This window comes from Vigna unguiculata, chromosome 8 (assembly GCF_004118075.2).
Source record: "Vigna unguiculata cultivar IT97K-499-35 chromosome 8, ASM411807v1, whole genome shotgun sequence".
In the NCBI taxonomy this organism is placed as follows: domain Eukaryota; kingdom Viridiplantae; phylum Streptophyta; class Magnoliopsida; order Fabales; family Fabaceae; genus Vigna; species Vigna unguiculata.
The window spans coordinates 961,203-1,102,766 of record NC_040286.1 but is presented as its reverse complement, the minus strand read 5'-3'; the positions used below and the strand labels follow the sequence as shown (position 1 = coordinate 1,102,766).

Here is a 141,564-nt window from a genome sequence, read left to right as displayed (position 1 = left end):
TTCTACATGTGCAATCAAATTTAACCATCTATAAATGCTTTTTATCAACTTGCTTACAAATGGAACTCAACTTTTTTCTTAGTGGTAAAAAGTTAACGTTAGATACATTCAGAAAACTTTCAAGTCAAGACACCAAAATTCTTTTTCAAAAAAAAAAAAAAAAAAAAAATCAAATCATGTAATGTGAAATTTGTTCCTTTTATATCAAATGTCCTTTGGTAAAGGCGTCATTTGGTAAAGGCTAAGTGGACGAGGAGTCCAAATCCTCTACTGGTTTTTTTATGTTGTTCAACATTAAAAATACATTGTATTGATATTTTAAATATCTTTTTAATATATTTTAAAACGTCAAAATTAATGGTAATCGGTATTATGAAGACACAGTAAAGAAACAATACAAACAATCCCAACAGAAAATCCAAATTCGTGGACGAGTCACAATTGAATTGTGGTGCTTGAACTGTTACACTCTTAAGTAAAAAGAGTTGCATCGTAGCCAACAGTTAGAGTTTTTGACCTAATGATAAATTTGATCCAATAAAATTAGTATCAACATTCACTTACTGATTTTGAAAACCAAACATATACCGATTCTACATTAAAAAATGAATTTTAACAAATTTTACATCATTTTATACAGAACCAAACACGCATTTATAACTGCATCGATGCTAATCGTGAAACTAGAGATTTTGTGTGTGAAGTGCATGTCTTGGGAGGGACCATTTTGGCACTCACACAACACCAACTACCACCAAAATACCATAAACACTAACTCATGAAGTTTCTACTTTATGAACAATAATTGAGGTGAAGCTTCATGTGTATGGAAAACTTCACACTCCCAAATTAATACACAAGCCACTTTCTACACTACTTTTATTGTGATTTTGTGTTTTCATTTCCTTCTTTGTTATAATGGTTTCTCATGATGCAAAAGAAGACAGTGATCGAGAGTTCAGCATCAACTTCTATTTTTGTAAAAGGAAAAGTACTCCATTGTTGAAAATCATCACCAAATTGATGTTGTTGTTCATAACCATATAAAGTTATAGCCACTTTTCAATTACAAACACTAGTGTAATAGAGGTTATAAATCGTTAAAAATAAGTTTTAAATCTAACTTAACTCCGTAAAACCGACTTATAAGATAATGTTTGCACCTTTATATATATATATATATATATATATATATATATATATATATATATATATATATATATATATATATATATATATATATATATATATATATATATATACACTTGACCTCATTTTTAATCAACGTGTGACTTCCAACATAGATTAATTTTTTATCATACAAGAAGTATTATTGTAAACATTAAAATTTAATTTCCAATGGCGGGTGTTAATTTGTTTTCGATGTTAATTTTAAGTATTACAAACGAGTGTTTTAAATAATTGAAAAACTACATTACAAAATAATTTATCTGGTGCATTACACGAATACAAGCATTAATATGACAAATGATTTGTGGTTTAAACTTACCTTTAGAATTGAAAACTTCAACCACCGATAAAAGTAAACGCAATATTTAGTTAACATACCTAATCACATTACAAAAAATGTTATTTTTCCAACTGCATATATATTAATTATTTAATATTATTATAGTTTCTGTTTCAACTTTAAAGAAGCTTTCGTCACTAAAATTAATAAAATAAAAATATTATTTGAAATTAACATATGCATACCGAAAAACTTATCTATATTAGCTACATAAAAGAGAAAGAAAAGGATATGATCACTGATTTAATCCTCTGATATATTAATTTGATTTATTTTAATTTTTTATTATTTTTAGGTTCAATTTAATTTAAATTGAACAATTTTAAAATATTAAAAGACTAAATTAAATCTAAAAATAATAAAAAATCAAAATGAACTAAACTAATAAATTAAATGACTAAAGCAATAGTTATACCAATAAAATATATTAACTATAAATCTGTAAATTTACATTTCAAATAATAAAGCAGAAATAATCATATATATATATATATATATATATATATATATATATGTATATTTATTTTTTTATTAGAAGGGTTTATATTAAAGTTTTAGGTTTAGAAAAATTAGTTTATGCTAAAAAATTAATATTTATATGGATAATAATTTTTAACATCTAAATTTTACAATTTTTTTCGCATCATACTCAGAAATATTTTATAAAAGAATAATTTATATAAATAAATGTTACAAATTAGTTTATAAAAGAATAATATTTTACAAATTTAAATTATATTATTTTCTCACCATACTCAGAAATATTATAATTTATATAAATGTTGCTAGATCTGTAAACGTGACTTCACACTTTTGAAACGTTTTTTAATCGCTCTGGATTTTTTATTTATTTACCTCTTCTCTTAGAAGAATGGAATTTTTAATATTCCAAAATGAAAAAATATAATCCTAACATACTTTTACAATTCTTAACGTATTTAAACTCTTGTTAATAACTTATTCTGAAAAATCAATATGAACTTTATGAGATTTGACTTTAAAAACATTAAATGACCAACAAATATATAGAGATTTGACTATGATTATTTTATGCTGCTAAAGAGTTTTGTTTAGGAGGTTTCAAACAGTCATTCAACCAATGATTTTCTTTTTCGCCTTTAGTTCAATGTGTCTTGCAATATATTAATATAATTTTTATGCGTACTATTAATTATTTTGCGAGAGTTGTTAAATAGATTAAATTACTGTCACATATATGAACTATTATTATTAGAAAGAGCTACACACAAATTAAAAGTTATAGAATTTATTATTATTAGAAAGAGCTACACACAAATCAAAAGTTATAGAATTTATATAATGGTAGGTGGTAAATCTAACAACAATTTGTTTATCATTAAGTTCGTATTAACTAGTTCATTTTAAGTTATACATTATCTTTAATTCATCCTGATATTTCAGATTAAGTTATAAAGTTTGATACATGTATTATATTTTACTGATATTTATTAATAAAATTAATAAAATATTCAATATCTAATATATAAAACAACAATTTTAATTTTTTTAATAACAATAATTTATAATTTTTTATTTTAACAACTTTAAATATATATTATTTTAATTTTGATTCATATAACAATAATAATGATAATAATATATTTATCATGTTTTTAAGAATTATTATACATTTTTATCACATATCGTATTTTAATATTTTCAAAATAAATTTATTAGTATATTAAATATGTGTCCAAACTGATACACGTATTGTAACCGTGCATCATATATAATAAATGATATTGTTAAATATATATATATATATATATATATATATATATATATATATATATATAAAATTGAATATGAAAATATCATTAAAGAAACTATAAGGTCTTGAAGGTATTTTGGGGACATACCATTATAGAGATGTCAAAATGAGTTTTAACCCGTGAGCTAACTCGGCTCACCACGGGTTCGAGTTGGGTTGGGTTGAGAAAAACTTATTTTTTCAAAAGTGGGTTGACTCAACCCAGCTTACTTAATCTACAGGTTAAACGAGTTTGAGCTGGGTTGAAGGTGAACTGACCCACTTAATCCACCAACATTTTTTTACAACTTTTTTAATATTTATATAGGTTCACAATTTCATATTTTTAAATACTAAAATGTTGTTCAATTATATTTGAATAGTTTGAATGTTTAATTAATTTGATTATCGAGTTATATACGTTGATACTTTGATCTTTAACTATAATTTTTATATTAAAGTACTCAAACAACTGTCTTATAAACAAAATTTTCTAATTAGCATGATAAAAATGTGTAATTTTTTATTTATATTTTGTTGAATAGCATGATAGGAGATGTGTAATATTAACCATGTTTTATTTGACTATATGGACACTTTCTTATAAACAATTCATCATACATTGGTGGTGAGCATGATGAAGACATTTGTTCTTGATTTTACTATGATTGTCATCTAATAGATTGCTTAAAAAATTATTTAAATATTTAAATACTTAAAAATAAATACATAAATAATTTTTTTATGTGGGTTGGTAATCAACTCACTTGACCCACCAACCTGTGGTGGTTGAGCTGATTTACCAAATTTCTGATTCACCATAAAATGAGCCGAGTTAGATTCATTTTCAATCCAACTCATGATAAGTCAATTTGTAAGACAATGATATTTTGACTACTAAATTTTGACAACTTTCGCTTACAACTTTATGTGTCATTTTCTAAGTAGTTTTGAAATATTGAGAATGAGAAAATAAAAAATTGGAAAATCACTCAGAAAATAACACCTAAAATTATAAGAGAAAATTATCGAAATATAATACTCAAAAAATCATTTTCCCAAATCGTATGAGTCAGTTTAGCTAACTTTAACATGTCTACACCACTAGGGTTGTGAAAGAGGGTTGTCTCAACAAAGCATGCCCCTCACCTTGTCCCACCCACCCACCTTAGGAGTATATTCCCATCCCACTTGCTTTTATCCACCCCATTTTTCACTCTCTCCACCCTCCCATTCTCCTATAAATTCAACCCTCTTCTTCAATTTTTACTTCCTCTTCCCCTCTCTTCCTCTCCCACCCCCACCTTCCTTTCAAACACTCTTTTTTTTTTCCCTTTCCCCTCTTCTCTTCCCAAACCCTTGCTGCTTCTGCACTCATACCACTTTTCCTTTCAATCACATGAATCTTCATGTGTTACATTAATGTCTCCAGTCCTCAGTGAGATCCTTCGTTCCGGGTTTATGATCAATTCTTCCCTCAGACGCAGGACCCACTTAGTTCAATCTTTCTCAGTTCTCTTCCTCTATTGGTTCTATGTTTTCTCATAATTAACCCCAACACCACTGTTCCCTTTTATATATCTTCATAACAACAACCTTCTCTATTATTATCCAAATTATCTTTAATTGTTCCGGATTCAGAATTGAATTAGACTTAAGTTCATTTCTTAATATAATCGGTTCCAAATTAATGGCCTCATCCAGTGGAACTTCTACCATGTCCACGATGTTGATTCAGACTTCAGGGTCTGAGGAGGATCTGCAGCTTCTGATGGAACAAAGAAGAAAGAAGAGGAAGCAATCGAACCGTGACTCGGCCAGAAGATCAAGGATGCGAAAGCAGAAGCACATGGACGATCTCACTGCACAGATGCAGAGTCTCCAGAAGGAAAATGACCTACTCCTGACCCAACTCAACATCACCACCCAACACCATCTCAAGCTCCACGCTCACAACTCCATTCTCATAGCCCAGAAGACTGAACTCACTCAAACCCTTCACTCCTTCAATCACATCATCAAACTCATCAACGCAACAAACCCTAATTATCATCACCATAACAATAACAAAACCAACAATAATTTCGTCAACCCCACCATGCACATGCCCTTCCTTAACCACCCAATTGTCGCCACCGCAGACAACATGTTTCTGTGGTGAACATTCTCAGAAATTAAGGTTCTTGTCTTGTTGTTGTGTCAGGGTTGAATTCAAATGGATTGTTCATTACTGGTGTGTTCTAGGGTGATGATGAGGCAATGTTTATTATATTATCAGAGTGTCGGAACTTGCTTGCTACGTATAATGGAATATTGAAAATATCATATGGTGGCATTGGCATTGGCATGGTTCTGTTGTTGTTGTGGGTGTGCTTTTTATAAATGTAGAAATGGTACCAAAAAAGGTGTTTCTCTTAGTTGTTTTCAGATCGTTAACGTTCTCAATTGCCTTTTGATAAAACTAAAGTGATGAATAAAGTGATGGATGCAGCATGTGTGTGAATAGCACCCATGAAAGTGCAAAATTAATTAATGCATAAAAACTCTTCTGGAACAAAGAAAAGTAAAAAAAGCTTGCTATGTGACGCAAGGTGAACAGTGTCCATTATTGACACTTTTTATTTAATTATAATTTCTTTTGCTAAATTATTACTTACTTTGATTAACAAAGCAGGTGTATGGGATTTAAATTTAAAAATATCTGGGTTTTAAATACGACTATTATGTAAAAGGTCAAATTTTTATTTTTATTTGTAAAAACTCTCTCATGTAACTTGACCAAATTTTTATTTGTATTTATTCATAAGTTAAGTTTTTTTATTTATATTTATATCTTTTAAAAGTTTTTACGGAAAAATGAGTCTAAATATACCCTTAATAAGTTTTGTGGACGTCATCCTTATATCTAACTTAACCACCAGTTATCAACCCGTCCTAACTAAAAATAAATGATCCAAACTGGAATGGGCCTTTCAGTTTTAGGATAAAACAAACTTTTTATTTTTTGGATTTACAGAACTTTGGGCCTGTAAGGTTTACTATGGGCCTGAATTCTCATTTCCCACGTTTTTGCACTCAGTTAATAAGCATAGCTAACTCCACAAGAAAACAAAAAGAAATTAATTAGTATTTTAGTTTCTTTCATTTATCTTGGTTTTTATATTGTTTTTGACTTAACTGAGTTTCTGTTTTTATTTTTGTAAGAGACTTCACACTAATACCATTGTGTCAAATTTTAAGTACGTCACGTGTCAATATTTGAATTATCTTTTATTTTTAAACATTTTTTATTTTAACATATAACACTTTTTTAACATGAATAATCCAAATTTTGATATGTGAAAAACTTATATTTTAATATGTAATAAACTTAAATTTTGACATGTGATAATTCTAAATGGTTGTATTTTTTTTATAAAAATTGTGATTCAAATGATTTTTTTTAAAAGAATTAGAATTCATAATACAAAATATAGAAACTAAAACAAATTAAAGAATTAAATGTAAAGATTAAATTACTAATTAAAAAAATAAAAATAATAATGACATTAATAAATCATTCAAAGCTTTTAATGTTTAAATAAATGCATTTTCTAATATGTTTGAGAGAAAAAAAAGAAAGACTTTGTTGCATTTTAAGCAGACATGCAACGAAAGTCAACATTGACTTTAGTAACAACATACATAAATGCTCAATTAATAAAGTATCGCCATAAATAAAACAGTTTCCCGATAATAAATAAGAAATTAATAAATAGATAAATTTGATCAAAATCATGATAAATAGGATAAGGTTAAATAATCACGATAGATAAAAGATTGCGGAAAATGAAGCAAATGGTGACTTTTTTAGAAGAGACTGAATAAACAATACAATTATTTTGAAATTAGACTTTATAGTTAATTAATGGGAGAGTTTTAATAGCATTGACTTTCATGAAATGTTTTTCATATGTTTGTTTTTACTTTTCAGGGTGCAAAATGGAAATTAAATGAAAGCGAAAGGTTTGTGTTGTAGTGTGGTCATAAACGAAAAATACGAAAACCTGATTCTAAAAGGATCAAACGGTCGTAGTCTTAGTCAGAGCATGGCAAAAATTGACCACCGTTGGAACCATGGAAAGATCTTGGTCAATGGTTTCTCCCCGGTCGCAATTTGGTATAATATTCCCTTAATTGGGTGCATGTGAGCTTATAGTGCGCTCCACGTGGTGGAAACTAAAGCGTCCAATTCTCATCCACGGTTTATTATTACAAGTAATTATAATATTCAACGCGCAATTTTTATTTATTTATTTATTTTGGTGTAAGAAATAAATAATTATTAAAGAGGGAGAAGCGCAGAGAAGAGAGGTGGAAAGAGGAAAAGGAAAAGATAGAAACAGACGTTTGCAGAAGGAAAATAAAAAGAGAAGATGCAGTGAGTCACAGTCACACAATACGGAGAAACTAACAGAGGCGCCACCGTTTCCGTTTTCAACAACCTCTACCCTAACGCCGTCGTACCGGCTTCTGCTTCGGCGGCGCTGCGCCGTGTGCCGCGTTTTAACTGAAAAACGGACGCGACGGACTCCATTTCCGTATATGACCAGAGCTCGATTATTTTCCCTCTTTTATCTCAGTTTATAGTTTGCGAGTAAGATTCGCGCATGCTTCTTCTTCTTGTTAGATTTCTCTTTTTCGTTTGTCGTGTTAATAATTAATCGTATGCATCAACGATCCTAGTACTCAGTATTTAGAATGTCTCGAAACCCTAGAAATTCTTTTGAGGTTCTAGGAAATAAATGAACGGGGGGACGATTGAGTTTTTTGTTTGGCTCTTAATTGTTTTGACGAGTTCATGGATTTTGGAAGGAAATGAACTGGATTTGGTTATTATTTCTCTTTATTGGCTCTGGATTTGTGTTTTCAACTGTGAATAATGACGGTGTTTTTGTGTGCGTATTGTAATTAGTGCTTTCTGTTGTTTGTATGGAAATCTTTTTTTTCTCGAACTGGTTTTATTTTAACTTAGAGGATGGTTGAGTGGTTTATCATGTTAATAGGATGGATTTAATTGTTCTTCCTCTTTTACAAGTTTATGTTTGAAGCCTTGTGTTTACGGTTGAAGCTGGTGGTCGTTTTTTTTTTATATATGTATTTAGTTTCTAATTGCTGGATGCAGTTAATAGAAACAGTTTTCTATAATTGAATTTTATGTTGGATTTTCGCTGAACTAGATTTCGTTAGATTAGAGCGTTGGAAATCCGAAGTTTAGAGCGCGGTCCTTGTCTGGAGCTTTTTGGCCGGCTTGAAGGTTCTTAAGTTATCTTGAAATCTTAGTTTAATCGTCTTTCCTTTTTGTTTATTTTTCAGGAGGAAGTAGGGTTACGGTTTCTTGCTGGAAATTGAGGCGGCTTTTGAGATTTCAATTGTGATTTTCGGGTACACTATAGGATTTATTTTTGTTCAAAAAATATCAGCAAGTCTTGAATTTGTCTTTACACTACGGTTTGTGGCTATAGTTTAGATTGTCTTCTATTTTTTTCTGCAGTTATCATGGGATCAGCTTGTTGTGTTGCTGCAAAGGATCCTAATCTTCCTAACAGAACTAGAGGTGAAAGCTTGCGTAGGGATGTTGTGTATTCACCATCGTGGAGCTTTCAATGGGATAGTAGGGAACGTGTTACTGGTGAAATTGAGAATCCTTCTTATCACACATCTCATTTAGACAGTAGAAATGTCAGCATGGAGTTAAAAGGTTCATTAAGCTCTGAAAGAGGTAATCTGTCTGATGGGGGAAGCATCATGGAGAACTCTGTGACTCCTATTTCACTGAAGTCCCCTGTTGATGAGGCGCTGGTTGCAAATCTGATGACCCCCTCGTCTGGTAAATGCTAAACCCTGAACTCTATTATTCTTTTATCCTTCACCATGAGCACAATGTTTGATGGGTCGGTCTTAGTTATAACATTTAGGCCTCTTCCACCCCCATGTTTTTGGGGTATTCTTACTTTTAGTACATAATATAGGATGCAAGAGTTGAAATACAATTTCCTTTTTAAAAATTTGGTATGGTGGTGGACCAATTATCCCATGAAAAATGTTTCTGTTACCTGTAGGCAACCTTGACATTGAAGCCCTTTGAGTATGCTTACGAAAAATGAAAATCCTGCACAGTTTAGTCATAGGTTTTGAGAATGATTGCAATCAGCACAAATAATAGTAAATACATGATCAATAGTTTCTGAGAAAATGGGTGGGATTATATATATCTTTTGAAAGGAAAAACCCTTGCTGTTTCCTTATATTCAAGGGATCTTTATCTCACACACGTGTCTTTTTTACATCGTGTCTGACCTTGTTCACCACCTTATCTTTTTTGCTGTTTTCCTAACCAGTGTATAGTTTTCAAACTCGGTTTGTTGTGTTGAGTGGTCCCATATATTGGTATTGACATTCTGTTCATGATGCTCTCTTTTATGCACTTTGGTTCATTGGGTTGATGTTTCTTTGTTTGGCATTGATTTCTCTTTGTTCTCCCTCCATGTCCTTGTTGCAGATCTGTCCATGTCAAGCAATTTTTCTACAGTGGTTAGTTTTGAGCTACTGAATTGGAACCATGAGCTTTGTGGTGCATAATCTGATTTATTTTAGGCTTTCTGCTGTAGTACTGCTGGGCTCACTCTGAATCTGTGTTTCTCTTTAGGTGAAGAATCCAGCGGAGTCTTCAATACCAAATCTTTCTTTTTCAATACCTTCAGTCTTCTCAACGCCCACAGTAGATCCTATGCCTAATCACAATTATAACCATCTTCCCAACTCTACCCCAACAAGATGGGCACATCGATCACCAGCACACCCTCTGTTGAGACAGATTTCTGATAGTCGAATTATGGGTCTGAAATCACCGGACAACTCAATTTCTGAAGGAAGGCCATCCTTTGTACTCTCTACTTGCAGCAACGAAATGGCTGCTGGATCCCTATGTGGATCATCTGATGGATGGTCAATGCGAACCTTCTCTGAGATGGTGGCATCATCCCAAAGGGAAAGGTGGTCTTTTGATAGTGAGTGTTTTGGCTCTGGTCGTCACAAGATAAGTGGATCCAGTAGCAGGTTCTCATATTCTCCCTCCATGGAACTGCAATCTTGTGGGGCTTGCTCAAAGCTTTTGACTGAGAGATCAACATGGAGCAACCAAAAGTTTATTGCCAGCAATGACCTCTCGGTTGTTGCTGTGCTGGTCTGTGGTCATGCATATCATGCAGAATGTTTAGAGGCCATGACACCAGAGGCAGATAGGTATGATCCAGCTTGTCCAATTTGTATGGTTGGAGAGAAGCACTTTTCAAAGTTGTCTAGAAAAGTTCTTCGGGCTGAATCAGAGATGAAGGCCAAGAACCACAAGATATCAAGAAACCGTGTGGTTGATAGCTACCTTGATGGTGGTTTTGATGTTTTTGATCGCCAAAAAGATATTGATTTAGGAGGAAAAGTTTCAAAAATGGAGCCAAGCTCCAGTGCGAGGAGCTCATTTGGAAAGCCATTCTTGAGGCGGCACTTTTCACTTGGATCCAAGTGGAGCCGATCCCTGTCCGATAACGATTCTGCCAGGAAGAAAGGCTTTTGGGCTAGATATCGGAAAGATTGAGTTCCATTTGCTGTAAGAGTCAACCATTCTCTAATTTTAGTAGTGATAACACCCACCATCAATTTAGAATTTTTAATATTTTCTATGTAGTCTAACTTTACTCATAATTTTAATCGCTTTAAATTAATTAATTTTGACTTTTGACCAGAAATTCCAGTGAGGTTGATGTGGTTCATATGAACTGTATGAATATAACGTCCCTTGGCAATTGTGGCTGAGCCAAAGCAAAGACGACCACAGGGAAGCAGAGGAAAGAATAGATATATATTTTTGTTTACGAAGATTTCTGCTTCATTCCATTCTATGGTAACAGTAAGAGGCAGACTGCTGCAGATTTCTGCACTCGACAAAATAAGGTTTAAAAGTGCAGCGCAGGAAACATAAACTCCTGTATTTATATTTCTAATGAATGAATATAACATAACTTTGCTAATTTAGTCATATGGATAGAAGGAGAATCCAAAGAATGATTTATGAGACAGAATCACTGAATGTTGTAATTGACTCAAATCTTATGCTTCCAAGACTGCTTTTTCTGTCGGTAAGCACTGCCATACTGGGAAAATGAAGAGCAGTGCACTCACAAGCAATGCTGCGTACAAAATCATGGATATATTGTATTTATACCCAGTTATTGGTATAGTTATATAAAATAGGTTTTGGATGTGCTAAGGATAAACCTTTAGAAATAACTAACAATAATATGAAGAATAATTAAAAATATCCGTGTATTTTGTAATAATAAATGCATTTGTAGACCACCGATATTTCTGGTATTGATGATGGTAAAGCAATTCAATGAAGTATCATGTTCTAATGGCAGCAAAAGTAGAAGGCCTAATGTGATATTTGATGAAGTATTATACAGCATCTCTCTATTGCTGTATCTTTTTTTTTAGTTATTTATGTACACTTTTAAAATGATCTTTTATATAAATAAGTATCTAAGCATTATTTTTAATTGCTTATATGTTAGTAAATGACATAGACATCATACTATTAAGAGTTAAAATTATATTAATTTAAGTTTTTTGTTTTAAGTTTCTTTAGCTCTTTATTTCTCTAAAGTGAACATTTTTGTTGAAAAATTTATCATTTAAAATTTTTAAAATCTAATATATACACAATAAGATGATATTGAAGTGATAGGTTGGTAGGAAATGATGGCAACAAATTTATACATATATATAAAAAATGTTATAAAGTTGTGAATAAAATTAAAATTAATTTTAAAAAAGTGAATCACGAGTAAATTTATGATTTCACAAAAATAATTTATTTCTAAAGTCAAACAAACAGGGTTTCTTTTATCTCGGTTAGATATTTTTCAATCATTATGGTTCAAAGATTGATTACTTAATTTAAAATTTTAATAAATTTAAAAACTAAAATCAATTCAAAAATACAATGACAAAATACAAATTACAAAAAATGTATAATGATCAAAATCATACTTTTTTTCTTAGTTTTATTTTAAATTAAAAAAAGGTATGAACACCACATACTGATTATTAGCTATTTATGATTTTATTCCATTTTTTAATGTAATATTAAATTAACATGAAAAAAAAAAGTAAGAATGCGAAAATATAAAAGAACATATAAAGACTTTGTGGATTATTTTTATAATAAAATATGTATTTGAGACGTAGTGGCATCACTGGTCTATGTGGTTTTGACTCAAAAATCATCTCCCATAGTCAGTGTTCGAATGCCGCTATATGGATAGATAGATGAAGGGAAACAGAAGAACACTTATACTAAATGAGGTATTTCAAAATACCTCTCTTTTATTATTATTAATTATCATAAACTCATTTTAGTAAAATGATTTTACCCAGTTAAACCATTTCATAACTGTACTTTACTAATTTTTAAATTAGTAAATCAATATTATTTTTAAAACTACTTATTTTAAATACTTTACATTTGTTTAATCAGGTAAAGATATTAGTTTAATTTATTTAATATTAAAAATAAGCAATTACTATTTAGATATTTTTAAAAAAACAGTACTCCATGTTTATTTACAATTAGAAAAATAACCTTCAGAAAAAGAAATCGATTATGAAAAATTGTTTCAAATATTTACTGGCTTTATTCAACAAAGTTACTTTTTTAACCATTTACCCTGTTCTTTCAGAGGGCAAGTGCACATTGCATTAGACACAATCCTATTTGAACCAGATAAGACTACTGTAGCTAAATATATTAAATTCTCTCCCCAAACACTTCTATCATCATAACTTGAATTTGGGAGTACTAGTTCAGTAACATAATCACACCAATTGATTTGATGACATATTTATCCTAGTTTTGGAAGTGTTAATTTTGAGATTCTCATTTTGAAGCAGTGCAATAGCATTTGCTGAGGCACAAACATGAAGTGATGTGAGTAATTGATGGGTTTTCTCTAAGAAGGTTCATTTTATAGAGAAAGTTTATATCAGTATGACCTGAGTCCAACTTATATAAGGCATTGAAAAGTGAGACTCTGGATTTGGTCAATGACAGTGGAATGGACTCTGAATTTGGTGAATTATACTCTTCAATCCTGATTTGTAATCAGGGAAAAGTAGTTGCAGTCCTAGTTCCCTCTTCATTCTGGCATTACACACTCGTTTGTCGCCCTTTGGATTTACATTGGACCACTCTTTCTGCCTCTGCTCCACACTTTGTAACTTCAGCTCTGGCCATTTTTCCTCCACCAATTTCATTGCATACTCAAATACTTCTTCCCTCGGAGCAGGGTCATCATCAACGATATTGTAAACTTCCCTGAAAGTGTGACCAAATTGACCCAAAGAACACAACCAATGAAACCAATTGACACAATAAACAATCACTATAGTTGCTGCAAGTGGTAGGTGTTGTCACAAATAGAAAATGTTAAACATGTGAGATGTCAAATAAGTCCTTAAATTTAACTATTTGTCATAATTTCAGTCTCTCTCTCTCTCTCTCTCTCTCTCTCTCTCTCTCTCTATATATATATATATATTATATGCTGATATTATCATTTAAAAGCATGCTTTCTTGAATTTTGGATTGATATGCTTGTAACACTTTCAATGTTTTTTTCTGTCTTATATTTAGGAACTAATGACAGTATCCTACAAATTCAGGAATCAAAGAGACTGTAAAAAAAATTCAGCATTAAGATAATTTCAGGACATTCTTTATTAATGCATCCCAAGTTTTTGGCTCCTTGTGCTCATAGGCTGTAAATGCTGCCCTTTTAAGTATTGATCTTGCCCACTTTATTCTTGTTGTTAATGTCGATAGTAAGAGTCAGCAAACAAAGGTAGGAAAAACTAGTAATGGTTTTCAATTGTAGTTAGGCTATGTTTCACTTTCATCACAAACTTTTATATTGCAGAAAATTGCAAATAGACGTGCCTGTTAAGGTCACAATTGTACTTTTATGAACCACCAAAACCTTGACATTGTAACCACAATTATGGATGCAAACCAATTATTAAAATCATTACTAACATACACAACCAATATTTAGGACTGTGTATTTCCAATAGCGTAAGTAAGTACTTTAAACGGTAGTTGGTATGGTGTGAAGGTTCACCACTAAGAAATTCTAACAAATCTTAAACTTAAGATATGATTATTAGGAAAACAGCCACAGCCAATGCCTTCATCAGTATATGTATTTATAATAGTTTCTTTATTTGGGAGAATCTTCTACGTGTATTTTGAGAAGGTAAACATTTCATCAGTTTTGTAGTTAAAGTTGCAACAGTAAACACACATGATGAAGGCTTTGAAATAAAACTACAATTCAAGAATTGTGTTTCTCCAGCCACGTAGGCACTTCAAGGTAAATGCCAGAACTTTCCACTACTGCAGAACTAGAAATGCAGAATATATTGTTTGACAATCCTACAACTTTGGTTTTTCTCTTGGAAATTTTTGCCTAATTAGTTTATAAACATTTCAGAAGGGTGTTAAATGTAGCAGAAAGTTAATTATGGTGGAAATTCACCTGGGGGGAGGTACATAAACAGTAGCCATCAGTGCCTGGCAGATGTCATCAACATGTACTCTGGATGTGTATTTTCGGTGTTTTCTCCTCTTCTGACCTTCTGACATTGGTTTCTGCTTCATTATTGTATCAATGGCACTAAAACAAAAGAAATGTTCAAAGCCAAAAGAAAATATATGCTTAATTGACAGTTAAGTGACAGCAGGTAGCTATGTAAACATAAACCCACGGATGAGACTCTTATCTCATGAGATACGACACTTATTGACTGGTATATCCTTAGAATGACAGATTTGAATTGATTTTTGTGGGAAATCCCACATTGACTAATGATAAGATCAGTTTATAACGTATAAGCTGGTATAAACTTCACCTTACAGATCGGTTTTGTGAACCGTTAGATTTAAAGTTCACTTCTTAACAATTTTCATAACATCCAACTTAGACAAGAATTTTCTAGGCTTTTACCGATCCTACAAAGAAACTGATGATAGAAAAATTGAAGTGAGAACAGGCAAGTACCTTCTGCCAGGGCCATAGATACCTCCTAATCGAAATAAAAGTGGTGAGATCCCAAGATCATAAGACAAATTTGACCAGCCTTCTTCAGAACTTAACCTTAATTTAGCCAACTCACTTTCTGGATTTGTTGGATAACTGTCACAAACAACAAGATGCACACACTAAGAACCAACTAACGGAGAAGATCCAGAAATTTTGGAAGGCAAGTGATTTATTTAGTTATACTCTCTTACTTACTCCTCATCCACCAATTCACCGCCACAGTCTCCATAGACACCTGCAAGATAGAAAGCATGTTGGGTATATCAGCTAAGAACCACTAAACCCTAATTTTAATTTCAATGTAGACTCACTAGTCGAAGACAAGTAACTCAGCCACTGAACATCTGAATTTGCTAAAGACCTTCTGAAAAGTTCTTCATGCTGGAGCATCTATAAATCAATAAAAATAATAAAAAAAGTGGAAAGTTTACATATATTACCCTCAGAATGGTGACACACATATACAACAGTTGTTACAGTGAAATCATACCGGATCACCAATGCCAACAAGAGGGGGCACAGAAACAAGAATGTGAGTGTAATTTCTCAGTAGCCTTAGAATATCCAGACTGCAAAACGAAAAACAACAGCAAAAGTCTTATCCATTAAGTGAGAAGAAATCCAACAGCAAAAACAACATCCATGTTTGACTCCCCAAAGAAATTATTCTGACCAACTAAATATGAAATTCCTAAAACACAAATGTGCCCTTTATAGTTTTCAATTCAGACATCAAATCCAATAACATCCACATAACTATTAGCAATTTTTTCAAGAAAAAATGAAAAATTGAACGCAAAAATTACCAGCTGACTCACTCGGGGTGGTTTGCATCGAAAAGATGAACATGAAACCCCATGTTCTGGAGCTGCTGCTTCTTCACGTGGGTTGTGCAAGTCCCAGACACGACCCTACCAATAATCATTGATTCTATGAGACAAATTTTGAAGCGAAAAAGATAAATATTGAAGAGAAGAGAATGTAATGCAACTAACCATCCTTGGTTTTGCAGTTTTCGTGCAAGTGATTGCCCCACGAATCCCATACCCATAATGAACATGCTGCGCTTTTCAGACAACTTTGGGGATATCGAACCAAAACTTATCCCAACATGATTATGAGCATGGCAACGTTGGATAGGAATAGATAAAGTTATTTCCATCACAAAATCAAAGGTTCAACAAAATCATCTAAAAACACACAGATGGTAGAGCGAAAGCTCCAGACGCAATAGAACACACTTCTGATAGATAATAAACGTAAAAGTAAAACCTTAAAATCGCACAATAATATTAGAAATAAGATAAATATCATGAACATTATATATAAGCAGGAATATAATATATGAATGAAAATAAATTAATGATAATATATCGGTGTAAATATATTAATAAAATAATATTATATATGAAATTATCAACATTTTCATAACGTATGAATTTTTATAGTCATGTTAAATCATGCTTTACTAACAATTTTTGCCTGTAAGCAAAAAGAGTACAGTGCCATAACTTCTCACCAAACCCCAATTATGTGTATGTATGCATGGTCCCCTTTCCTTCTGCCGGAACTATACTTAGGTTTTTCAAATTTAAGTGTAAGTAAAATTACTTGGTTTCTAAGTTAATTAAAAAGTTACTCAATAATTCTTGGAACAATAAGATGAAGATTAAATATATTTTTTGTTTTCAGTGAAATTTAGAATTAGTTCCTCGTTAAAATTTTTGACCAATTTAGTCTTTTATCTTTAGAAATGCGTGGATTTAATATTTATAATCAAATTTTGTTAAGTTTATTTAAAGTTTTAAACGCGTTTTATGATAATATTTGAGTCAGCATTGAAACGAAGATTAGTGGAATGAAGTAAACAATTCAAATACCATCATGAGATGCGCCTGAAACATGAGCTAAACTTAACAAATTATGGTTAAAAGACTAAATTCACACATTTCTAAAGATGAAGGACTAAATTGGTCAAAATTTTTAAAGAGGAACCAATTTCAAATTTCGCCGAAACTTGAAAGACTAAAAACATATTTAACCCTAGAGTTGAAAATTACGTGGAAACGCATTAAAATTCAGAAAAGATCAATTTGAATGCGTTGTAGTTCATAGCAGCATGTTTCATTTCATCTATCTGTCCATGCAAACACATAATAAATGTGGTAGTTGAACAATAATTTCCGTAATTCCGAACTCCTAACTTCACTTGGTCGTACTCCATTGCCTCATCCATATTTCTGGTGGCAGTTATGTTAGGAATGCAACAGCAAATTTCTTTGGGTCCTCTCAAATTAATGTCTTTCACGCAATCGTAGTTACAGGTTTGCAATCTGAACCATATAACTCTTTATGCATATGTGTGTGTATTGAATTCAACATAAAGTACACTTTTTTTTTGTCAATTTAAGTAACAACGATGCAGTTGCAGAAACTTGAACTGTGAACACATATTTTGCAGTTTACAGAAATGGAAAAGTATGTTACAGAAACAGTGGTTGTTGGAGTTGTTTCATGGACATCAGCATTTGTAATAGTGAGAAGACTATTCCCAAAACGCTCTTTTGATTTCTGCAACCGCCTTGTGTCCACTCTCCATGCAACTTTAGCAGTGACATTGGCTTGGCTCTCTATTGAAGATTGGAGGTGTCCAATTTGTGGTGTGGGATCAAAATCTTCACCCCAACAGGTACATGCCCTTTTGAGGGAAACCTCACTATTATTTTTACATGGATTTGGGTGTTCTTAATTGTTTAGAATTGGCACTAAAGTGGAAAGTTTGAACTGTGTTCTGAGCAGATGCAAGTTCTGGCAGTGAGTCTTTCTTATCTGATTTATGATCTAGCTTGTTGTCACTTTGGTGAGAGAGTTAGTCTAGACAACACTGTCCATCATTTGGTAAGCATTGTTGGAATTGGAGCAGGCCTTTTCTATCAGAAGGTAATCAAAAGCTGAAATCATTTCTCAAAGTTTTGGAATGTATTGTTGTTTTCACTGTTAAGTATATTCTCAGTTTCTGAACACTAAGCAATGCTTGTTTTGAGTTTCACAGAAATAAATCTTCTTCTTGTAATCATTCATATATAAAAGGGTGTTTTGCACAAATTTATCTCCTTTTAATATAATCTTTTAGAAAAAAATGAGGTATTGATATTTGGTTTCATCTTGATTGGTAGTAAAATTTTCAAGTAGTTGTTTCTCAATTTGTCAGTATTGTCCATTTACCTCAATTTCAGAAACTGTTTGTTGTTGTAATTATGACTGTTTCATGATTAGCTAGTGGTTATTTGCCATATCTGTATACAGTGTGCCGCAGAAATGGTGGCGACAATGTGGATAACAGAGATATCAAGTCCATTTTTACATTTGAGGGAGCTTCTGAAAGAGCTTGGTTACAGAGATACCCCTCTTAATTTGGCTGCTGATGTAAGTAAAATTGTAGTGATGATAAATATTTCATGTCTGGCTTTGATTTTGGGCATGCCTTGTTAATGAACAAAGTATAAACTGTTTTGAAGCTGAGTTTCACGTAATTGCACAGATTCTGTTTGCTGCCATATTTTCTTTTGCCAGGATGTTGCTGGGACCGTGTCTCACTTACGTGACTTTATCTGCTGACTATCCACTTCTCATAAAGGTGAAGGATTTTTTGTTTTGAGAAACCTTTTTTTTTTTCTTTTTCTGTTTTGTTACACTCACCTTTGCTTAATTCCTTCCATCGTTACAGGCTATGGCACTGGGTTTGCAGCTGGTAAGTGCATTCTGGTTCTTCAAAATTGTTAGAATGATAAAACGCAAATTAAGCAAGAGAGCTTAAACAACAGCAACATAAAAAGGACTACCAACTGGGAAATGCAATTTAAATTCTGTATTGATGGGTGTGAAAAAGTGCAAAAGTATGGTTGAGTCTATTAAATGCATGTTTGGTACCACATCGATTCTTTTTTAGTTCACTCTGAGGTGGTTTTTTCAATGTATGTAATTTTCAAGCTTCTTGACTGCTGTATAAATTCAATTCAATACTCTCACATTTTATGGTGGAGAAATTTGGTTTCCTTGTTGTATGAACCTTTTACATTAGTTAGAATCCACGTTTGTATTATACAAGACTAATGTAAAATGTAAACGATTTACTTCTTACACTTGTCATAATATAACCTCATAAAGATGTTTTTTTATGTCATCCAATGTAACCGAAACCAAAAGTCCAGGGTTCTATTCAATTCCAACGAGCACTAGAACATTCTGTCAATATGGATCAGTATATAAGTCCATTGGTAAATCGGGATTTAGCAATGTAGGTTTGAAGATTATAAGTATCACCGCATTAACTTAGTTTTTGAAGTTATTTACATCAATTGATATTTTAACGTAAGTAACCTATAACCTATAATGCATGGATACAATACGTATATCCGATATGTTGATACGTTTATTTTAATTTTCAAAATAATAGGATACGATACGTGATAGATACACGATATATGAATATTGAAAAGTGTGTACGATAATTCTTAAAAACATAATAAATATATGATTGTTATTGTGTTAATTCAAATTAAAACTATATGTACTAAAATTATTAACATAAAAAATATAAATTATTGTCATAATAAAAGTACAAAAAACTCTTAAATTTAATGACCAATTTTAGTAACCAAAAATATGTTAGAGACTAATTTCCTAATTAGAGATCAATTTATAAACTAATTATTTTGGTAGCTGAAACTTTAGTAGCTAATGTTAGTAACTAATTTAGAAACCAATTATTTTCGTAGTCAAAATCTTGATAACTAATGTTAGTGATCAATTTAGAAATTAATTTATAATAAAAATTATTTTAATTATCAATTTAGAGATTAATTATAATTTTTTAGAACTATTTTACTTGTCAATAATTTTTAGTTTTTAAATTGATAGTCAAATTGGTAAGATTGATCATTATTCAAAGATTTACTTATACCATACTACGACTTTGTAAATTAGATACTTAACTCATAAGTATCGATACAATATCCTAAAATATCAGATACGGATAAGTGTCGAACACAGATATATCATCCAAGTTAAAATATCGGTACATCATATTACATCATATTGCGTAACAAACCACTTTCTACATGCATTAAAATTTCAACTAAGGTCCAAAAAAATATTTATATATATAAAAATGTCACCATAATATAAAGAAAATATGTAAAATATTTTTTTTCCACGTGTTTACACGGAAGGTAGAGTTCACAACGCAACACTCAGATGACCAAGGCCCCAAATTAGTATAATGGCTATACAAAAGAGCTTAGCTATCTGGATTTTTGCTGGCCGTAATTAGTAGTAGTATATAACAGCATAAAATCAGATTTATTGATCAAGATTGGAAAGGAATTTCACTGAATAAGGATCTTCAACAATAAATGGGGAGACGAACCAATTCAAAGATCAGTGGTATAAATAATCTAGAGCATGATCTTAAAAGAAAACAAAAAATAATTCAATCCAAAACCTAATTGAACGAAGAATTTGACTCATGTACTGCCTAGATATCCATGACTAAGAATTTTATAATAGCTCTACTCTTTGCCAAAGTCAGCACTGTAGGGAGCACTGGATTCAAGTTTCTTTGCATCATTCAGTTTTCTAACAGCCTGCGCGCCAAAGAAAGAAGTCAAGTTATTGTCCAGTGAGTGATGAGGGCTAATCCCTTGAGCCTGATAAATAGAAAGAAAAAAAGCTTTCGTCAAAGTAAGAACTCACCTTCATAAAATCTTCATGGATCACATAATCACGTTCTGCACGAATTGCTGCCATTCCAGCTTCCGTGCACACATTTCGAAGATCAGCTCCATTGAAGCCCTGAGCAATTTGCAATAAAAAATACATCAAACATGCTTCTGTAATTATCAACAAAATTAATCCAAACTGAACTCACCTCGGCAAGCTTCACAACGGCTTCATAATCTATTTCACCATGCTTAGCTATCCCAGCAGCATGAATCTTCAGAATTTCCATCCTAGATTGTTCATTTGGCAGTGGAATCTCAATTTTTCTATCCAATCTTCCAGGACGCAGAAGAGCAGGATCCAGTACATCGGGACGGTTTGTTGCCATTATCATTTTAACCTACAACATCCATTGAGACAGCAATGTTGTAATTGTAGTCAACCCACCATAAGAATTCACCAGAACAATCATTTTTAGTGAGAAAAAATCACACAATATAATGAAGACACATTAATTGCAAGGTTGCTATACTTCACATTTTATGTGAATTATATCTGACATAAATGAAATAAGAATGTCCAAAATGACTAAATAGGGATAAGAAGAAAGATATACCTTCCCAAGTTGATCAAACCCATCAAGTTGATTAAGCAACTCCATTAGTGTTCTCTGAATCTCACGATCAGCACTTGTTCCTTCACTGAAACGACGACCACCAATGGCATCGATCTCATCCATAAAAATAATGCAAGGCTTAACAAACAAAATGGAGATTAAGAACTACATTCCAATTATTATATGAACAAATAGGAAGAAACTTCATTCAAGAATCTACCTGATGATCACGTGCATAACCAAACATTTCTCTAATTAACCTGGCACTTTCTCCAATGTACTTATCAATTATTGCACTAGAAACAACCTACAACAGTATGGAGGGTAAGGTACATTATATTTAAGATTAAAGGAAACCTGAAACACAACGGAATTCAGAAAAGAAACAATTCTGACCTTCAAGAAGTTAGCATCTATGTTACTAGCAATTGCCCTAGCTAACAATGTTTTACCAGTACCAGGAGGCCCATAAAGGAGAACACCCTGGGAGACAATAATTAAGAAGATACTATCAGATTCAAAATTAAATATCATGGCTCATCAAAAAGTAAACTTTCACTAAAGAACTTTTAGATAGAAACTTGGGTGACAGTACTGCCAAAACACATAACAGAGGTAACAGACATAGTAGTACAGTGAAAACTAATCACCTTAGGAGGTTTAATTCCGACTCTAAGGAAGAGCTCAGGGTTCATCAGAGGTAGTTCAATTGATTCCCTCAATTCTCTTATTTGATCAGATAAACCACCAACAGCGGAGTAACTGATATTACCGGGATCCTCATGCAGCATATTGTAAACTACCGGATCAACCTATCAACTCACATCCATATGGATCATTAGGCACAAAAGACAAGCAGATGATTTTCAGAAGGAAACCAAACCAAATAGCCCAAAGAGCACAAGCTTCACATTCACCATATCAAATAATACCCAAAAAAGAATAAACCACAAAACCTTACCTCACGTGGAAGAGCTCGCATTATGGTTAGTGTTGTCATATCAAGAACCACTCTGGTACCAGCAGTCAGTTTTTCCTTATCTACTTTACTGCGGCAACCGACCACATACCTAGGTCCACTGCTTGCCTTAACGATCACTGAGATAACATAGAGTACAAGGAAAATAAAAATCAACCTAGGCTTAAGTTCACATCAACCAAACAAAAAACATAGAAGATAGTGTATCAGTTTAGCTCGATCAACTAATTAGATTATTAGACAACAGGCCAAATTACAGAATTTAGCACTCAATTATCATCATTTCAAGAATTTTATCGTCCATGTTTTTTAAATGTTTAATGGTGTGTCAATGTGTCATGAAGAAAAAGTTTTTTGCTGGAAAAGAAAAAGGTGTCACAACGACACTGATTCGAAAAAACTTGTAACAAAACAAAGTTGCTTCAGGTTTTCAAAACTTTAGGGTGGTGCTTTTAGCTCTTTCCATGTGAAGCATAAAGTCATCACATAGTATAATGCATTATTTAAAAAAATACGGTAAAACGCACAAAAGAATTGAGGGCTAAAATTAAAAAAAATTATGATAGTGCAGAATAAAATGTGCAATTAAGTATAGATTATATATTATCATCCAGAATGAATAGGCTAAGGTTTTCACATTTAAAGTGAAACATAAGTTTGTGTTCATAATCTCAATATATATTAGAATACACTAAGAAGTTGAATGGCGAAATATCATTCAAAATACGAAATGAAAAAAAGGATAGACTCAATACAGCGTTCATTGTCGAGAGGCCTGAGAACCTCGCCAATGATCTGTCCAACGCTTTGAAGAGACTTCAAATCATCTTCTGTTTTGTTAAACTCTTTTCTCGAAGCACGTAAATTCTCTCGGACTGCAATTAGCATTTCAAAGCCAAACACGTCAAAATTCATAATGAATAAACCCTAATCAATCGGAGCATGACAACATCATGAATAAAAAATAGTGTAAATTCATAGCAAATTCTAAACGCAATTCAGAATCGCAAGGGAGTGAAGGTTGGATTGAGAAAGAACGAACCTGATCGCACCCTGGATTCCAATTCCTTATGTTGAAGAAGCTTCTTACGGTACTCCGTGACCGCATTACGGCGTCGCGTCGAGTCTTCAGTATCGGTCATTGTTAGTGTTACTCGCTATAACCAAAATCTGAAATCGGAAAAAGGATTCAAATAGCTTTTTTTTTTCTTCTTTTATCGAACTATCAAATTATAACTATATTGTTTATGCGACTTCTCTTCCTTTAGCCCTAATATCTTGGCCCCCAAGTTTATTTTATAGGTTGCTATGGATTGCAATTCAAGTTATCTTAAAAAAATATTTTATCCATTTGTTATAGATTTTTTTTTCTTTTACATAAAAGTTTGGTTTTATTTATTTAAAAATTATTTTCTTATAAAATCTTTAAAAGATTGGAAAAGTATATTGTTGACTTTATTTGTAATTTTGTTTAGGGTTAAATATATTTTTGTTCCCTTAACTTTTGGTAAATTTTGGAATTAGTCTATTTCGAAACTTTGGACCAATTTAGTCCTTCATCTTTCGAAATATGTGAATTTAGTCCTTTTAATCAAATTTTGTGAAGTTTATTTGATATTTCAAGCACGTTTCATACTAGTATTTGACTTAATATTAAATAAAAAATGTGTCAAACAATATAAACAACTCAAATACAATCCTAAAATGTGTATGAAACATTAAATAAACCTAACAAAATTGGATTAAAAGGACTAAATTCACGTATTTCGAAAGATGAAGGACTAAATTGGTCCAAAGTTTCAAAATGGACTAATTCCAAAATATACTGAAAGTTAAGGGACTAAAAACATATTTAACCCTTTTTTTATATGTATGGCTTGTATATATTACGTATAATTATGTATTATAATATAATATAAAATGTTAATTATTGTAGTAACGTTCTTTGAAAAACATTTGCTATCAATTATCAGCTAAAATTAATTTGGAATCTTTACAAATAAATAAGTTATCATTACTTGTTAGTTATCTTACATTAATAACTTCATTTATTTATTTATTGTTAATATAATATGAATCATAGTAAATTCTAAAAGAATTTTTATCTTATGGAGTTATATTGGCGTTAATGTAATAATTATCTACTAAAAGAATTATTATCTTATTATGTTATTGCTCTTTTTTATATTATTCCATTCTTCATATTAAACGAACTTGTTTACAAAATTTACTTTATAAGAATATCTTTAAATAAAATATAAAATTGTTTTGAATATAATAATGGATTTGAAGGATAAGAGGTATATCTTTAGAATTTTTTTTATGAATATTCCTTTTTTTAATAATGAACATGAGAGTGTCATCAAATATAAATTGTTGGTTCTAATTCACGTGGAATAAGGTTTTAAATTATGTTTTAAGATATAAATGGTTTATATTTGATTCCAATAGTAATATTTGACTATTTTATCTTTATTCACAAGTATTAGTTTATCTCATTCTCTCATCTTTATTTTTAATAGATATGGAATCTTTACTTTATTTTAATTTCTATATAAAGATATTCAATGAATATGAAACTTTTTATTCCCATCAGAAACGATGTTTATATTCACTTATTTGTTATTTTAAATATTTATTATATATATATATATATATATATATATATTTAAAAAGTCATAAAAAATAAAATATGATATTATCAAATATTAAACCAACGTAAAATCATACATATTACTTTTCTCTAATATTTTGGTTCATATAATTCTTTTAATTACTTAAAAAATTAAATATATTTTAAGATTTAAGTATGTTTTTATCTCTTAATTTTAAGTGAAAATTAGAATTAATTTATTTTTAAAATTTTAAATTAATTTAATTCTCAATTTTTAAAATTAACATTTGAGTTATTTATATTATTTGATAATTTTTTTATATAAATTATATATTAACTTAAAAATGTATTTAAAATATTAAATAAATTTAATAAAATTTGATTAAAAAATTAAACGATAAAAGACTAATATAATCTAAAATTTTAAAGAAAAATTAATTCAATTTTTTTTGCTTTGAAATTAAGAGAAACTAATCTTTATATTTTAATAATTTAAATAAGTACGTATATGAATAACGGTTAATCCAATATGATTATTACGTACGATAGACAAATTTCCTACTTGTTTAGGAAGAACATTCCCCTCTCCTTCGTAATATATATATATATATATATATATATATATATATATATATATTATAATTAAGATATATTCTAATTAAGAATGTTGCAGTGAGATCGTTTATGAGATTTTATCTACTGGAACAAAGATACATTCTTGAAAGATTGCTTTTTATGTAAAAGAGAAAAATAAATTGAACTTTTATATTATAAAAATTTACTACAACAGTACTATAATATATTTTTGATGTGTTAATTATTTGGATAAAAAAAAATAGTCACACTATGTGAGCTTGACAATATATTATAAAAATAATATTTAACTTTTTCTAAATTACAATTATTATTTAAAGAAAATACTGCCAGTCAAGACAAGATGTATTACAAAGCTAGGAAAATAATGGGATCCAGTTCTTTTCTTCTTCTGACTGCTAAGGATGAAACTAATAAATAATCTCAACAATTGATATAGAAAATTAAAGAATATAATGTGTAGACGTGTATCAAAAGCCTATAAATAGAGCAGTTTCTTACAGCATATGCTACATATGGCATAAGGAACAGTGGTATACAATTCGCTCTTGCCATGACATTCTCTTTACCCTGTAAAATTTACAATTTTAGAACAGCAAAAATGCCTAAGCTGGTTGACTTAATTGTGGCTACCCTTCCGTAGCACATCCTTCAGAACCAATGCAATTCTCTATGCCATATGAGGCTCTAGAAACCTTTCCTTCACTCTCTCATATCCTTTCTTTCCCATAGTCAGCCTCCTCTCAACATGAGTTGCCAAATTCATCATGTTTTTTGCAAGAGGTGTCACACCTGCTTTTCCAATGGGGTGCAGCAAACCAGTAGTCTCATTCACCACAATCTCCATGGTGCCCCCAGCTGCAGTTCCCTGGGATTATTGTTAAAGATAAAAAATTGTCAAAGGAAAATATGACATAATAATATACATGCCTAAGAAATTCAGAGTGCCAAAATAGAATGACTTCTAATCTCATTGTTGAACTTACCAGGCCCTAATTAAATTGTCAAAGCCAAACATGTGTAAAATATAATGCATAATTTGAAAGAAAAACAATAGAAGTACGCATGAGATCTGTATAGAATTTTTGTCTCTTGACACAATTTGCAAAATCCGCAAAATACTTCTTAGCTATTCTTTAAATAATCTTGGAAACATCTCCCCATGGAAAAAACATCACAAGAGAAAGTTGAAAAGAGAGGGTCGGTGAAATTTGAAGAAATAATAATAAGTAACTTGATGTATGAACAAGACCGTATAACGACCAATGAAACTTGAAATAACTTCATTTTTCTTTTGGTGAGGAGTTTGCCAACTTGCAGCATTGAATAGTGAAATCAATAAAACAGCAACATCAAAGATATTTAAGAGAGAAGTGAGCAAAGAAAGCACAGTAGGTATACGAATAAAATGGCATATACGACACGAATTAAAACCAAAAAATATATATAAAAGGAAATACGTATTGACAAGGCAAATTATACTTACAAGTACAGGCAAGCGAAATGCCATAGCTTCAATGGTTATCCTCCCAAAACATTCTCCCCTACCCTAATATAAAGAGAGGCATATTTAGAAGTAACATAATACTTCATGACATTGGGTGACAAAATCAAAAAGCTACTATAGTTGCAATGCAAAACTTATTCTTGGTTTCTAGAAGTGTGAAGCATTAAACTTAAACAAGACTAGGACCTATAGAATCTCTCTTCAGGTCCCTCATCACTGATCTTAGCATTAAGACTTACATGGAAGCTGGAAATAAATCTTTTTAAAAAAGAATCTTGCTAAGTATAGAACAATTATCGGTTCAGGAAGCAACTCCCACTTAGCAAAAACAATAGAGTGAAAACAAATTCTGTTTCATACAAAACAACATAACAGGGTATATTAAAAGATACCTGAGAATTCTGAACAAGAACATCAATAGAAGCCAGGTAAGGAGCCACTGCCAGTGTTTTGTTAACAAAGTGAACACGGTCCTGGATATTTTTCTCCATGACAAACTGACGCAATTCTGTTTCAAGCTTTGTGTGGGCATTCATATCACTCCCTACAACTACAGCATGCAAAGATGGCACTTGCAGTTTCTTCTCCTTGATGAGCAGCAAACTTTCATAAAAGGCCCGAAGAAATAAGTCCTGCCCTTTACCACGTGAAACACCTGCAATTATATCATCCTGAAGCTCAAATTATATAATGGTAAAATAAACGCCAAAATGAATGGAAGGGTATAAAACAAAGGGGAGGATTAATTTGTAATATATTTTGTAATAAAAAAAAGAACAAGTGGAATCACCTCAATCTCCTTTGTTACCCCCTACTACATTCTTATATTTCTAATGCCACTCTCTCTTACTTCACATACATGTACCCGTAGGAAACACTTATGACTGTGGTTAGCTATCTTAATCCATGCAGCAATGAGAAAAACTGAGTTCGACGTGAAAATATAATGGATCAATCCGATACAAATACAGCTAAAGGCAAATGACAAATGAAAAATATCAGAAACACAATTCTGGAGATGAAGAAAATTACTAATTTTAGAGCTCTTACTTATAAATGCCAAGAAACTATCACGATGTTCAGCTAAGCATGAGCAAAGTTTAAATGTGCAGAAGTTCGAAGCTCCATAAAGTAGCTTAGCTTCCACATCTTTTTTAAATAATTGAAGCAAAATTACAGTAAAAAAAGCATGTAAATGAATTTGAACCAGAGTAGGATCATACTATTTATGATGGCAAAAAGTAGGTCATCATTCCTCACTCCCAGAGATTCTCGAACATGTTCTCGAAGAACCCTCTTGGCCACACTATCTTCCGCAACCTCCATAAGGTCCTTGCTATTTCCAAGATGCACAACATAGGTCTCTGGCATTTTAATCCTACAACATTGGACCAAGTTAACAACATATAAAATAGAAAGTAACATAGTCGACACATGAACCACTAACAAAGTTGTAAACATACCCTAATTTCTCCCTAGTCCTATTCTTCCAGTATTCAGCAGTTGTATAAGAATCGATCATGGCACCTGCAACAAAAGGGAGGTGCTTAACATACTCCCGTTTGAAATAATGCCCTCGCATTTCATGAATCCACCACAAAACCTTTGGAAGAACCTCCGAAACTTTCTCTTTTAGAACAGAATCAAGCCACTTCCCAGCCACAGCAGTATTCAAAATCACCATGTCAGCCTTACATGCTACGTCGACGCCCTTCTCATCTTTTCCATCCAGCACCTGTCACCAGTCACCAGTCACTATGCACACAAAAACACTTCTCGCAACAAAAAAAAAAAAAAAACTTAGGTGTAAATTCTTATATATTTTGTAAATGTTGTTGCTGCGAAAAAATAGTACTTAGTGTCATACTACTTAGGCTCATGCTCTCAACTATTCTTCATGTACGACACATGGTGAAATTTTTAAAATTACAATACAGAATTACCAAAATTGGATTAGTTATGACGTGAAGATTGAGACAACCGTGATTCCAAAACATATAATTTCTCCACTCTCTTTTTTTTTCCTTTTTTATTTTGGTTGTACAAATAAAATTTCACTGTATTTCTAGTGTTGTCTAATTAGAACTAGAACTTGACTTAATTAACTGAACAATAAATATTTGCATTAAATACTATCAGCACAATAACTAACGATATCTGAAGCTATAGCCAACAAGCAAAACTCGTTAACGTCTTCTAATTATCGTTTTAATTCGATCAAATTGGCGTAATAGAGGTATAAATTGAATATTACATCAAATTACAATACTATTTGTAAAAAAAAAAAAAACTAACTAATAAGTTTTGTTGCTTGAAAAGTACAGTACCTGCACTCCTCTATCGAGCATTTTGTTCTCTAGAGCATAGACGACATCGTCGGTTTGCGGCGGTTTCTGAAAGGTGATCCAAACGACGTCGGATCTGGCGGCGCGCAGCAGAAACGCTAGTTCCATGAGCAAGAGAGGTCCGCCGGAGAGAGAGAGTTCGTGCGAAACCATGAGAACGAGCTTCGACTTCATGAATTGGAGAGGATCAGAGTTCTGTTCCGGTGAGGATTCGGTCAGAGTCTGAGAAGTTTCCAGCTGAAGAAGCGCGGTGTTGCAGGAATCAGGAGAGGTTCGGATGAAGAGGATAGTGAGAGTGGAGAGAGCGAAGAGTGCGAGGAGTGTTAGCGCGCATTTCTTGCTGCGCATTTCCATCAACGCTTGCGAATGCTTCACCATTGTTTCTTCTTCCCTAACTCTTCTACACTTACCATTACACTATAAGCTTCGCTTTTCTCTGCTACCTATTTCTCATCTTTGATTCAGATTTGGAATTTGATCCAGTGAGATTCAGAGCTTAATGAAAATGTCACCGAATTTTAAATCTTAACCATAAAGGAAAAAAAAAAAAACTCGTTTTAGTTTTTCACCTTCTAAAGTAATAGTAATAGTCTTTCTGGTTTTAATGTTAAGAAAGAATGAAACAACAACACCTCAAATACTAATTTTAAAATATATATATATATATATATATATATATATATATATATATATATATATATTACAATGTGACAGAAAAATAAATAAAGTATATATACACATGTATCATCACTATTAGTAAATTAATTTGATTAATATTAAATTATTTTATCATTTTAACAACTTTTTTGTGGTTTTAATGCGTGCTATTTTTAATGAACTATATTGAAAAATTAAAAGGAATATTATTTAAAAATAAAAATGACTATTTTAGAATAGAAGATGTTTTATGTACTAAGATTTTTTTATTTTTTTTATTTCATCTTGTCTGAACATAATAAGTTAGTGTTTTAAAATGTTAATTAGAGAGAACTTTTTCATTAAAAAATTATCACTATTTGTTAAGAAGTGGTTAAAAATGATTAAATAGATTTTTAAAAAGTAAACTAGTGATAAAAAACATATAATGGAATCTATTATGTTAGTATTGAAAAAACATATTAGTCTATTTTTAAAATTTATTGTTCATTTTGATAAATTTTACAGTGTTTTAATTATCTTTCATCAATAATATTTATGAAACATATTTTGATATGTAAAAGCATATATATGATACAATTTATTTAGTCATCTCATTATTAAATATGTTTACTATCGAACTACTTTTTATTTGAATATTTAAATTCTTGTTAATATTTTCACTTTCATGAGAAAATAGCTCGTCAGGCACATGCTTAATATTTTAGATAAATATAAGCACTTTATTTCAAGACCCTAATTTAAGTCAAATTTAATAATTTTTTCCATTTGAATATTTAAGATTTTTTTTCATTATTCCACCCCAAAAGTACATAATTATGTGGTTATTTAATATCTATAGACAATATATCAAATATAATTCTTAAAACTGGATTTTATTCTTTTAAAACAAGGCAATTACAGTTTTATTCTTTTTTTTTTTGTTTTCTCCATTATTATATTGTTTCAGAGGGTTCAAATTCCTTAAATTAATATTTGCACACAATCCTTTCATAGGACAATAACTTTCATCACTATTATTAACTTAGGAGCAACACACTAAAACCCTCTTAAGTAACTAATAACTACCAAACATCAAGCATTTTCAAATTCTTTCTCTTTTTTTTTTCAGAAGGTAACACTATAACACTTATTAACGATTCACATAAACATAACTATAAATATGGAACTTAGTTAATTAACTCTGCGACAGTTTTTCCTAACTTGACCATTGAATCCAGTGAGAGGACGAAGGTTGGCCATCTTGATCATGGACGTGGAAAATTGCTCGAAGAAGAGACTCTCATCTTCTGCATATTTCTTGACCAATTTACGAGTTTCCTTAACATTTCCCACAAGAAGCACTTGATCTGAGTTAAGAAGTCCTTTCCCCCTAAGAATGAGTTTGAAATATGTATTATCAAACAATCTTGGAGAGCCAAAGTCCAAAGGAGAAATGAAGTTGTCTCCTCCAGATTTTGGGCACATTGTCTTCAAATCAAAGTAAAAGGACTTTTCTAGATTCTCATCTGGTTCGTTGTTTCCCTTTTGGTTGTATAGTCTCTGCTTGAATGTGGCACATCTTGCCACCCCAATGGTATGTGCACCTACGTTAGAATCAAGTGTTAAAATATGAAACATCTACTATCAGACGCAGACGCAGACACACACGTATATGATATGTCGATATGAAAAGTATTGGATATAAATATTTGTCAGACCGATACATGATCCAAATTAAAATATCGATGTATCATAAAATGCATAGCATGAATGAGAAGTTGAAGTTCCACCTGAGAGGGCAACAAGGTCTACTTCATCAAGGCCTTGACGTTTAAAGAATGTTATCAGAGTTTCAATGGTGGCGTTTGGTGGAGGAATATTTTTGTTTGACCCGCTCAGGCTTGCAGTTTTTGAGTCTCGTCTCCCTAATGGGAGTTCCCAGTTAGGTCCTCCACTCTGTGTTAAAGAATCAAACAAGTTTCAGAATCTCACATATTTCTCATGTATAAGAATGTTCATAATATATTCTGAGTTGGCTCAGTATGAGTGAAGTGTGTTCACTTACAAGAACAGTGGAGCCCCTAGCAGCAAGGGCAAGAATGTCTGCACAGGACACAGTCTGAGGACATGCTTCTTCCAACCTAGACTTCATTTCATCAATCACTTCAAAACCTCGGACAGAGTTCTTGTTAGGTCCAGCATTTTTTTCGCTGACAATTGTTCTGCTATCATCCAACAAAATTGATGCATCGCATCCCTGCCATCGAAAACAAAAGATTAACCGTAAGAATTTTCTCATTTTGTTTATGGACAATATTTTGACAACTTTGTCGAGACGACATCTTTTAAATAATTTTATGGTCTCATGTCGTAAGAAAAAGTTATCGATTTGTGTGTCCGAGATCTCATTACGACAAATGCAATATAAGCTTACCTGCACAAAGCAATCATGAAAGTGAAGTCTAAGTAGAGAAGCAGGCATTCTCATGTCTTTTGCAATGGCCTTCTCCAACACTGACATGACAATGTCGTTAGCTTGGGGGCAAGAAAACTGATAGAATTGAGGTGAAAGGCCAAAAGATATCCCTCCATGGTGACCACCCCAGCCGAAACGAAAACCAGGGTGAGCACAGGAGAGTTTAACAGAGAAAAAAGCTATTAGTATTGCAAGAAGAGTGAGTTTGATGAAAGTCATGGTGACAGGTATAGGAACTAAATTTGAGAGCTTGCTAATTTTGGTGATTGTGTGTGTTCTATTGGGTTGGCTAGTGTGACATATATAGTACTCAAAATTCGAACCACCCAATCTTTTTACCAAATCATGTGATGTGGGAAACCAAGCCTTTGACTGTTTCAACAATGCATATATTGCTGTGAGATTGCAGTGCTTCTGATGATGCATTGTTCAGTTTTGACAGTGGTTCTGGTATTATCTGCTCCTGGACCAAATCAAAACAGTGCAGAATTCGGCATTTTGTATTTTGGGATTGATTTTAAGTAAAATTTATAGAAATAAGTTCGTTAAATTTATTTTTTTTCAAAATAAAGTCAAATGAGGAAAGCTGCTTTTTATTTATATGAAAAGTGAAGTTGTCCTCTCTTACATGACATTATTTCACTTCTCAGTTTTTCTTTTTTTAATTTTAAAGTTGAAGTTTTAAATTTTTATTTTACTTTAACGGTGCATATTTAATGACATTCAACTTTTTATTTATGATATTTATAGAAAACATAATAAACATTAAATGAAAATCTTTGACAACGAAACTGGTTTTAATGTATATTAAATACAAATCAAAGAAAGCCAAGATAACTTTAATTTGCATTTAAAGAAAATTGCTGTCTAGACAACTTAAATTTTGCATTTAAGAGAAACGTAAAATAAAAATTTAAAACTTCAATGTGAAAAAATAAAGAAGAGTGAAGTCGTCATGTACGAGGACGATTTTTCTTTTATATAAATAAAAACTGACCTTTCAAAGTACGATTTTACTTTTTGAAGAAAAAAAAAGAAAAATTGAGTGGAGGACGACTTCATTTTAATGTTGTCCTCTACCTTAACGATTTGACTCCATTTTATAAAAAAAAATTAAACGAACTCATTTTTACAAATTTTACTTAAAATCGACCGTAAAATACGAAAAAACTGAATTAGGACTTTCGGTCAAGATATAGTTAGGAAAAGTTTATCAAACATACATTATCAGCTAAAAAATAATTTATTACAACTTTATTACAGAAAAACCTTAAATGAAAAATATTTTCTAACTATCAGTGTTATTTTTTTACATTAGTTAAATTTGTAAGAAATTAATTTTAACTAAATAACAATCGAATCACCTAATAAAGCTCTTTAAGATAAACTCTAATTCCCTATTAAAAAATGAATTTAAATATAACTCATTGTTTTAAAATCAACATCTATATCATCATTGTATAAGGAAGTTTTTTCTTTTGGTTTACACGACTTTTTTCTTCAATTTTATCCTTTAATAATTATTTTAGTTTATAAAATAATTAACTTATCACCGTTAATTTAAATTTAACAATTTTTTTTAATGTTATAACTTTTTAAATTAAAACAATTACTTTACTAATTTTATCCGTTAAACTAAATTTAACTATTTCAAAATTAAAATAATTATTTTATTACTTTACCTTGTTTATTTAAATTTAATTATTTTTAAATTAAATTAATTATCTACCATACAAAAAAAATGTCTTCAATACTGTAAAATAAAATATAAAAAAAGAATCTCAAAGAACAAAGTAGTAAAACATATAATAATATTGGATCAAATTGAAATAAGGGAATTAGATTATGCTTGTTTATTAAAAGGTGAAGAAGAATCAGAGTGTCTCATCTTGGTGTTGCATTGAGATGATATGAAAAGGTCCTTGTGTGTGTTGAAAAACTGAAACATGAAAACATCTGTCTTCACGGCACCGCGTTAAGTTCAGATAATTGCTGTGTTCGGTTTTTTCTCTTTTTCTTCTACTTGTCGTTCGTATACAAGAAAAGAAGAGGAATATGATTCTTTAACCCAATCTGTTATGACTTCATACGCGCATTGCTTAACTGAATATCTCATACGTTCTCGTTTTCTTCTTTGAATTCTAAGAAACTGCATAGTTTGTTTTCACACGACACTTACATTACATCACTGCCAAAATTTGAAAATCTTTAGAAAAATTTCTCTTTCCAATAACCTGTTCACTCGTCCCAAACTACTTAACAGTGCGACCGCGACCATGGTTGTAGAGGTCAACATAAAAAGACCCTTAGGATAAGTTATTGGTCATTCATGTTGGTGCAATAATGCCTTGAGAATTTACGGAGTACAACGACTTAATAATTAAATAATATTTAAAATTAAAACAAAGAATCAAGTGGATTTGAATTCTCTGATGCTTGTAGGGTAACATGATATGATCACGTAAACGAGTGAAAGATGCATTTTTATCAAGTAAAGACTCGCTGTGAGTAGTTAGTTATAAATTTGTAGGGTAACGTGTATTTCAATTTTACTTAGCCCTGTTAAATAACCAAATAGCATGAACGAATACAAATCTGGATTGGATATGCATGACTATTAAATCTAGTTGTAAATAAATTTTGCATTGCCATCGCATTCTTTTGAATAAGATTTCAATAATTACATACATATGTACATGTTATGCTGCAAAACTAGATATATTAAAGAAAGTTAAGGTCGCGATACGCACAGTTGCCTCATGGGTGTGAGCATTCTCGCAAAACGGAGGGGCACGTGTGCCTTGATATATGTTCCTTGCTCAGTATATTCCTATACAAAATTAAAGATAAAACATAAGGAAGTACAACTATAACAAACAAGCAGGAAAACCATCATATGATGAACAATGTAAAATCTGCCAGCTTAAAACGGAAAGGCAAATCCAATTCCATAATTGGTTAATGGGCAAAGGTATAAATTACTTACAATTTTCTCAACCATTCCAACCTGGTGTATGGTACTGAGAAGGTCCCCATTTTCAAATGGGACCAAAGCTTCCACCCAAACCATGGAATCCTGTCAATGAATAGATTTTTTATTAGCAAATGTAAGTAGTTCAAAGTTCAAACAAATTGATTTCATGGTATCAAATACTAAAATGGTAATTATATTCAGATTGTTTTCAACTTTTTACCTTTAGCCTGTCTTGAACTGCATTACAAAATTCTTGTAAACCATCACCACTTATAGCAGATATGCATACAACATCATCTCTTTTTTCAGCGTCTAGCCTGAGTTTATGGGGATCGCTAACTTTATCAACCTGCAACAAGAAGTCAGATGCACCAGAATGATTAACCTAGAGTTCATGTTGTACTATATTCAATTTTGGGTGCACAGTTAAGCTTGTTGATGAAGGATAAATATGACCGCATCCTCTTAAATAACACATTACAAGAAGAATTTCATTGAAGTGAATTGAGCAAAATTTAAAGAAAGACAGCCAATTTTGAACTGAAAGCAAATCATTAAATCATGGATATTCAACCCATTCTAGTTATGTATGACTTACATTCCAATGCTAATAAAAAAGAAGATAAGATATCAATTAAAAAAAAAAAAAAAACTCCAAATGAAAGGAAAAACGAAAGTCTAAGATTAGAAAAAGACACGACATCAATTAAAAGGTTAAAAAAAATCTAATTTAAGACACATTCCCTCTGGTTTTAATAATGAGTCAACTATCCTAAAAATCTTAAGTTGTTCAATGCAGAAGTATGGACATTGCATTGATCCATCTACCTTTTGTTCAAATTCAACTCTTTTTACTTTTAGATTAGAAAAAGACACGACATCAATTAAAAGGTTAAAAAAATCTAATTTTAAGACACATTCCCTCTGGTTTTAATAATGAGTCAACTATCCTAAAAATCTTAAGTTGTTCAATGCAGAAGTATGGACATTGCATTGATCCATCTACCTTTTGTTCAAATTCAACTCTTTTTACTTTTAGAATCAGGGTAGCAATGACAAACTCCACGTCCACACGAGTCATACAGGATTTGATACCATATTAGAAGTCAACTATCCCAAAAAGCTTAAAACATTGACTAAAAGAACACAAATGATTTCATAATGATAACAATTTCAATAAATGTTAGTTCATCCCTCCACTTTCGATTGTTTAAATTTTCAGGCTAGTCTTCGACGTAACTTAAGTCACTTACAACCCGATTTGTATGGATGTTTTGGAACAATTTCAAATTTTAATATTCTGTTGGAAACGGAAATAATTTACAGTTACAAGGACAACCATTTCTTTATATTAAAAGAAAAAATACATTGACAAAGAAACACAAAAAAGAAATCATTCATGTAACTTAAAAGGTTAAATTGCAATGAAGTAAATTTAGAATAGGCTAACGTCCTTAAAAAATGTAACTAAATTCCTAACCAAGCAATAAATTGGATGGACGGCGGAGGTCGAGGTCCAAGGAATACCACAATATCTTCACAAAACAAGAAAAGATAGAAGGAGATAGACAAACTCAATAAACGATTTTCAGACGGGAAAGCAACAAAAATGATCGACAATACCTTGTTCCAGACCATCAATTTTGGAATTGATGATACATCTAGTTCTGACAAGACTTTGTCGACTGCATTTATCTGTTGCTCAGCCAGAGGATGACTGCAATAAAAAAAATACTTAACGAAATACTGCGCAGGTTGCCACCACTGGTTTTACTGAGTTCCTTTTCTCTAAAAATTAAGTCTCTCACAGTAGTTTAATTTCTGCATACCTTATATCAACCACATGCACCATCAGTGATGACTCCGATATCTCCTCCAGGGTAGCTCTGAAGGCAGCAACCTACAGAAAGCAGAAAAAGAGTTTTTGGTAACTTAATAATTTAGGCCTAACTTATAGACCAACGTGTTAAGTTGATAGTAAATCGTGCTCTGAAAAATTATAAAAATATCAAAAGCATATTTGTTGTATAAAAAACATCAAGAAAAAAATTATTTGTAGGAGAGTTATCTTTCTTACTAGAGTAGTAGGTAACTTCTGAATAAAACCGACAGTGTCTGTCAGGAGAAACTCCTTTCCATTCTTCATCTGATGAAAGCAAATGAACAACCCAGAGTATGTTAAAATAACCATTTCTAACCGCACAAGACTTATTTTCCTACAATAAATAGTTCGACTAAAAGTAGGCAGAGTTGTAATATAACCAGAGAATGTGGGTAATTAATAAAATACTTTAATTTAAATTAATTGTGAATGGGCCTTCACTTTCCTACTTTACAAGTATCCTCACTTTAGAGGAGAAAAATACTTTCATTAACTTTTAGATAAAAAGAAATAAAAGAAAAAATGAATCTTAGTCATCCCACAGCCATTATACACTGTAAACAGAGGAAATGGCTATGCTGTCCAGGTGAATGACAATTATAAGCGCTTGGCTAGTTCTTTATGTAGTAATAAAAGGGTTGAAGGTGGCACCTAAATCTCATCACAAATAAAAAGTATACACAATAGTAAATAGTTTGTAGAAAAAAAGATGGGAAATTCTCCTGGCATGTTTTGTCTTACCTGAACCCTCCTCGTAGTTGGATCTAAAGTTGCAAATAATTTATCCTCAGCAAGAACATCTGCTCCAGTTAGTTGATTCAAAAGTGTACTCTTACCAGCATTTGTGTAACCAACCTACAACGTTGTCAAAAGCATTATCAAATTATTTATTTGGCATTCATGGCCATGATGTGCGAGCTGCAAAGGTCGCCCAAAAAGTAAATGACCTCAAGATAATTGAAAATAACTAACCAGAGATACCACTGGCACAGGAACTGAGAAACGCCTGTTACGGTACTGCTTTCGATGTTTCCTAACAGATTCTAGTTCTTTTTTTAGAATACCAATCTGCCAAAACCCAGGCATCAGAAATTTCTTAGAAAAACTAAGATTCCATGGGTATAACAGAAAAAATAGAGAACTTTAAGAGAAATACATAGTCGATGTGACCGGTATGTTACTACTCAGAAATATACAATGTGTCTATTTGCCAGTATTACACCAGTACACAGCACGTCAATTCAGTCATATAGCAGACTTTTATACAAAACTTGATAAATTTGACGATTATAAAAAACTGTCTGCTTACTTGATTACGCAGAATACGTTTATCCACTTCTATTTGCTTTTCACCCATTCCCTTCACCTTTCCTCCTGCTTGACGTTCAAGATGAGTCCACATTTTTGTTAGACGAGGTAGTTGGTATTCCATTTGAGCTAACGAAACCTAGAATTCGAAAGACCGTAGAATAATAAGACAAAGGATTGAAAATTCTCCTCCTTGCCCAAGCAAGTTCTGGTCATAACATGAATAGAAAAAAGCACATTTAATTCGGTGCTTTCAATGATTTTTTTTTTTTTTTGCTTTATGAGAGTACAGTACTCTCTACAATAATTAGCTGCAAAGACCTGGAAATTTTCTCACTTTATTGAAATATAAATACAATACATTATTTTTCATTAAGACTTTTACACATCATCGTCTTAATAATGAATTGATGATATTAAATATTTTTCATATATAATACTTAAAAAGACATTTATCACGTAATTATTGGAGTAAACTATCAATAAACAATTTTTTTATCTAGTGATCATGTAATGGTTAAAATTAAAGGTTGGGATAAATGGTAATGAAAACATAAAACTCACGTAAAAGTCCTTGTTGCATTTATATTTCAACTGAGTTGATCGGGTACTAAAACCCTAATAAAAACAAAGGATACTGGTGAAACTTCTTTCTAATTTAAAATTGCCTGTAAAGATGCTTCATGTGTTGCTGCTCGTTGATTAAATATATCAAGGATGAGAGCAGTTCGATCGCAAACTCTCACATCTCCACCAAAAATCTTTTCCAAGTTGCGCAATTGCCTAGAATTGGCAGAGGCCAGAAATTTTATGTGAGATCCAGGGTATCATTTCTTATGCAGCAACTTGACTATAAAAAAAATAATAAATCTTGGAACAGTAGTCTGACAATCAGGAAAACAAAAAGTGAAAGAACACAATTATAACAATTATCTATGTGCATATAAGCAAGCAGTATACATTACTAACAAGAAATCATAAGCTTCAAGATTAAAATATCACAGATTTATGGACCTGGTTTTGATTTCTGGGCTGCTCTTAACATTTGAAACATCCTACTACTCATGTTCACAAATCAGTATTTTGATTTTCAAGCTATGGGTTGTAAACTTCTAGTTGGGATTCAGTTGTAAGTGATAGATAGAGCCCTTTTACTTAATCTCCAAATTTCCCTCATGATTTTAGTTGTAGAAGTCTCAAGCCCTATAATATCAAGATTCTACATAATCTTGTAGAAAATAGGTCTATTTAAACATATGCAATTATCTCTCTTCTTGGAAATTACCACATTCATGAACAATTGCATTAAATTTCTCTGTTATAGGTTCTCTTATGTAATCAAGGCCTCAATGCCTAGGGAACTCCGCGTATTGTCCAAGTTTCTAATGCAGAGTAAGATTTATTATTTTTTCATTGCATAGATTAAGAGTCATGCTCTAGACGTTAGCAAAGTTAAATGATTTGTATGCGTATTGGAAATTAAGGGCCAATGTAATTGACAGTAGTTAAAAATCAGTACAAAGTCATTAAAAAGATTAGCTAGACAACACTCAAGGTAAGTTTGGGAGTCAAGCGAAGTAGTACAGAGGGAAAATAATCGAACAAGAATGCAGGGGAATAGAAAGGATGAAAGTGGGAGGTTCGCCTTGTTCGGATTTTCAAAATCCACCAAAGATAACAAAGATAAATGTTAAACAAAAGGAAAAGGGGACCTTACCCAGCTGACAGTTCATCATCAAAGATCACAGTTTCAACACCCAGTGCATGAATTGCGCTCTTAATTTCAGAAACCTTGCCAGAGCCAATGTATGTCCTAGGGTTTGGAGATGCAAGCCTGCACTAATTCAGAAATTGAGTGAACAAATAATATTTTTTTCCCAAAAGAAAAGAAAGCAACATAAATATACTTTAGCAATTAAAATTTCTCAAGACGAATATAGAACTGCTGGTTTATAGGACACAAACAATATTGTCCTGCCATAGTCCTTAATAGGTCCAACTCTTCCCTGTTGGACCCCTGCCATGGCGGGAACTTTACAGCACCAAGTTGCCCTCTGCTCTTAATGAACTATTGTCGTTTGGATTAGAAGAGAGTGGAAAAGAAAAGAAATGAAGAGAAAAAGAAGAAAGTGAGAGTATATTTAATTGAGGAGAAAAGAGTGGAAAAATGAAAAGGGAACTTTACAGCACCAAGTTGCCCTCTGCTCTTAATGAACTATTGTCGTTTGGATTAGAAGAGAGTGGAAAAGAAAAGAAATGAAGAGAAAAAGAAGAAAGTGAGAGTATATTTAATTGAGGAGAAAAGAGTGGAAAAATGAAAAGAAATGAGTGGAAAGTTTTTAAGTGATTTAATTAATGTGATAAAATTAAAAAAAAAAATGCAATATGATCAATTTGGAAAATGACCAAAGAGCCCTAATACTAAAAATGCAATATGATTAAATGTCAATAAATGTTTAAACATTTATCCCTCACCTCAAGTTAAAATTCTATCCCATTACAAATCAGGTATCCTCTTATAAAATAATCTTCTATTATTTGATACAAGTTAGTATCCGTAATTATATGAAACAATTATTGGTGAAAAATATATTTAATGAAAATTAAAATGTTTTCACAAATAATCAATTATAAATTATATTCAATATCAAAATTATGTCATATACTATCTCGATTATTATATAAAGATTGGCACCTCACCTCACTGTGTTTAGATTCAGCACAAGAAAAGCTTTAATATTTACACATAATCGATTATGTTTAAAACATAATTGATTATAAGTTTCTTCGCAATTCTCTTAATCAATGCGAAGAAAGTTTAACGCGTAAAACATATCTCATTTTTTGTGCTTTTCAATATTTTATTTCTTCCTTTTTCAAATATTCTTTGATTTTCGCTGCATCCTTACCGCCTGCGATTTCCTCACCTTGATCCGAAAAGGACATAAGGGAGAAATCTGAGAAAAATGCTTTACATTAATCAGTAGCAGCCATGGTCTTTTAGTCCCCATCAATGATGTGAGAAGTGGGTTGATTCTCGGGATTATTTGAAATGAAAAGAACTTCACAAAGGGGGGATTACACTTACACATAAAGCATCGTATGCAAACATGGATATACATTGTTGATTCTAATAACATCCAGAGAAGAATGAAAAAGTATTCATCTAATAACATCCAGAGAAGAATGAAAAAGTATTCAATGAAATATAGCAACATCATAAAGCCTAAACAAGATGTGCTGTTCAACTGCATAACAGAAGAACAAGAGAATAGTGAAACTCAAAATCAGGCATTATACTTCTTCAGTACATCTATATGATCCCAAATTTCCACCACAAAAAAAAAAAAGTGATAGAGACAATAAATAGATTTAACAGCAACATAATAACTCTATTTTTTGAGTAAATTGAAGCTGGAGTAATTGCAAAATCATGTTTAAGAAAACTAAAAGTGGTTTCTCACTTTTGGTAAGTAGAGCCAACAACCAATAATCCAGCAGTGTCAGCTAACTGCGCCAATTCGCTCAGAGACTCTTCGATTCCAAAATCCTGAACAACATTCTTGCGTTCAACGCCTACGAGATACGCTTTTTCCTCAAAAACCTGAAAACTCCAAGTAATCATACAATAGAATTAAGAAAGCGAAACAACCAGACAAACATAAGAAAATTATAAAAAAAAAAAAAAAAAAAAAAAAAAGCGAATAGCGAGTAGAGACTTCTCTTCCGTTGCGGAGCTTAAAGCGGTTATCCGAAACGACGTCGTCTTCTTTCTTCTTTCGAAGTCTCGTTTCTTTATACTCGGACGAGAGTGGGGGCGGAACTGTTTCGTCGGTGTGGCGCTCCGTCTCCAGCTCAACCGTTTCATTCTGCGGCGAAACGGCGTCGTTTGAGTCGATCGACGGCGACGAGGACGCGAGTTCAACTGCAGAATCGCGTTGGAGAACGGAGGTGGTGGAAACAACTGCGGTGGTGAGAGGGGATATGCATAGGGGTCGAATTGGGATTGGTGGTGATAAATAATGATAGCGTTGTTGTTGAATCAAAGGTGATGGTGGATGAATAAGCGAACCGTAGAGGAATGCAGCACCACTCATATCTTTCTTCAATTTTCAACTCTGAACTTGCATGAATGAATATGCTTCCTTCAACCTTCTTCGCTTTTTCTGCGTTTCTCAAGAGTAATGGATTGCATTCGGTTTTCGAGTTTAAATGGATTGATATTATTGTTGCCTTTATTTAATTTGGCAGCATTTCTATTTTTTTTTACTTTTAAAATTGGTTCATAAATTAACTTTAATTAATAAAAAAAATTAAGTTAATCAAATTTTTTTATTTATTGAATACTAAAAAAATTTATATTTTTTATTTTATATGTTGTTTATTTTTTTTATTAACTATGTAACATTTTTTTTAACTTCGCATATGGGAATATAAAATTTAATAAAGAAATAATTTGATGATAACTTAATTAAAAGCAATCAAAGTTATGACAAATTTAAAATTTAATTAAATCTTTTATTTATTTGTTTTTCTCTTGAGAGCATTTAGGAAAACGTCTATTGGAACTAATTTAGTGTTTCTCATGTATCAATACGATGTTCATTAATTATCTTTCATAGGCAACTTCAAGTAAAACTTGATTGGTTAAGAATTTGATACATAGTTGCAAGCTTCTTCAATGAGAGTTAAACTCAATTATTTTTATAATGAGTTGTTTAATAAAAAATAAAATAAATAAAACCTTTGTTTTTTAAAAATACCGTATATTTTTTTCTCTATTATCTGTATTTTTATGGAAGAGAAAAAAGTAATAGAATCTCTACTATTAAAATATTATAGGTGAAAAATAATTTGATTTTAACAAAAAAAACTCTCACATTGATGGAGTATAGATAATACTCAATTTTGAAGTGTATATGGAATATATATATATATATATATATATATATATATATATATATTTGCCTCATCTTCATATTTATGTCCATCTTCATATATATCTTGTTTTAAATTAGTAAATCACTTATGATTTATTATAATCTAAAACACTTATATTCATATTTCTTTGATTTATGGATTCTACCTTATTTCTTAAACATTGATTATTATTTATTTGACCTTTATCACATTGTTATTAGATGTTATTTGATATTTATACGATTGTATTTTTTTTTTTTGATATTTGACATTAAAGAAAAGAAAATGTACACCATTTTAACGTATAATATTGTATAATATTACGTTTCCTTTTATTTGATTTTTATATTTTTAAAAAATATTTAATTAATATTTAGAATAATAAAAAAACATATATGGGTATACCCATCCCAATAGGATAAAGATGCCACAAAAATTACAAAATCATTCAAAATATAAACGAATTTTTACTTGGTATATGGGATGAAATAGTGATACTCCCATCGGACCATCGGCAACGCACAGTCCTTCGGTCCATCGAACAAGGCTGGGAGGACTTGCCTATGAAACATGACCATCGGTCGAACGGCCCCACAGATGAACCATAGGGGACCATCGGTCGAACGGCCCCACAGATGAACCACAGGGGACCATCGGTCGATCGGTCCCCCAGATGAAGCACGCGTACCCTCGTAAGGGACCATCGGTCGATCAGTCCTACAGACGAACCACGCATTACCTCGTAAAAGACCATCGGTTGATCGGTCCCCAGGTTGATCACGCATCAACCCATGGAGATCCATCGGTCGATCAGCCTCATAGGTGATTCGCGTAGTGTCTTACATATGCGATCGGCCACATGGATTAAATATTCACTTAAGATTATTAAAGTCAGAGAAGATAACCCACCTAGTCAAGCGGTCATCGGTCGATCGGCCAAACTGAGCAAGTCAGCTTGGTTAATTAACATTAAACAAGTCAGTAATCTTGATTAAAGGATCATTGGGCCGTGATTAAGGAACCCTAATTATAGGCCCACACCGGAAACTATAAATAGGGTCCAAAGGTAGGTTGGTGAGGATCTTTAATTCGCATTTATTACAACAGCTATACTTATACACCGATCAGTCCATCAACTGACTTAAGCATCGGAACCTTTTAGACAGGTACCCCGATCGTCTGTTCAACCGATCAAGAGAGAAGAAAGCTTTCTTGGTGAGGAAGTTATCGCATATCAAGAAGAGAGGAGACTTAGCGAAGAAACGAGTAAAAGTGAAGTGGTTTTTAGTAGGCGCTGGGTCCCTACACCCGAAAATTACCCATTTTTTGTACTGACTTGATTAAAAAATCCAATTTTAGTTATCACCAAACAATCAATCTTTAAACATGTAATTGTATATGCACACAAAGAATATAACAGAGAAAAAAAAAACTACAGATAGAAAACTAACTTGTATAATCTACTATATATCTAAGATAATCATATCCTAATGAAGTTATTCAAGTGGACATTGCAATTTGTTGACATGTATCCAAAATGAAGGGCTTTTGTTCTTTTTGATATTGTTGTGTTTTGACGCGTGTTAACATTTTTTATTAATAGGTGATTGACGTTGGCTGACAGAAAATTAGTATTCTTTTTCTTCAAGCCAAGTTATTTTGAACATTGATTGCCTCAACAAGGCTATTTGTGGTTATTGTTCTTTGGACATCCTTTTTCTTTTTCACAAAAGTTTGAATTTTTTATACTTCGTTATTCTTCTTCTTCATGCATCCTTCTTCTTTGTGTATCTTCTTCTTCTTCGTGAAAGATTCTATTTTTTAGTTTTTTTGCTGTTCAATATGGTTTGTCTGTGTGTTAGTATTTTTTAAATGTCATGTTCGAATTTCTCTGTTATTTTTTATGGTGTTATTTTATTTTATTTTTTACTCCTTATTTGCTTCTTCTTCTCCATCATGCATTTTTCTTTTACTTTTTTAGTGTTGAAGATGTTTTTCCTGTATTTTAATACCCGTGTGTTAATATTTTTTAGAACAGGAGGATATTTTTTTTACGTTAGTTGTTTATTGGACTCACGTTAAAGGTTTATTATTCACTAGTGTTATAAGATGCATATTTTTGTCATACTAAACATGTACAATGCAACTATTCACTATTTTTATACTCAAACTTCATCCTAACGCATTGTTCAATACTAAATTTTCCATTAATGTTTTAAAAATCCAGTGACAACATTTTCAAAAGAAATTGTTAGAGTAGTAGACATGACTTCTTTAAGAAAAATATTTATCATTTCACAACTTGTAGGTTTATAGCAACAAAAGCTACAAAATCAGGAATAACTTTTATGCTAACAAGAAAACTAAAATACACCATAGAAGATGAAAATTTGCAATATATTAATAAGAAGTGTGAGAAGTATTTACTTATATTTTTTGTTTCCATTTATATATTAAACTAGGAGTGACAAAACAAATCAGTTTGACATGTTTTAGTCCGGTCCGTCATTAATCCATAAAAAATAGATAGGGTTAGCTTAGCTGACTATTAGAAATGAGACAAAATTTATAACCTAGCCTAGATGGACTAGCGAGTTAGTATGCCATTTTTTTAGTGTTTTTAGTTTTTTTTAATTTATTTATATATATCTATATATAAAAGAAATTTCTTATTTTTGTGTCCCATTTCTATTTTAATTTTACCCTTTAATAAATATATGTCTTTTAAATTAAAATAATTGACTTATCATTTTTACTTTTTAAGTAACCTTTTTGTTATATTTAAGTGTTTTATTCATTTAATTTTTGTTTTAAATTAATCATCTTAAAACTAAAATAAATATCTTTAATAAAAAGTTACTTTCAAAATAAATAAATAAATAATTAGAAAAAGTAAATATAAGTAGCATGTATTTTCACTAATATATATAATAAAAATATTTAAAAATATTCAGTCATATTTTTTTTTAAAATTTTTAATTTATTAATTAATGTTCCTAATTAGATAAATTAAAATTACAATTATATTTATATGTTAAACCGATCCATCCGTTTGAACGGACTGATGTGTTAGAACTCGAGAACCGTAATCCACTTTATCATCCTAATTATGACGAAAAGGTACGAGAAAATATTAAATTACATTATATTATTAATTACTCACACGTTTCTATCAATTATTTATTGCATGATCTGAATTTTTAATTTAAAACTAAATAAAATTTAACAGTGAATAAAAGACTTAGATGAAGAGTAAGTAAATAACTCTCTTCCATACGAAATCCACATTAAATAAATACTTTTAGTCATAATCAGCTACTATAAAGAGTTTTCTTATAAGAAAATTTCATACCAAAAAAATCTTACTAAAGTAAATGGATGCGAAAGAGTAAAGTCACACAATGAACTCTTATAGAACATACTTTAATTTTAACACAAAAAATATAATGTTTTAATATTTATATTAATTTTTTAAGCAGTAAAAAGTTAAATGTAAATAAAAACGTTTTCTTATAAAATTTTATTATTAAAATATAAAGTAATTTGTTTAAAAATAAAGTGAAATAACTATTTAAAGTATAATAAAATATTATGTTATTTTTACTTTAGGGTTTTGCAAAACCATGTGGGTATAAAATGTCACCCTCTTGTCCTTGTTGATTGGTGAATTACTTTTGTACACATATGAGGTTAATAGGGAAGTCTTAGGTTAGGATACTGAGTAGCCATAAATAATTCTAAGATAGCAATAGCATAGGAGGCTACATTTCTCAGCTACATCTCAGACCTATGATTCTGAGGCAGTGCTCTCTGTTCTGCCCTATCATGGAAGCCAAGAAAATCGGCTACGTAGAACATGACATAAAAACAACTTGGTCCCCAACCTCCCTGACAATAACACAACAACCAAAAGCTTCAACCTTTCAGCTTTTCAAGTCTGAAAAAAGGTAGATTGGAACACACAAAAATCTCTGCTTGCTTTGCTGTGTTGTTCATTTGAACTCTGTGCCCTGCATAAACCACACCAAAATTTTGGCTCCTCCTTCTGCATTCTCCCGGTTCTAGGTTACCTAATCTGTGACTCTCACCTTTCATAAACAATAACGGATACAGTACTGTATACCAAATGTTCTCTTTACCACAAAAGAAAACATTTAATTGAAGATAAAAAACCTTTTTCTTTTTAAGAGATTAATTGAAGATAAAATGGGCAAATTCTCTTACCAAAACTGTCTTCAACTATCACAAGTTCATGAAAGACATAAACTTTAATAATAAGATTGCACAAGAGTCCATGCATTCAGATGGGTAGGTAGGTACCCCTTTTACATTGTTCACAAGGTTCTTTATTTCATCATGCATGATGCACAAAATTGATACAACCAATCTTCACCATCATGTTACAAGAGAATATCTACACATACCCTACGTGTATATTTTGTACTACTGTTCATGATTTACATGGCTTTTTATGAAATGTTGACAACAAGAATGAATAACGAAGTCAATAAAGCAACAACACAGGCCCTTTTGTTTATCTATCTATTCTGGTGGTACACACCACTTCCATTGTTTCCTTCATCCTTCATCACACAACAAACTCGTGCAATAGGTGAGGATTGCCAAACTTGTTTTGTTGCTTTTCTTGGTCTGTGAAATGGTAATCTAGCAGATCAGCCTCTGGGGAAGAGGCCAATGTTTTCTTACGTCTTCTATGCATGTCATCATTGGACAAGCCAAACCCTTCACTCTCACAGTTCCTCAATTCCAATGCCAGTGACACCTGTCCACCAACACCAATGTTACCTAGCTCAGATAAATCGTATGTGGCAGGAGTAGGAGCAATTATGCAGCCTTCCCCATAATAAGAACTGTTGCTGTTGTTAATGTTGAACCTTTGGTCACCCTGCAGTTTCCCAATTCTAGGATCCATGGCATTTTCTCCATGATCACTACCTCGGATCCCTCTGTTCAACTCTGAGGCATGATCCAACTTCAACCCATGATGCTGAATATCACTATCATCAACTGTTATTAAGTTGTCCTGGGACTCTTCCCTTTTACTGTCAGAAGATTGAACATCATCTCTTGGAGCTTTCAGTGTGTTCTCTGATGATAATATATTGCTGCACATCTCAGAATCGCCAAATTCTTCCTTATAGATTTCTTCAACCATTGGCTTCCAAAGCCGCACCCTTGCATTAATGAACCAATTTGCCACCTGACATGAATCAAGTAGAGACTAGCAAACGTTACACAAAGGGGTCACTGATTTTTACGGCTGGAAACCCATCAAAACCAAATTTTCAGGGAATACATGTAGACATTTAATTTGTTTGAAAGAGAGATTGGTAAAAAAGTGACTATTCCACACAAGTAATCATTCCCAAACAAGCACTTATAGAATCTTCTGCAACTTAAAAAACATTAACTATCGTACCTGGTTTCTTGTTAAGCCAGTTTGCCTAGCCAGCATAATTTTCTCTGAATCCTTTGGATAACTGGAACCGAATGAAAATTGGAAAACAATTATTAGACAAAATACTATATAGGAAACAGGAAAAAAATTATGTACAGAATAGGGGGAGTTACGGATGAAGGAAATGCTCAAAGAGCCATGCTCGAAGAATTGAAACAGAGGTTTCAGGAAGTCCCCTCTGAGGCCTCCAAGCTTGTCGCATTACACCGAGTTGCTGAAGCGCCTTTTGCTGCCGAAGCTGCTGATCAACATAGCGGAGACGAGGTATTCCTTCTTGTTCTCCAAGGCTCCTTTGAGTCACTTGAATTTGACCACTAATGGCATCACGTAAACACCGAAAGTGCCGTGATATTGTACTCAAGGCTAATGCAGTGTATGGTTCAGCTGCTCCACAGCCAGCAACCATATCAAAAGATGAAACCACGATCTGCATCTGGTGGCAGTACTGTCTGTATCTTTTATCAACCTGCCAGAGAAAACAAAACATAAAGAGTTAAGTCACAAGCTAACACTGTCGTAGCCATGATCATTCACACTAGTTGTGTCTTTAGTATCTAAGTATACACGATTCAATCAATCACTAATGCATCATATGTATTAAAACTCACTAAATTGCATAACTTCAAATCAATAGCAGAGAAAGTCGTTTACTCTTTTATTCTGTAACCAATTCCCTGCTACTTATTACTAAGTGTTATAAATCTATGCATAGCACTTTCAATACATACACTTTTCTAGGAAAAACAATAACATACAAAATTAGAAAGTTGTAGTGGTTGTTGAGTTAATAACTTTACACGAAAGCTTAAGTTGTTAGGTAAAACGTTCATTTGGAACGTGTTTTCAAAGGATTATTTTGGGCAAACCAAATTGTTGTTCTCCTAATGTTCTCTCACAAAACATATGAAAAAAAATAAAACTTTTTGCTAGATAATAAACCACTACACATATACTAAACATTTTTATATGTATCACAATCTTAAAAACCAACTATATGAAATACAAAGATCTGGGGACAGACCAGGGCCGTTATATCAACAGAATAGAAAAGAAGAAAGAACTGTAATTCAATGCTACAAAGTCTAGAGGCTTACCTCATCCAACATGGCCAAAAGTTTTGTCTTTTTGTCCAACAAATTCTGTCGTTCTGCCGGTGAGAGTTCACATGAGGAGTTTGCAGCAGAACTATTGGGACATGAAGATATCTGCCCTGATTGGCTGGTGGATTTTCCATCAGAATCTTTGGAGCCATCTAAACCAATATCACGGAAACTCTGTTGCTTCTCTAAACCAGTTTGCTTCAAAGCCTTTCGAACATTGACTATTTCATCAAGCAGCTCCTGTGCTGCCTTGAGGTATTGTGAGTTCAAGACACTGCTGGAGAAGCCTAGTGATCCATCGCTTTGGCCTTCACTGAGGCACATTGAGGGGTGTTGTGGAGTATACAACAAACCCTCCCTTTTGTGAAAGCCAGAAGAAGCTAAAGATGCCATGCACTCGGCATTTCTCAATTCTTCATCATCTTTGAGAGATGAAGTTCCCTTTAAATTTGGAACAGAAGAAGCCATTAGTGAAGAGAAACCTGCGCCAGGATACTGATATGGAAAGGTAGGGACTGATGCAATAGAAGGCATCACTGAGCCAAGGCTAAGAGACAAGCCTTGGCTCTGTACATTTTGCTCACTGTCCACAAGTCCAATTTGTGTTGTTCTTGGAACAAGATGAGAATGGGAATCTCCAGCATTGGAAAAAGAGTCTTGACCAGTTGTAGGGGCCGCATTTGAATGCCCATCAATAGATTGCACAGTCATGGTGTCCCTCATTGATGTCATGAACTTGAACTCACTTTGTCCTCCAACATTTTCACTGTAGTTATGGGGTAAAAGAGGATTCCCAGACAACATATCTGCATAGGACCCTGAAGAAAACGCTTGGTTTGAATACATCGTAAAATTTATAACTCAAATTCAGATGTGCTTGTTTCTGGTCCCTTCACAACTGAGTCAGCTACACATCTCCTTCGAGGCTTAGGTTCAAGAAGTATATAATGCTACCTCTGCTACAAGATTGAACCAACGATTATGATGTTGAAAAAACAAAAGCTCATCACAATACAGAACCTAAATTGAATTAAAATAATCCAGAAAGAGGAAAAAGTTAATGAATAGAAAGATTAACAAAATAGAAGACACGTATGATCAAAGGAAAAGATTACGTTGTTATAAAGCAAAAGCATCACATCACAAGCAAAACCAATCAGAGACACATTATATCACTATCTATAGCATACATATATCTGTAGCATAACAGTGCAGCTTCAACCGTTCACTAACCACAAAGCATTGGCTTAAACTTCAAACGACATGAGGAATTAAAAGGGGTTTGGCCGAAAGCATGCTTTCGTTACCACAGATTAAGAAAAAAAAGGCTTTGTTTACCCTGTTAAGTAAATTGACCAAAGCAAGCTTCTTTCACTTTTGTTGTTTTGTTTTTGCGTGTTGCAAGTCAAAAACGGAGGTACGAGGTAGCAGAAAACGATGAAAACAAATCTGAAAACCAAACAAAATCGAAAAAGAGGTGTGAAACCAAAATCCCACAGGCATAATTGGCTTCAAAGTTGAAACCCTACGGTGGTGCTGGTGCTGCTTCAAAACTTAAAAGTGAAAACCAAAGAAGCAAGGTGAAGTTCAGAACACAAAATAAAAAAAAGTGAAATTGAGGAGTGAAAAGAAGAAAGGTGCAAGAGAAACAGTGCAGCGGTCAATCAACCACAGAAGACAATAATGAGTGAAAAATCGAAACCTTTGAAGCATAATTTAAACTTTTGCACTTCACAGTAGCTTTTAGCTAGTAATTTATACTTTTAATGATGAAAAGTGAAAACCCCACCACCCCTTTTGTTAGAACAAGAGTTTATGGGCAGGAGAAGTAGCATCTACCATGATAAAGCATAAACAGTAAAGAGCATCATCATAGTGATCTGAAGTCTCTGTTTTGAAGTATTGTGGTGGTTGTGCAGTGTTTCTGAGAAAAGAAAGAAGAGGAAAAGAGAAATACCTGAAGGAGAAAGAGAAGGGGAGGAGCAGGGTGAAGTGGGAAGAACAAGAGAGGAGAGAAGAAGAGAAGAGAGGTTTAGAGCAAAATTACAGACAAGAATCCACAGTTTGGGGAAGCCCAGACAAATGGCAATCCCAAGACATATAAATTTCAAATTATCTTTGGAACCACCAGCTGCACCAACCAATGAATAACAAAACCATTTTTTATCAAACAAATAAAGAATCAAACAAATTGGTTTCTTACTTTCACACGTCTACGTCTTATATACATCATTTATTTCAATTAATTAAACTTTCTGCTGCATGCTCTATTGAAAACCAATCTCCCCAACACATTTGTTTGTCGTTTTACATGTATATACATAACTTGTGATAAAAATATTATACCAATTCTCATACTAAAATGTTTTTTTATGGTTGTCAAAGAACAATTCATTCTCACAACTTTTCAAGATACTCTTGAAAACCGCACAAATGAATTCACAACAACACTTTAAACTAAACCCCTTTTGAAAAGTTTGATTTTTTTCTTTACTTACATGAAGAAAAAAATAGATAGCTAGCAAAAACCATGAGTGAGGATTACTACGTATAGCACGTGTGGCAGCACGTGTGGCAAAGGAAGATGTTAAACAAATGTTGTAGTGGAATAGAAGGTAAAAGATAGAAAATAGGAATGTAAATAGAATAGAAGAATGAAATTGAAGCATAGAATAGAATAAAAGATTTGAGAGGGTGGTTGACTGGTTGATTATATTATTGCTTGGAAGTGTTCAAAGGCTAACCACCAGTTGGTGGACCTGAAATGTAATGCAATATAATGTATTGTTGTAACCTATTTCCCTCTTAAGCCTTCCTCACATAACTTAAGTCACAAATCATGCACAATCTTTGTGTTGTTGTGTTAGGATGAACATAGAGAGAGAAGAAGAAGATTAGTTGTTGTTGTTGTTGTGATGAATGAAAAATGAAAAATGAAAAAAATGAAAGGATATAAGGGTTGGGTGGATTGGGTATGAGTAGAATAATAAGTAGGTCAAAGTCACCAAATCAGGCATGGACGTGTATGTTTGATGTGTTCTAAATCTAACCACAATCCACTAATTCAGTGCACGTCATCTCTTATTAATGTGTAACTATTATTAATTAATTATATTAGGTCGAGTGGTATTATTATAAACGACTTTTGTGAGTGCCTAAGTTATTAGTATATGATTTGTTAGTTATTATGTAGCTAGCTGGATCCAAAACACAGTTATATTTCATCTTTCACCACCATGTATCTAGCAAGCATAATATATCAATACAAGTCAACAACCAAATTGTTAAGGGCTTTTTTTTCCTTTCTTTAAATGTTTCATACCACCCTAATGGTTTATTCATATACTAATGTTTACACATCAACACTTAATTATATGTTTATTGTGTTTATCCCACTACAATGAAAAACGTTAAATACAAACGACAATAATTCGTTGATAAAGATAAAAATTCGTTGATATTTTGTATTTACCGACGGATCACCGACGATCAAATATCTGTCAGTCAAAACCTTTGTTGGTAAATTTTATCGACGAATGTCGTAGATCCGTCTGTAATTACCGACAGAAGTATTTGTCGAAAGGAGCCGTCAAAAATTACCGACGGACTGTTAAATATCTACTATAAATATAGTCAAGTAATAATATATAAATATATAAAAGTGATAAATAAATCTCACACTATAAATTAATTTTGTGAGGTTGAATTTCACATAAATTTACATCTTACAAAATATCGACTAGAGTCGTTACAAATGCTATTTCTAAAAGACTTTGTTCACTTTAAAGATTTGTCATTATCATATATCAAAGTATATTTCATCAAAATGCTTTTCTAATTTAATTTACACATATGCATATCTAATTTGTTATTAATTCTTGTTGAATCTTAACCCCACCTTAACAAAGGTATTACGTTATATCAATCCATATATAATTATTAGTTTTCACTAAACAAAACAACTAAAATAATAAAATATAACATGTAAATGTTAAAATAGTTCAAAAACTTAATTCTTTTATATTATAGGACAAAATAATTAAACTAAATTGATTTTTTTTCTTTAAGTTTTGTTGAGCAGACTTTAAAAAAAAACTTTTTGTCCCTCAATTTTTGTGGGTTAATATATTTTAATAAGCAAATTTCATGTCAATATACATTTTTTCTATTTCTCAGAAGGAAAATTTGTATAATTCATACTCTTGGTCATTATGTATAAAAATTAACATACAAAATTCTATTTTCAACTTGAAATTAACCACATAATTTTCAAATCAAATTAAAACTAAGTTTCAACATTTCAATTAACACATATGCTCAATTAAAATCATGACTTCAAAATGAAATTTCCACTTTTATTACATCACATATTTCACAAGCAATATAAATTATCACTCTTAAAAAGTTATTAGTAACTAAGAAAAAAAATAAAAAAAAAAAAAATATATATATATATATATATATATATATATAATATGACATGTTCACTTTTTAAAGTATTGTTTACACTAATAGTGTGTGGTTATGTTTTGTTAGTTTTTCTTATCTTAGAGTATATTTATAAAGACAATTCAACTTTGAAAAATATAACGAATCAAAAACCTTCATAAAAAGTTTTCATTAAATAATACTATTTTGGAAGCATAAAAGAGAGAAAAGAAACTCCTTAAACTTAAAAAAAAAATTCAAATAATAGATATATATATATATATATATATATATATATATGTGTGTGTGTGTGTATGTAGAGAGAGACTTTAATTAGTTTTTTAGTGGTCATGTTGTTGGTTAAAATATAAATAGTAAAGTTTAATTCTCATTTTTTTTTCATATTCCTTTTTTTAATCTCTAGTTAACATATTTAGCACATGCCTCCATCTTCAAGCAAAGTTGATTTGTTAACAACTTTGATGTATAGTTGCTGTGAAGGACATCAATTGAGTTTTTCTTTTCTTTTCTTTTGTGTGTAAGTTGGTTAAGAAATTAACATATTGTTTTGAAATGTAAATATTTATAATATGCATACATTTTATTTATAAAACTTATTGTACATTTCAATGTTTTGTAATTAAGTAATATATTTTTAAAGTATTATATTATACTTATTTATCAAACTGCAATTTTTTATTTTATAAACTTAATTATTAGTATATAAAAAAACAAAATAGCATTATTTTTTTTTCTAAGAAATACTACCTAATTACATTTTTCTATAACCACGACTTTAATACCATGGTTAAAAATCTTATCTATATATATAAAATAAACACACACTGAAAATGTATCACGCAGAAAATTGAATCATTGTCAAAATTTTATGTAGTTCAAATATCCATACATTTTTACAAAATGATAACTTTTCATTCATATTTTACATAAAAATTTTACAATAAGATTTAAATTTGTGACACTTATCAAAGTAAAATTTTAATGCTCACCATTTTCATTTGCAATATCTTATAAATTTGACACTCATTCTATCAAAAGTTACATATTAATACTAAATGCACGTCAAAAGTTGCATATTATGCATATTAGTACTAAAAGTACGGTAATTATAGGTTTGAATATATCTTTTATTCTTAAATTATTATAAAAGCTATTCTTCATTTTAAATTAAATTAAAATATTCAATTCATCCATTTTATAAAAATCATCTAAAATATCATTTCCGGCATGAAATATTTGTCATAACAAATAAAATTTTATAATAGACTACAATATAACATTCACAGTTGTTAGAATGTTTTATATGACTTATATAAAGTAAAAGATGAAATATTTTATAATTTAATTTAAAGAAAAACATAATTATTTAAAGAGAAAAAAAAACATATTTAACTGATAATTATATTCATTCATAATTATTTATCATATATTATTAAAAGAATTTAAATCCCTGCTCTCAATAAGTATTAATGCAACTCATAAATATCAAATTAATTGGATCACTCCATCAAATTGAACTGCTCCAACTGTAGAGTATAATAATTATTCAATTAGTTTTGTCAGTTCATACATTTTGACAATTAAACCCATTTTAACACACAAAATCAACATGTCCTTCATTCTCTGGAGTTTGCTTTGGTATAAAGAAAGCATAATGCTTTAATTAAGGGACCTTTTTTTTGTCCAATAAATAGCTTCTTAACAATTAGTACTGTCAACAGATAAAAATAAAAAATAACTTACAAAATCCACACGAAAAAAAATTAAACTTTTTTCAATCCAATCTCACTGAAACTATGGTGAATTGGATTCCCTTATAGATTTGAATTCATTTTGACATTTTTACCAAAAGCTTTGAACAGTTATGAATGCAACAAGAAGCCATCTTAAAAGACAGTATTTTATGAACTGAGAATTTTTACCACACAAATAAAGCCAAGTTTTCTTTCATAAGAAAACAAATGAATGCCAAGGTAGCTGCTGCAAAGTGCAGGACCCCTGACACCAGTAACTATGTCAGATATGTCAAAAAAAAATACAATTTTTACATATAAAACCACTGGCCAACACAATATTCATGATTGTGGTGTGATGAAGAACTAACCCTTTGTAATTGGTGATTGGTTAATTATTTTTTGTTGAGGAGTTAGGGTAATAATGGGGGAGTTTTTGTAGGGTTAACTTTTAGGGCAGTAATTGAGTAGATGCTGACATGCCATAAATAATTCTAAGATAGCAATAGGAGCCTATCTGTCTCAGCTACATTTCAGACCTATGACTCTGAGGCAGTGTTCTCTGTTCTGCCCTATCTTGGAAGCCAAGAAAATTGGCTACGTAGAATATGACAGAAAAACAACATGGTGGTCCCAAACTTCCCCTGACCATATAACAACAAGCGAAAGCTTCAACCTTCCAGCTTTTCAAGCCTGAAATAAAGTAGACTCGAACAGAGAAAATCTGTGGTTGCTTTGCTGTGTTCATTTGATCTCTGTGCCATGCATAAAGCAGTGCAAAAGTTGCCTTCCTTCTGCACAGGATTGCCAATCTGTCACTCTGAAACTTCATCGATAATAATGGATGCAATGCACAATATAATTCTTCTTCTCTTTACTTTAATCAAACACCTTTTACTTTGTTCTCTTACTTTCATTTCTACACAATCAAACACCTATTGTTTTCAACTGTATCGTTGTACAACTTCATATACTAGATTAACTGATTCAATATTCAATGTTTAGTTAATACGTTATGCATGGAGGATGTAAAACTTGCATTCAATTCAACACCAATAAACCCAAAGGCAAATAGTATTAACAAAAGTAATCAATATGATTGTACTCCTTTTACATGAAGAAGTTATGGTTTATGAAGCATAGTGATTCATGAAAGACACAAACTTCAATGACGAGAGAGCACAAGAGTCAATGCATTCAGATGGGTACCCCTTTTCCGCTCTTCACAAGATTCCTTATTCATCACGCATGATGCACAAGATACGTTCCTTGTCCTTACAAAATTGCCTGCATTCTTTGATACAACCAATCATCCCTTCACCACCATATTACAAGAGAATATCTACACATACCTACGTGTGTATTTTTGTACGGTTCATGATTTACATGACTTTCATGAACTGTGGACAACAAGAATGAGCAACCAAGTAAAATAACAACATAGGCTTTTTTGTCTATCTAACTATTTTGGTGGTACACATTACCATTGTTCTCTTCACCCTTCATCACACAACAAATTCGTGTAATAGGTGAGGATTGCCAAACTTGTTTTGTTGCTTTCCTTGCTCTGTGAAATGGTAATCTAGCAGATCAGCCTCTGGGGAAGAAGCCAATGTTTTCTTACGTCTTCTATGCATGTCATCGCCAAACCCTTCACTTTCACAGTTCCTCAATTCCAATGCTAGTGACACGTGTCCACCTACACCAATGTTACCTAACTCTGACAAATCATATGTGGCAGTAGTAGGAGCAATTATGCAGCCTTCCCCGTAATAAGAACTGTTGCTGTTATTGATGTTGAATCTTTGGTCACCCTGCAGTTTCCCAATTCTAGGATCCATGGCATTTTCTTCATGATCACTACTTTGGATACCCCTTTCCAACTCCGAGGCATGATCCAACTTCAATCCATGATGCTGAATAACACTATCATCCACTGTTATTAAGTTTTCCTGGGACTCTTCCCTTTTGCTGTCAGAAGATTGAACATCATCTCTTGGAGCTTTCAGTGGGCTCTCTGATGGTAATAGATTGCTGCTCATCTCGGAATCTCCAAATTCTTCTTTGTACATTTCTTCAACCATTGGCTTCCAAAGACGCACCCTTGCATTAATGAACCAATTTGCCACCTGACATGAATCAAAATGAAGATTAGCAAACACAATAAAGACTAAAACTTTTAGGGGTTACTGATTTTACAGTTGGGTCGGATCCCCATCAAAACCAAATTAATTTGCTTGATTCAGCTCAATTTAAAAAAAAAAAAAAACTACTTCTTATGTGTAATATCCAAGCATTGCTTGTGTAAGAAATTTTAAATTTTCAACTAATCAGAATTCAAGAATCATAGTGGTATTGATTTTAAGATAGTTGATATAAATATAACAAACTTACATACATGTTAATTTCTATTTAAATTGCTAGTGCAAACACTGTTTACTGTTTACTATCAGCTTTGAAAAAGAGTGATTATTCCACACAAGTAATCATTCCCAAACATGCACTTACACAATCTTCTTCAACTCGATAAACATTAATTATTGTACCTGGTTTCTTGTTAAGCCAGTTTGCCTAGCCAGCATAATTTTCTCTGAATCCTTTGGATAACTGGAACCAAATGAAAATTGGAAAACAAATATTAGACAAAATACTATATAGAAAACAAGAAATAAATTATGTACAGAATAGGGGGAGTTACGGATGAAGGAAATGCTCAAAGAGCCATGCTCGAAGTATTGAAACAGAGTTTTCAGGAAGTCCCCTCTGAGGCCTCCAAGCTTGTCGCATTACACCAAGTTGCTGAAGGGCCTTTTGCTGCCGAAGCTGCTGATCAACATAGCGTAGACGAGGTATTCCCTCTTGTTCTCCAAGGCTCCTTTGAGTCACTTGAATTTGGCCACTAATGGCATCGCGTAAACACCGAAAGTGACGTGATATCGTGCGCAAGGCTAGTGCGGTGTATGGTTCAGCTGCTCCACAACCAGCAACCATATCAAAAGATGAAACCACGATCTGCATCTGGTGGCAGTACTGTCTGTATCTTTTATCAACCTGCCAGAGAAAACAAAACATTAAGAGTTAAGTCACAAGCTAACACTGTCATGCTCCTAATCACTAGCACTATTTGCGTTTTTAGTATCTAAGTATACACAATTCAAACAATCACTAATGTAGAATATGTATAAAACTAACTAAATGGGATAACTAAAAATCTACCACAGAGAAAGTCGTTTAACTCTTTTGTTCTGTGACCAATTCACAGCCATTTATTACTAATGAGTGTTCTAAATCTATAACACAAAATTAGAAAGTTGTACAGGTTGTTAAGTAAACAACTTTGCACAAAAGCTTAAGCTGTTAGGTAAAATGTTTATTTAAGCATGTTTCGCAATTATTGTTTTCAGGAAAACAATACCTTTTCCTTCCAAAGTTCTCTTAAAAATAATACCAAATAAAATGTTTTGCACTTGAAAATGAACTACTACACATACACTAAATATTTTTATATGTAACAAAAACTTGAAAACAATCTATATGAAATACAAAAGAACTGGTAACAGACCAAGGCACTTATATCAACTTAATAGAAAAGAGGGAAGAGCTGTAATCCAATTCTACAAAGTCTAGATACCTACCTCGTCCAACATGGATAGAAGTTTTGTCTTCTTGTCCAATAAATTCTGTCGTTCTGCAGGTGAGAGCTCACATGAAGTGTTTGCAGCAGAACTATTGGGACATGAAGATATCTGCCCTGATTGGCTGGTGGATTTTCCATCAGAATCTTTGGAGCCATCTAAACCAATATCACGGAAACTCTGTTGCTTCTCTAAACCAGTTTGCTTCAAAGCCTTTCGAACATTGACTATTTCATCAAGCAGCTCCTGTGCTGCCTTGAGGTATTGTGAGTTCAAGACACTGCTGGAGAAGCCTAGTGATCCATCGCTTTGGCCTTCACTGAGGCACATTGAGGGGTGTTGTGGAGTATACAACAAACCCTCCCTTTTGTGAAAGCCAGAAGAAGCTAAAGATGCCATGCACTCAGCATTTCTCAATTCCCTTTGTAGGCTGGCTTCATCATCTTTAATAGATGAAGTGCCCTTTAAATTTGGAACAGAAGAAGCCATTAGTGAAGAGAAACTTGCGCCGGGATACTGATATGGAAAGGTAGGTACTGATGCAATAGAAGGCATCACTGAGCCAAGGCTAAGAGACAGGCCTTGGTTCTGTACACTTTGCTCACTGTCCACAAGTCCCAATTGTGTTGTTCTTGGAACAAGATGAGAATGGGAATCTCCAGCATTGGAAAAAGAGTCTTGATCAGCTGTGGGGGGCGCATTTGAATGCCCATCAATAGATTGCACAGTCATGGTGTCCCTCAAGGATGTCATGAACTTCAACTCATTTTGTCCTCCAACAGTTTCACTGTAGTTATGAGGTAAAAGGGGATTCCCAGACAACATATCTGCATAGGACCCTGAAGAAAACGCTTGGTTTGAATACATCGTAAAATTTATAACTCAAATTCAGATGTGCTTGTTTCTGGTCCCTTCACAACTGAGTCAGCTACACATCTCCTTCGAGGCTTAGGTTCAAGAAGTATATAATGCTACCTCTGCTACAAGATTGAACCAACGATTATGATGTTGAAAAAACAAAAGCTCATCACAATACAGAACCTAAATTGAATTAAAATAATCCAGAAAGAGGAAAAAGTTAATGAATAGAAAGATTAACAAAATAGAAGACACGTATGATCAAAGGAAAAGATTACGTTGTTATAAAGCAAAAGCATCACATCACAAGCAAAACCAATCAGAGACACATTATATCACTATCTATAGCATACATATATCTGTAGCATAACAGTGCAGCTTCAACCGTTCACTAACCACAAAGCATTGGCTTAAACTTCAAACGACATGAGGAATTAAAAGGGGTTTGGCCGAAAGCATGCTTTCGTTACCAGAGATTAAGAAAAAAAAGGCTTTGTTTACCCTGTTAAGTAAATTGACCAAAGCAAGCTTCTTTCACTTTTGTTGTTTTGTTTTTGCGTGTTGCAAGTCAAAAACGGAGGTACGAGGTAGCAGAAAACGATGAAAACAAATCTGAAAACCAAACAAAATCGAAAAAGAGGTGTGAAACCAAAATCCCACAGGCATAATTGGCTTCAAAGTTGAAACCCTACGGTGGTGCTGGTGCTGCTTCAAAACTTAAAAGTGAAAACCAAAGAAGCAAGGTGAAGTTCAGAACACAAAATAAAAAAAAGTGAAATTGAGGAGTGAAAAGAAGAAAGGTGCAAGAGAAACAGTGCAGCGGTCAATCAACCACAGAAGACAATAATGAGTGAAAAATCGAAACCTTTGAAGCATAATTTAAACTTTTGCACTTCACAGTAGCTTTTAGCTAGTAATTTATACTTTTAATGATGAAAAGTGAAAACCCCACCACCCCTTTTGTTAGAACAAGAGTTTATGGGCAGGAGAAGTAGCATCTACCATGATAAAGCATAAACAGTAAAGAGCATCATCATAGAAGTCTCTGTTTTGAAGTATTGTGGTGGTTGTGCAGTGTTTCTGAGAAAAGAAAGAAAGGAAAAGAGAAATACCTGAAGAAGAAAGAGAAGGGGAAGAAGTGCGAAGAGCAAGAGAGGAGAGAAGAGAAGAGAGGTTTAGAGCAAAATTACAGACAAGAATCCACAGTTTGGGGAAGCCCAGACAAATGGCAATCCCAAGACATATAAATTTCAAATTATCTTTGGAACAACCAGCTGCACCAACCAATGAATAAACAAAACAAAACCATTTTTAATCAAATAATTAAATAATCAATCAAATTGGTTTCTTACTTCCACACGTCTACGTTTATATACATCATTTATTTCTATTAATTAAATCTTTTGCATGCTTAATTAAATCAAAAACCAATCTTTTCATCACTCTATAACTTGGCTTCTTAGATAACCTTCTTTCCTTAAACATCTACTAAGAAGTTTCACTCTAGCTTCACCCAAAATATACATATATATATATATATATATATATATATATATATATATATATATATATATATATATATATATTAAAAAATTTAATCTTTAACGAATATCGGGAATTTAGAAGATTGGTCTCTATTTTTTAATTCAATAATATCTTCGTTATCCAATAAATTAATAAAAATCCATGTTCGGTGGCAACAGTATGTACGATCATGAAAAATTTTTATCATCATTGAGCACTTGAATTAATTGATGTCATATAATTTTATTTCAATCGTGAATACAAAACTACGCTTACATCTCTTTACAAAGAACTTTAGCATTATTTGACTAGAACTACAAATGTATGAAAAAAAATAAGTCAATTTTTATTTCACAGATCACTTGTTTTTTTCATATAATATCAACAAATAAAAATAATTCTACATTCTTATTTACACGTATAAATACAATATTCACATTTTATATACATATATTTCTCAGTTTTCTTTATCTACATATAGTGAAATTAAAAAGAAAAGAAAGAAAAAAAAAACAGTACTTGAAGAGATAGATTAAACAATTACTAAATTTCATTGCCAAAATCTTCATATGAAGATTATTATCACATGTGAGAAAGGAACAATTAGAAAAACTATAGTATAGTAGAATATACATATACAATATTGAGTTTTGGAGGTTGAGGTTTAGAGGAAACATACAACATCGAGATCTTGAATTCAATAATATAAAATATTAAGATTATTTTTAATTCAAAATCTTAACACAATGAATTTATAGATTTTTATCAATATATAATATTTTATTTTCTTATTTTTACTAATGTAATATTTAGATTTCACATTTAAATTTCTAATTATATATAAATAAATGGTGTAAATAGAGGAATGAAATAGAATAGAAGATTGGAGAGGGTGGTTGATTGGTTGCTTATATTATTGCTTGGAAGTGTTCAAACCCTAACAACCAGTTGGTGGACCTGAAATGAAATGCAATATAATGTGTGTTGTTGAAACCCTTTTCCTTCTTAAGCCTTCTTCACATAACTTAACTCACAAATTATGAAAAAAATGTGTTCTTGGTGTGTTAAGATGAACAGAAGCAAAGAGAGAGAGAGAGAGAAGAAGAAGAAGAAGATTGGTTGTGAACAGAGAAGGTGTCTTTGTCTGATGAAAAGGAAAGGATGATAGAAGAATAAAAAGTAGGTCAAGGTGTGTTTTATGCCTTCTAAATCTAACCACAACCCTAATCCAGTGCACACTATCTCTTATTAATTAATCTCTAACTATCATTAATTAATTATTAGGTCGTGTGGTGTTATTATAAATGACTTTTCCCAAAACTTTTTAGCTTACACTTTGCTACTTATTAGCTAGCTGGATCCAAAACAGAGGGAGTTATTGCATCTTTTATTTCTTTAATGTATAATTAATTATTACTTTCGGATTATTGTATTAGTGTAAGAGTTTCACTTAATTGTGTTTACTTTAAAATTAATGTATTTTAAAGGTATAAAGATAATAAATAGAAAGATAATAAACAAACTTAATAGAAAATTCAAATTTCATCATTAATAAATCAACTTTATACCTTTTTTTTAATTTAAAATATTATTTCTGTTGGATTATATATATATATATATATATATATATATATATATATATATATATATATATATATATATATATATATATATCTTTTATATATGGATTATGGTTATAATCATAGTTATTGAGAGATTGTGGTTCTATATATATAAGACATTAGTCTTACACATATAAGTTATTTGACACTATTTTTACCCCCAAAATTTTAAAGTAATAGTGTTATGGGTCTTTATTTTTATATAATGTTTAACTTTATTTATTCTATTCAATGTAAAACTTTGACTCATACTTGAACTATTTTCAATATTTTTAGTTATTTAGTTTATATTTTTTTAATATAGATGTAGATAAGGAATCAAACCCAATCGTGATTAAATTCATTTTGTAAAGTGTTCTATACACGAAATTTATATTCTTTTTCCTACTTTATTAAAGTATATACTAAAATCATTTTATAATGATGTGATTATCATTTATTCAATATTGAAAAATAAGCTTTGGTTTATATATTATAATTTAGTTTTAATTGGTGCGGTATCTCTCTGACTAACACATGTAAAGTGTATCAAGTATATAAATTAAGGAAAATTTAGTAGTAGATGACACAATAAATCAAAATTTTATTGAAACAGACTTTCAGTTAAAATATTATATTAAAATAATAAAATTTAACTTTAATTTAAAACCAACTTAACAAAAAATAAAATTTATTTATATTCCATAAATTATTATTATATTTATTAATATAAGATCATAGAAGAAAAACAAGAATAGTAAACATGGAAATCGATGAGAGGAGATAATGAACATCAAATTTATTCACGTGAATATTAATAATAAATATTTTAGGATTAAATATATTTTTTTTGTCTCTTAATTTTTATTGAATTTTGGAATTAGTCAATTTTGAAACTTTTGACCAATTTAGTCTTTTGTCTTTCGAAATACGTAAATTTAGTTCTTTTAATCAAATTTTGTTATGTTTATTTGATGTTTCGTTTGCATTTTAGAATTGTATTTAAGTTGTTTATATTGTTTGACATATTTTTGCTTTAATGTTAAGTCAAATACTATTATGAAATCCATTTGAGATGTCAAATAAACTTAACAAAATTTGATTAAAATGACTAAATTCACGTATTTCGAAAGATAAATGACTAAATTGGTCAAAATTTTTAAAGTAGATTAATTTTAAAATTCACTACAAATTAAAAGTTAAGGAAAAAAACATATTTAACCTAATATTTTATTGTTTCCCACATAAATAATTATATGTATAATCCATTTAAAAAAATAGAGAAATAATATTTTTATAATTTGTTGTCTTATCTTGGACGTCCATATTATTTATTTGGTTTGGTGAGTCCATAAATGCTTTCTTTTTTTCAGTTCTGCCAATCAAATGCAGTCTTTCACTTTATTAATGAAGCTGCCTTCCCATCCACTTGTTTCCACCAATCACACACCCACACTTTTCAAATTTAACTTTTTTTTATTCTCCTATTAAAAACACTCAAATGATTTAAAATTTAATTAGAATGCACTGAAAATGGCTATAATTAGAATTTGTTAACTTTTAAATGTTTGTTTTGAAAATCATATTTAAATTAATTTTTAATTATTAATAATACACATTTTTTTTATCTATGACTATCATAGTCATGATGAAAACAGAAAAATCATATTATAGTACTTATGTCAAATGAAATGACGATACTATGTGTATAGATAATAATACGGTTTGCGTAAACATTTTATTTGTATATTTTTTATTCCCTTAGTAAGTTATATGTGTTAGTGGAAATGAGGAAATTATTTTATAACTTTCATTTATTTATTTCCTATTAAATTAATTAAGAATTTTAAAAGTATTCGTGGGAATATTAAAAGTTATTAACTAAATGTAAACCTAGATATGTTTAGGAATAATATTTGTTTTATCTTAGCATTCATCTGAATCATATTCCTAAGAATATAAAACTAACTTGAAACAGGCACGCTTTGAATATTTGTTTAGACGAGTTTTTTTTTTCATAAACGTATCTAAATAGATTTATTAACTGTATGTATAAAATTAACTGTCTGTATAAAATTAAAATAAATTATAATAGATAAAAGGAATTAAATATAATAAAACATATTAAAATGTAAGAGATAGTAATGAAATAAAATTAATAAGTTATGTATTAACTAGAGTAATTTATAGCTTATAAGTTATTAACTTTTAAAATAAATCACTTTGATGTACCTATCAATCTATTCTTGCATCAATTCAGATAATTTGTGAAATATCAAATAAGCTAATAAATATATTATTAGTTTTACTAAAGATACTCATAATTATCTGGTCTAAGCTAAGGTAGAATGTAAATATACTCTAAAATAAAATATTCATCGATAATAATTCAAACAATTTAGACTAACTGTTTGATTATGTTCTTTCAAACCATAACGTAGTTCAATCTAATTCATTTAACTAATTATATCATTTAATTCAATCCATGAAAAGACTTTTGAAATTCAACTCAACTTTTAAATATATTATTTTCATTATCCTACATTAAAAGTTAGTTAATTCAAGCTTGTGTATTCAAACTCCCATTTTTTTTTTTTCATTTGAAACCCTAATCTGAGATGTAGATTTAAAAAAAAACAAGTTATTTGATAAATTTATCTTATCTGGAATTGATTTAAACAGAATGTTATCCTACCCTTATTTATTCCGACTATTAAAGTTTGGGTTATATATTCTTTCATATATTTTAGTTATATATGTTATGGTTATAGTCATCGAGAGATTGTGGTTTCATATAGATATGACATTAGTCTTACACATATAAGACATTCGACACCACTTTAACTCAAAATCTCAAGACAATGTTGTTGTAGGTCTTTATTTTTATATAGTATTTAACTTTGTCTATTATATCTGATGTGAGACTTTTGATTCATACTTGAACTATTCCTGACACAAAGAAGCATGTGAGTTCTTCATTTTTCTCCTAAATGATAAGACTTTTCCCAAGTGCCTTGAACTTTTAAATTTTCAATCATTTCTATCTACCACCAATCCTACACATTTTAACATTATAATTAGATAGAAAAATATGTATGTTTTTATACAGTTTTAAGAAATTAAATGCTTGTTTTCAATTGATGTTTTTATAAAGATTTGTTTAAAAAAACTTGTAAAAGTACACTAATACTATGTTTGGAAGCAAGTTTTCGTGTCTTCTATTGTAGTTAAAATATCTATGGTGATTTTCAAATTTCAAGTTGTATTATTTAGTATTTATTTTAGGGTTAAGTATGTTTTTAGTCCCTGAACTTTAACCAAAAACTAGAATTCGTCCTTGACCGAAACTTTAATAAATTTTGGTCCCTAAACTTTAAAAATGAATGAATATAATCCTTTTAACTCAATTTTGTTAACTTTTTTCTTAGGTTTCGAACGCATTTTTCAGTAAATATTGAGCCGAGAATATGTCAAATGGCGTAAACAACTCCAATACTAACATGAAACACATTCCACCTGTTAAAAAAAGTCAACGTAATTAGGTTAAAAAGACTATATTCATTCATTTTTAAAGTTTAAGGATCAAAATTTATCAAAGTTTCGACTAGGGACGAATTCCAATTTTTGGCCAAAGTTCAGGAACTAAAAACATAGTTAACCCTTTATTTTATTATGATGTCACATATAAAGCTTATATATGACTAAGTTGAATAAGGCTAATTATTGGTTTACATCTTTAACAAACACAAGCCTCCTTTCCTCTTTTGGTTATTAATTTTTTCACCCAAAAATGAATTAGTCACATTGGTTTGGATTTTTTTTCAACATTTTTGTTCTTTTGATTAAGGAAGATTGTCGCAAATATTAGTGTCCTCTATACTACGGCAGACCTTCATATGGATAAAGGAAGGTCATGGTCCCCTACTTTTTTTTATATATTTATATATTTTTAAATACATCTTTTTCAAAATTTAATATTTTTAATATATTTCATATATTCGATATTTTAATAAATTTTTATACATTTATATTTATATATAAGGAAAAAAAAGTATTCACGTCTATTTTTCAATTTTATCTTTTAAATATTTTCTAAATAAAAATTATTTTATTAATATTATCTTTTAAGTGATTAGTTTTAACTTAACCATTTTTTATTTAATTATTTTTTTAACTTAATCATTATAAATGAAAATTAATCATAGTAAAATTATAAAAATTATTTATGTTTAATTTTATAATTATAATAATTATTTTTTATTTTTTATTTTCATAAAAAAGTAAAAACAATATTTTCACTAGTTTATATAAAAAATTTGGAATTACTTTTTTGTTCATGTTTTCATTAAAAAATATCAAGTTGGTTCTACAATTTTTTTTAGTTTCAATTTGGTCTTGATTTTTGAAAACATGATGCAATTTTGTCATTTTTTTTGTTAAATTTTTTAAATCGGACAAAGGTTTTTTCATCAAAATTGAAGTTGTGAATAAGGATGTTTTGTTTTGTTTGTGTAATTGACATAGTCATAGGGCTCAATTTTGATGAAATCATTGCTTTGATTCAATAAATTTAACAAAAAAGATCAAATTATATCAATTTTAAAAAAATCAGAATCAAATTGAGACTAAAATCCACTAAAGGAATAACTTGATACTTTTGGACGAAAAATGGACCAAAAGAGTAATTCAACAAAAATTTTGACACCCCAAATTATTGGTTGAAAATTCGCCACTTCCTCTATAGCAGCTCGAAAGTTGTGTATGGTAACAACGAAGATCCCAATGGGAGACTCTAGAGTAGTAGTGGTTCAAATGATGCTTGTCTTTTTGAAGTGCAAAGTTTCGTAAACACATACAAGATGACCAAAGAGGGCCAATCTTCAACACTCTTTGCATTCAAAGCTTAAAATTGCATTATTACAAGGAGGGAACTATCTAGTCTAGGAACTATTTCATTTTTTAAAGACTTTGTTAGGAAGTTTGTGTTTTATTTACATTACCTACATCAAGAACTTCTTAACTTCTTTTTGTATGTGGGTTGAGAAACCCTCTTGTTTCGTGTGTGTATACATACATACATACATACATACATATATATATATATATATATATATATATATATATATATATATATATTCTTTGCCGATAAAAAAATTTGTATAATTTGAGTAATGTTTTCATATCTTTTATTTATTTTTAAATCATTCTTATAATGATCTAACTTATAATTATAATTATATGCTTAAGATACTTTACCAATATTTATCAATGAACTATCTAATATATAAACCAATAATGCTTTTATGATGACAATAATTTATAAATTTTATGTTGAAAATATTTAATATATTTGATTTTAATTTGGATTTGCACAAGAATATTCATATATTTTTTCATATTTTTAAAAAATTGTATATTTTTTAATATGCATATATTACGTGTCGTGTCCTACTATTTTCAAAATTAACATATCGACGTATTAGATACGTGTCATATTTGATACACGTATTGTATATTTGCATCATAGCAAATGTCACTGCACAACTTATTATGACAGATGGATTACACTTGACATAATAAGTCATCATTATTTTATTATTTTTTTTCACTAGTGGGTTATACATGTTAAAGTATATGGTTTACTAAACTACATATATTGTGAATATGGTTATATTTTCTTATAGTTTTTTCTTATATTGAGTTTGAATTATCAAGGTTGAATTGAAAATAAGTGAAGGATAATGCCCAAACAAATTTTAGATTGTACTAATAATTATGAATGTGTATAGAAATTGTATTTTTGAAGTGATGTTATGATTGATTTTTGGGCAAGCGAAAATAAAACAAAGATCTAAACATTACTCTTCATCTTATTTTTGCTCAAGCAAAAGAATTTTCGTTCAAATGAAAGTTAAAAGCAGTCTTGTTCTTAGTCATATTTTACCTCAAACAAAAATAACACTACAACTCAACCTCTATATTTGTCCTGAATTTGCTTAAACAAAAACATTTTTTTCAAGCGAGTCTATTTCCTCTAAATAAAGCTCAAACTGAAATCAATTGAAAATTTTATTTCTTTCTTTTTCTTTTTCTTTTGTTGTTTCTTTAATGATTTGTATTGAAATGCTTATTATAAATGTAAAGCAAATGTTAGTTTGTATATTTACTTGATTTATGGTTTTATTTAACTGAATTGTGTTGTATGAAAATTATTACTGAGAATAATAAAATTTATATGAATTTGTGGTCATATAATAAATAAATAAATAAATAAATAAATAAATATATATATATATATATATATATATATATATATATATATATATATATATATATGAGAATCAATATATTAGGTGATGAGATACTGATGGGTAATTATTGCACAAAGTGACATGTTTGACTTGGAATGTAATAAATATGTATACAGATTAATTCTCTTATATGTGTATTGAATATAAAGTTTGTGTATTGAATCACTTGTTACTATATTGTAGAACATATTTTAGCTAAAAAATTATTTAAATATCTTACTCATATATATTGTTTTATGTTTTAACATGTTATGAATGTACCATGTACATGAATATATATCATATAGATGCAAGTTAACATTTGAAAGAAGATTGAAGTTTTATTCGTGACTTTATATATAAAAGTTTGTATTTATATGTTTATATTTAGTGTATATTTATATTATATTTTGAAAGATTATGTATTTTATATAGTGGTAAGTTTTATATTACAGTATACTATTTGGTGAGGGTGTCAAAATATGTACGATTGATAAATTCTCGAGAACACATAAATCATTAATTTTTTCATTATTTTATTTTCAAATGTAATTTCTCTTTGGCAGCAAACATTTATCCATTATTTAATTCACTTGTTTCCATTTTCTAGTTAACAAACGTAAACCGAAAACGATGTATTACCGATTTCCATATGAATAAATTGAACAAAAATAATAAATATAAGGATTAAATTAAATATAAAACATTGACTTTGACACGAAACACACTGTTGGGTTGACACGTGGACATTTAAAAAATATTAAAAAATTAAATAAAAAATTCAAAAAATTACAAAGTGACACATGGTAGTTACTGTTTATGGCCGTCAATGATTTGAACGGTGTTAGCAAAAAATGACCCAATTAAATAAAATTGATGAAAATTATGACTTATTTGAACACAAAAATCAAAATTAAAACTTACTTGACAAAACTTGACAAAAATTGGAACTAAAAAATATTTTAATCTAATCTTTATAACATTCAAACATTTAGTTTTTCTTCTTAGAAAAAAAAATTGACATTGTGTCAACTTTTCACGTTCATGGAATCAACAATCAAATACATATAATTGGACCAAGATAACCAAATTGTGAAAGGCCCTTTTCCTTTCTTTGGTGTAACCCAAATTGTGTAGGGTTGGCCCTCTTCTTTGGGGCATGTTATGATTGGACCCCCCCAAAGATTCATAATTTTTCTAACTTTAATGCAAATTTTTCCACGAATAATTGAACACAAATTTTAACAGCTGATTTTTCTTTTCACATCATCAATTAATTTTTTTTACCGATGTTTACATTTAAGGAAAATCACAGTTAAAATTATATGATTGATTAAAAATATAGTCAAATTTCACTACACATATTTTCTTTATTAGTTGGAGTGAATTTTCAATTCAAAACCATTCCAACCCACATTAGGAAAACTTCTATGACACACCTTTTACGTTTTTATTACTATATAAATAGATGTATTAACAAACTACGACTTATTAACAAATTTAAATTTTTTATTAATTTTTATATAATGTTTTTCTATTATGTCTGTATAATATATTAATTATTATTAATTTTAGTTTTGATGTTTTAAAATATATTTATCAATGAACAAGTGTTATGATTGAAAAGTGAAGAAAGAAAGGGCGGTTAATCATGATTTAATTTTAATAGTCCAACTCCATTCATTAGAAATGTTATAAATATTATAAATGCTTTATATAATGCTTTATATATTTATATTTATAGGATTTATCTTGTAAGTTTTCTGTTCAAAGTTTTATTTTAATAAAATTTGATGTTAATTTAACAATTAAATAAAAATAGATTTAATATTTTATTCACTTGAATAAATTGTAAGAAATTTTATTTTTTTAATAGGTTTAACATTATATTTTATTGTATGAACGATTTGACAGCTTGCCAAACACGTAAGATAATGCTTTTCACAAAAATCACATTTGAGTTAGTGAAAAGCATTGGGGACATTCTGTTAAGGAAAATGAGACTTTGATAATAAAAAAATTGATAAAACTGACAAATTTTTTACAAATAAAATTAAAGTAGATTTATTTTTTATTAAATTTTGTTAAAGAAAACTTTGTTAATATATCATTTCAAATACCACACTTGCGGTTCAAGTTTTTAAGGCGAAGTATCAAGAAGCTGCGATAAACCAGTTTTAGGATCAAATTAATTAAAGGTAAATATGTTTTCTGTCATTTAATTTTCAAGTAAAATTTAAAATTAGTTATTTTTTAAAATTTTAGACTAATTTAATTTTTATTTTTTAAAATATATAAATTTAATTTTTTTAATTAAATTTTTTTAAATATATTTAACATTTCAAACGTGTTTAATAATAATTTAATTTAATATTAAAAAAAATGTTTTAAGCCCAATTAATTAAAGAGTTAATGGCAGATTATGTAATGAAAATTATTTTAAAGCAAATTGAAGTTTTGGCTTGTAATGAAAAAAGCACTTATTTTGTCGGCAAAAGAAATAATGGTAGTAGTTGGCTCAAATTTAAGACCGAATATTTGGGCCCTGTGACGTCATTTTTAGAATTTTTTCATTTCATTGTAAGAATAATTGTATTAATCAACTTTAATTAACAATTAAGATGCACTCACACTGCAGAGACTCTATTTCTTACAAATACATGCCTTCTTTAAAATCACAGAAAAAATTAATTACCCCAATATAATTAAAATTATTTAAAATCATTTATAAATTAACATTTCTTTTAAAAAATAGTTTTAAAAAATTGTTAAAATATGGAAGTTTATATCTAATGAAGTAAATCTAAGCTTTTCCTTTTATTTTTTAAGCAATTTAATATTAATTGAGTTTCATATTTATGGTTGAATAAGGAGATAGAATATTATTTCAATGCAACAAAAAAAGAAGCTAAATTTGCTCTAAGTCTTTTAGTAAATGGCATAATTGTTTGGTTAGAAACAATATGTATTTATTAGATTATTTTATCAATGTTAATTATCTTAATTTAAAGTTATTAGATAATCCCCGTACATTGTTATTGGTAAATGACCTAAATAAGTTGCTGCAATTGTACTATGTAAATTGAAAAACACATTTACTACTACTTTTTTTTTTTATTATTGTTTATTAATGGAGACTTTTTTGAAGTTTTATAAGCATTCTTTGTTACTTATGCCTTTGATCTCTTTTTGTGTATAGATAGATAGATGAATACATGTGAATATTGGTATCTCCCATTGTAACATTGCTTTGGAACCCAATATTAGAATAAAGAAGTCATTATGATGCATGCATTGCATATGTACAAAATATTTAATTATATTAGTAACATACTTATAATGTTACCTTTATAAAAAAATTACTAAATTATTTTAGTAAAAGTTTGAAAATGTTTCTCTATTTAAAAAAAGTGTTACTAAATATTTGAAGTAACATCTATGTGATTTTCTTTTTTTATTCGCACCACTTTCTTGTTAGTTGTTAGTTTTCGTTTCTGGAGAAAATTAAATCCACAACCTCTCTGGCTCACAATCTCTAAACCCACTAAACCAACCTTATTTTTTCAAATTATTAGTAGGAGGGATTGAATCCACGATATTTTTTCATTCTCTTGTTTTTAACCACTGGATTATCTTATCACTTTTACTTATTCTAATCTTTTAGATCACTCGGGATAAATGTTAGAGACTTCGTCTAAAAGTTACCATGATTAGTTTTGGAAAACATGTTTTATACATTACTAGAAAGATGAATTTTATATAAAATTTAAAAAATAATCGAATTCTAATTTCATTTATAAGAATAAAAACTAAAAACATACTTACATTGTAAAATATATGGTAAACAAATGAAACAGTGTTTTTTCGATTATTAATTATTCTTTAAATGATTAAAAAAACTATTTCCTTTAATGTAGCAACTTAACGTTAGGTATACTTTTTTTTTTTTAACTTATTTAATATCTACCTACTGAGTTTGTACATTATTCTAGTACTTGCATTTTAAAGTACTGTGAACATTGAAAAAAAAAATTGATAGTGGCATCTAAGGACAATGATTCAAGCATTTAAAAAAATCAATACTTGTATTCACTGAACCCCCTGACTTCAAATTAAATTGTTTTTATTATTATTTAACCATTGAGAAACTCACCAATAATTGGAATCAATTTTACAAGTGCTAGAACAAATAATTTCAAAATATTTGCGTCATAAGATGATTTCGTTTATTCAAAGCAACAGCATAATTGTCACTTCTTCATAATTAGTGGCGCTTTTAAAGTCCATGTTAACATTTGATTTCGTTGTTATGGATGGTAGTTCAAAATATTATAATAAAATAAATACAAAAAAGAGAAAACAAAAATCTAAAGAAATAGAGCTTTACCTAAAAGTCTTCCTTCTTTTCATATACTATTCGAGATAATCATTCAAATTATTTGGCATAGGAGTGAAAAAAACGTATGTCTGCCTTGTCTTTTGCTTGTCAAAAATAGTTTAGATCGAAGTTATTTGTTATTATAAAATAGGTCAAGAAATATAATCTATCCTATCACGAGATGGGTCGATAATATTTTTCTTAATTTTTATTTATAAAATTTGTTTTATATATACTTATATATGATTTTTTTAAAACATATTTAATCATATACATATTTTAAAATTTTTAATTGATAAATTAATATTTTAAATTAGATAAATTAAAATAATTATTGTATTTATATGTTAAATTATTTTATTATAATTAATAATTGGAATTGAATTTGTAAGAGTTAATGATTTAAATTACAATAGTATTACATATTTACATCTTTCAAAAAATATAATAAAATATTCAATCTTTTTAATTATTTTAATATTTTTAAAAAAGTGGTATAGACCCAGGGGCGAAACAGGTTGGCGGGTTGAAAATGTCAACCCGACCCACCCCATTTTGGCAGGCTGGCCCGTCCGGCCTAACCCACTTTACTACCCATATTTGGTAAATGCAAGAAAACAAGAACTTTGTATATTATAACAACGACTATTATTTTCTCTAACAAAATATTCTTCCAATTAGTATATTTATATTTATACTGTATGGATCGATCAGTCAGGTCAACAATGACTGGTTGTCAATAGAAACTAATCGAGGAGACTACTTCGAAGAAGATTTTCAGAGATATTATCGATTTGCTGGTTCGAACACACCTTGAACCGATTATGTGAAATCACGTGTGTCCGTTTGCACCTTACTCAGTTTCTTCACCACCGTTAACTTGATTGGGAATTACAATTTGGGTCGCACAGCTCCGTCAAACAAATACGCCCTCGGTATAGAGAACATGCTAATATTCTCTGTATCGTTCCCCTAGATAAGTGCAACTTGGTTCAATCAGTGATGCTATACTAAGCGGTCTGCCTAGAAGTTAGTTGATCTCCCAATTAAGCACAAACATGTCAGTAATCATAATTAAATAAGATTTGGTCATGATTAGGCCAATCCTAATCGGTGGCCCACGACAAAAACAATAAATACAAGTCAAATGTATGATTATTGAGACTTTTTATCACACATTAATTACAACATTTATTACTTTTCCGACGTTGACTCTAACATTGGAACACCTCTAATAAATACCCACCAATAAAAGATATCCACAAATCAGTTGACGAACAAGAACACCAAATGAAGAGCAAGATAAAATATCTTAAGAACTTAAAAATTGTTTAAATGAACGTTCTATCTTATACTCGAAACATTATTTTTAATATATATATATATATATATATATATATATATATATATATATATATTAAAAATCTCATGAATTAACATTCGTATAAAAAAATAATATAAGTGATTTAATAATTTATCTCCATATTTTTATTTAAATTTCTTTCATAATAAATATAGTTTGTTTATGTTTTATGAAATATAAATTTTATAATAGATTTAATGTGGTCTTTCTTGTTTTCCATTTTAATAAATAAAATGTGAGGACGATTTTTTTAATAAATTGATCATTAATTAAGAAATTAATTTTTTTGGTAGTTAGATAACTAATTATAAAGATCAAATTACAAATTAATTATAATTTTTTATTTATAATAATAATATTTTAATACCTAATAATTTTTAGATTGTGAAATAGTATATAAGTTGGTTCATGTAATAAATAATTATTTTTTATTACTAAAATTTGTAGCTAAATTTGTACACTGAGCTAATTATTTTTTCTACTAAAATTAGTTAATCATATATAGATAAATTGTTAAGTTAACAGATATTTTTCGTTTACCCTTTCAAAATCCGATCGTGGATAAAAAATACATTTTTCTGAATTAATAATTTTTTATTAATTTTTCTAATTTAAAGAATAATTGACCAAAATAATAGTTTTCTCTAAAATTCAGTCAATGATGAAAAGACGAAAAAAATATCATTTTCTAAAATAAACCAAGTAGGAAGCATAATAATGATTACTTATCCATGGGTACACCAATTTGCCACCCATCATGCATGAGGAAGCATAATTCTATACATCCACCACCGACACAAACTTAACTTGATAAATGAATTCTATTTTAAATATAGGGTTTGATTTTTAAAATTGTGTGAGAATAATCTTCTAAAAGAAATAAAATTATTTTAAAATTCATGATGGCAGAGTTATTTCAATATCTTTTTTAAAAAATATTTTAAGGATTTTAATGTATCGAGAAATTAAATTGGTTATCTCTTATCCTCTGAACACCGACATTGAAAGAAAGGAAACATCGTATATTGTTGCATTTGTAGTTTATTTACAAAACAATTGGAATTAAAGAAAACATTGCTCAACGACAAACTATCATGTCTCGTCACATCATTTTATATGTTGAGATCACATATAAATTCGTACATAATATTGTTTATATTTTTATATATTAATTAAAAATATGTAAATTAATCGGATAAAATTATTGTTGTGAATCCAACAACTAGTTTATTCTTTTATTTTGAGAAAATAGTGGTGATCTGAATAATATACAAAGTAAAAAAGAAATATAAAAATTGAATACATTAAGAATTTGAACCGAAAATAATATTAGGTCTCTATCATACTATCATATAAGTTGATTCATGATTCGATATTTATTATCTTTATAACTTTCGCTACTTGTTTTGAGATATTGTATGTTTAGAAGTTTGTATTTCGTTATTTGAGGTATTATTTGTTTATAAACGAATTTTATTATGAATTTTGTTATAATATAGGTAGAAGAGAGTAGAAGAGAACCCCTCCATACATGGATACACCCTCTAGTTCTTCTGCAGATCCTATCCTCCTTAACTCCTCCATTTCCCTTCCTAGTAATGTCTCAAAAACCTTATCTTCCAAGATCGAAAACCTTGTTGAATATTCCTATATTCCAGAAGATGCTCAAATCTCTGAAACTTCCACCCCACTTTTAAGCCCTTACAACATATTTCGAAAAAGAAGAACAACTATCCAGTCAATTACTAGGCTAATCTCTACAAAACGTCCCACTGAAAAGGAGTATGTCTAATCCTCTAGGATGGAACAATGTGCTCTTACTGCTTCTTCCCAGGAGCAGTATGTCACTCTCGAGATTCCTCAAGAACTCATCACACACTGGAGGCATGAAGGATACACCCACCTTCATTACGGAGCCATCAGACTCATCCTTTCCCTCCATGGCAGAAGAGGACTACCCGTCTCTGCTAGGGTCTCTCTGCTAGACACCAGTTACCTCCATTATGAACATGCTGTAATCGGAACTGTCCTGACAACTCTCCACGCAGGGAGTATCGTGCTTACGCTTTGCCCAAATTTTAACGTAAGCCTAAAAGACCCTACAGTATCTCATAGACTAAAAGTACAAGTACACATAACGGGAGCAGATCAGGTTCCCGAAGCTTTATGTGCCACACTACATCATCAGATCATATACAGGATACAGAACCATGCAGTCAATCTATCATTGCCTAATCGAAATGATGGAGCTTTGTTTGTCATAGTTGATCCCAATGAAGAGAGTCCTTCTATTATCCAGGTGCCCAGAAATATTTCTAGGGCTCAACTCCAAGAACTAGTTCCTCTCCAATGGGTTACAAACTATGAAAAGATACATGAGAACAAGAGACCCATTCAATCTATGGAAGCCACTTTCAGAAGATCCGTAGATGGAACAGTTCGAACTATTTTCAAAAAACCTGAAGGAGACCAGGTCAGCAGCTCTTCTCATATCTTCCAATCTATGATGATACAACCTTGTACTAAAGAAGGCAAGATACCTATCTGGGGTGTCCAACCAAATGGGACACCAATATTGACAAACAAGATAAATGGTCACTTCATATGGGATGCTGATCCTGATATGTGTGACCCTGATTGTGACTGTCACCATGACTATGGGGATTCGAGTGACGAAGAAGAAGAAGAGGATGATGGTAAGCCAGGCGGAGGTCCTTGCAAACCTTCTCCTCCTCCTTATGACAGATCTCCACCAGCAGATCGCCCATGGATTGGTCTACACCAGCAAAATCTTCCAGATCCTTTCTGGAAACAAAGACGGTGCTTAGAAATCTTGGGGAGATACCCTTCTCCTCCCAGAATTCCCGTTCCATGTATGATGTTCACTGAGACGAACTACGAGTCTGAATTTCCTTCCCTAGAGAGACAAGTAGACCCAGTTTCTAATATTGCAACTAAGCCTAATATTTCTCCAACTGAGGTTGGACCAGAAGGACGACTCAAACCTCTGACCCAAGCAGAAGAGGTCCTCAATTGGCACACAGAGAATGCCAAGGCACAGAACAACATACTAAAGCGCATTGATGCAGAAGTAAGCAGGCTTTCAACCCATATTGAAGAAACAGACGGAAGAATCCTGCATCTATCAGAAAGAATGCAGAAGCATTACCATCATCTCTCCTTAGAAATCTCACGCCTTGAGAAGGAATGGAAGACCACCTCGTTTGGGAAAGCCTCTGATGAAAAGGAAAGAGAAATTAGGAGTCTCAAAAGTTAGATCCAAGAGCTAGATGACATCATTGCCAAAAAAGAAAAACAATTGTATTATCCTGACCCTTATGCTTTTGTACCACCTCCTCTAACCTCCACTAGAACTTCTCCTTTTCATCCTCCTTACCAACAGTCTTCATGGACTTTACCTACTGCATCTGCACACAGAACCAGAAAACAACCACAAACCTATGAACAAGAAAAAACCTCTTCTACTAAGTCAGAAAAACAAAAAGAAGTCTTTCAAGACTCACAGGATCCATATTCCCAGCTCACTATAGAAACCTGTCCAAAACCCTGTCTGATAATATCCGAATATACTTCTTCTGAATACGATACAGATGAATCTCTCCATGATATCAATAAGGAAGAAGAACAAGGAAATCCCTTCCTTGACATTCTCATGGCCAACACCTCGTCCTCGAGGCAAGAACCGATCTATGAATCTCAAGAAGAAGAAGAAGTTAGCTCTTTCCCTCCTAGAGGAGATAATCAGAGACCCATTAGTGGACCTTGGTTTACTCTAGATGACGTAACACCAGATCAATGGAGGAAAAGACTCATTGAGTTTGGCGCTTGGCTGGACACTAAGCTCATTAAAGAAGCAGATACTTACAAGGTTATAGAAGAATTCTGTTGCAGAATGACTGGGACATTGAAAGAATGGTATCACAATCTGGGAGCTGTAAGGCAAGATCAGTTCCATACCTTGGGCAGTACTGCAGCTGTCCTTGGAGCCCTCCATGAAGAATTCATAGGAGATGGAGCTATCACTGACAGAAAAATAAGGCAAGAATTCTTTGAGATGAAATGTTGTTCTCTTAGCATGAAAGATTTGGACAGACATTTCAAAAGAATGATACAAAGATTTTACCTGCTCAATGGAGGAAATGACCCAAGCCTGAAAAATACTTATGTTGCTTCTCTTCCTGTTGACCTCCAACCAGAACTCAACAGAATGGCTGTAGCTGCTCAGAAGGATTTCTCCCACATGACAATGGGACAAATCCACCAGATGACCAAGGAAGCGGTAGATAAGCTGTGCAGACAACACCAACACTTCTCAGATATCTTAAATCAGAGAAGTAAGTTTACTAAAGCATGCAACAAGCCTTATCTGCAGATCAAATGCAAAGAAAAATGTATCTGTTCCCGCAAGAAGTCAAAACCTACAGAACCTCAAAAAAAGAAGAAATCCTTTAAGTTCTTCAAAAAGAAAAGATCCAAAGGGAGAACGCCAAACCAAAACTGTTTTATCTGTGGAAGAAAAGGGCATTTTGCTAAAGACTGCCCTAACAAAGCAGATAAAGCTATCAGGCTTATATCTTCCCTCAACTTAGGAGACGAAGATGTAGAATCTCTTTACTCAGAACAAAGTTCTCCTGATGAAACTACCATTTTTGCGCTCCAAGAATCTTCTGAAGAGGAATCTCACAGCCAGACAAAATCTGTACCAGTCTTCTCAACTATGCAACTTTCCAACATTACTATTGTGCCTCCTAAGCCTCATATCCCAGTCCATATACTTTCCTCAAAGTATGTTAAGCCCATCAAAGTTATCGCCTATATAGACACAGGAGCCCAGAAAACCATGGTTAATCCTGACATTTTGCCTGCTGATCACTGGAAGCAAGAAGATTCATATTTCATAGCAGCAAATGGGAAAATGTTCAAAACAGAGCTAGTATCAAAGAATCCCATTGGGATCCGATTCTTCCCAGAATGTATAGTTTGGGCCAAGGTCATAGGCAGCAAGCTACCAGACAGAGACATACTGATTGGAATGGATGTGTTCTCCAACACAGGGGCTTTACGCATCCTCCTGACTGGTCTAAGATTCAAGAAAAAGTTCCAAGCTTTTGTTAATACTGCCAAACTCTTCTCTCTACATGAAGGACCTCTTGATCTAATCACAATCAAGACAAAATTGAGCCCTTTATGTGCCAACAATCACAAAGAATTCAGACATTCTCATCCTTTGTGAAAAAATCCAGAATTCTTCATTGATCTTCCCTTTAAACTTAATGAAGATATCAACCCTACTAAGGCCTCTCACCCTGGAATGTCACCTTCAGACTTACTCTTAGTTAAACAGGAATGTTTAGACCTCTTACAACAGGGATTGATAGAACCAACCCAGTCAAACTGGGCATGCCAGGCCTTCTATGTAGAAAAAAGGGCAGAAAAGCTTCGCGGAAAGAAGAGGCTTGTCATAGATTATAAACCTCTGAATCATTTCCTCAAAGATGACAAATTCCCTATCCCCAAAGCCTCGGTTCTTCCAGTACTGCTAAAAGAATCATCCATCTTCTCAAAATTTGACCTCAAATCTGGATTCTGGCAAATAGGCATCAAACCTTCAGAAAGATACAAAACCGCATTTTGTATTCCTAATGCCCAATACCAGTGGACAGTACTCCCATTTGGACTCAAAGTAGCCCCTTCTCTCTTTCAGAAAGCCATGACCAAGATCTTTGAGCCTATCCTAAACAGTGCTATCATCTACATAGATGATATCTTACTTTTCTCCAAAGACAAAGAGTCGCATAAAATTCTCTTAGAACAATTCATCTCTCTGGCTGATCAACATGGTATTATGCTTTCAGAAAAAAAGATTCATTTAGCACAACTGGAAATTGATTTTCTTGGAATGCATTTCTCCCAAGGTACATACCAACCTCAACCTCATATAGCTCAAGAGCTTCTTAAATTCCCTGATTACTCTTTGACCGTCAAAGAAATCCAACAGTTTCTGGGGATCCTCAATTATATTCGGGATTTCATCCCCAAAGTTGCAAAGTATACCAGCCCTCTGTCCAGATTATTAAAAAAGAACCCTCCTCCTTGGGGGACAGAACAAACACAAGCAGTGGCTGAAATAAAAAAAATAGCTCAACACCCTCCTGCTCTTAAGATTCTAGGAGATGGAAAAAGAATTCTCCAAACTGATGCCAGTGATCATTATTGGGGAGCTGTTTTAATGGAAGAAAATGGAAACCGAATAGATTATTGTGGACATGCTAGCGGTCAATTCAAAGAAGCTGAAAAACATTACCACACCACCTTCAAAGAAGCTTTAGCTGTCAAGAATGGCATTAAGAAATTTGATTTCCATCTTAGAGGTTTCCAGTTTGAAGTACAAATGGACAATTCTTCTTTCCCAAGAATCCTGGAGTTCAAAAACAAGATGCCACCAGACCCCCAAATCCTTCGCTTAAAGGATTGGTTCTCTAGGTATGATTTTTCAGTCAAACATCTCAAAGGAAAAAATAATCTAATTCCAGACTTCCTTTCAAGACCCAGAAAAGCAATCCAGATGATTACTGCCATTAACATTTTCCCTCTGATTTTTATGGTTAAACCTTTACCCAATATGGCAAAAATCCAGAAAGATTACCCTCCTGGACTGCTTCCTACATCTCCTACTGATATTCTCCAATTTGCAAGATCAAGGTATCTTTATTACCTACATGAGACCCTGAGATACAAACACAGTCCCCCATGCATGTTTGATCCAAATAATGAATTAGGAGGAATATATGAATTGTTTTTAGGAGTCGGATGGGATATCTGCGAACCAACTCTTTGGGCCATTTGGTGTAAAAGTGTTCAGAGGTCCATTCCCCTAGCCTTGAAAGTCCAAGAAACTTACAACATCCTGACTGATCCTTTCAAACAAGATACTTGTTCTGGACTCTGTTAGAATGGTTTTCTCCCATCCCATGGTGGAGACATGAGCTAGAAAAGATTATTCATTATCAAAGACAGAGAAATGTAGATATATCTAAATCTACCTCTATTATCATTATCCACCGTCCATATTACCAAAATCACTCTGGAGCAATTTGGTCAAAAAACAAAGCTTATATCTGGGGAACTTTTGATGAGTATCCTATCTCTGACAGTTATAGGCAACAGCTAGTCAGGTACCTCAAAGAAATACGACAAGAGGAGAATCATAATGAGATCCAGCTCACTCCTTCACGATTGATTCCGTCTGGACAGCAAGGTCCTACTACTACAGAGTTCTATATTCCTGAAGGACAATTCCAGATATCACAAGATCTCGGAGGACCAGAAGAAGACAAAGAAGATTTTGACTCGTGGGATCCAACTGGACAAGAAGATGATATTATGGAGAGTGACACTGACCCAAATCTCTCTCCTAGTCATGAACCAATCTTCAAAGATTAAAGTGTCTAAATAAGTCAAAGACAGCTGTAAAATCCAGGCCCACCTGTCGGCCATTATGTTTGCTTTTCACGGATTTCAGTTTGTTTATTCAAATCCGAATATTATGATGTAAGCACTTACGTCTACGGACGTAAAACCTAGTTATGTAAGGTTTTGAAATCCGAAGACGGATTTCTATAAGTAAGCCTCTTCCCTTTGTGAAAGATCATCGGGTTTTGAAGGCATTGTGAATACAAATATGTGTTTCTAAACTCTTTGCTCTTCTCTTCGAAATCTTATATCTAAATTATGTTAAGGTTCTAGGATATCCACGAACTGGTATAGAAGATACTATAGACAAGTGGGATGAGTATGCTCTGAACTCGCCTCGTAGGAGGATCTTGTTCATCAGAATAACTCCCTAGTCTGATCATTGATCCAGTTATGGGATTTCTTGTTGTTTGTGTTATTTCTTATAAAAGAAAGTACGGCTATAACGCCATGGGGGCAAAGAATTCCGGAAATCATTTATAAGGATATTATAAATGACTAGGTACCCGTAAGAAAAAAATAATATTTAAATCATTTTAAAATTTGACATTTAAACAATATAAAATTGGACAATGTGTATAAAACAACTATCATTAAGAATATTATCATAATGAAATTTATATGTATAAGTATTGAAATGTTTAAGGTTTATAAAATATGAGATGTATGTTTAGGGTTCTATCTTAAGTTATTAGAGCATGTATAGAAAAGAATATCACATAATATTCAATATTTATTATATTTCAATCTTAATTTTTTAAATTTAAATAATAACTAGATATATATTTTTTAATATTTCTAAAATTGAAAACTTTTCTAAAATTTAATTTATATAAAAAATATATTAAGTAAATATTCTCTTGTTTAATATATGTTTATTTAATTTTAAATTTTTAAATTCGATTCTCTTTTTGTTTATGATTAATTTTCTTATTTTATTTATTCATTTTTCTTATATTGACATCACATCTTTATTGCATTCTTTATTACATTTTAATTTGGACCACAGCAAAAATTTTTAGCAACATATCATCAATATCATTTTCCTTCAAAACTTCTCATAAATCATGTCTATGATAAGTTTTTAGTTTTACCGCTATATATCATAGTTTTTTATAATCAAATGCCACTCTTTTATTCCATTTTCATATCTATTTTATTTTACATTTTTATAAAGAATTTTATATATAATATAATATAATAATATGCAAACTACAAATCATTTTTTTTTCTTGAACTGTTTTATGTTCGTACAAACGCGTATTATCTTCATGAATAATATAATTTTTCTTTTAGTTAGGTGAACATTGCGAAAACAAACTAACATAGATATTAAATTATTTAAAGACTTCACAATTTTCACCAAGTTTCCTTTCAATTAAAAATTAATCTCACCTCATGTTAAGATCAATAATATTTTATAAATACATAATTTTTAATTTATGGAGACATCTTTTAATAACACAATTATGAAAAAGAGTTATTGAACATCGAAATAAACAGAGTTAAATATGTTTGTGTCTCTCAAGTTTCAGTGAAATTTGAATTACTCTTTAAAATTTTTGACCAATCTAGTTCTTCATATTTAGAAATGCATGAATTTAGTCTTTTTAACTAAATTTTGTTAAGTTTATTTGACGTTTTAAAAGCGTTTTATGATAATATTTGAGTTAACATTGAAGAGAAAATATGTCAAACTGTGTAAACAATTAAAATATTATTATGAAATGCGTTTGAAACATCAGATAAACTTAACAAAATTCGGTTAAAATGACTAAATTCATGCATTTCTAAAGATGAAAGATTAAATTTGTCAAAAGTTTCAAAGAATGACTAATTCTAAATTTCACTAAAACTTAGCGACAAAAATATATTTAATCCAAATAAATAAACAAATATTTTATTTTTGTAACCAATGTTTCTTTATGAATAAAACAATCTTATAATCATAATATTCACCAACAAAACAACAATGTATTGTAAAAGTTTGGTGGATAAGAATTTTTGTAGTTACAACCGACACATGATTGGTGGTTGAAGAATGCATTGAATATGTTATGAGCTTCTATTTTGTAATTAGAAACCCTAAGGGTTTTGGTAGAGAAAAACGTGGTGCCAGCTACCATTAATAACCTTCGTAAGATCATAACATATACCACACTTTTGGACGAAAGAGGTAAACATTTTATTGCTTTTTGCCAGCAAAAAAAAAAGGAAAATGTGTGTTTCTTCTTTGGCTGAGACACCAAAAACGAAAATAAAACAAGTGGAGAACGATGCAATTTGCACATGTACACTTTATTTGTGTGCCATCACAATGTACCAATAATAACTACGCAAGAATATTGTCATCGGAACACAAAAACCAAACATACAACAATGTAGAAGAAAGAACAAAAGACCTACCCAGCTCATCATCGTAATAATATATTGGAATTTGGTGACAAAGTAGAAGGGGAATGAAATCTAACAATTTGTTAATACTTACATTCTTTGTACTTTGTACTTATTTTTAAGGATGTCAATATGGGTCTCGTTTGTCAGGTTAATCCGCAAAATAAACGCGGAGCGGGTAGAATAGTGAACCCGTAGGTTCGCATTGGCCTGCAGCCCGCACGGGCTGACCCGCGGCACAAATTGGCCCGCAAGCCCACATACATAAAAAATAATAATAAAAAATAAAAAAATTGCACTTGTATATATCAGTTACTTTATGAACTTTTGCATTAATGTTTCAAATTTTTATATGACTGAAAAAAACAAGTATTATGTATTTTTACTGTGTTAAAATTTAAAGAATAAATTGTGTATGTCATACTACGAACATAATTATCAATTTATCATCAAACTCCCCCAAAATCTTTGCTTAATTTCGTGAAGTTCTTAAAATTTTCTAAATTTTTGAACATTGAAAGTTTTATCATAAGAATTTAAAAAAAAAAAAAGCGGACTAGCCCGCAATTTTGTGGGACAGGCCAAACGTTTCAGTCCACATTTAAAATGCTGAATGAGGCGGGTCGGCCTACATTATGCATTGTGCGGACAAAATGCAAACCAGACCAACCCACATTGTGCGGGCAAAATGCGAGCCGGGCCTAAATGGGCTGATCCTACCCGCATTGCCACCTATACTTATTTTACATCATGTAAAGATATTAAAAATGGTGACCTAATATAACACTAACTACCTTAAGGTTTTATACAATTATGAAAATTCTCTTATTCGTTTTATTCTTCTTGAAAAAAATGTATCATTGATATTTCTTTACATTAGCCTATTTTTCTTAATTATTGTTTAAAAAGATTATAGGGTGTTTTTCTATGGTCAATATTTTTAAAAACTACAGAAAAAAATTGTAATTTTATGATTCATATGCAGCTAATATAATTTACTTAAAAGGTTAGTATTGATATTAATATTTGTGATTAGTTTAGTTTAGTAATAAGATCACTAACCATAGTGACTTGAAACTTGTTTCATCATCTATATACTGTATTTTAAAATTGGAACTATATATATATATATATATATATATATATATATATATAAATAGTCGGTTCATTATAACATTGATATATAATTAATTTTTAGTATATACTAAGATAAAATTAATTTTAGTCCACGGTAAATTTCTTTTTTCAGGTAAGTTTGAATTCTACTCTTTTTTTTTTCGATCTGTTTTTTTTTTCCTGCCTGTAGTTTTTCTTTGATTGTATGTAGTCTTCCTATTTTTTAGATGAAATTTTTTTTGGTTATTTTTCTAAAATTTTGTCGGAATTCTTTTGAAATTTTAATTGATTAATTAATATTTTTAATTGAATAAATTAAAATAATTATTGAAACTTATTTTATAAGTATTAAAAGTTAAATTACAATATTATTATATATTTATATCCTTCCAATAATATAATATAAACAAATTATTTTTTAAATTATACTTTATTTTAATTTTAATTTTAAAAAATAATTAACAAGCTAATTCTCTTATTCAGCCTCTAGCCTTTCAAAATTAGCAAACCAGGTTGAATGGATCAAAATGGATTAAGAGAAAAAACTTTAATTCAATTAATATTGTTTGAATTATTCGTTAACAGTCATGAGAATTAAGCACGTGTTTGATATTATAATAAAAATAACCTAAATACACAGTTAATCTTAAAAAAAAACCACTAAATATTTATTTAGCTTAATTTCTATTTTGTTAAAAAATACACGTGACAATCATTAAAAACTAAATACATGTTTAATTGTCTTAACTATTAATTAATTTTAAATAAAATTAATGAAATTAAAATATTTATATTAAAACTATAATTTTTATTTTTATTATACAAAATATATCAATTGTTATTCTCTATCTTTCTCTTTTTATGTATATAAAAAAGAAAATTGTACAAAATGAACTTTAAATTCTTAAAGGCAATAAAAAGGAGATATTTCTGTTTGGACTTTTAGATATTTGTTTCTAATAATACAATTTAGTAATCAAATCTGAACATATATGTCCAAATTTGACACATTAACTACAACACTGCTTCTTCATTACCATATCTAGTAATTAATTTTGACACATTAACCACAACACTACTCTATGAAGAAAAATAAATAAGATATCTAATGTCGAGAAAAGCTGATGAACTATTTATGGCACATTAATTTGACTCATTAACCAAAACATTACCTCATCATTATCTCAAAAAGTTATTACACGTATATACTTACCCTGTTTCTTATTGAGGACAAGGCAAAGAAAAAAGAGCAAAGTCACGAGAACACAAATATGAAACATCATCTTCATCTCACATGGAACCAAATCCTAAATGTAAACCCCACAGAGACCACACCATCATCACCAGCTAACAACACAACAGACAACCATAGAAGACCCAATTTGTCCTTGTGAGAGAATGATACATTCAATAAGTTTTATTCTTTCTAACATACTTTTCTTAATACACCTTTTTTAGCAATTACAATTTGTTAAAAATTATAAATTAGGATAAATGTTTTTAAATAGTAAACATTAAAGTTAATTAAACTTTATCAAATTGTCTTTTAAGATGAAATTTTATATCTATTTAATTTATATATCGTAAATTTATCTTGATTTTACGTCAATACATATACATTTCAGACATAAAATTAATTTTTAACATATAATTTGATGACGGTTTAATAATGGATGACTCAATTAGCCCAACAAATAACAATTCTTGTTAAATATACTTTAGAACACTTTAATATTATACGAAGAAATAAACTTTAAGCTTAATCTAGTCATATAAAAAAATTAATTTGAAAGATGAAGTTTGCAAACCCACTGTATTAAAAATTTCTATGAAATATTTATGGTTAAATATGTTTTTAGTCCTTTAATTTTTAGTGAATTTTAAAATTAGTCTATTTCAAAATTTTGAACCAATTTAGTCCTTCATCTTTCGAGATGTGTGTATTTAGTCCTTTTAATCAAATTTTTTTAAATTTATTTAATATTTCAAACGCGTTTCATAATAGTATTTGACTTAACACTAAAATAAAAATATGTCAAACAATATAAACAACTCAAATACAATCCTAAAATACGTACGAAACATCAAATAAATCTAACAAAATTTGATTAAAAGGACTAAATCTACGTATTTCAAAATATAAAGGAGTAAATTGGTCTAAAATTTTAAAATAGACTAATTCCAAAATTCACTGAAAATGAAGGGATCCGAAACATATTTAATCCAAATATTTATTAAACAAACATCATGGAACCATCTAATTTTATGTTTTTAATTAATAAATTTTAATCCATAGAAATAGTATTTTCTAACTCATAGGGATTGCTATTGTGATCCACAACGCGTAAGAGAAATGAATAGCATGGGTGCCCACCACATGCAAACAAATAATATGAAATGAACGGTGTGGTAGGGTTGCTAACCCTATCACAAGAGGAATAATAATATATACATATAAAAGAAAAAGAAAATAGTTTTTATGTAAAAAAATTGCAAGATATTTGCATTGTGGCAATATAATGCAAGAGAAATGTAGTTTTCAGGGATAGGAAAAGCATATTCGTTGTTATCCAAAAAAGAGAAAAGAAAAAAAAATAGTTAAAATATACGGGAAAAAAATAAAATTACATGCTAGGTACAAAATTGTGACACGACAAAGGTACGTGACACATGTGATACATTTGACTTGAGAAGTGTAATTATCGAGATTTGTGGTTTCAATAATTGACATGTTATTTCATATCTAAGTGTGGAAAAGTAATTGTCAGTTATCACATGGTTCTTTAGCTTCACTAACGTGTTTAAGGATAAAAAAATTGGCATTATCATGTAATTTGATAGGTTAATTGTTGTCATTATATTAACATGCAACAGTAATTCACATCTTATTACGTGTATTTAATTTAAGTAACATGTTGTCACACTTAACAAGTGTAATTATATACTTATTTCATTGACGTACATAATCAATTGACATTGTCACAAGTCTAAAGTATAAAATTTCAAATGTATTTATTTTATTTTATTTTAACCCCCTTTAGTTTCAAATGTAATTAATGCTTTTATATTTTTATGTTTTCCTTTTTCAAAAATGTTGTTCTGACAGCCATTTACTTTGTATTAAAAAATACATTGTAGCTTTGATTGATATTACATATTAAAAAAACTATCGACTCTAATATTTTGGTATTCAAAAATAATAAATATAAAATGTATGTAAAAATTTATTTGGTGTGAAAATAAAAGCTATTACGTATTAAAATTTGAAATTCTCAGTGTGGAACTCTTTAACTGAAAGCAACTGTGATATGATAAGGAATGAAGGCCGACAGAATGATGATCTTCTTCATTGCAAAACAGTTGCAATTTCTTGTTTTTTGACTAAAGCTTAGTTGCTGTTAATGGCGTAGTTGTAAAGTTGAAGACTTGAGAAGCAATAAACAAGGCTTTGATTAAAAAAGCAAAAGAATGAACTTTTGTAGTTTCAAACTCTCTCAGACCAAAGCAAAAAAACAGTCCAAATACCAAAACAAAACATAAATAGTAAAATAAAACACAATTCCCTGACATGTGTGGAACTCTCGGTAAGTAGCAGTTGGTACCACTACTAGCAGAAAGAATCACAGACAAAAAAGCACAATGGTCTTAGGTACACAGTTTTAGATCAGATTCAAAGAAACAGACACCACAACCCATACCTCAAACTCTCTCTCTTTCTCTCTCTGTCTTAAATACTTTCAAAACTTTCCCTCCATTCAGAAACCAAGAAGCTATGGAAACCACCTCAGTTTCCAAGCTTCTACTACTTGTTTTCACCATCTTGTTTCTGGGTTCTGAGTTGATTCATTGCAGTGTCACTTATGATAGGAAGGCCATTATCATCAATGGCCAAAGGAGAATCCTCATATCTGGTTCCATTCACTACCCCAGAAGCACTCCTGAAGTATGTATATGTATACCATTATAATATCATTATAATATGTCTACCTTTTCTTCAAACTTTTTTTGTTTTTGTTTCAAGTTTGTATTTGAGTTGTTTCTTTGAAATGTGTGTTGTTGCAGATGTGGGAGGATCTAATTAGGAAGGCCAAAGATGGAGGCCTTGATGCCATTGACACTTATGTCTTCTGGAATGTTCATGAACCATCACCTGGCAATGTACCACTCTGGAATCTGGATCTTCACTGCATTGAATTCGGTTTTAAATTCTCAAGTACAATCTCACAGAGTGTGTTGTTTGTAATTGCAGTACAATTTTGAAGGGAGGTACGATCTGGTACGGTTCATTAAGACAGTGCAAAGGGTGGGGCTCTATGTCCATCTTCGGATTGGACCTTATGTGTGTGCTGAGTGGAACTTTGGGTACATACACCTTCAACTTTCCCTTCTGGGTTTCTTTGGTTTGTTGGTGTGAATGTGAATGCTATTGTGATTCAAAATCACGTTCTTTAATGGTGCAGAGGGTTTCCTGTTTGGTTGAAGTATGTTCCTGGTATCAGCTTCAGAACAGATAATGGCCCTTTCAAGGTTGGACCTTGAAAATTTTAGTTCTGTCTTTGTCTTCTCACTCTCTCTGCTTAATCAACAAATCTTGAATGGTCTAAACCAGAAAAAATACTTCTTTTTAACTTCTTCACTTTTTAGTCTGCAATGCAAGGTTTCACTCAGAAGATAGTCCAGATGATGAAGAATGAAAAGCTATTTCAGTCTCAGGGTGGTCCAATCATTCTTTCTCAGGTCAGCAGTTCCTTTCACCTTTTTCACCACAGGAGCGTCATAGCTGAAAGTGTTTGTTCAAAAATTGTTTCCCACATGTTTTTTGCATGGGAATAAGTTCCTCATAAAGTGAAATTTGGGTCAATGTTCAAAAATCCTGAAGTGGATCTGGAGCTCAAATTCATGCTCAATCAAAAATCACTATTTCAGCACAATTCTATCTTCTTTCTTCTATACAATTCTGAGATCCTGGATTTCTTTTGAAAAGCTTGTTAATTATGTTACCCCAGTCTTTGGGGAACCATATTAAATCCCGGTATACTGAATCAGATAAGTCTTAGAACAGTGTGATTATGACGTTTTGGTTCATGTTTTTTGCAATTGCAAGTGACACAAAAACCATGGATTTGATCTGGAACTCACAAAAGTCGTGCTAATGCATCGCTACTTGAAGATAACATCTTAAACTTGTCTCTACTTTGGTTAACATTTCTAGATTGAAAATGAGTATGGACCAGAAAGCAAGCAATTGGGAGGTGCTGGTTATGCATACACAAACTGGGCTGCAAAAATGGCTGTTGGATTGAACACAGGAGTCCCCTGGGTGATGTGCAAGCAAGATGATGCCCCAGATCCTGTGGTGAGCAATCTCAAGATCTTCTTAGCTGCTTCGCTCATTCACCAGTTTCAGTTGATACACCATTGATGAGAATCACTTCAATAACAGTCTTTTTCTCTTTCTTTAAATTCATCGCAATTAGATTTTTATTAAGGGTCTTTTCAATTCTTCTCAACAGATAAATGCCTGTAATGGTTTTTACTGTGATTATTTCTCTCCAAATAAACCATACAAGCCTACCCTTTGGACTGAATCTTGGAGTGGCTGGTAAGTTATATAGTATTCTTTTCTTTTGTGTATGGTTATCAGAATTCTTTACCCTTTTGATCTTTTTCTCTCTTCTTCCCATTTTGGATATCAGGTTTACAGAGTTTGGTGGTCCAATTTACCAGCGACCAGTGCAGGATCTAGCTTTTGCAGTTGCTCGTTTCATTCAAAAGGGTGGCTCATACATCAATTATTACATGGTTGGTGTTCTTCAATGATTTATTTCGCATTTAACAGAACATAATACAAAATATACGCATTCTTACGGGCTTAATGACAAATGATATAGTACCATGGAGGAACTAATTTTGGAAGATCAGCTGGAGGGCCATTCATTACCACAAGCTATGACTATGATGCTCCAATTGATGAATATGGTCAGATAACTATGCTTTCAAAACATCCTTAGAAGATTCTTTGATTATTTTTGCTTTCCCCATGAACTCACTTGGCATCTATCAAGAACATTTATTTGTAATTTATTTAGGTTTGATCAGGGAACCTAAATATGGTCATTTGATGGACCTTCATAAAGCTATTAAGCAATGTGAACGTGCTTTGGTTTCTTCAGACCCCACTGTCACATCATTAGGCACGTATGAACAGGTCAGTTGCCTCTGATGTAAGGCAGTAACCTCGTCTAGTTGTGTTCTTCTTTAAGATAAACTAGTTTCATGGTGAATTCATGTCGTAATTACCTTCCAGGCTCATGTGTTCTCTTCAAAAAATGGAGCATGTGCGGCTTTTCTGGCAAACTACCATTCCAATTCTGCTGCAAGAGTGACCTTCAATAACAGGAAATATGATTTGCCTCCTTGGTCCATAAGCATCCTCCCAGATTGCAAAACAGATGTTTTCAACACTGCAAGAGTATGAAGCTATTGTTTTTCCATCAAGTATTTACTATCTGCTTTGCCCTTTTGCATAAAGTTATTGATTGGATTGTTCTGCCTTCATCAAGGTGAGGTTTCAAACTACAAAGATACAAATGTTGCCTAGCAACTCTAAGTTGTTCTCATGGGAGACGTATGATGAAGATGTATCTTCACTATCAGAAAGTTCAAAGATCACAGCTTCTGGACTATTAGAACAGCTGAATGCCACCAGAGACACCAGTGACTATCTATGGTATATAACCAGGTGAGTTAGTATTTTCTTCTAGATTTTTAAACAGCAATCAACTAATTCAAAGTATTTTGAAGTCATATGCATAAAAGTGAAGACAACTTTCTTTTCTGAAGAAATTCTTGAATTCTGCCGTTTCTTCAGTCTTTCAGCTTTGAAGTCTCCTTGGCCATCTCAAATCAATGAAATTCTTTGTTTCACTTCTTAGTTCTCAGCAGTTGAAATCTCACTGTTTTCTGGTTTGCATGCCACACAGCGTTGACATTAGTTCATCAGAATCATTTCTTAGAGGGGGGAACAAGCCCAGCATCAGTGTGCATTCTGCAGGCCATGCTGTCCATGTGTTTATCAACGGTCAATTTTCAGGTTTGTAGTTTAACTCGGTAGCTCTTATGATTGGAATCCAACCAACATGAGATGATTCCTATTTCCTTTTACAGGCTCAGCTTTTGGGACAAGTGAAGACAGAAGTTGCACATTCAATGGCCCTGTCAACCTACGTGCTGGAACCAATAAGATAGCACTTCTCAGTGTAGCTGTTGGATTACCCGTAAGTAACTTGCTTTTGAACTCCACTTTGAACTTGATCATTCCTTTATACTTGGCAGTTTGCTCATATATTCATAGCTTTTGTTCTTCTTTTCACCCCAGAATGTTGGATTCCATTTTGAAACATGGAAAGCTGGGATCACAGGTGTTTTGATTCATGGGCTTGACCATGGACAGAAAGATTTGACATGGCAGAAATGGTCATACCAGGTTTGATGCACATAAATATAACATTTGCGTACAAAGGATTTATTATCCACAAAGAGAAAACACTTTTTAACTATGGTATCTAAACAAACAGATTGGCCTAAAAGGAGAGGCTATGAATTTGGTGTCTCCAAATGGGGTTTCATCTGTTGATTGGGTGAGAGACTCACTTGGTGTCCGAAGCCAGTCACAGTTGAAATGGCACAAGGTAAGAATTGTCAATGGTTTATGATACAACAACATCTTAACGTGTGAAATGAGAAACTTATGGGCTATAACTGATCCTTAACTTGGAACCTTCAGGCTTATTTCAACGCACCAGATGGAGTTGAACCATTGGCCTTGGACCTTAGCAGCATGGGAAAGGGTCAGGTATGGATCAATGGACAAAGCATAGGAAGATATTGGATGGTTTATGCAAAGGGTGCTTGTAATTCTTGCAACTATGCTGGGACATACCGGCCTGCAAAATGCCAACTAGGTTGTGGACAACCTACGCAACAATGGTAACACTTTTCAACTGAACTTCAACATCACATCCTTGTCCTTAGGAAAATTATACTCACTTAACTGTTTGTGTGAAAAAACCACATACCCTCTATGCATATCACAGAGCCATTATGTTTCTGTGATGTATCAAACTCAGACATGATTTGTGTACATAAACTTATAAGTATTTACAGAAGTCTTTTCATTCAAGTTATCCAAAATTCGGGTTACAAAAGTCAGTTTTAAAATGGTTACCCTTTTCCTAGTAAGTATTTATTGAAACTTTTATTCAATCAAGTTCAATATCTTAGTAATACCATAGTCTACAAAATGGTGTTTTTTTCTTTTGGGTTTTGATTAGAATCACTCTGTGAAAGAGTTCTGACAACGAGACAAACCATTTTGGATATAAACACAGCACACACCCTTGAATGTGTCCAAAGCTACTTTATCTGTAAGCCCCGGCCGTGAATTTGGACAATGGAAGAGTTGATTTAACCTTTTTCTATTTGGAATTTTGTAGGTATCACGTGCCAAGATCATGGTTAAAGCCAACAAAGAACTTGATAGTAGTGCTTGAAGAATTGGGTGGCAATCCTTGGAAAATATCTTTACAGAAAAGAACAATACATACACCAGCATCTAGTGAATCCAATTCAAAGAACTGAAAGAACGTGAATATTAGTAGCTCTGTGGTAATAATCGACATAAAAAAATTGGATTTCTATTTGTGCAGTTCTCTGGCTTCCATTGGCAATGGTAGATCATAGTGTTGATGAAATTTGCTACACTTGGTACGGAGTTTGGTTCAACCGTTGATGTGTTCATCTCCAATTCCACATTCTCTTGATCTTGCATCTGATGGAGAATGGCAGATTACATAAAAAAGTGTGGCAAATTTGCTTTTTAATTTATTTTCTGGACTTAATTGTCCATTTGTATTGTTCTTGGAAGTGAAAAAATTACAAAATTCAGAGTTGTGCTTATGTCACTCTTGTAATTTGTATATCTCAACATACGCAATGCAAGTATCAAGTATATCAGTGGTTATTTATTTCTCAAGATTTTCTACCATACTTTTTTATAACATCATATTATCTTTCAGTATTATAACAATAAAAACACTAAGAACATCATTTGAAGTGCATCACTAACTGATTCTAAGTACAGTTGTGGAAGCAGCATTTCATTGTTGTAGTTTACCAAAAACCCTTGACTATATATAGTACTAAAAATACCCTTATAGTACTTATAGTGTTTACCCCGTCAAACAAATCATATACAGAAAAAGATAAGTCCAAGGGAACGATAAGAAAACACAGGCACAAGGCCAAACATTCTCATAAATACTATGCTCATAAAGTTAGTACTTAAATGTCCATTTATTTTCATGTAAATAAGAGGCAACACAACAATTTATTTTCATCCGTAACTCATGTTCTGCAAACTGCATAACCATAGATAGAGAAAACATGCACAATGATATAAGAACATATTAAAATGTTTTATTATTGTTGTTGATCTTCTTCATGTGATGCTGATGGTACTTCACTTCAAGCAACAGCAGTAGCATGCTTGGTTATGGTCGCTACCAGGGGATCCTTCTTAGCACCCAAAACCTTGTCCACCTGCTCACCCTCTTTGAAGAACAAGAAGGTTGGCATAGCCTCAATGGACCATTCCTCAGCAACACTCTGAAAACATCAATGCAATGAACAATCCATAGTATACTACTATACAGCAACAAAAAGTTCACATGATCTTTTAAGCTTAAAAATAAAATAATGTGACAAAGTAGATTCATGTTCTTACCTTCAGTTCATCCACATCCACCTTGAGGAAGGTTACTTCAGGCATCTTCTTAGCAATCTCTGCAAGAATTGGGGCAATAAAACGGCATGGACCACACCAGGAAGCAGTAAAATCCACCACAACCTAGTAATTTAAGAGGAAGATGGTGTAGTGAAAAGATAACATCCTACATAATATAGAGATCTAATTTTCTTTTTATATAAAGAAAGTAACATGTTATAAACCCTTATAAAGCACATGAATAGACAACAACAGAAAAAAAAGGTTCCTTGTGTTATTTGCTCACTTTTCTTTAAATGTAAAAACACCATCCTGGGTTTTTTAATTGGTTTTCAAATATTATCCATGGAATAGAGAAAAAAAAAAGATTACATTTTTAATATTTTCAGCACAGATTTATTAAGCTAGAAACTGATAAAAAAAAAGAGTGGTACTTTCATAATTAATGAAAACAAAATAAACCACTGAGTGTTGAACCTTAAACTGAAGAGATCTCAGAGAAAACAAAGTTAAGGTGATGAAGAAGTTAAAGTTTGTTTGGGTACTAACCAGCTTTTTGGAGTCCTTTCCCTTCTGGAATTCTTCTTTCCACGACTCAACGGTGTGAACGGCAATAACTGTTCCCTCTTCAGCCATGTCTGAAATGTGGGTTCTTGCCTTCTTCACCTTAGTTTGCAGAATCACAGAGAGAGAAAGATGTTTAGAATATGAGGTAGCTGTAAGACAGAGGCATTTTATATGGTACTCTTCCTACGTTATTCTCTGTATTTAATTGTAATTTTATATTTAAAAAAATTAAATATATTTTATGTCCTTAAATTATTATAAAATATCATGTTTAATGTAAGATTAATTTATAAATTATTTTGTTTTTATATGGAGTTATAATTCATTAAGAACATATAAAATAAACATTATTGCAAGAAGAGAAAATTTAAAAGAAACTAATAAAGTCAAAGAATAATATATATATATATATATTAATTAAACGTAATGCATTAATTATGATTTGTAGTTAATGCATAAAAATATTAAACATAAAGTTAACTGATTAGAGTCAGTGCAGTTCAATTAGTTTTTAAAGTTAAACATGTAGATAAAATAATTAAAAAAAACGTGTTTTGTATACACAATAAAAAGTATGTATTTTTTCTACTGAAAGAAATACAAAACTAAAAAAAAGAAAAGAAGGAAAGGTTCTGAACTTTAAGGAAAGGGAGAATATGGACAATAGCTTCTTTAATAAGCTAACTAAATGTAATAAATGGAGAGAGAGATAGAAAGAGGTGTGTGGTCACGGTATTATAGTCACAAAAGTGTTACATGAATTTTAGATTAATATTTTTATTTATTAATACTGAGATTTTCTTAATTATATTTCAATATTTTCATTTGATTATTAAAAAAATAAATTTATAAATTAATTTTTTTGTCAATGAGTTTCATTTTATAATATTTTAAAAAAAAATTAAACATTTGCTTTACTTTCTCTTTACATTTTTGACTTCATCTTTTTATTTTTTAAATATCCGGTCATAGATCTTTTAGATATGTTATTTTACAAGAAATTATTATTCAAGAGTGATAAGAAGTGTTAATTTGAGGGATTTTTAGTATTCCTTTTTATTGAATGGAAAATATAAAAAAATGGTAATTTGAGAGATCTCTCTATATAACATTTCTCTTCTAAGTTGAGATTTGATAATGATTATAACCATTTTATCAATTTTATTTTATTGCAAAAATGCAACAATAGTGCACTTCCATATGTTCTTATACATATACTTTTTTAGATATTAGATATTATGTGATATTTTAGTTGACTTTTTATTAATGGTGTCATCACAAATGTTTAATTTTTTTCTTTAATATTGAAAATTAAAATATTTAATTTTTTTACTCAAATATATTATAATATTTTTTTCAATTAATAAACATTATTAATAATTTTATTCATCATAAAAAAATTCAAAATTAATTAAAATTTATCTACGTATAATTTTACATTACTTTTAACAACAAGGACAATTTGGTATTCTTATTTTTCATCAATTAAATTTTATTTTTCATTAGTTACATAAGTCAAATTTTTCATAAACTTTCACAAAATTTATTCTCAAATTAACTCTGGTATCACCTTCAAATCTCTTAAAAAAATAACATAAATTTCACCTTCAAATTCACCTAAATCAATTTACTCACTCTCTCTCAAATCATTCTTCCCAAAAAAATGCACCCTTGTTGAGGTTCACAATCTTATCTAATCATAATCTTGAATATAGTAAGTCCAGTTTTTATCTCTCATTTATGTTTCTTTAAGAAATCTACTGCATCAGGAGTGTTTTGGACTTGCATGTAGTGTTTAATGATTCAAAATAAATCTTTGTGTGGTTAAGAATGCTAGGATGTATTCTCATCATTGATTAGAATTCCATGTGTGTAAGTAGAGTAACCTGTATACTACATCTTTAGAATTTAGGAACATCTATCCCTAATAATGTTTTATACAAATATTGATGGGACTTAATTGTTTGTGATTGCACCTAACTAGAGAAAAGCTAGTTAATATTGTTGATTTAATCATGTTTGATGTGTGAACTGTGATTCGTGAAAGTTAGAATTTGATATGTTAAACTGAATTAGTAGATTGTGTGATTGTTGTTTTAGTTGAATACACTACTACAGTAAAGGTTTTTTGCCCTGATTATTTTCCTCATTTTGCCTCGGGTCTAGAACCGAGGCATACTGGGGTGAGACCAAAAGGCACCCTTTTTGGCCTCGATTGTTACCCGAAGCCATAGAGTTCCGTTTCTGTCTCGGGTCAAAATAGAACCGAAGCCAATCATCTCGCCGACGAAACGCAGCAGCCACCACCATCTTCTTCCACGCATCTGCACCATGCTCGAGCAACCCTAATTTTCATCATCTCTTTCCATCACCATGGCAGCCGCCACCCTTGTCGGAAGCAATGCACCGGACCACAATTTCGTCTTCTTCTCCACAATGCACCACTGCGCGAAAACCTGCAGCCAATAGAAACACAGATCCACAACCTGTAGCCAATAGAAACACAGATCCACAACTTGCGCGAAACGCGAACGCACATCCATATGCGGACCACCATCATCACGCCATCGTGAACGACACACCAGATGCAGAGAGCAGCGCCACCGCGAACGAAGGCAGCGAACCACCACTGCAACAACGCAACGCCACCACCACTGCAACAACACAACGCCACCACCACCTTCGAATAGATCAGAGCAGCAGCGAATCCGCGCCACCAGAGCCACCATTGTTGCATCTGGAACGTCGACGACATCACCACCGCGCCTGGAATAGCCATGCCGGAGGGAGAAGAGAAAGAGTGCTGTTGCAGAGAGGGGCGCGGGGAAGAAGAAGAGAAAGGGGGCTCGCGAATTTGGTGCCCTAATTAAACCATATGACCTCGGTTATTAATTGAACTGAGGCATATAGCCCTATTTGGCACCGGTTCAGACCCACCCGAGGCCAAAGAGGTAACAACTAGTGGGTTTTTGGCTTCAGGTCTGTGTAACTGAAGCATATGAGCCTCCTTTGGCACTGCTTTTTGGCGAACCGAAGCATATGAGCCTCTTTTGCTTTGGGTTAAGCTGAACCGAGGCATAAAAGTTATCTGAAATTGTAAAAATGTCACCGTGCCATTATATGCTTCTGTTCCTGGACAACTGAGGCATATAAGACGAGGTAAAAATGAATTTCTGCACTAGTAATAAGTGATCTGTGAAGTTTATTTAGCTATAATAAGATGTCCGATTTGTTTTGTCTAAGATCTAATTTAACATAACATGGTATGTTACATGAAAGAAAAGATGAAAAAAAAAATGTAAGCCTGCGCATTGGATAACTTATGATTTTTGGTATAGCGTTGGACAGCATTACAACATTGTTGGGCACAAGTTTAGAATTTCAAAGTCACTTACCTCCGGTGGTGGAAATGATGAGTGCCACCCTACAATCACTGGTCGCTCACTTGGTAATGAGTTTTCGTAATCCAAGACGTTAGACACCACATTGAAACTAATAGGTGCTCACTTGATAATAAATTTAAGAAAAATTCGACATTGAATTATGAGAACTTACACTAAATTTTCTGAGATTCACTTCTAAAGCTTCATAGTGATAAAGAGAAAAAACTAATTTTCATAAACACATTTTATGTTCACAACACACCATAAAAAACACATTTTCTGGAACATTAAAAATGAAAAATATTATTTGAAACATATTATTGTTGTGCAAAAGATAGTATTTTGAAAATACTTCCTAGATTACTCTTATTTCATTTAACATTATGTGCTTTGTTTTACAGAACATATTTTATTTTCTTGTAAAAAAGTACTTTCTAAAACATTAGAAAAAAAATATGCCGTTTAAATAAAATAATCACAAGGGAGTGCATCTAGCATAAAAGGGAAGTGTAAATAGCATGAACAACTCAAAATACGGGTTTGAATGGGAGTGGATTCTTTAGTTGCCACAACAGAAAACAGCCCAACGGAAATCAGAGATAGAACAGTGAAATGTTAACATTACGTTAGTGTTGAGCTTCAATTGTAACCTATTTTTTATTTTTTTTTGAATTTATTTATTAGTATTCTTATGTTTTGTGAGATAATTGTTGGAAGGCGAAGAGTCACACGTGGAATATTCTATACCACTTACACACTATATCCACTGAGAGAACTCTTCTTCCACCAAAATTCCACACATTTTCTCTATCCAATCCAAACATAAAACATTAATAACAAAGATCATTCCAAAGGATGTTCTTTCACTCTCTCAACTCCAAAAATCACCAAAACAATGCCACAAAAAAACCACACAAACACAAACTAAATCATGCAATGCAATCCCTGTCTCCCTTCTTCTAAACCAAACACAAAAATGGCATCTTTCCCAATGCCACACCTCCTACCATGCACTTCTCTCCCTCACACAACCACCACCGCCGCCGCCGCCAATATATTCTTACCCTCCTCTCTCTTCCGCCGTCGCCGGACTCTCCACTCTCTCCGCTGCTCCGCCTCCGACAAGCCGCAAGACGACGCCGTCGAGCTGCCTCTCTTCCCTCTCCCTCTCGTCCTCTTTCCGGGCGCGATCCTCCCTCTGCAGATCTTCGAGTTCCGCTACCGCATCATGATGCACACGCTCCTCCACACCGACCTCCGCTTCGGCGTCGTCTACCACGACGCCGTATCCGGCACCTCGGAAGTGGGCTGCGTCGGGGAGGTGGTGAAGCACGAGCGCCTCGTCGACGACCGCTTCTTCCTGGTCTGCAAAGGGCAGGAGAGGTTCCGCGTCAACGACGTCGTCCGCAGCAAACCCTACCTCGTGGGACGCGTCACGTGGCTGGAGGACCGCCCGCCGGAGAACGACGCCGGAGACGACGCGGAGGCGCTGGCCCGCGAGGTGGAGGGGTACATGAAGGACGTCATACGCCTCTCGAACCGGTTGGGAGGGAAAGGTGAGAAGGAGATGGGGGATTTGAGACGGAACCTCTTTCCGACGCCGTTTTCGTTCTTCGTCGGAAGCACCTTCGAGGGTGCTCCCAGGGAGCAGCAGGCGCTGTTGGAACTGGAGGACACGGCGAAGAGGTTGAAGAGAGAGAAAGAGACGCTCAAGAACACGCTTAACTATCTCACTGCTGCTTCTGCTGTCAAAGATGCTTTTCCTTCTTCTTGATTCATCACCATCGTCATCATCATCATCATCATCAATACCTTATAAATTTTGATGCTTCACGTTTCATGCTTTATATTTGTTCATAATCACTGCTTAATTAATGATAGTAGATATAGTTTTTCAGCTCCTAATATTCCACCATGTCATATAGATCAATGTGCCATTACTAATAAATATAGCATGTTTTGGTTGGAATGTCAATGAACTTGGAGTGTGCTGTTTGAGGTTTTTGGATCTGAATTTGTAAATATTTAGAAAACAGAAGAAACCAGTTCCGAAAGAAAAGGCCATTAACACTACTATTTCGATTTTCAATCTCGTTTGAGCATGTTAGGTGATAGAGATTTTACGTGATTTTGAAGTTATGTAGTAATCTGGTGTGAAAAACCAGCATGATCATGCTGTGAAGACAACGATTTCTGCAGATTTTTGAATTATGCAGCACAGTGGTTCACACAATCACAGAAGTTTTATATATATATATATATATATATATATATATATATATATATATATTCACATACTTTTACATTCATCTATATCAGTTCAACATTTGTTGGAGATCCGACATTGCTGAATTGTACAAGTAAGAATGATTAATAGTCATAATGATATATCACCAATTAACAAGTTTTCGATCACAGTTTCCTAGTAACCTTAGTCTTTTTTGTCTTGTTAAGGATAATCTCACTCTCATTTCTTGTAGGGTTTACCTTCTATATATATCCATTTCTTCCACCAAGAAATATATTTAGAATGCTTTATATATAATGAAAAAAATGATTTCACTTTCTCTTATATTCCCATTTTAAATATGATGAGAAAGTATATTAGAGTTATGATTTAGGTCGAAGATCATTAAAGATGATCAAATAATAATAATATAAGACTAAGTTTAAAGTGTCACCTTATTCATAATGAAATTGTACTATATTGACATCACTTGTCTATTTTTGTAATTTTTTAAAAAGTTATCCACTTTGTTAATTTTGAATTTTTTTTCCCCAAAATACTACATTATAGTTCAATATGACTGCGTGCATGACATACCATGGCATACCATGTCATGATTTAGGCATAAGAGTTTTTCCTTTAAAAGAAAAAAAAGGTGGCTCTTAGCCGACGCCATTGTGAATCCAAAACAACCCAGTTATACATATTTTTCAACTGTAATATAGGTATTTAAGTTGAATATGAAGCTATAAGATACCTGGTCAGACAAATTAATCAATTCTATCATTTTTCAAATCTTATAACCAACCCTTTTTCTAAGTAAATGAAGCCAAATAATTATAAAATGTGTTACTGATGAGATTTTCCATCGCATCTATGTCAACGTTTTCGTGTTTGTCAGAGGTAATGAAAAGATATCTATGTTAATTCTTAGGAGAGTAATTGTGTTATCATATTTTAACTTACATCTATTGAATATCTCAGACGCTCATGGGAATGGAATTTATTGTCTGCAATAATAACTAATTCCTATACTGTATTCCTCTAACTTTCTTTTTCACTTATTTTTTTTAAATGAAATTAAATAAACTTTATTATTCATCTGTGTCAAGAATTACTAAAAGTTCTAAGAATATAGTTCACAAGATTCCTGAGAATGCACTATTAACCCTACAAGAAAATGTTTTTTTAGTAATCAATTCTAGTCATTAAAAGTTTTTAGTTATTATAGTAACAAATTTTAATATCAATTTACAAACTAAAAGATTATTGGTTACTAAAATAGCCGTTATTATTATGAATAAAAAAATATAATTGGTTATTAAATTGGTCTCTAAAATTAGTTAACATGATTTTGACTACCAAAGGAGACTGTTTACTACAAATTAGCTATCTAGGTTTTAACTACCAAAATGACTTAGTCTTTGAATTTGGTCTCTAATTAATTACTGACCAATTTAGTAACTAATTATAATTTTTTGTTTATAATAGTGACTATTTTAGTAACCAATAATTTTTTATTTTTTAAATTAGTATCTAAATTGATCACTATAATAGCTAACAACTTTTCATCACTAAACCTGGTTACTGATAAAATATTTTCTTGCGGTAGAAACACAGTTAATAAAACAATTAGATATTAGTTTGAATATACAAATTTCAATTTCAACGTAGTTTATTTGATATATATATATATATATATATATATATATATAATTTTGAAGTTATTACAATAACAACTAAAAAAACACTGGACAAACAAACATGAAACCAATCTAAATGATGAATAATACTTTTAATTCAAAATCTCAAAACATTAAATTTACGAGTTTTTTTCTTATATAATATTTTACTGAGTCATTTTTATAAAATTTAAGATTTAAACTCTGACTTGAATTATTTTGGACCAAACATGTTTACATCTAATTTCATTTGATTTCTGGTGTTTATTTTTGAATGGAATATGAAAGTCAACACTATTGGTTGGACATCAAATGAACCTGTCAGTAGTTGATAAAGTATCATCAAGCAGAGGGTCCTATTGTTAACTGCATTGTTTGGTCCCTCTTTTCATTCATGTCACAACTTGCACTCACCCTTTCTTATCCGAAACTGAATCCTCACGTGTTGGATTTTTCACACGACTATGTTATGCAAGTGTTTTGTGTGCATTTATTATCTCTTTTCCTCAGAAATTAAAACCATTTTAAGATTTGTGTACAGGGTAAAACAATTTTTCTTTCGCATGCAGTGGTGTGTAAAAAAAAATTCAACTTTAGACAATTTCTTAACTTTATAGTGACGTTGGTCCAAAAATGCAGCCTCAATGTTATTCGGAAGACTTTTCAACACAACAGGAACGTCTTATAGAGAGACTTGGACAACCATTTTCTTCTGGTGATTTTAGTTAAATGAACATGGAGGTTTGTAACCATGGAAAACCATCATAAACACAAAAAAGTTAACAATGGTAAGAGTTTTCTTTTTCTGCCTCATCTCCACGTTCTTATTATCTACACAAGGAACTCTTACTCTTACTCCAAATGAATCAATCCAAGGTAATAAAACCATGGTTTCTTCTGCTGGAACTTTTGAAGCTGGATTCTTCAAGTTTGGAAATTCACAAGGTCAATACTTTTGTATATGGTACAAGAACATATCACCAAAGACTATTGTGTGGGTGGCCAACAGAGATGCCCCAGTGAAAAACTCAACACCATTTTTCACATTAACAGAAGAAGGAGTTCCTGTTATTCGTGATGCCTCAGGGAGTGTTCTGTGGTTCTCCAATTCATCAAGAAATTCTAAGAAACCAGTCATGCAGCTTCTAGATTCCGGAAATCTTGTTGTGCAAGATGGAGACAGCACAAAAGATCTTTTGTGGGAAAGTTTTGACTACCCTGGTGACACTTTCCTTGCAGGAATGAAACTTCGTACAAACTTTGTGTCTGGTCCTTTTAGGTTTCTCACATCTTGGAGAAACGCAGAAGATCCTGGCTTTGGTGAGTTTTCATATCACATAGATGCTCATGGCTTTCCTCAACTGGTTACTACAAAGGGGGAACTTTTGTTCAGTAGAGGAGGGTCATGGATCGGCAATGTTTTCAGTGGAGTTTCATGGAGAAGAATGCTTAGACTCGTAAATTTTTCTCTTGAGATCAACGACAAGGAAGTCATTTACCAATATAAAACCTTAGAGGCTGAAACTATTACTAGGTTAGTGATCAACCCATCTGGTTTTGTGCAACGTTTGTTATGGTCGGGTGGTAGCCGGGGTTGGGAGATTTTATCCACTCGTCCCATGGATCAGTGTGAATATTATGCCTTTTGTGATGTGAATTCACTGTGTAATGTTACCAACTCTCCAAAAATATGTACTTGCTTAGAAGGTTTTGTACCAAAGTTCTATGAAAAGTGGAGTTCACTGAATTGGTCTGGTGGGTGTGTGAGAAGAGTGAATTTGAGTTGTGATGGTGATAGGTTTCGGAAGTACACAGGAATGAAGTTGCCAGACACTTCTTTTTCTTGGTATAACGAGAGTTTGAGCCTTGAGAAATGTGAGAATTTGTGTCTGAAAAACTGTTCTTGCACAGCATATGCAAATATAGATGCAAGTGGGAGAGGGTGCTTGCTTTGGTTTGGTGACATTACTGATTTGAGTAGACACACAGACCAAGGACAAGACATTTACATAAGACTTGAAGCTTCAGAGTTAGGTATTTTCATCTCTTATATTATCATCTTTTGAAATCTAAACATGTTCCTTCTTTTGCTTTCCTCTTAAACTGCAATCTTCATGCAGTTTATTCCTCAGATCATGGAGGCAGTAACAAGAGCTTCAATAGCAAGAACATTGCAGGGATAATAGTAAGCATTGTTTTCTTGGTCGTGGTACTTGGATTGGCCACATTCACATATATGAAGAGGAAGAAGCTCGCGAAGAGAGGTGAGCTTATGGAAAAGTAAAATTTGATTCTTCATCACATAATCTAACATCAGAATGCAGTATAACTATTAGAATGAAAAGAAGTGTTCAATTCTAAAGTCTGATTCGTGTTCTTCTTATTTTGTTTGCTAAATTAATCTGTGAACCATACCATATTGGTATTTCCTACCATTGTTTTCAGAGGTGCTAAAAATATTTCACTGGAAGTACAAAAGGGAGAAGGAAGATGTGGAGTTATCAACAATATTTGATTTTTCTACCATTTCTGCTGCTACAAATCACTTTTCACCCAGTAACATATTAGGAGAAGGTGGCTTCGGGCCAGTGTACAAGGTAGTTAAATTTCACATCAAACAAATCTTGTTAATGAGATAAATAATATTTCTCTTGATCAAAGTTTCAAAATTACTCTCAGGGTATACTGCAAGATGGGCAAGAGATTGCAGTCAAGAGGCTTGCAAAAACTTCTGAACAAGGAGCAGAGCAGTTCAAGAATGAAGTCATGTTAATGGCAAAACTTCAACATCGAAATCTTATAAAACTTCATGGTTGTTCTACTCACCAAGAAGAAAGGCTCTTGATCTATGAATACATGCATAACAGAAGCTTGGATAACTTCATTTTTGGTTTGAAATCTCACACCATGCAAATTATGGCTCTTCATTTTGCTCTATTTTGTAGTTCTTACACTGACTTAAAAAGTGAAATTTTGTTAGATTCAACGCAAAGCAAACAACTAGATTTGACAAAGCGTCTTCAAATTATTGATGGTATAGCACGAGGGCTACTCTATCTTCACCAAGACTCTAGATTGAGAATCATCCACAGAGATCTCAAAGCCAGCAATATTCTTCTGGACAACGATATGAATCCAAAGATATCAGATTTTGGTTTGGCTAGAACATTTGGAGGAGATCAAGCTGAGGCCAATACAAATAGAGTGATGGGAACATAGTAAGTAGTAAAAGTCATGTTTTTTTACTATGTTGCAACACAGTTTGACATCAAAATTTTCTTTCATGCTTGTGTTGCAGTGGTTATATGCCTCCTGAATATGCTCTCCATGGACATTTTTCAATCAAATCTGATGTATTTAGCTTTGGTGTGATGGTAATGGAGATAATCAGTGGGAGAAAGAATCGGAATTTCCATGACTCTAAGCATCAGCTTAATCTTCTTAGTCATGTAAGCTTAAAGGCTATTTCTTTCCTTGTGTTTGAAAATTCAAACAGTTATGTTTTCAAAACTCTTGATCTTATGCTCGCAATGAAAAAAGAAAAAAAATTGCTTTCATTCCATTTCAGGCATGGAGATTGTGGATTGAAGAAAAGCCATTGGAGCTAATAGATGAGGTATTAGATTATCCAATCACACCACTTGAAATACTGAGATGCATTCATGTGGGTCTGTTGTGTGTGCAACAAACACCACAAAACAGACCAAACATGTCCTCTGTGGTTTTGATGTTGAATGGTGAAAAGGTGTTGCCTGAGCCAACTCCACCTGGGTTCTACACAGGAACAACACAGTTTCCCATTCAGGCAGAATCTTCTTCGAGAAGTTGTGGAGATAGATCACAAAATGAAGTTACAGTGTCCTTGTTACAGCCACGGTAGAGAAACTATCGTGTTCATTATTCAAGGATTAAGATCTTGCAGAACTTGTTAGCGGATTATGTATAGTTTATTCAGAAGATGTTCTTTTGTTCCATGAACCAAATCACTTGTAGTTAGGAACCTTCTACTTTGTTTTTTAATTGGAAACATATGAAATGATACATGTAACAATTCATACAATGTTTTTTTTTGTCCATGTTTATTATTATGGGATGTAATGAATAATGTGCAGGGGAAAGATTGACAGCAAAAACTGTTATTTACAGTTTGTTGTACAAATAGTATTTTTTTTTTTAATTTTAAAATGTTTAAATTTTTATTGAAAGAGTCTGGCTATTTATAATTTATCTATTTTCTGGTAAAAATTAATAAAAATGTGATTAATTAATTATTTCAGTTATTAGTTATTTCACTTCATAAAATCTTGTTTTTTGGCGGCAATCTTGCTCTGCTTCTGTTCTGTTGGTAGACTCACACACAACACATTCATATATATATATATATATATATATATATATATATATATATATATATTAACAATGCCCATCTTTTCGTGTTTCTGATTCTTGAACACTAACCCACAATCGAAGCTTCTCTTCTCCGATTATCCATCCCAATCGACGCTTCCAAGTTCCAACCATGGAGATTGATCCTAAGCTCTATGAAGACATTGTACGTTTCTTCTCCTTCACCATTTTCCTCTTACAATTGTCCTTTTAATTTCACTATTTATTTATTTCTTTCGTTGTAAAGCATTACTGCGTTCTTGCTTGCTTATAAAAAAAGAAACTGCGTTCTTGCTTGTTGCTATAAAAGAATGCGGCAAGATTCAAAGAAGATTGCAACCTTTTTGGTTCTTTTTAACTCGAAGATTCAATGAATGTTGGCTATGCACTGGTCTTGATTTGTCTGAAAAGTTGTGATCTTCGTTCTTGTCCTCTGTGTAACATGTTTGGCAATGTGAAGGATTTGCAGTATTTGATATGTTGTTCTTGTCTTCTGTGTGAAGTAATAATTTACTTTCTGTACACTTTATTTTGCTACATGTATATTTATTTACAGGCTCTAGGTGAAAATGTTGTGAACGACCTCATTCTGTCGTATCTTATACATAATGGCTACAGAGAGTCTTCAGAGTCATTCATTGCTTGCACTGAGATGAATCGGCCTGCAGAGGATTTGGAGAAAATGGAAAAAAGAATAAGTAGGTTTATTATTGTTGTCTTTAGGTGTTCAAGGCTGGTTGAAGACTTTTGATTTCATGTGAATGTCATTTTCTTGGCTTGTGCACTGCAAACCTAGCTTTTTCATCTCTGTTCAAATATTTGACAGTAAATTTGATTGATCATTAGGTATCGTTCGCCTTATAAGGGAGGGAGATTCACGGACAGCTTTTGAGATCATGGACGAAATGTCACTGCGTGTGCTAGACAACATTAAGTTGCTGTTTGATGTTATATGTCTTCATTTTGTTGGCCTTGTCTTGAATAAGAAATGGTGAGATAAGATTAATTTTTCTTCCAAGTGAGCATGTTGCAATCTTCTTGCTATCATACAATCTTGTGTTGGCAGGGTAGAAGCTGTGCTGTTTGCTCAGAAATACATTGCTCATTTTGGGAATCATCCAGTATATGGCCAAAAAGTTAAAGTATGTTTGCCTTTTGCTTGCAATTTATTCATACATGTATGTGTCGATCTTCAAGGTGAAGTAAACATAAAGTTTTCCTTGATTCAGGATTTTATGTCCCTTCTTGCTTATAAGGATCCACTGGAATCCCCAATGAGTGGTCTGGTTGGCGAAGACTTTCGGCAACAAGTGTTGGAGAGTTTGAATCTCGCCATTCTCGGTTGGTTAACTTCAATATACTTTGTTCTATCTCATGCTAAATATGATATATTGCTTTCTTTGTCTTATTTTTTGTTTTGGTGATGGCCAGCACACTTAAACCTTCCCCAACTCAGTGCCATGGAGGTTCTTATACGGCAAACAACAGTAGTTAGAGATATCTTGATGCAACTGGTTAGGCCATTGATTATTATACTCCTGCATATGTTCACTATTTTTTCACTCTGCAATTCAAGCTTTGAACTAATTCTATTCAGCTGACAAAATTATTTGTCTTCTTAGTCAGTGTTTCAAACTGATTCATTCATTTGCTCGTTGCAGGAGTGGTCGCCACCATTTTCGTTGAGTAATTTTCTTAGTGATCGGTTTACCATCTATTGAATATTCACTGGGATTGGTGCATGCATGATTTGATCACTGGTGTAAAGTTGTCTTCGTGTATAGTTTCTTTTGTTGCAGGCTATCTAGTCATGCTGCATTCGTATCAAAATGGAGAAAATTGTTATTCGATATAGTATGTAGCTTTAATATGTCATTCTTCCATCATTTTCCACATTTTAGATTGTATTCAATCCACTGTGAGGTTTAGCTGATAATCAGATCCATTTTCTTTTTGTGCTCTGATGTGTGATGTAAAATGCGTTTACATCTTTTGGTTACATGTTCGGTACTTAAAAGAACTATTATGACGAGTTTATATATATATATATATATATAGGTCCCATAAATAACTTTTACACCATTTTATAATGAACAAATCATAATAAAAAAAGTTCACTAATTATCATTTCATGCTTTGTTATTTAACTAAATAAAAGTTATTTTATTTTTATTCAGCTCAATATTTTTTCAACACTGAATTAGTTCAACAATAATATGATATTATAATTGACACTAAGGTAGTTTGAATATCATATAACTTCATTACAATATCAATAATAAAGTCATGCCGATATAACACAAATTTGTTTGGACAAATAATTAATTTTATGTGAAAACTACACGACTCCACTTTTTATACTAAAATCTGCACCACTTTAATAATTTCCAAGTCGAATTGCACCAATATTGTAAAAAAAAAAAACACTTTGTTAGATGTAAAAGTTTTAGATATAGTTTGATATTTTTCCTTTGCAAGATATTGCTTCTTGGGTCACTCACAGTGAACATAGGTTCATTCTTTTACTTCTTCCTTACTAACCAAAATCGGATAATGGTGTCTCTAATTTCGCCACCTTCTTCGTCTCCCAAAATTCAATTGCGCGAAACTCCTTTCTTCTCCACTCTCTTCATTCCACCAAGGTACTACTTTCACTCACGCACTCACTCACTCATTATTTATCCCTTTTTCGGTTTTTTCTGAACTAAAATTGTTTAAATGTATATATAGGACCGTCCAATTCCTCCACAACACACGAAACCACGAAAATCACAAATGGAAAACGGTACGGTGCGGCGTAACCAGCGCCGGCGCGTCTCCTCCGCCGTCGTTGATGAAGGAGCCTCACAAGTTCTTCGACCACGTAATCATCACCGTTCGCGCGGGTGACGGAGGCCACGGCGCGGTGCTGAATCACAGAGAGAAGAACGAGCAGGAGCAGGCTAAAACGAAGAAGAAAGGGAAAGGCTCATTGAAGAGGGACTTCGACGGGTCGCTCATACTCCCTGCGGGAGGGCACGGAGGGGACGTGGTGATCTACGCCGACGAGACCAAAGACACGTTGCTGGAGTTTCACAGCAAGAGCAGGTTTCACGCCAAGCGCGGTGGCAACGTTGGTGCCATGGGCGTTTTGACGTCGATGTTGCGCGATGGACTTGTGGCTCCCACGATGCGCATTCCTGTTCCTGTAGGTTTGTATGCTCTGTTTTTGTGTTTTACTGATGTTTTTCCCCCTGCATTACTGATTATTGGCCAAATCGATAGCTATTTTTTGAACCTCTGTGACTAGGCTTTGTGACTTTGAAACATTTTCCTAAGCACTTGAGTTTAAAAATTAATTTAATTTGTAAAGAAACTAATTTTATTTTAATTTAGTTATGAATAAATTAATTTTAATTTGTATAAATTACTTATACGATGGGCGTTTGAAATTTACTTATGTATAAATTAATTTTAATTTGTAAAGAAACTAATTTTATTTTCTTATTCAGGTCCAATGAAAATGATAAAAACTTAGAATGAAGTTTTTATTCTGGTTAAAGGGGGTCTTTAAAGTTTCATCGTATTTGTCCAACAGTTCTAAAATCAACAATGTTGTGTCCAAGCACGATGCATGTTTGCTTTACCTTGATCCCTCGTGCAGATGCTTCTCAACAGGGATGGCACTCTGATAGAGGATAAGAAGGCATTGGAGGTTTTCATAAGCTATCACTTGATTCCTATTTTCATTAATAATTACAAAATATCACTTGATTTAGGCTTTGTATAGAATGATGAAATAAAAAGAAAGCCTTTGAAATTAGGAACTTAGTCAATATAAAATGGTACTTCTATCATTAATTAAAATAGGAAACATTTTCTCAAACCAAACAAGTAATCAGGTGGCAATTGACTTATTCTATTTTTGCGTTCATTTTGAATTTGTATGTTTTGATTTGAGTTACAAAAAAGGTTAACTTGTTTTCATTTTGCATCTTGTTTGGTGAAAAATCCTGCCATGAATTAAATCTGATCGTGTTTATAAATGTGATAGGTACAGTTGTGAAAAGCAAACGAGGGAAGGTGTTGGCTGATCTAGCACAACCTGGCGATGAAGTTCTCGTTGCTAGGGGAGGACAAGGAGGGGTAGTGCACTTTCAAAAGTCTATTCAAATCTGTTCGCATTGAAAATTCTATTCAAATTTGTTAATGTTGTGATTGAGTTATGAATACTTTAATGCATTAGGGACTACCAAATTGTTTAGTGGATAAGTTGTGTTCGTTAAGATTGATGATAAAATGAATAATTAGACCATCAGAACTCATATATGCATATAGATCATTGTGGCACAACAGTAGGATTGTTGCCTTGTGACGTTAAAGTTGTCACGGGTTTTTAAATCCAGGAATTGGCCTCTTTGGTTGTAGGAGTAAGGATGCATGCATCTACCTGGCCTACACCCCATTAGATTGGAACAATGAACACTGAGCAACCCTTCTCATTCATTTATTCATAACATACACCTAGTTTGTTAATTTTGTACTTCACACCTGAATCTGTTTTTTATTTTTTGCATGCCCAGATTAGCTTGTTGGAAATGCCACAGCGTCAAAGAAAAAAGATGATGGCTCTGACAACTAATGTGATGAGGGATGACTCAGACAAGGTAAAGTTTATCAATATTTATGCGTGCGATGGAATATTTCTCAGTGTCATCTTTGGAAAGATATAACCTCTTATGGTTACAATCTTCTCTGTGCAAATTGAAAATCTTATACTAGCATAATGTCTCAGTTAATCAAAATTTATTTGAATTTTGCAGTACATAATGAGTGACCAATTATTTTGTCCAAGATGGATACTTTTTTTTCACTATTTTTGTCATGGGTTTACTAATATTATGATTTTAAATTGTCAAATCTAATGTTTGGCTGTCAGGAAATGTAAATCTGCTCGAGTCTGGAAACAGTAGACTAGTATTATTTGAAATTTCTGCATTAGCAACTTGTGTTCCTATCTCAGTGTAAGATATAACATTTTTATTTAATTTTTTACAGATTTTAGTTCACGGTCAACCTGGAGAGGAAGTTAAGTTGGAGTTGATTCTACGAGTTGTAGCTGACGTTGGTCTCATTGTAAGTTTTGCATCTATGCATAATGCCCTGTTTATTTAGTAATATTTTGTCTTGTATTTTATAACTGTAAGCTTGATATCGGCGAATTTTTAGTTTTTCTTTTCTCTGTATCAAGGAAGATAGTTTTATCATTGTTGGGTAACTGAAATACCTTGGCGTGGAGTTTGTGAAAGATGACAAGGAGAGGTGTAATAAACCCGAGGTGGTTGTGTTTTTCCTTTGTATCAAATCATTTCTTTGGTTGGTGAACAAAGGTCAACTGTATAGTGGTTGTTTCTTACTTTTTGTCCTCCTGGTGTTTTCACCCTTTCATCTCATGATCAAGTTAATCTTGTTTTAGGGACTTCCAAATGCTGGGAAATCAACACTTCTGGCAGCCATTACACTTGCTAAACCTGATATTGCTGATTACCCTTTTACAACATTAATGCCAAATCTTGGCCGCCTAGGTGGTGATCCCAGCTTGGGGGCAGGAATGTATTCATCGGAAGCTACATTGGCAGATTTGCCTGGTCTTATTGAAGGCGCTCACTTAGGAAAGGTATAAAAGATTTTTATTCTTAGGAAATGTCCCCATTTTAAACCATCGAGATGCTAAATATGACGGTTTTGTCTTTCACTTTCAGGGTCTTGGTCGTAATTTTTTGAGGCACCTCAGAAGGACCCGGCTATTGGTCCATGTTGTTGATGCTGCCACTGAGAGCCCTGTAAATGACTACAGAACGGTCAGAGAAGTATGTATTTTACCCTACAATTGGATATATTTTTTTATCCATTCAGGCTAAGGTTTTTTCATTGGTTAAACAGCTTGATTTGAAGTGTTGTTTATTTTAGCTTTGGAAGAGTCTCTATTCTAATTCTAAAAAATTGAAAGGGAGTTTACATGGAAAATTGATCTTGTTATCTCTTATTAGTTTTTCCTTAAAAGTCAACAAGTTGTAAGTCATGTTAAGCTGTTTTCTTGTTGATAATCACAACTCTGTTTTTCTAGTTGTAAAGAGCTTCCCTAGTTCTCTGTTTTTGAATCCTGCTCATGCTCTCCCAATTGCAATTCTTCTCTGTTGCAGGAGTTGCGTATGTACAATCCTGCTTACCTTGAGAGACCGTATGTTGTAGTTTTGAATAAGATTGACCTACCAGAGGTATGTAGGGTCGCAGCCAATATGTGGGTTAAGTGTTATCTTTTAATTTCCTTTTTCTTGAAAAGGGATGGCCAATGCATCATCTGGTCTGTTATTGTATTGTTTAGGGACGGTCACGTATATTCAAGAAATATGCAAAATTCTGTCACATAACAAACATTTTCATCTAATTATAATCTTAGGCAAAGGACAGACTTCCATCGTTGATTCAAGAAATCATGACAATTGGCAACCGTGATGCTCAACTGTCTGATGAAACTGACACGAAGGAGAAAAGACTTGAGGACTATCCTGGACCTCTCTCTGTTGTTGGAGTCAGTGTTTTGTAAGTGCTCAAGAGTTTGTTTTATATTTTCTTTTTAAATTGTTTTTCTGTTTGATAATTTGTTCTATATTCTCTTTCTGAAAGTGTTTTTCTGTCTGACTTTCTACATTTTGTTTTTGAAAGTGTTTTTCTGTCTGATGTTTTATATTTTCTTTTGAGAGTGTTATTGTTCTTCACATACATAGGGTGTTGCTTAGACAATGTCTTTATTATATCTTAATTCTAATACATTAGCCAATCTCTTTATTATATTATAGTTCTAATACATGGACTTTGGTCAACAGGAATCAGCCCTCTGTAAGTGCTTGACAGTTTATTATGTAATTTTATATTTGCTTTTAAAGTGTTTTTTCTGCCTGACTACCTGTTTTTATATTTTTAAAAGTGTTTTTCTTCTTCACTTCGTGTAGTAATTGTTTAAACAGTCTCTATATCATATTATAATTCTATTCATTGACTTTGATCAACATTTGTTGTTGTTTGCAGAAAGGGCATCCAGATTAATGAGATGTTAAAGGAGATAAGGTCTGCTTTAAAGAAATGCTCGGGTTCTAGTGAAACATTGATTTCTACTTGAGAATAGCTTATTATATGTTTTCGTTAAGCAATACTGCATTGCAGTTCATCGAGTCTTTTTGCAATGGTTCTGGTATTAATTTGAATTTATCAGAGAACAAAGTTAAGAAGATTATTACCAGTTCCCAACAGAGGAATACGTGTAAGATGATGAAAGCATCGAGTATAATAGTTCGACTTAATCTGTCTGATATTGTTGTAAGCATCAAGATTGACATGAAAAGGTTTATATTGTTGTAAGCATCAGAATTGACATGAAAGTTTGTAAAACTGTAAGCAGCAAAATTGACAAATTGAAAATGGGAGTTTATATTTTTCAAGCATGAAGAATGAGAATTCCACATGAAAGATATATAATATTTAGTACAAATGTAATAAACAAAGTTATGCAATAGTTATCTTCTGTATTGCGACAAAAATCATGTCTGTCATTCCCATGCTGGCATAATAAATACATCATAAGACAACAAATAGCATAATAAATATTGTAAGACTCATAATAAATATTTATCAGAGACTATGTCATCATCTACTATGGAAGTATTTGTGAACGCGTTCTCATTTGCATCTTCTATATAAATTGCTAGTTCAAGCAAAATAAACCACTTGAGTAGAAAGCTTGGAATATAGTATAACAAACAGCACATATACACACATGTAAATTTATATTGTACTACTTATCCCCCAATGTGAAAGCAAACAAATCAAAAGTTAGGAGATAAACATGATGATACCCAGGAATCATGATTTTGAAAACTTCAAATTAGACCAAAAACAAAAAATGAAGGTGTACTTGCAAATTGTCCTTGTGATATACCTCTGTCGTACACAGGGATATCTAGTCGTGTTCTGCACTCTTCCCATATAAATCAGAATCACTGCGTGTATACAAAGTAAAAAGTAATGTAATACATCTATAGTTTATTTCATGTCAGTTTCTAAATCCAGAGATGTTACTTTAGATGCTAAAGTGCACATGTGAAGTGGATATTTTCAGCTTTAAATAATACAACCTTCGTAGACTTTTTTTATCTTAATTTATCAGTATTGATTTTAGTGCATTAAAGAGTGATATCTGCACAGTTCTTTTATATTTCCTTACCTGAACTGGGAGGAATCACTTCTTTCCAAGTTATTACAAAAGAAAAACTAACACATAGATAACTAGTGATTATGTGTGAATGCATAAAATGCTCATCAATGAAACAGTAAACACAGTGTGAAATGTGTATCCATTTTGGTAAAACTGACACCTGTTGTTAACAGCACTTCCTCAGTCATTAACTCTAGTTGGAGTTTTTTTAATGTGCACTGATTACAATTCCAAACTTCGAAACTACTAGGATCAGTTACTTTGGCTTTGTTATTATTGCAATTTCACGGATTAAATTTTCATTCCTGAGTCATAGTTATCTTGAACCGTTTCTTCCAAATAATGTCACATGACAAAACAGCATCTGATAAACAACATCCACACTAAGAGAAACCACATCCATCCTCCCACAGCTTTTAATTTCTTCCCTCATCTTTCACTTTTTTATAGTGTGCATTCATAGTCTCATTTATTTCACTCAATATAAAAAAAGGAAAAGCAAACGAGAGTTTTGCTCTCGATTCTTCTCTACATAATGAGTTTGCATACAAACAAAAATCCAAGCCAAGTGTGCTGAGGAGAAGCCAACAGTGAGCCTGAAGGTTGACACGATAATCTAGTTCATCATGCCAAGTAGCTACTAAACTCCACGTTTCAAATACTTGGCTTACCTATTAACTCTGATAACACTTCTTATCTGAGTATAAATACACTGATCAGCTTCCATATTCTGACACCATATACCAACCCTTATCTCCTTGGTAACTCCTCTAGCTAGCACAATGCTGAAATCAGGCATGAGAATGAGTGGTAGTAAGCAGGTGAAAAAAGGTGCAAAAGCGAGTTCCAGAAAGGGGTGTATGAGAGGCAAAGGAGGCCCTGAGAATGCGAGTTGCACCTTCAAAGGTGTGAGGCAGAGAACTTGGGGCAAATGGGTGGCTGAGATCCGTGAGCCTAACCGTGGTGCACGCCTCTGGCTAGGCACATTTGAGACCTCTGTAGAGGCTGCCATGGCTTATGATTGTGCAGCACGTAAGCTCTACGGACCTGATGCAATACTCAACCTCCCACACCTTCCTATCATGCCCTTCAATTTCCAGTTTCCACCACCATACCCTCAGATTCCCCCTCCCTGTGATGTTTTCAATCTCCCCTCCTTTGATTTCACCAACAACCTCACCGATCACACCAACATCATCTTCAACCCTGTGCTCTCCATGCCTCCTCAGCCTCCTCAGCCTCCTCAGCATGCAATTGCTGATTCTGCACCTGTGTACACCAGCGATTCTCATGTTGCAATTCCCCATGAAACCACCACCACCACCATGTCCATGGAGATGAACGGGGACAGGGTTGATTCTTTTGGGGGGTCATTCGATGACATTCCTGAGCCTATGTTCGATGATTCCATCTGGGCTGAAGCTGCTATGTCTCTCGATTTGCCTCTGATACCAGATGGTGCAGGGATTTATGAAGCTAAAACCTTTCTTGAAGTGGGTCCTTGGGACTCTCTGCAAACTCCCTGGTGCATGTAATCGTCCTCAAAAGGAACTAACTCCTCGGCCCTCATCATACAGAAGTAGTAGTAGGTTAATAAAAAGGTCTTCTCAGACGGTGAATACCTTACATCACCAGAAGTTATAGTGTTATGTGAATATATATAATATATAAATATGTAAGTGATGTATCAATTCTGTTAGGGGGTGGAGTACATAGAATTAAGGTTATATATATGAGTGGTGTCTGTCTTATATTTGAAGTATGTCTTAAGGCTGCTGTTAGCATGACAGGGATATCTGTATTATTTTATCAGCAGCATATTGTATAAGAATTTTATTATATATATCATTGGTATAATGTTATAACTCTATCTTAAACTGAAACTTTGTCTTAGAATTTTCATAGAAAATGTCCGCTGGAATCTGTGTTAGAATTTGCTCGAATCTGTGTAAGAATTTTCTCTCATTAACATCCTTGCCTGTCTTTAGGGTTATCGCCATTTTCTCTGTTTGTACCTGTTTACTATTATCTACTTTAGATTCTTGTGGGACTTAGCGCTTTTGCCTTAAGATTATCGTTGCCTTAAGAGTATCATATTAGGATTGGGTTCTTGTCTTGTTTGACCTTAGGTTCTATTATTGTCTGAACATTTAGGGTAATTGTCTTCTTGTCGAGCTTATGGTTCTTCAATTCTTGGGACAGGCTAAGGGCAAGGGTTCTTCTCGCTTGTGGGGCTGTCTAAGGGTTCTTTGTGGGGCTTGTCTAAGGGTTCTTTTATACTTGTCGGGTCTGTCTTAGGGTTTTTATATACTTGTCGGGTTTGTCTTAGGGTTTTTATTCTTGTCGGGCTTAAATTTTTGTCTTCTTGCCTTAGGGTTCTTGTCTTATATTACTTTATGTGATATGTAAATACTTAAATATTTTAATACACTAATATATAAATATTTGAGTAAATAATATTGCTGTTCTTGTTCTCAAGAAATAATAATATTACTGCATGTGACATGTAAATATCATGTAGAATGATATTTTATGTTAATATTATATCAGTATAATATATTTTTCTAATAATAATAATAATAATTATTATTATTATTATTATTTGTGAATATTAATGGTATGTTATTTACGGAAAAATTATCTTTTGACAATAAAATTTTTGACAAAGAATTAAAGTGGATTAAATTTTTATTTTTTAAATAAAATAAAGTAATAAAATAATACTTTTTTAATTGAATAAGAAAGTTTGTGAAAACTTTGTTAAAAACTTTTTGTTAACCTATCATAACTCTGTTATTTACTATATGTAATAGATGTAATAATGAGTTTATTTTGGACAGAAGTACTGACGTGGAAGATAACATATAAGTCTAATTTTATATTATTGATTTTTTTTTCAAAGTCTTAAAAATGTAACAATATTTCATGTTATTAAGCCTAATTTTATATACAAGGTGAAGTTTAGAGATATATATTCTAAAATTGATAGAATAAAAAAAATCTAGTTATTGCACTTCTGATTGTGGTTAAAATCTAGATTGAGTTGTAACTTTAAAAGAATTATATATATCTTCCGTCTTTATTTTTATTTTAATATAGTAATTTAATAATCAATTTATTTTAAACTTAGATTTTAAGAAGATGAAAGTTAGTAATATTTACTTGTAAAATAATTTGAGTTTTACTTTATCTATGTCTTATTTCTTTTATTGGTATATGGACATGACTACTATGGTCGTTTGAGAACCTTGTTAAATATATATACGAAAGTTGATATATTTTTCAATGATCTAGATAATACATGACTTTAAAAATAATATTTAGATGGTGCTAAGTATGTTTAGACTAAGATTTTAACAAGTTTTTTATTTTTCAAACATGCTTTACTTATTTCAAATATCTCCATGTTTATATTGCAATAAATAAACATGTTTATACAAGATGACATTATAAAAATCTGAAAAATGATAATCTCTATAAGTTTTGGAATCTTCTAACAATGATAAGTTATTGATCCAAGTGTTCAGAAAAAAAGTCACATTCCTATCTGTAGTATTGCTTTAAAGTATTAGGGGTATATTTTAATTGATTTAAATATGTTTACTCCAGACATTTTTCACAATAAATATATATATATATATATATATATATATATATATATATATATATATATATATATATATATATATATATATATACGCGATTAATGCTAGTGTTTACAAAATTTCACAATGGATTATTTTCTTTTTTCAATAGTCTAAAAGAAGAAGTGAATAACAAGGAAGGATAATCAATATATAGAAGTTTCGATTTAACTTAGCCACCAACCAACAAAAATAATGGATAATGGATATTCATAGAATTAGCATAAATCTTCCATTCTAAATTATTTCTAGAAGTACCGTATATCTCTCATTTCAAATTATTTTTGAGAAATTATTTATGAATAGAATTTAAAATATTTTGAAAAAAATAATATATATCTTTTTAGTCTTTTAGTATTTTTTTTTAGTTGTGTTTTTCTCAAAATATGTGAAAGATTGAAGATAGTTAAAGTGCGTTGAGCACCGCTCAAGCACATGTTTTTTATCTTATGTTTTTGTATTTTTGTTTTTCCTTTATATATCATATTCCTGTGTATGCTTCTTTAGAAAACATTTTTCTTTCTCTTAATAAAAATATACAGATATTTTCTTCGTTTTATGTCTGCTTCCTTTTTCATTACCATGCATAAGTATTTTTGCATTGTCAACAACGTGAAAAATATGCAGAGTAGTTGTAACCGAAAAGTCTAAGATGGTATAAGAAGAAGTGCTCTGTTGTGCGTTCCTGACCTTTTCCTTCTTCTTTCGTCTTTATTTCCTTCTTGTTCACCTTTCTTTTCTTGTGCTTCTTATTTTTTATTTCTCTCAACATGACTAAAGCAACTTTCGTTTCAACCTCCACACCAGCGTTCTTGTATCTTCATCCTAGCGAAAATCCCACGACTCGTCTTGTCTCTCTTGTACTAGATACTAACAAGGTCGATGATGGCAACCTTGAGTGCCAAAAACAATATTCAATTCGTGGATGGCACAACTACTAAACCAGATAAGAAAGATGCCTTGCCCCATTCCTTCCATGTTTGCTCATAGATATTATCTTACCATTGTTGATGGATGCACGCGGTTCAATTGGATCTACCTTACAATAGGGATGAAAAGATGGAAAAACATGTGTGTTACTTTATTTTTTTTCTTTAGTTGTTCTTGACTATGAGAGCATTATCACCGGTACGAAGTAAAACACCTTTAATCACTTGATCTTTACTCTTTAATCATTGTTGCTCTTGTGCTTACAATGCATGTATCACTTCTGTCAAAGTAATTGTACATAGATCTTTTGTATTTTTTAACGAAGCAATAATGCTTCATATCTCTCTAGCACCATTACCATAATTCTCGAAATGAGTATGGAATCTCGAAACTCATTTTCCAACAATTTTATCTTCCTAGAAATATCCAACAATTTGTTTGAATTTTTATTAATTGTCTCAAACTCTTTCATTTGTTGCGGCTCAAACTCACTTATCAAGTTTAAAACGTTCATACATTGAATATTCTTGTTTCCCTCGTATTCTACCTTCAAACAATTTCAAATTTCTTTGAGTGACTTTAGAGTTATGATCTTGTTAAGGATTAGTTGTGAGACACTAGCAAACAAGCATGACTTCGTCTTTACCTTCTTTGTCATGGTTATGATTATGTTATTGTGTTGTTGATTTTACCCATTACCGGTGTGATATTGTGTTGTTGTTAAGTTATAAGGGATACATATTGTTAGAAGTTAATGTATCATTGGTGTAATTTGACTTTTTGATCACAATAAGATTGATTATTCAAATAATTGTTTATATGTTATATCTTAATATATTTGTTTGGTTTAATAAACTAAATCACAATTTATTAATTTTAACTACGGTTGATAAATTTTCTTACAGATTAAGATTTAAGTAAATATTTTTCTTATATCAACAAGAATGAATTTATTCATACTACTCTAACCCATTTATACATTATGATATACTTTATTCCCCCATCTGCATAAGGTTGAAAGTGTTCTCCTCAAAACCATCAAAGTAGTATTTCTTTATATAAACAGAGTTCTTAACTTGTACTCAATGCTTTAGAGTGATTAAGACAATAAAAGAAAGATTTAATTATTATTTTGTTCTTTATTTAATACAAAAAAAAGGTTCAATAAATTGCTACATCACACCACTACTGTCACATTATACTGGTCGGCCACATGACAAAAATGTGAAGCGAGACGTGTCAAAAAAATAGAGAATTCTAAAAAAGGGTTAAATATGTTTTTAGTCCCTGAACTTTGATCCAAATTTGGAATTCGTCTCTGTCTAAAACTTTAATATATTTTGGTCCTTAAACTTTAAAAATAAATGAATATAGTCATTTTAACTCAATTACGTTAACTTTTTTTTTTGAGGTGTCAAACATATTTTTCAGTAGATATTAAACCAAGAATGTGTCAAAAAGTGTAAAAAACTTTAATACTAATATGAAAAGCGTTCGACATGTCAAAAAAAGTTAACATAATTGGGTTAAAAGGACTATATTCATTCATTTATAAAGTTTAGGGACCAAAATATATCGAAGTTTCAGACATGGACGAATTCCAATTTTAGATTAAAGTTCGGAAACTAAAAACATACTTAACCCTCTAAAAAATCACAAATTGGCAATACACACTGACTTTAACATTCCATGTAGCCCATGCTGGATTAATAGTATTCAGGGTCAGAGCAATGAATTATTTTGAAGTGGCTCATTTTATACCTGAGAAATCCATGTGAGAACAAGGTTTAATTTTTGTTTTCCAACTGTATGTGAAAAAATTAATGCCAAAGACCAAATTAAATTAATTTTTAAAAAATCAAAACTAAATTGAATCAAATTAAAAAAATTAAAACTAAATACTGATAAAAAAAACTAAAAAACCTACTTGACATTTTAAAAAATAAGGATCAAAGAAATAATTAAACTTAAAAATTAAATCCAAATTCACTGCTGCTGTTGTCTCCTTTTAATATTTTTTTTGCTTGAGAGACCGTTTTGTTTTCAGAATCAACTCAACCTACTTACCTGCATGAAAGCTTTTAGACTATAAAATACGAAAAAGTTAAAGATGACAAAATTAAATTTACTAATAAAAACAATATATTTTCTTTTAAGATGTATATAGATATTTTTTACAATATTTTCCATCCACTAAACCAAATTTGTAACTAATAATTCTCAGCATTATCAATGTCACGGTTGCGATAGCCACATAAATAATATAATAATTAAGAAAATTGAAATTCAACTTAGCATCATCTAATAAACTATAGTACTGTAACATTTGTGTGGGTGATGTGTCTTCCACAATAAAGACTGAATAAAATCTAAATAAATAATTAAATAATTAGCAAAGTTTCTTTATAGATTCAAACAAAGATTCCTGTCCTACAAATGTTGCATGTGTGTTAAAGTTAGGTCACGTTCAACACAATTATTATAAGAGTGTATTACACATGATCATATAACAATTTTTAATTCTTATATTAATTATCGAAAATAATATTAATAATAATACTTTTAAATTAATTTATAATGCCAAAGCTATTTACACTAAAACTCCGTGAAACTTGTTGTAAGGCCCTATTCTTTTTGTAATCTTTAACAAAACGGGCTGTCCCAAATCTGATGGGCCAAAGAGCTGGCCCAGAAGATAAAGCTGACCCCAAGTTGCCCTAACGTTTCCACTCTTACTCTTTCACAGAACCAGCTGTCACCTTCTCCTTTACCCTCACAGGACGCTCTGCTAGGGTTTGCCCTAAGCCTTCTTCGAGCTAACTCAAAACCAGCTCCTACTCCACGTAAGTGCCTCTTTCTAGCTTGTATGGTTTTCCATTGATCTTTCTTCGTATTTCCCAGTTAGGGTTTCGTAATAATTTGCCCCTTGGTTTCGTTTACCTTCTGCTTTCAGCTCGTTAGTTCATTCCTAGAGCTGCAGTGCTCGCTGTCGTGCCGTCAAGGCCTCTGTTAACCCTTTTCCAGGTACGGGAAGCTAGGGTTTCGAGTTTAAGTTGTTCTTGGCCTATTCTTGAGCTTGCTTGATGTTTGTATGGGTTAATCGTTATTTTTGGTGTGTGGAATACTTTGTTTGATTGCTTGGATTTGAAAATACATCTGCTGCAGGTGAGACCAGGGCGAGAACTGGTAATCTCGCCCAGGCGAGTCAGACTCGCCTAAGCGAGTCTGGCGGAGGCTCGCCCAGACCTTCTGCGCGAGTTGTCGCCCAAGCGAGTGGTCCTGGTTTTGAGCGAGAGACTGTCTCGCTCAGGCGAGGTGAGCTCGCCTAAGCGAGCTAGCGCGTTTGTTTCTGCCCAGTTTTATCGAGCTCTCGCCTAGGCGAAGGGGAGCTCGCCTGAGCGAGACCCCTTCGGCCTGAGCGACGAGCTGGGCGAAGGTACGCGCTGGTTTGGTGTTTCCTTCCCTGCTCATTTATGTTTGGCATGTAATTGATGGGTTATTGTATAATGGCATGAAGGGTATAATATGCATGTGTGAGAGGGTGTATGAATTATGAATGACAAACTTGAATAAATCCTTGGCATGAAATGAGCATGAAATGGTTGGTTGCGAAAGTGGCATGGTTATGAGATGGATTTAGATTCTAATTCATGGATGGAGCATGATGTGCTGGTATTGGTTTGATCTGGAATATGAAAGAGGTTGGTTGCGAGAGTTCACATATATGTATGTATGTATGTATGCGCGATAATTGTTAATTGGTTGCTTGATTATGTTTAGTTGTAGTCAGTGCGTAATTCCTTGAAATCTCTAGGTGAGATTTCAGGGTCGTGCTTCAGTGGTCAGGACGTAATTCCATGGCCCCTGTTAGTGGGTGTCTATGGTGGTGCCCCATCTGTATAACTTGGTAAGGATTCAAGGTAAGGTTGCATCCCGACACTCTAAGGAGTCAATTAGTCTCATCTAGAGCGGAATGACTCCTGTGGTGAGAGTAGCAGAGGCCTGAAATTCATTAAGGGCTAACCTTGTGGTGAGGGAAATTGATTCATTGTAACATTTATAACACATAGCTCGGGGGTGAGCAGCTCGAGGGTGAGCAGAGGTATCCACCACAAGTGCAAGCATCCGCTGAATCCGATCGGGTTATATGTATTCAGATGAGTCGAGTCGTGTCTTAGTGTAATGTTTGTGAAGTCATAACATGCTTGGCTGATATGTGTATATGGAATTGTGAAAATATATTTGAATTGCATGAATGAAATCCATTGTGCTCTAGCTTACCCTACTTTTTGTTGTGTGTTTTGTTGTGTGGTACTCTCCTTTGCGATGATCATCAACTTGTTGGTGTGAGTATATGCGAGGAATACCCGTGGGCATCAGGGAGGTGATGGTTCCGCTGCATAGTTCGTGTGGACTAGGCTTAATTTCCTTTATGAGCTTTTCTTTAGGGTTGTGGCCCATGTATTTGTTTGTCCTTGGGTTTATATACATTTTGTAAACTTTTTTTTATCCAGTTTTCTTTTGGGTATCGTGGTGTGCCTTGGGTTGTAAGGTGTTGAGTTTTAAACTCCAGGACGCATCCTTTAATTTCAATGGGATGTTACACTTGTAACTTCAGTTGAAGTAAAACTATTTGAAACTTTATTTATTTATCTATTTTATTCATCATAAAATTGATATTTTATTTAATAAAAGTATCACATTATTATTTATTTTATCTAATATAATAAGAAAAAAATATTTCCCTTACGTATTTTACTCAATATAGATATTTAAATTTAGTTTCTTTGTTATTTTTTACTTTTCCACTGTAGAAATATATAACTAAAATTTATAATAAATTAATATTTTTAAATATAAATTGTATCTTTTGAATTCAAATTTGTAATAAATTAATAATTTAATATATAGATTATATTTTGGAATTTAATAAACAATGTATATTGCAGCACTAAATTAATTTTAAATATTGATAAGCTCTCTTTAGAATGTTAGAATTCAGCTTAAAGATATGAGTTGAAAGAAATAAACAGTTAAAAAATTTAGAAAAAAAAGTTTTAAAATATTTGAATAAACATTTAAAAAAATAATTTTATACAAAATAAACATTTTCTTCGTTTATATATTTGAATATGTCAAGCTGTATACGCAGTTTTGAATGGACTTATGCAAATAAAATAAGAATAATTTTAATAGTTAATTAGTACTCACAATTTACTTTATTTATCTGTTTCCAAGTAAAATGAAAACCTGGTAAATATATCTTTATTTTCAATTCCCATCATATATATATATATATATATATATATATATATATATATATTATCTCACTGATATTTATTTTTTATAACCACTACAGATATATAATGGTTTCTAAAACTATGTGATTGTGAACAAAATAAAAATGAACACACTCCATTTGTGTGGCCATTCAGAGACAGGACAGAGAAATCGTAAATTCCCATGTTAGGTTCCCAATCTCTCAATTTCTTTTATGAAACCCTAAAAATCGATTTTCACTTCGGACCAAGTTATGCAAGCCTGCATAGTATATATATATTTGCATAAAAACTTAGTCTTGGTGTTTTGTTCATGGCCTTATCTAATAATTAATCATATCAATGTTGTGACCCTACTCAAATAAGATCATATTTATAAAAAAACAAAATGAGAAATTCGAAGAAAAGCATATGTCAATACGTAATTTCCTTAATCAATTAATTAATTGAAAACGTCAACACTATCCCAACCAACTTAAGCCCTACACCATTCAATTTAAATCTTTTAAATATATTTTTATATATTCCAACCTTCCCTTTTTATTAGTCTTTTTCAATCTTTCTCTTCACAGATATTACACACCCTCTTAAAACCCAAAACGACACCAAAATAATTTTAAGTGTAAATTAATTTTCTTTATTAGATGAAAGATCCATGGAAGATCCTTCGATAAATCTGAGATTTTTGTGTAAAAACGCAATCTAATAAAAATATCTGAAGAAATAAAAATAAATATTTAAAAAATGAAAAGGAAAAGTATTTTAAAGTTGGATAGGTTTAGATAAGAAAGGGTGTGGGAAGAAGAAAAAGTGTTGGGATAGTGGGAGGAAGAGATATGGAAGAAGAGAAGGAGAAGTGTGAGGTTGTTATGAGGTTGTGAGAGGAAGAAGAAGAAGAAGAAGAAAACAAAACATGTGGGAAACAAAAGATACATTATTGAGTTTCGTAATTTCCCCACTAAAAATTCTCTGGGACTCTCTCAGAATCATTCACACCAACAAAATCCTCTTCTGTTCCATTCTCTGTTTCACCACGCTCCCTCTGTCGTTCCTCACTTTCACGCTCGCAATCTCCACCCACCACCTCCGCTCCAAAATCTACCACCTCGAAGCCGTCGCAAGCGTCGCCCCCACGCGCGTCGAGGCGCGCCACGTCTGGCACGAGTCGCGCGACAACGCCGTTTCTCTCCTCCGCACGCGCCTGCTCTATGCTCTCCTCTCCTTCCCCATCTCCCTCGCCGCCGCCGTCTCCGCCATACACGCCGCCGCCCACGGCAAACCCATCTCCCCCCGGGCCGCCAACTGGAAGGCCCCCGCCGTCACCGTCGTCTTCGTCTACGTCCTCCTCATGGCCTTCTCCCTCGTGCCACGCGTCCTCGCCGCAGCAACGTTCGGGTCACCTCTGTGGATCCGGGTCCTCGCTCGGATGATTGGGTCGGGTTCTGAGGTGTACCTCTTATCAGTTATGAGTCTCGGGATTGTGGTTTCCGTTGCGGAGGATCGGGTCGGGTGGGAGGCTGTGCGGGTCGGGTGGGGTTTAATTCGCGGAGGGAGGGTGTGCGGGTGGGTTCTCTCGGCCTTGTTTGTTTTTGTTTCGGGTTTTATAAACCGGAACGTGGAAGCGATGTTGGAGAATCAGAATTCGGAGATTAGCGTTTGGAACAAAACGGTGCTTATGTGTTTTTATGCGGTGGTGGTTGTTTTTAGTTACGTGGTTACCACCGTGTTCTACTGTGATAGCCGAAGACGACACGACAACAACATCAACAACGTTAAGGAACAACCTCAAGGAGACGATGAAGTTCAAGGTTTTGATGCAGATTCATCCTCGGAACTGTAGTTTCTTTTTTTATTTGTTTTCAGATTTAGCTGAAATACTTTTTTTGGAAAAAAAAATGTAATAACTAATTCTTAAAGTGTATATGATACGTAAGTGCAATAAGAGTGATGAACTTGAGTCAAATATCTGACAATATTTCCCATTATTTTACGTCATGCTATTATTTATTTATTAATTATAATTTCAGTTAAAGAGTTTAGAAAAAAGAGAAAATATAGGAGCATTTTTCCGTGTCAAGATGCCAATTTTGGTGACCTGTATGAAAAGTTGACGCGGACTTGACTTTATGAAAAGTTTAGTTTACTAATTATTTTTTTAATAGAAGCACTTTCGTGATTTTTTAGTAAAGATTTTGATTTGTATTTTCTGTTTTAATAATTTTTAAAATAAAGTATCAGCAGTTAAAATAATTTTATGGAATGATATGAATTGTTTATCACGCATATTTCCTTATTTTTATCTTTATTCATTCGCCGTAAATGTTTATTTTATAGATTTGATAGATTAAAGTGACGGTGTGTGAAATTGATTAACTTTTTTTCCACATCAACGTGAATATCATGTTCTATATTTTTCTTCTTCTTTTATTTAGTTGAAATATCTATATTACTTATTTACGAATGAGTAATAAAGTTCACTCATGTAATATAATAGCTTACTTTTAAAACTTAAATTATTACACCAAAAGTTTCACCATTCACGTACATATATATATATATATATATATATATATATATATATATATATATATATATATATATATATATATATATATAAAGTTCACTCATGTATATATAATTTTTTTTTTTATTTTATAAAATCTTCTGACGATACACTCAAATATAATTATAGTACATGAAAAATACAAGAAAAATAAGTTATTAAGAGTTAATTATCGATATAGAGATATATATACGTGAATCATGATTTAAATATCTAATCTAAACTAAACTAAAGCTATTTTAAAACATTATTGGTTTAAAAACATTTTTTACTCATAATTTCAAAATAATTATATATTGAGTTTAATATATTTAGCATATTTAATTTAGATAATAATTATTAATAATATTTTAATTATGGTATGATTTAAAATAAATTATAATAACATACATTCTTTTTAAATAAAATAAAACATCGTATCAGCAAGGTGTCGTATTCTGTATCATTTAAGATCAGTGCATCATAAGTAGTATAATTGTGTCGAGTTGAGTTTGCTAAACAAAACAACAATAGTCTTAGGCAGTGGATACAAATTATACAAATTATCTATTGTTAAGGTGTGGAAGTAGAGGTGGACTATGAAATAATCTTTATCCATGGAAGCATCATATATCCACCTACTCTCAAGGAAATTTATCTATGTGTGGAAAACGAACTAATGATTCTTTATTTGACTCTAAAAGATATTATGTGTTGTGTGGAATGATGATTCTACCACTTTTCTCATGTTAGAAACAAAGACATTACAACCACATACAAGTAATACTATTCATAGATAATATATCTAATTACAATCATGTGACCAAAACTTTTGTGCACAAGATCCTTTTCATCTTCATTCATTAAGTTCTATGAAATTTATTTCTTTATAAATATTCATACATTAAGTATTTTATTCTATACTCTTCAAGCTTGTACACAAGGATGCAAAGTTTATTTAATGTTTCAATAAGTTTCACATTTTTAATGTATTGAGCTTGTAACACCTCCTGGCCCACCCCAGCAATGTCAGTGTCAGGTCTGCAGTCCAATACACCCCAACCTCTCGCCCCAAGTGTCCCCCCACTTCACAAGGCAGGTTATTATTGTCAGTGGGTATCGAACCCCAAACCTAACCTTTAACACCCTGGCGAACCATTACCTGACCTTTAACACCCTGGCGACGCCAGGGTGTTAAAAGTCAGGTTTGGGGTTCGATACCCACTGACAACAACCTGCCTTGCGAAGTGGGAGACACTTGAAGCGAGAGGTTGGGGTATATTTGATGGGGGTGTTATAGAGCTCATTTATTCTTATTTTAATAAATATATTTGGAATAATTATAATTCATAAAATTCTACTCAACCACACATATTCAACATTCCATAATAATTAATAATATACATTTACATATTTCAAACATGAAAATATGCTCATTTTATTATAACCACATAGCATAGCATATGATAACAGGACATTCATTTTAACCAAAAAGAAATGGAAAATTCCTTCATACCTTGGCTTAGCTTATATGGTTTCAAGAATATAAGAAATTCTTGTATAAACAACACAAAATTTTTAATGGTTTTTTTTTTATAGTAAAAATTGATCAAGTTAGATTTAAAAAAAAAAAAAAAACCAAAATGGATAGACTAATAAGTGGTAAATCTGCTTCGGATAATGTGCTAATACCTAGGGATGTTTATGTAATTAATTTTCTTGAAGTGGTCACTATGAAAACTCGTAATATCCATTTGATTCAACTAATCCTGTACTTAAAATTCCTCAAAAAGTCATTTTCGTGAATCAAACCATCAAAATAACTTATAAAATAATATAATTAATTATTTTAAGCAAAACATTAATTAAACTCAAATTTTTGCATAATTAATTATTTGATAACCATAATAATGATTAATTAAATGCGCACGCTAAAACTTATATTAATAAACCAAAATTATAACTAATCAAATTAGAGTGATTTTTTTTATCTTATTTATAATTATTAATAAATGAGATTATTTTGTTAACCGCTTACTGATATTTTTTTGTTGTACACATTTCACTACTCATATTATCTTTATTAATACCAGTGAAAATATAGCACATGTCTACTTTTATTTTATTCTATCACTTAAACTATAAAATATTCTTTTAATAAAAATAATTATAAAAAAATAACTTGTATAATTTTTTTTAATTATATAAATATTTTTTTATTATATATAATTATTTGAAATTCAAAAAATTAATTATTAAAAGGATAAAATTAAAAAAGATTTCTCTTTTTATTCTCAATAATTATTTGAATTTAAAAAGGTTGTTACTAAAAGATAAAATTGAAAAAGAAAATGTGAATACTAAAATAAGAACCTCCTTATATAATAATATCGGTAAACTATTTTATTAATTATTTTACTCTTTAGATTTTGTAACTGTTTTTTTGTAATTATCTTTTTACAATATAAATTTATAAAGTTAATAACATGTTTTTTAAAATTATTTTTTATTTTTTATCATTATAAAATAATTCATTTTTACTAGTTTTCAATAAACAAAATATAGGTTAGCAAAAATAAGTGGTTTGATTAGTTTTCTCCGTTATAATGATCTACAAACCAACTGAATATAGTTTTCGATAAAATGCTGTCTAAAAATAAGTTATTTTTATAATTAAAATCAAACTGAATATTTTAATTATTTAAAGTTAAAATGTTATACATATTATATAAAATATTTATTTTTTATTTCTTCTAAGGATTAAAATTATATATATATATATATATATATATATATATATATATATATATATATATATATATATATATATATATATATATATATATATACACTAGTGTAAACACAGGTGCTATCGCGCCTGTGTGTATTTATTTTTTAACTATGTGTGATATTATATTAGTAGGTGATAATATTATAATGTTATTAAGTTAATATAGAAACTAAATATATAAACTAAAATTATATTTATTACAAATAAAGTGAAATATATCAGAACAGATGAAAGAATAAGCATTGATAAATAAAAAAAAAAAAAAGAAGCAGATATCCGATTTTATAAAAGAACTTGTAAAAGTAACGGTCATTTTTTTAAAATTTAATAAATTATTATATTTAAAGAGTAAAATTGATATTTTGAAATGTGGACACAAAAAGAAGAATCTCTTTATATGTTGTTTTATATATATATATATATATATATATATATATATATATATATATATATATATATATATATATATATATATATATATATATATATATATATATATATATATATATATATATATATATATATATATATATATATGGAAAACCATTAAACCCAAACAACGATATGGGCCTTCATTGAAAATTTGTTATTTTTTATGCAAAATTGAAAGAAGAAAAAAAAAACAAAGAAAGGAAAATTGAACTCGGATCCATATTATTGGGCTTTCGCACGGATTCACCCATTTATTATCACCCATCAAATTTTGTTTACAAAAATACATTCAGTATTGTTTATGGTGCCATTTTCTTAAATTATAATTAAAAATGAAAAAAAAAAGATGTATTTCTCTAGTTTTTTTGAGGACTCGATTGTTCCATTTTATTTATGCTTATGATGTTTTCTTTTTCTATTTCAAACTTACTTTTTTTTAGAATAATAACCATACTCTATTTTATATATGAAAGAAATTAGATGAGTATATATATATATATATACATGTATATTTGTATATGCGTATATAATGATATAACTTTATCTAATAGGAGTAGAAAAATTGAGAAATGTACATTAAAAATTTTTCCTAAAATTTATTTCTTGTGAACTGAATGGACAAATAATCTACTCTTTCTGCTTTTTGCCTAAAGTAAACTGTGAAAAGTTGACATCTCTGGTGGATTGAGACTATAATCAAGACTGAAATTTTATAAATAGAGGGTTAAATATGTTTTTGGTCCCTCAACTTTTAATGAAAATTGGAATTAGTTCCTCTTTGAAACTTGAACCCAATTTAGTCCTCAAACTTTAGAAATGTATAAATTTAGTCATTTTAACCAAATTTTGTTAAGTTTGTTTGACATTTTGAACACATTTCTTAGCTAACATTCAACTAATGTTAAGGTGGAATTTTATCCAATGGTGTAAACAACTCAAATACTATCATCAAACGTATTCGAAACATCAAATAAACTTAATAAAATTAGGTTAAAATGACTAAATTTATACATTTCTAAAGTTGGAGGACTGAAGTGGGTCCAAGTTTCCAAAAGAGACTAATTCTAATATTCACTAAAAGTTAAGGGACAAAAGATATATTTAATCCTAAGATAGATAAACAAATCGAGTGAAATGAACCTTTATTGTAATTATGAATAGAATTGATCATTAAAGTGAGAAGATGATGACTCTTGTTGACACTAAATGTTCTTTACCTTGTTATTTTAAATGTAAAGAAAAAGGGTTAATTTTAAAGCACTTCCTGAACAGTTTGCGACAAAGGTCAATTTCGATCACCATTTTGACATCTAGCAAAGCAAAAGATGGTAGAAAGAGAAAACCTTGGTTTGATCACAAAAGGAAAAACATCAATTCATCATCTCAGTAAAGTAAACTTAAAGTAAAAGGGAGAATTAACTTAATATATGATCATGGATCTCAATGTTTCACACATATTTATTATATATAAAAGCCTTTTGCGATGTGTTAGTTGAGTATGCTAATAATTTTCACCTAGAATGTTGTCGAGTTGTCTATGTTTTTAGAAGAATTAACAATGACAGGTGTTAGTTTGTTGCCTCGTGCCAGTATCTTACCAACTCTGTATCTATTTGTTTGTCAGATTTTGTGACAACATAATGGGGACAATACATTATTAACTATGAATAAATCTTCATCACTTTGTCATCATTTTGTTTCATGGTAATTATTTCTGGTTTATCATGACATCTTCTTCACTGCTTAACCTACTCAAAAAGCAAGAGTTTTTCACTGGGAAATTTTAGTGGGTTTTCATCACTTTTCGTATTACGTGATGCTGCGAGATTTTTAGTAAAACAATTATTGAGGGAAAAATTGTTGTAGATAACATTAGCAAAGATTAAGCGGACTCGGTCACAATATAATTATAACACAATATAAGTATGACGTTTGGACTATTATGCTCTTAATTAAAAGTAGTTACCTCTCGAGTAATGGTTATAGTTTTTGTTGTAGTGGTAAAGATCCTATGCTAACATATACTTTGTATAAGTAGTTTTTCTTAATATTGCAGGATCCGAATAACAAAAATTGTTTACGTAAATCAAACCATAAATTCATTGACATACAAAAGCATATGGAGGATTTCAAGCTCATGGCCCCACTTTAAGTGGCATCATCCACCATTACAATCATTCCCACAATTCTCTCATTCTAAAGAACCTACTCAGAAGCATTTGATCAATAAAAGAAAGAAAAAAAAAAAAACAGATGAAAACTGGTCTGAAGTTGGAACACACACAGAAAGCTTGCTGACACAAGGTAGTAGTAGTAGTAGAGACTAGTAATGTATAACTGATAGTTTTTTTTTTTTTTCCTTTTGTTTCTCTTGTTGTCACCAGAAGATGGTGTGGTTTGAAGTTGGAGTTTTCTGGTTCAGACATGTTCTGTTGATGAAGAAAGAAGTGGCTGAGCAAGTGATGCTTTGGCGTGGCTTGCAGGCCTAATGATGCTATGATCAGTGGTGGATGCAATCGCAAGCTGTTCTCTAGCAAATTTCCTCTCTTCACTTTTACCCCACAAAACAAAGTACAGTCCCGATACAATCAACACTGCCCCAATGATCCTGTGTGACATCACAGATTCAGCAAAGAACCAAACTATTATTATCATTCTAGAAAGAAAAAAGGGTAAATAATCAAAAGAGGGAGCAAAAAGTTAACTTAAAGAAGCACACGAGACACAATCTTCTGTTCAACATGTCCTATGCTATAATTCTTCAAACTTTTTTAACCCTTTGGAATGTAGAATCATTCAGCAGAAACCCCTTTTCAGGTCTCACCGAAAGGTAACAAATTTACTGGTTTTTCTAGCTGCAATTGTCGTTTACTGTGGCCCTTTGTCATTTTCTCAGTCTCCAGACAAGAAAAATGCTTTTAGACCATTTCAGACTCAGCAGCATATTGCAGGAAATACGCTGTCAAAGTTCTCATTCATTGAAAGATGAAGTTTATGTATAGTGTGTGAGTGTGTTTAGTCAAAATTTGACTGAGGAAACTTCAATTTCTTCCTTGAACCATGAGCACATGCACTTTTTTTTTTTCTCGTGCATGAACATTTTCTTGAAATTTTTCTTGTGTTAACTCATTACATGATGGAAATGATGAAGAAAATGAGGATGATTAGAGTGTAGTGGGGACTAACCCTCCCAAGTAGAACTCTTCTCCTAAAGCTATGGTTGCCATGATGGCGACAACAAAAGTCTGAACAGGTTGATACACGGCAACAAACACAGGGCCACCTCTGTCAATGCACCATATTTGTACAGCGAAGGCAATTCCTGATGCCACCACTCCCTGCAACCCATTATCAAAACCAAATTAAAACGAAAACACATCGATAAATGTTTTCCCATCATTATTCACACAGAACATCATTCATAACATAACCACTTTTGTACTATCTATAATGTCACGCCTCAAACCCATGCACCACTTTTCAAATTAATATGTTAATCACAAATATTAGTTCTGATATTAGAAAAACAATCAGCTTTTCATCAGTTCCACGTTAATTTATCTGACTCAAGACAGACTCTGGTCGCTGGTCACTTAATGTATTCTTATATGTCTGTGTCTGATAAAGCAAGTTTTATAAATGATGTTATTATTCCAAACCATTGAATAAACAATGAGCAAGCACAAGGTCCGAAGTTTTCAAAACCATTTTTTTATGACAGTACGGTGAATTAGCTGTAAAACTGATAAAACTCTTGCTCTAATCAGAAACAATACCAGAATTGTGTGCAAGTTTTATACTTTTTTGAAAATGAGTGTAAAGTACAGAATAATATTGTATATAAAAGTTACTAACCGCATATAAAATTGTGAAAGCTTCTCCACCAGAGTGGAAAAGCCAAGCCTGTGCATCTCTTTCAAGGACCAAAGCAATGACCAGGAACTGCAAGAGTCCAAAGAAACAGGTGTAGGAAGTGAAAGAGAGACGAGCAGGGTACTTCTTCAGAACTGGTGCTTGCAGCACAAGCCAACCAGACCAAGACAAGCAGTGTCCAATCAGGTACAAGCACCCCAGGGTCCAGTTCTTTCCCTTTGCATCTCCAAGAGAGAGCGTTCCAAAATCAAACACTGGTGTTGTTATTGTGTTGCTGTTGATGCTGTTCACACGGGTTCCTGGGCTGTATATTGTTGGACCTTTGTAAAGTGTGATCACAGTGGCCCCAACCACACACAAAAGGGTTCCCGCCACCTTTGCAATCCCATCTTTTCGGTTCAATCTCACTTGCTCTATTCTGAAATTGTGCAAACCCACTTTATCATTCACATATTTGAACCAAATTCATGTGTTTATATATATTAAAGTATGAAAGTAAGTAAGTAAGAAGTATATGTGTTCATAATAGGGCTTGCCTGAAAATGGCTGCCATGAGGAATGTAATGGCTGGGACAGAGTTCTGTATTGCTGATGCGAAGGTAGGAGATGTGTTCTCCAAACCAAGCAAGTAAAAACCTTGATTTGCTGTGATCCTATTTAATGCCACGTTTGTATATATATATTATCAAAGGAAATATTTTGAAAATGAAAGAACAAAAAAGCCCTTAATTTAGTTTAACGGTAATTAGTGTTGCATGGCTTGATGAATTAGACATACCCAACAAGTGCCAGAAGAAAGAACTGGCAGGCAAAGTTTAAACTGATAGCTGGCCTCTCCTTCCTGAACCAAAGGAAAAAGAAACAAAGGCGCAGGTGAGATCATGAAATACTTGTGAAAGTTTATGAAGAAAGTGTTAACATAGATTTATTGGAATGAATATGAAGACTTGTAACATGTTATGTTATATATAACATAAGACAGAAAGTTGAAAAGATTACGAACTTTTCCAAGAAGTAGGCGAAGGGAAGGAGAAGAAGCAAGGCAATGATGTTACGATAGACTGGGAAAACAAGTTTGCTGACACCCATGTTAAGTGCAGCTCTTGAGACAACATGGAAGCCGGCATAGCCAAACTGCAAGGCCAGCATGGCCACATGCAGCTGCATTCTTTCAGGAATGGAACACCACATTCTCCTGGAAGAGGCTGAGCCTAAATCAGCCATTTGGGAGTGATCACTACTGCAAAAGGGTTTAACTGGTTTGGACCAAAATAGCAGTAGTGTTGTGTGAGGTATAAAGGGTAGAAGAAGAAGAAGAAGAAGAAGTGGTGATGAGAAAACGGGAGAAGAGGGGCTATAAATATAGGGAAATGTGAGAGGAGAGTGTGGAATAGAAGGAATAGGCATGGCCCACAATCTCCCTAAAAAGACGTTATGTCAACTGTTGATAGCATTGGAATGTTTTTAGTTGTCTCCCACATCTTCTTTATAATCTGCCATGTTTGGTTCACAGGACAACCCTCACCGCACTTCCCTTCAAATTTAAACAAAAAATGGGATCCTACTCACTCTAGGGGCATGCTTCATCATACTTACTAATTACATGAATTTAATTAGAATCTTTATCGATTATCATGGATAAGAGATATTATTCACTTTCTAATGGTACACTCTAAGGCGTAGTTCGTCGTTATTTTGTCTTTAAAAAATATCTCAATAGATAAAAAAAGAAATGAGTATTTAAATTATTTTAGATATCGATTTCTAAATGATATGAAACTTATGAGTATGGTAGGATCAAAATGAGATATATATCGATCTTTAACCATCGGACATCATATACAAGCTTGTGAAGATTCTTATAATGATAATAAGTTTACATTTGTATGAATAAATGTATTATTTTTGTTTAGTGAGAAGATTATTATTGTTTGATTGAAGAAATTAGCAGGTTATGGTTTGGCAGCATGCCATGAATGACGATAATTGAGAAATGGCTTAGCCGTCATCAACACAAAAAAGCCAGACAGCAGGGTGGTGGATACCCCCATTCCATTCATTTTCAAAGTCCAAACCCCACCCCCCACCAATTTCTGTTTCAATTCTTTTGCACTCTTCTAATTCTTTGTTACGGATTTTTTTTTTCAGCTAGATTTTACGGGCTAATCTTGTTTATGATAATTTATTATTTAGTGATTCAATCAATTTTTGTATACAATGATTATAGCTTACTTAATGATATACTGTATTATTTTATATACTTATTGATATATTAATTTCGTTTTCTCTCTTCACTCTCTTGTTCTATTTTTATGTTACTTTTGCATTTCATGAAGTGTTAAACTTTTTATGTTGGTTTCATTCTAATTTTATTATGGATTCTGAGGTTATAATGAAATAATTTTTTTATTCTTTTTATTATATTATTGTAGTTGTCATTCATCTATGTCTTTTATTATTAAATCACATAAAAAGTAATAATTTTTACATGCTAGCTAATTAGCGAAGTATTTAAATCTATATACATGCTAATTACATGAGTTGAAGTGTTTCTAAATCTAATTGAGACTTTACTTTAATTTTGTTTACAAACTTTTAAGTGATTAAATGAGTTTTTACTAAAGAAAAACATTCAAATTAAACATTTTGTTTCAAGAAACAACTAAATTAAAAAAATTATAAATAAAATAATTAATTCATTTTTTTATCTTTTAAAATGTACTTTTGCTTCTTCTTTTTTTTTTTATCAATTTGAATGTTAAGACTCTATCATGAATTGTGAAGTGCAAGGACTCTAAGAGCACCATCTATACAATAAAGATCTCTTTATAAAATTATATTTAATGCTTATAAAAGGCTTGAATAATTTGTTGATTAATTAATGTAACAAGGATGAGTATAATTGTGATATTATGGAAAAACTAAAGAGAGAGTGACGAAAGAGAATCCAGATACCCCACTCACTTAAGGGTCTTACCCTCTTACCCAACACTTTTTCCCTATTCAAATAATACATTATCATGAAGCATGTATTGTAAGCACTTATATAATATATCATATCATATGGACCACCAATGGGTATAATACTATACTTTCGTCCTAGCTATAATATTTTATTCATCAATGATCTAAAAGATATATATTCCATTTCTAAAATCTTCTATTGCAACTAGTATTTGTACTACATTCAATTAATTAATGTCCAATCATCTCAATTTAATCACAAAATTAAATTAAGATTCCAAGTGCACCATTTTGTTAGTGTTTAGAAGAAAAATTTTATCATAACAGGTTCGAGAAAATAAAAATAATGAGAAAAAAAAAACATGACAAATATTGTGATGTAATTTTCAGAAAGGGATAAAAAATAATCGCCATAAAGAGTTAGATATATTTTGTTTTAATAAAACCTAACAAGTTTTGTTGGAAGTTCCACCTCGATTAGAATTAAGACAAATTCACAATATATAAGTGGGTGCAATCCTCATCTTACAAGTTAATTTTATGGAGTTGAATTAGATTTAAAGTCCACTTCTAACATGATATCAGAGTCACTGTAAAAAAAAAACGGTATGAATATATCACTTAAAAGTCCACTTCTAACAAGTTTAGAATGAATGATTTTAAAAGAGATAAATGTTAAAATTTATGGTTGAATTATACATGTTACAATTTTAACTATTCAATTTTTTTTTTTTTAAGATTCTTATCATTCAAGTGATAAAAATGTGAGACTACTATTTAAAGTCTATTGCTTTAAGTTGAATGCTGATGATGTCTTATCCATTGTCATGTATAATGTATTTTGTTGAAAAATGTAATTGTAAAATGTGAAGATAAATGTAATATTCATGTTATAAATAATAATTATTTTAGTATTACGAATATACATGTGTGATGTGTGTGATAATAATCTGGAAGATGTTACTGAGATATTTTAGATTAGAATATTTGATGAGATACCAAAACTATAATGATTCACTAAGTTAAATTGACAAATATAAGAATTGATGGAATTTTTTTACATCAATTAAGGAGTAAAGAATCATCAATATCAATGTTATGTTATATGTAAGAAATTACTTTAAGATATTGCTAAATGATAAATGTACCAAAATAAACAAATTTTTAGACAAATAAAATATTATCTGAGTTTAAATTTAATATTAATCTTTTAAAAATAATGTTTTATTATACATGCTTTATGAATAAAATGTGTTGTATGTCTAATTTAATAATTAACTTACTTTAATTTTTTTAGTTTTCTATTTGTGTTGGACATCTTGCAATGATTATGTTTTAATATGG

At 31.6% G+C, this 141,564-nt stretch overlaps 18 protein-coding genes across 34 annotated transcripts; 10 read left to right on the top strand and 8 right to left on the bottom strand.

Moving 5' to 3' along the window:
* Window positions 1-4,576: 4,576 nt before the first annotated feature.
* Window positions 4,577-5,719, top strand: LOC114193507 (bZIP transcription factor 11-like). Its single transcript, XM_028083335.1, has one exon. The coding sequence runs from the start codon at window positions 4,993-4,995 to the stop codon at window positions 5,461-5,463; it is 471 nt and encodes a 156-aa protein (XP_027939136.1). The 5' UTR covers window positions 4,577-4,992; the 3' UTR covers window positions 5,464-5,719.
* A 1,932-nt stretch (window positions 5,720-7,651) lies between these two features.
* Window positions 7,652-11,607, top strand: LOC114194303. The gene is made up of 6 exons (XM_028084431.1): window positions 7,652-7,938; window positions 8,658-8,726; window positions 8,836-9,171; window positions 9,844-9,875; window positions 9,991-10,947; window positions 11,084-11,607. The coding sequence occupies exons 3-5, from the start codon at window positions 8,841-8,843 to the stop codon at window positions 10,933-10,935; spliced, it is 1,308 nt and encodes a 435-aa protein (XP_027940232.1). The 5' UTR covers window positions 7,652-7,938; window positions 8,658-8,726; window positions 8,836-8,840; the 3' UTR covers window positions 10,936-10,947; window positions 11,084-11,607.
* A 1,642-nt stretch (window positions 11,608-13,249) lies between these two features.
* LOC114193238 (protein YeeZ) lies at window positions 13,250-16,799 on the bottom strand. 2 transcript variants are annotated; one of them, XM_028082960.1, is made up of 8 exons: window positions 16,492-16,799; window positions 16,315-16,407; window positions 15,987-16,065; window positions 15,808-15,886; window positions 15,692-15,731; window positions 15,455-15,589; window positions 14,933-15,070; window positions 13,250-13,713 (listed from the first exon to the last, which is right to left on the bottom strand). In XM_028082960.1, exons 1-8 carry the CDS (start codon window positions 16,656-16,658, stop codon window positions 13,440-13,442), a joined length of 1,005 nt encoding a protein of 334 aa, XP_027938761.1. In that variant the 5' UTR covers window positions 16,659-16,799; the 3' UTR covers window positions 13,250-13,439. The 2 variants fall into 2 exon arrangements, with proteins under 2 accessions (XP_027938761.1, XP_027938760.1); XM_028082959.1 differs by having other exon boundaries at window positions 16,315-16,793.
* Window positions 16,800-17,681: 882 nt separating this feature from the next.
* LOC114195408 (transmembrane protein 136-like) lies at window positions 17,682-19,560 on the top strand. 2 transcript variants are annotated; one of them, XM_028085870.1, is made up of 6 exons: window positions 17,682-17,820; window positions 17,958-18,185; window positions 18,296-18,436; window positions 18,803-18,922; window positions 19,070-19,133; window positions 19,224-19,560. In XM_028085870.1, exons 2-5 carry the CDS (start codon window positions 17,967-17,969, stop codon window positions 19,112-19,114), a joined length of 525 nt encoding a protein of 174 aa, XP_027941671.1. In that variant the 5' UTR covers window positions 17,682-17,820; window positions 17,958-17,966; the 3' UTR covers window positions 19,115-19,133; window positions 19,224-19,560. The 2 variants fall into 2 exon arrangements, with proteins under 2 accessions (XP_027941671.1, XP_027941670.1); XM_028085869.1 differs by having other exon boundaries at window positions 17,686-17,820; window positions 19,038-19,133.
* A 1,278-nt stretch (window positions 19,561-20,838) lies between these two features.
* LOC114194556 (26S proteasome regulatory subunit 10B homolog A-like) lies at window positions 20,839-24,088 on the bottom strand. Its single transcript, XM_028084875.1, has 10 exons — window positions 23,855-24,088; window positions 23,568-23,687; window positions 22,795-22,931; window positions 22,484-22,645; window positions 22,230-22,316; window positions 22,054-22,140; window positions 21,834-21,971; window positions 21,426-21,617; window positions 21,251-21,349; window positions 20,839-21,141 (listed from the first exon to the last, which is right to left on the bottom strand). The coding sequence occupies exons 1-10, from the start codon at window positions 23,952-23,954 to the stop codon at window positions 21,067-21,069; spliced, it is 1,197 nt and encodes a 398-aa protein (XP_027940676.1). The 5' UTR covers window positions 23,955-24,088; the 3' UTR covers window positions 20,839-21,066.
* Window positions 24,089-26,431: 2,343 nt separating this feature from the next.
* Window positions 26,432-30,418, bottom strand: LOC114194555. Its single transcript, XM_028084873.1, has 6 exons — window positions 29,855-30,418; window positions 28,991-29,262; window positions 28,751-28,905; window positions 27,920-28,182; window positions 27,507-27,569; window positions 26,432-26,888 (listed from the first exon to the last, which is right to left on the bottom strand). Exons 1-6 carry the CDS (start codon window positions 30,248-30,250, stop codon window positions 26,691-26,693), a joined length of 1,347 nt encoding a protein of 448 aa, XP_027940674.1. The 5' UTR covers window positions 30,251-30,418; the 3' UTR covers window positions 26,432-26,690.
* Window positions 30,419-31,543: 1,125 nt separating this feature from the next.
* Window positions 31,544-33,437, bottom strand: LOC114195296 (peroxidase 9). Its single transcript, XM_028085716.1, has 4 exons — window positions 32,946-33,437; window positions 32,577-32,768; window positions 32,302-32,467; window positions 31,544-32,115 (listed from the first exon to the last, which is right to left on the bottom strand). Exons 1-4 carry the CDS (start codon window positions 33,411-33,413, stop codon window positions 31,703-31,705), a joined length of 1,239 nt encoding a protein of 412 aa, XP_027941517.1. The 5' UTR covers window positions 33,414-33,437; the 3' UTR covers window positions 31,544-31,702.
* Window positions 33,438-35,598: 2,161 nt separating this feature from the next.
* On the bottom strand, window positions 35,599-43,352 carry LOC114195295 (GTPase HflX). The gene is made up of 13 exons (XM_028085715.1): window positions 42,871-43,352; window positions 42,616-42,755; window positions 40,869-40,985; window positions 39,820-39,934; window positions 39,153-39,290; window positions 38,816-38,911; window positions 38,585-38,698; window positions 38,039-38,107; window positions 37,791-37,861; window positions 37,585-37,678; window positions 36,182-36,310; window positions 35,974-36,063; window positions 35,599-35,817 (listed from the first exon to the last, which is right to left on the bottom strand). Exons 1-13 carry the CDS (start codon window positions 43,246-43,248, stop codon window positions 35,719-35,721), a joined length of 1,650 nt encoding a protein of 549 aa, XP_027941516.1. The 5' UTR covers window positions 43,249-43,352; the 3' UTR covers window positions 35,599-35,718.
* A 4,999-nt stretch (window positions 43,353-48,351) lies between these two features.
* LOC114194440 (BEL1-like homeodomain protein 7) lies at window positions 48,352-62,668 on the bottom strand. Of its 11 annotated transcripts, none has more exons than XM_028084643.1 (7): window positions 62,438-62,594; window positions 61,827-61,937; window positions 60,827-61,447; window positions 50,645-51,003; window positions 49,664-50,016; window positions 49,512-49,572; window positions 48,352-49,292 (listed from the first exon to the last, which is right to left on the bottom strand). In XM_028084643.1, exons 3-7 carry the CDS (start codon window positions 61,332-61,334, stop codon window positions 48,660-48,662), a joined length of 1,914 nt encoding a protein of 637 aa, XP_027940444.1. In that variant the 5' UTR covers window positions 61,335-61,447; window positions 61,827-61,937; window positions 62,438-62,594; the 3' UTR covers window positions 48,352-48,659. The 11 variants fall into 11 exon arrangements, with proteins under 11 accessions (XP_027940444.1, XP_027940445.1, XP_027940446.1 ...); XM_028084644.1 differs by having other exon boundaries at window positions 60,827-61,444; XM_028084645.1 differs by lacking the exon at window positions 61,827-61,937 and having other exon boundaries at window positions 60,827-61,508; window positions 62,438-62,595.
* A 28,310-nt stretch (window positions 62,669-90,978) lies between these two features.
* Window positions 90,979-96,519, top strand: LOC114194163 (beta-galactosidase 5-like). The gene is made up of 18 exons (XM_028084253.1): window positions 90,979-91,428; window positions 91,548-91,643; window positions 91,735-91,847; window positions 91,946-92,012; window positions 92,130-92,222; window positions 92,698-92,841; window positions 92,999-93,087; window positions 93,182-93,287; window positions 93,377-93,464; window positions 93,575-93,693; window positions 93,793-93,957; window positions 94,049-94,227; window positions 94,469-94,578; window positions 94,653-94,762; window positions 94,864-94,971; window positions 95,063-95,176; window positions 95,272-95,474; window positions 95,981-96,519. The coding sequence occupies exons 1-18, from the start codon at window positions 91,258-91,260 to the stop codon at window positions 96,123-96,125; spliced, it is 2,220 nt and encodes a 739-aa protein (XP_027940054.1). The 5' UTR covers window positions 90,979-91,257; the 3' UTR covers window positions 96,126-96,519.
* Window positions 96,520-96,766: 247 nt separating this feature from the next.
* LOC114194164 (thioredoxin H-type 2-like) lies at window positions 96,767-98,015 on the bottom strand. The gene is made up of 3 exons (XM_028084254.1): window positions 97,819-98,015; window positions 97,270-97,392; window positions 96,767-97,151 (listed from the first exon to the last, which is right to left on the bottom strand). Exons 1-3 carry the CDS (start codon window positions 97,903-97,905, stop codon window positions 97,011-97,013), a joined length of 351 nt encoding a protein of 116 aa, XP_027940055.1. The 5' UTR covers window positions 97,906-98,015; the 3' UTR covers window positions 96,767-97,010.
* Window positions 98,016-102,017: 4,002 nt separating this feature from the next.
* Window positions 102,018-103,217, top strand: LOC114193967 (lon protease 2-like). Its single transcript, XM_028083979.1, has one exon. The coding sequence runs from the start codon at window positions 102,151-102,153 to the stop codon at window positions 102,991-102,993; it is 843 nt and encodes a 280-aa protein (XP_027939780.1). The 5' UTR covers window positions 102,018-102,150; the 3' UTR covers window positions 102,994-103,217.
* Window positions 103,218-105,786: 2,569 nt separating this feature from the next.
* Window positions 105,787-109,357, top strand: LOC114193902 (G-type lectin S-receptor-like serine/threonine-protein kinase At4g27290). 3 transcript variants are annotated; one of them, XM_028083887.1, is made up of 8 exons: window positions 105,787-107,162; window positions 107,249-107,392; window positions 107,574-107,725; window positions 107,808-108,018; window positions 108,109-108,346; window positions 108,427-108,577; window positions 108,697-108,744; window positions 108,911-109,357. In XM_028083887.1, exons 1-8 carry the CDS (start codon window positions 105,914-105,916, stop codon window positions 109,058-109,060), a joined length of 2,343 nt encoding a protein of 780 aa, XP_027939688.1. In that variant the 5' UTR covers window positions 105,787-105,913; the 3' UTR covers window positions 109,061-109,357. The 3 variants fall into 3 exon arrangements, with proteins under 3 accessions (XP_027939688.1, XP_027939687.1, XP_027939686.1); XM_028083886.1 differs by having other exon boundaries at window positions 107,261-107,392; window positions 108,697-109,357; XM_028083885.1 differs by having other exon boundaries at window positions 105,788-107,162; window positions 108,697-109,357.
* A 1,009-nt stretch (window positions 109,358-110,366) lies between these two features.
* LOC114193105 lies at window positions 110,367-111,458 on the top strand. 2 transcript variants are annotated; one of them, XM_028082806.1, is made up of 5 exons: window positions 110,367-110,505; window positions 110,581-110,656; window positions 110,744-110,855; window positions 110,946-111,028; window positions 111,176-111,458. In XM_028082806.1, the coding sequence occupies exons 1-5, from the start codon at window positions 110,411-110,413 to the stop codon at window positions 111,233-111,235; spliced, it is 426 nt and encodes a 141-aa protein (XP_027938607.1). In that variant the 5' UTR covers window positions 110,367-110,410; the 3' UTR covers window positions 111,236-111,458. The 2 variants fall into 2 exon arrangements, with proteins under 2 accessions (XP_027938607.1, XP_027938606.1); XM_028082805.1 differs by having other exon boundaries at window positions 110,946-111,458.
* Window positions 111,459-111,980: 522 nt separating this feature from the next.
* Window positions 111,981-116,995, top strand: LOC114195341 (probable GTP-binding protein OBGC2). 2 transcript variants are annotated; one of them, XM_028085768.1, is made up of 10 exons: window positions 111,981-112,156; window positions 112,245-112,705; window positions 113,554-113,639; window positions 114,077-114,160; window positions 114,552-114,629; window positions 114,970-115,170; window positions 115,256-115,363; window positions 115,697-115,771; window positions 115,954-116,096; window positions 116,583-116,995. In XM_028085768.1, exons 1-10 carry the CDS (start codon window positions 112,068-112,070, stop codon window positions 116,671-116,673), a joined length of 1,416 nt encoding a protein of 471 aa, XP_027941569.1. In that variant the 5' UTR covers window positions 111,981-112,067; the 3' UTR covers window positions 116,674-116,995. The 2 variants fall into 2 exon arrangements, with proteins under 2 accessions (XP_027941569.1, XP_027941568.1); XM_028085767.1 differs by having other exon boundaries at window positions 113,548-113,639.
* Window positions 116,996-118,486: 1,491 nt separating this feature from the next.
* On the top strand, window positions 118,487-119,630 carry LOC114195342 (dehydration-responsive element-binding protein 2D-like). Its single transcript, XM_028085769.1, has one exon. It carries the CDS (start codon window positions 118,548-118,550, stop codon window positions 119,298-119,300), a length of 753 nt encoding a protein of 250 aa, XP_027941570.1. The 5' UTR covers window positions 118,487-118,547; the 3' UTR covers window positions 119,301-119,630.
* An 8,901-nt stretch (window positions 119,631-128,531) lies between these two features.
* Window positions 128,532-129,458, top strand: LOC114194207. Its single transcript, XM_028084316.1, has one exon. The coding sequence runs from the start codon at window positions 128,532-128,534 to the stop codon at window positions 129,456-129,458; it is 927 nt and encodes a 308-aa protein (XP_027940117.1).
* A 6,001-nt stretch (window positions 129,459-135,459) lies between these two features.
* LOC114194726 (protein WALLS ARE THIN 1-like) lies at window positions 135,460-138,591 on the bottom strand. The gene is made up of 6 exons (XM_028085104.1): window positions 138,260-138,591; window positions 138,035-138,097; window positions 137,793-137,909; window positions 137,239-137,674; window positions 136,570-136,721; window positions 135,460-135,991 (listed from the first exon to the last, which is right to left on the bottom strand). The coding sequence occupies exons 1-6, from the start codon at window positions 138,478-138,480 to the stop codon at window positions 135,802-135,804; spliced, it is 1,179 nt and encodes a 392-aa protein (XP_027940905.1). The 5' UTR covers window positions 138,481-138,591; the 3' UTR covers window positions 135,460-135,801.
* Window positions 138,592-141,564: the final 2,973 nt, after the last annotated feature.

Bases quoted from the DNA above. Each gene is read 5' to 3' on its own strand.
- LOC114195296 (XM_028085716.1), bottom strand. From the start codon at position 33,413: ATGCATCATCAGAAGCACTGCAATCTCACAGCAATATATGCATTGTTG. The intron at 32,769-32,945 runs GTAAGCTTATAT...TTTCGATGGCAG, and splicing joins TTCATGATTGCTTTGTGCAG to GGATGCGATGCATCAATTTT. The intron at 32,468-32,576 runs GTAAGTGAACAC...TCTTTAACACAG, and splicing joins CTAGGGGCTCCACTGTTCTT to AGTGGAGGACCTAACTGGGA.
- LOC114194164 (XM_028084254.1), bottom strand. From the start codon at position 97,905: ATGGCTGAAGAGGGAACAGTTATTGCCGTTCACACCGTTGAGTCGTGG. The intron at 97,393-97,818 runs GTTAGTACCCAA...TTAAATTACTAG, and splicing joins GAAAGGACTCCAAAAAGCTG to GTTGTGGTGGATTTTACTGC. The intron at 97,152-97,269 runs GTAAGAACATGA...TGATGTTTTCAG, and splicing joins TGGATGTGGATGAACTGAAG to AGTGTTGCTGAGGAATGGTC.
- LOC114193238 (XM_028082959.1), bottom strand. From the start codon at position 16,658: ATGGAAATAACTTTATCTATTCCTATCCAACGTTGCCATGCTCATAAT. The intron at 15,887-15,986 runs GTATGATTTCAC...ATTGATTTATAG, and splicing joins TTGTTGGCATTGGTGATCCG to ATGCTCCAGCATGAAGAACT. The intron at 13,714-14,932 runs GTGAATTTCCAC...TCACACTTTCAG, and splicing joins GTTTATGTACCTCCCCCCAG to GGAAGTTTACAATATCGTTG.
- LOC114194555 (XM_028084873.1), bottom strand. From the start codon at position 30,250: ATGGTGAAGCATTCGCAAGCGTTGATGGAAATGCGCAGCAAGAAATGC. The intron at 29,263-29,854 runs GTACTGTACTTT...GACTGGTGACAG, and splicing joins TGCTCGATAGAGGAGTGCAG to GTGCTGGATGGAAAAGATGA. The intron at 26,889-27,506 runs GTAAGTATAATT...CAATAATCCCAG, and splicing joins CATTTCGCTTGCCTGTACTT to GGAACTGCAGCTGGGGGCAC.
- LOC114193507 (XM_028083335.1), top strand. From the start codon at position 4,993: ATGGCCTCATCCAGTGGAACTTCTACCATGTCCACGATGTTGATTCAG.
- LOC114194726 (XM_028085104.1), bottom strand. From the start codon at position 138,480: ATGGCTGATTTAGGCTCAGCCTCTTCCAGGAGAATGTGGTGTTCCATT. The intron at 138,098-138,259 runs GTTCGTAATCTT...CCTTTGGTTCAG, and splicing joins TTCGCCTACTTCTTGGAAAA to GAAGGAGAGGCCAGCTATCA. The intron at 137,910-138,034 runs GTATGTCTAATT...GGCATTAAATAG, and splicing joins TTTCTTCTGGCACTTGTTGG to GATCACAGCAAATCAAGGTT.
- LOC114195408 (XM_028085869.1), top strand. From the start codon at position 17,967: ATGGAAAAGTATGTTACAGAAACAGTGGTTGTTGGAGTTGTTTCATGG. The intron at 18,923-19,037 runs GTAAGTAAAATT...GTAATTGCACAG, and splicing joins CTCTTAATTTGGCTGCTGAT to ATTCTGTTTGCTGCCATATT. The intron at 19,134-19,223 runs GTGAAGGATTTT...CCATCGTTACAG, and splicing joins ACTATCCACTTCTCATAAAG to GCTATGGCACTGGGTTTGCA.
- LOC114194207 (XM_028084316.1), top strand. From the start codon at position 128,532: ATGTGGGAAACAAAAGATACATTATTGAGTTTCGTAATTTCCCCACTA.
- LOC114194556 (XM_028084875.1), bottom strand. From the start codon at position 23,954: ATGACCGATACTGAAGACTCGACGCGACGCCGTAATGCGGTCACGGAG. The intron at 22,932-23,567 runs GTATTGAGTCTA...ATGTTATCTCAG, and splicing joins GCCTCTCGACAATGAACGCT to TGATCGTTAAGGCAAGCAGT. The intron at 22,317-22,483 runs GTGATTAGTTTT...ATTGTCTCCCAG, and splicing joins TCGGAATTAAACCTCCTAAG to GGTGTTCTCCTTTATGGGCC.
- LOC114194163 (XM_028084253.1), top strand. From the start codon at position 91,258: ATGGAAACCACCTCAGTTTCCAAGCTTCTACTACTTGTTTTCACCATC. The intron at 94,228-94,468 runs GTGAGTTAGTAT...CATGCCACACAG, and splicing joins TATCTATGGTATATAACCAG to CGTTGACATTAGTTCATCAG. The intron at 94,579-94,652 runs GTTTGTAGTTTA...TTCCTTTTACAG, and splicing joins TATCAACGGTCAATTTTCAG to GCTCAGCTTTTGGGACAAGT.
- LOC114193967 (XM_028083979.1), top strand. From the start codon at position 102,151: ATGCAATGCAATCCCTGTCTCCCTTCTTCTAAACCAAACACAAAAATG.
- LOC114193902 (XM_028083885.1), top strand. From the start codon at position 105,914: ATGGTAAGAGTTTTCTTTTTCTGCCTCATCTCCACGTTCTTATTATCT. The intron at 107,393-107,573 runs GTGAGCTTATGG...CATTGTTTTCAG, and splicing joins GAAGAAGCTCGCGAAGAGAG to AGGTGCTAAAAATATTTCAC. The intron at 107,726-107,807 runs GTAGTTAAATTT...AATTACTCTCAG, and splicing joins GCTTCGGGCCAGTGTACAAG to GGTATACTGCAAGATGGGCA.
- LOC114193105 (XM_028082805.1), top strand. From the start codon at position 110,411: ATGGACGAAATGTCACTGCGTGTGCTAGACAACATTAAGTTGCTGTTT. The intron at 110,506-110,580 runs GTGAGATAAGAT...TTGTGTTGGCAG, and splicing joins CTTGTCTTGAATAAGAAATG to GGTAGAAGCTGTGCTGTTTG. The intron at 110,657-110,743 runs GTATGTTTGCCT...TCCTTGATTCAG, and splicing joins TATATGGCCAAAAAGTTAAA to GATTTTATGTCCCTTCTTGC.
- LOC114195341 (XM_028085767.1), top strand. From the start codon at position 112,068: ATGGTGTCTCTAATTTCGCCACCTTCTTCGTCTCCCAAAATTCAATTG. The intron at 115,171-115,255 runs GTATAAAAGATT...TTTCACTTTCAG, and splicing joins AAGGCGCTCACTTAGGAAAG to GGTCTTGGTCGTAATTTTTT. The intron at 115,772-115,953 runs GTATGTAGGGTC...TTATAATCTTAG, and splicing joins ATAAGATTGACCTACCAGAG to GCAAAGGACAGACTTCCATC.
- LOC114194303 (XM_028084431.1), top strand. From the start codon at position 8,841: ATGGGATCAGCTTGTTGTGTTGCTGCAAAGGATCCTAATCTTCCTAAC. The intron at 9,172-9,843 runs GTAAATGCTAAA...TCCTTGTTGCAG, and splicing joins TCTGATGACCCCCTCGTCTG to ATCTGTCCATGTCAAGCAAT. The intron at 9,876-9,990 runs GTTAGTTTTGAG...GTTTCTCTTTAG, and splicing joins CAAGCAATTTTTCTACAGTG to GTGAAGAATCCAGCGGAGTC.
- LOC114194440 (XM_028084645.1), bottom strand. From the start codon at position 61,334: ATGTATTCAAACCAAGCGTTTTCTTCAGGGTCCTATGCAGATATGTTG. The intron at 49,573-49,663 runs GTAACTCCCCCT...ATTCGGTTCCAG, and splicing joins TTTGAGCATTTCCTTCATCC to TTATCCAAAGGATTCAGAGA. The intron at 49,293-49,511 runs GTACGATAGTTA...GATTCATGTCAG, and splicing joins CTGGCTTAACAAGAAACCAG to GTGGCAAATTGGTTCATTAA.
- LOC114195342 (XM_028085769.1), top strand. From the start codon at position 118,548: ATGCTGAAATCAGGCATGAGAATGAGTGGTAGTAAGCAGGTGAAAAAA.
- LOC114195295 (XM_028085715.1), bottom strand. From the start codon at position 43,248: ATGAGTGGTGCTGCATTCCTCTACGGTTCGCTTATTCATCCACCATCA. The intron at 40,986-42,615 runs GTGAGAAACCAC...GAATTAGTGCAG, and splicing joins GTTGGCTCTACTTACCAAAA to GCTTGCATCTCCAAACCCTA. The intron at 35,818-35,973 runs GTAAGTAATTTA...AATTTTGTATAG, and splicing joins TTGGAATGGTTGAGAAAATT to GAATATACTGAGCAAGGAAC.